The sequence below is a fragment of the Quercus robur genome, chromosome 1 (assembly GCF_932294415.1).
Source record: "Quercus robur chromosome 1, dhQueRobu3.1, whole genome shotgun sequence".
In the NCBI taxonomy this organism is placed as follows: domain Eukaryota; kingdom Viridiplantae; phylum Streptophyta; class Magnoliopsida; order Fagales; family Fagaceae; genus Quercus; species Quercus robur.
This window is the reverse complement of record NC_065534.1, coordinates 31016019-31160197: the sequence shown is the minus strand read 5'-3', so window position 1 is coordinate 31160197 and position 144179 is coordinate 31016019. Positions and strand designations below refer to the sequence as shown.

The 144179-nt window shown below is 37.1% G+C and overlaps 7 protein-coding genes, 1 long non-coding RNA gene and 1 pseudogene across 8 annotated transcripts; 7 read left to right on the top strand and 2 right to left on the bottom strand.

Moving 5' to 3' along the window:
• The first annotated feature begins 18428 nt into the window (after positions 1-18428).
• Positions 18429-34667, top strand: LOC126699810 (lipid phosphate phosphatase gamma-like; annotated as a pseudogene).
• Positions 34668-38378: 3711 nt separating this feature from the next.
• On the top strand, positions 38379-39310 carry LOC126699729 (uncharacterized). The gene is made up of 2 exons (XM_050397724.1): positions 38379-39027; positions 39129-39310. The coding sequence occupies exons 1-2, from the start codon at positions 38379-38381 to the stop codon at positions 39308-39310; spliced, it is 831 nt and encodes a 276-aa protein (XP_050253681.1).
• A 2878-nt stretch (positions 39311-42188) lies between these two features.
• Positions 42189-45050, top strand: LOC126729738 (scarecrow-like protein 31). Its single transcript, XM_050434924.1, has one exon. It carries the CDS (start codon positions 42586-42588, stop codon positions 44923-44925), a length of 2340 nt encoding a protein of 779 aa, XP_050290881.1. The 5' UTR covers positions 42189-42585; the 3' UTR covers positions 44926-45050.
• Positions 45051-48913: 3863 nt separating this feature from the next.
• Positions 48914-51402, top strand: LOC126699649 (uncharacterized). The gene is made up of 5 exons (XM_050397633.1): positions 48914-49800; positions 49881-50060; positions 50134-50531; positions 50615-50909; positions 51380-51402. The coding sequence occupies exons 1-5, from the start codon at positions 49008-49010 to the stop codon at positions 51400-51402; spliced, it is 1689 nt and encodes a 562-aa protein (XP_050253590.1). The 5' UTR covers positions 48914-49007.
• A 21657-nt stretch (positions 51403-73059) lies between these two features.
• Positions 73060-76010, top strand: LOC126729679 (scarecrow-like protein 34). Its single transcript, XM_050434921.1, has one exon. The coding sequence runs from the start codon at positions 73534-73536 to the stop codon at positions 75865-75867; it is 2334 nt and encodes a 777-aa protein (XP_050290878.1). The 5' UTR covers positions 73060-73533; the 3' UTR covers positions 75868-76010.
• Positions 76011-89302: 13292 nt separating this feature from the next.
• On the top strand, positions 89303-124175 carry LOC126729711 (scarecrow-like protein 34). Its single transcript, XM_050434923.1, has 3 exons — positions 89303-89612; positions 121057-123549; positions 123733-124175. Exon 2 carries the CDS (start codon positions 121162-121164, stop codon positions 123481-123483), a length of 2322 nt encoding a protein of 773 aa, XP_050290880.1. The 5' UTR covers positions 89303-89612; positions 121057-121161; the 3' UTR covers positions 123484-123549; positions 123733-124175.
• LOC126729663 (scarecrow-like protein 34) lies at positions 89610-92220 on the top strand. Its single transcript, XM_050434920.1, has one exon. The coding sequence runs from the start codon at positions 89718-89720 to the stop codon at positions 92055-92057; it is 2340 nt and encodes a 779-aa protein (XP_050290877.1). The 5' UTR covers positions 89610-89717; the 3' UTR covers positions 92058-92220.
• On the bottom strand, positions 110007-112339 carry LOC126729727 (uncharacterized). Its single transcript, XR_007657039.1, has 3 exons — positions 111908-112339; positions 111129-111213; positions 110007-110347 (listed from the first exon to the last, which is right to left on the bottom strand). It is a non-coding gene; the product is annotated as an uncharacterized LOC126729727 (long non-coding RNA).
• On the bottom strand, positions 116726-120174 carry LOC126729695 (scarecrow-like protein 33). The gene is made up of 2 exons (XM_050434922.1): positions 117343-120174; positions 116726-117175 (listed from the first exon to the last, which is right to left on the bottom strand). The coding sequence occupies exon 1, from the start codon at positions 119737-119739 to the stop codon at positions 117409-117411; it is 2331 nt and encodes a 776-aa protein (XP_050290879.1). The 5' UTR covers positions 119740-120174; the 3' UTR covers positions 116726-117175; positions 117343-117408.
• Positions 124176-144179: the final 20004 nt, after the last annotated feature.

The following is a 144179-nucleotide window of genomic DNA, read 5'->3' as shown; positions in this document are numbered from 1 at the left end:
AGCTTGGAGGATTTGCGAGCTGTTTGTGAAGAAATTATAGAACCAAGCAATTGAAAATTTCATATAAACTAATACTGATTTCTATTTGTTCAAAGGACAGTTGCTTTCGAAATTCCAGGAAAGTTTTGAGCTTGAAATGACATTTCTTTGTATTTGTTTTGCACTGTTTGATTGCCAAGAAAGTGAGAGAAAATAGAAAGAAAAGATATTTTTTTTATTTGGATTTTTAATATAATTGCTGATGTGGATGTGCTTATGTGGAATTTTTCAATCCAAAGAATGAAGACTAGAGAGAGTGGAAAAGGGAATCTAAGAAAGTGTTGGGGTTTTCACTTTAATGGCATTTTAGTAATTTTGATAATTGGATGAGTTGGGGTTTACTCATAATAATTGTGTTGGGTTGGATTTGGGTTAGAAGCAATTAATTAAATGGGTTTTAATGGGTAAATGAGTTTTATATACTAAACCCAATTATGCCCACTCCAAACCCACCCATTTGACACCCTTAAGATTTATGCATTTTGCAGCAAAAAGTGCATTGTTTTTCTTCAAATTCAGCCTAAAGACCCATAAAAAAAAGTCCCCCCCAAAAAAAATAGAGAAAAGAAGAAGAGGATATACCTTCAAATTAGTAGAGATTTAGAATCTAAAACTTGATCGCTTACCGTTGCTGGGGAAGATATTGTCTCAGATGGGAGTGGAGACAAAGGTGAAGGATATGCGGCTAGGGTTTTTAGTTTTGGGGTTTCATGCGTATGAGTGTTTTTAATTTTTTTTTTAAATATTGTGCTGGGTTCCCACGTATGAGTGTTTTTAAATTATTATTTTTAAATATTGTGCTGACATGAAAAATTGTGGGAGTTTCAGAAGTTTTGGTTATATATAATAATAATAAAAAAAAAAAAAAAATAAATAAAAAGGAGATTTATTTTTTTAGGGGTAACTTAGTAATTCTGATATTGAGGTTAGCAATATTTATACCCTAATTGTACTCTTAAAGATTTCTAAGAGGAGTTGTCATCCATCCCCCCTCCTCTAGTCTCTTCTCCTATTTAAGAAGCCAACCCGTATGCATCCAATTAAGCAAAATTTCACCACTAAAAGCACAACACTTTTATCCCAAGATTCTTATTGAAGGCAACGTAACTAGATGCTTGTTGGCCACTATAGACATGACTGACTTGTCATTAATGGTCCATTTGGATTGAGGGAGAGGGAGGGAGAGTAGAATAGATTTAGCACAAAATTAGCTTATTTTTAGTCAATTCTATTATACTCCCCTCCACTCCCCCTCTATTCAAACAGGCCATAAGATTCCTCATTGATAGATAAAAGATGAAGCCAATACCAATTATTTGAAGATTTCCAAGGATTTAGTCTATTCACGTGTAAAGCATCTTTGCTTTGTTGTCTTTGTGGTGTTGGATGGCATTGAGATTTGAGGTCCAAGGATCTAAGTGACAAACTTGTTTGGAGAAAATTCTTATTTAGTTTGCTAAAAGGTTTACACTGGATTGGTCTTGGGAAACTGCAAGGATTTTGAATAGGCTTTGGATTGACGTAAGTAACCTTAATCTAATTGGTTTTATTTTGCGTATTTTAACTACTGAAAATTGTTTATAGTTGTTAAATTTTATTTTAATTGTTTTAGCTACATTGATTTAAAGTAAAGAATAAAGAATTATCACAAATATATTTGATTATTGAATATATAATTATATATATGTATTTGAATAAAATATATTTTTGTTTGAACTATGATTTGGTATATATATGATTTTAGACAATTTGACTATGTTTTGACTCTGATACCCAAACCAATGGGGGTTATTCATTGGTACTCTGATACCCAGCCAATGGAGGTTATTCATTGGTACTCTGATACCCAGTCACAGAGATATAGCGTGACCATAGTCATATGATTGTTAAGAATATGAATTACGTTTGAATATTTGAACTATTTTGAGTCACTAAAACTGCTTATAGCTTTTGATATATGAAAAACTGACTATTTTCTAAATCATTTATGTTATATTTGTAAGATTAAAGTATGTGATCTATGTGCAACTTATTATTTTAAGACTATGAAACTTCTTCAGTTAATTTGAAAACACATAGTATATTATCACTTTTGAAAACACATATTACATCTTATACTTTACAGATCTATTGTTTGATAGAGCTTATTAGGACTTTGGTTACTTATTGAGTTGTCAAGTCACCCCCATTTTTTTCCCTCCAGTTTCAGATTGTGAAGAATAGCAAGTTTTGAGAGTTTTGCTGTTATGTTGTGAGCATGAAAGAAGCTTAGTGATTTTCGGATTAGATGGTCTTGAAATGGTCTTATATCTTTTGGTCAATTGGCATTATGTACACGAGGTTTGAATTTTGATCCTTTTGAATTATTGGAGATTTATTCATAAAGAAATTGTTGAGGTATTATTTATTTATTTAATATAATTTTTGAGGATAAATTTTAGTTACTAAGAAGGCCTTGTATACTTGTAGGGTGCTTTCTTTATAAGCGTGCGGCTGTTGTCACGTGCCTATCTTTATAATTGGGTTCGAGGCATGACAGTTACTGTTCTTAGCATTGATCCTCAAATAAACGTATATGAAGTTTGAATATACTATGTTTCAGATGATGTCTAGTGAGCTAAACTTAGGTGACAACACATTAATGATATTGTCTGCTCGCTTTGGTCTAGTGCTTCCATGAGATTAAGCGTCAGAATTTTAACTATACAAGCTTCAATTTATTATAGATCTAGGCCTGCGTTCCTCCACCAAAAGAAAAAAAAAAATCTAGGCCTGTAATTACTAGTCTATTCCACAACTACTATACTACATAACATAGCTAACTTTGCTGGAGTGGACTGTGGAGGTTGCTAAGCAAATGGGAATTCTAGAAATAAATTGGTGACTTGAAATATACGAGGAGATCGAATTGTTTTGAAAAAGAAAAAAAAAACTTTTCTTTTATATCATCACTGATGAGAAAGATGAGTTATATATATATATATATATATATATATATAGACATTCAAAAATCGAAATAGTATAGTATCACTGAAAATATATGACTATTATTTACGCCAAAACTTTTTTTTCATTGAATAAAGGTTTTGGTGTGAATTTATCGACTCAGTTGAGGTAACAGTTATGTAATACTGTGTATTACTAGAACTTTAATAAGGCTATTATCATGGGCACCATGCCACACCCGCGGTGGTATTATTAAAGCCAAAACTGTGAGCCATCGGTAGTGTTGAATGTATTACAACTAGTGGGGGAGCATTCATCAACTATTTGAAAATTTTTAACCAACAAATCATGACTTGCTTTGAAATTGAGGACAAAGCTAAAAGCAGAAATGGTGTTTTGCTTTCCCTTAAAAAAAGAAAAAAGAAAAAAGAAAAAAAAAGAAGAAAATGAAATGGTGTTTTGTTTGGTGGTGGATTTTTATTTGCAAAAAAGTATATGTTGCGTTAGTTTAGTTTATGATTAGCTTTCCCATGTCATATCATATGTGTTCACTTTTGATTTTGGGTCTGATCTCATTCAGCGAATTGTTGCAAGAATATGTTGGTGCACGAGGTCCAATCAGGACCCGGAAACTCTAATTTACCCCAGCTAGCAATAGCATGACTCATTATTAAATTACAAGATTCTAGAAAAATGATTGATTACCAATTATTCATTTCAAATAACGAATCAGAAAGAAAGAAAGAAACAACATCATTTGAAATATCAATTTGTTTTTATTCAAATAATATTCTTGTGAAGTTATTATATACGTTTCCAAGTTTTAAAGCCGTGTTCGTTTAATATATATATATATATATATATATATATATATATATATAAAGCCGTGATTGTGCTTGCATCCTTTATTGCACATGGCTTTTTGACCTTTTTGTTTAATACAAGAGAAGGGAAAAGTTAAAGAATACCTAAGGAATGCGTACAAAACTCAATGACGAGACTCCAATGAGAAGAGAAAGTTAAGGAATGCTTAAAGATATTTGTTAGTAAATTATTTTAAGAAAATATTTATAAAAAAAGAAAAAAAATTAATATTTTGACCACTTTTTTAAGTTTCCATAAAAGTAGTATACAATTTTTTTTTTAAATAATTTATTAATAATTATTCTAAATTTACCCCATTAAGCTAACATGGCTTATAAAAAAAATGTTTTTGTTCCTCTACAAATACTTGTTATAGTCAAAGATTTGGAATTAATTTCTATTTATATTGAAGGGGGAAGTTTATGAGAGGGTAGACGGCAACATATTACAATTTTGTTGGAAGATGGCAAGTCCTTAGCTAATCACTTGTTTTTTCTTTCTTTCTTTCTCTGAATTGTTCTTAGCTAAACACTTAGAGAATTGTAAGTTAACGTGCACAAATAGAGATGTTTATAAAAGAGAGAAATTATAATAACTATTTATCAATAATAAAAAAGGTTATAATAAAAAAACTTGATTTTAGCTACTATATTTAAACACTCGTTAATAGGACACTATTTATTTATGAGTTGAAAAAATATAGTTATATTAATTAAATAAGAAATGAAAAAGAAGAGCTTTAAAGAACAATACACAAACAAATAAGCTAAATAAATTAACAAATATTTTTTTTTTGAGAAAAAAAAAAAACCAAATCACATGCACACTTATATTTTGCTTATTTCAAGAGAAAATAATATTACCATCGCGCATACTTGGTACGATGGTCATTTTATAAGTATAAGTACTTGTAGGGTGTGAGATATTAGGGTTAGAGTTTAAGTCTTTAGGAGGGAATTTTACATACATATACACTTAAATTAGGCTAGTGTACATGGGTAAAGATTTGATAATCTTGTAAAGATTTGATGATCTTCCCAAAAGATTTGATGGAATTAAAAAAAAAAAAAAAATCCCCAACTAGTTTAATAAGTTATTTATTTATTTAAAAGAGATGATTAGTTCATGTTATCTTTCTCTTCCCCATATGAATGTTTTCAATTCCGAATTCACCCCTTTACTCTACTATTAGTTTTTTATTTTATTTTATTTATTTTATTACGAAATTCTCCGTAACTAGTGCGGGTCGTAATTCTTTCTTTATTCAAAGTGGTTTAAGTATGATTTTGATCTTAATGAATAAAAGAACCTTTATCTTTACAGGATTTAGCTTTTAGGTTCGGATTCGAATCTATCAAAAATAAATCCAATAGAAAAAAAATTTAGTTTAAAAGATGAAAGAGAGTAAAAAGAGGCTTGGGTCACAACTCACAAGCCAATTAAGGTCACCAGGGTGTTGGCATGGCATCAAATGTTTTGACTTTGAGCATGTCAATGTAGACAGCAAAATCGTAGGACAAGTGAGGGACACTAGTTCCTCAACTCTTGTAGCCCAATTTGGCTTAGCTTTTGCTTCGCTTTTACCTCTCCCCCCAATTCTCCTCCATCAGTAATTAGATCACTTTATAACTAAATTATCAATTTCTTCTTGTCGTGTAACATCTAGAGTTATGGCCAATGATTAGGGTATTGGTATAGTGTAGGTGATTACGAGCTCAAACTCTCATATGTGATGTCGGGACGTTGGTTCAACTTAAGGATGATTATATTCTCTCACTTAAAATCGATGGCATTTTGTGTCTTTGATAAGATTGAGGTTAGGTTATGGTTCAATCTACTTGAGGGAGTGCTTGTGAATCCCCTACTTGAGACCCCTCCTTTATAGTTTAGCTCTTTGCTCGAGTGCTCAATAGTTGATATTGATAGATTTTCATTGAGGAATATAAGGAGATGTCGAGATTGTGACTTCATTTAGTTGTCCTTATTTATGACGATGTGTCAAGTTGTACTTATATGTTTTTATCTAACAATATTATTTGTAGTAATTACTAACAATTTAGAAATTGGGTCTTTAAAGCAGGAAAATATTTACAAAAAAGGCTTTTGTGAAAAAAATACTTTACAAAAGATGTCCACAAGTATTTACGTAAAGCCGAAGGTGATAGAATTATTTACCGGTAGATTTCTTGAACAAAACTATTATTTGTTTGGGCTATTTACTCAAAAGAACCCAAGTTTTGTGAATGAAAAATATCTCATAGATGGTATGGGCCGCCATATTTACTCCTCTAGCGACCCATATTGGAAGGAAAGGATAGGAGATAGAGCTGCCAGTTGTATTAATTTAAATCTGCTATGATGTTTCTAATTCTCCAATGAGTCTTGCAAGAATTTGCTTCTTAAAACCTGAAATTGAATGCAATTAAGGGAGTCTCTCTCGATTATAATAGCTTCACAGTTGACCTGTGATTTAAATATTGAACCACAACATTATTTCTAGAAGAAATTAATTACAGAATAGTGTCAACCACGAAATTGTTTCTAGAAGAAATTAGTGTTGAATTGTTAATAAAAAAACAACCGGAAATAAATTATCCAATAGTCTACCTGCCCCCCCTCTAAGTTAATTAATGATCACTATTTCCAGTTTCACACTTATGGATCATTGTCAACCACGAAATTGTTTCTAGAAAAAATTAGTGTTGAATTGTTAATAAAAAAAACAACCGGAAATAAATTATCCAATAGTCTACCTGCCCGCTGCCCCACCTCTAAGTTAATTAATGATCACTATTTCCAGTTTCACACTTATGGATCATTATTATAATTATTATTTTATGAACCACTAATTGGTGATTACATCACGCAAACCTGTATCAAGTATTTATTTATTTTGTTTACTCTTTAATCAAGTATTTATTTATTTAAGTTGTTTACTCTTTAATCAAGTCGCATATGATATTTGATTCTCAAAAAAAAAAAAAAGTCGCATATGATATAAATAATGATCCAAATAAGTGCAACACAAACGTCAAGATGTATGGTCATGTTGTATTGTCTAAACTTTGTTCCTTAATTTGGTACTTTTAGATGCCCACATACAGCTCATTTCAATTATTTTAGTATTTGTGAATCTGTGATCCATTTTCTCCTCACCCAAAACCAATTGTTCAGGGTGCATGCCATCGTTACCACGTGGTGTGCAATTAAAAAACAAATTAATGCGTATTTTTATGATTTTTTTTTTATATGCTGACTAAATTAATTATTTTCTTGGAATCCACTACACTTTAGTCTCTAATCATCTTGATATTTGAAAATCTTGGTCAAAATATATATAAAATTGTAACTTGATCCATGGTGAAGATAATGATCTAATGAAAAATTATTGAGTATTGTAACATTATTAAAGAGAAAAATTAAATAAATGAATCAAATTTATAGTTACCTGTATTTATAGTAAAATTAACATAATATGTCAACATTGATTTGTAATTTTTTTTAATTAATATTATTGGTGCAAAAATCGCGCTTGATCAACAATTAATTATATATGTGATTTTATATTACGCTAAATAATTTCTCGAATAGTGTTCACATTAATATTATGGTGATACCATAATTTATGTTAATATTCTCGAATAGTGTTCAACATAAATTTACGAACACCATAATATTAATGTGACAGTGATACCATAATATATGTTATTTTTAGTTATAAATAAAAATTAATAATTTATTTGATTTTTGATTATGCTAAATAATTTCTCAATCAACATAGGTTTATGAAAAACATAATATTGATATGATTGTGATACCATAATATATAAAAATAAAGATTAAATGCATAATTGTAAATACGATTTTCAATATTTATTTTGAAGTGAAAACATACATTAACAGCTTACTTTTAAAGAGGTCTATTTTGGGTTAGACGTGACTCTTTTTTTTAAAGATATTATGAGATTTTACTTATAACGTTATTTAGTGATGATTGCTTTTTGGTATAAGACATAGACATTAAGTTGTTTCTTTTTTATTAATTTGATTTAGTCTTAGGTTTCTCGTTTGGTGAAAAGAGTTTATTAGTTGGGAAGGGGGGTTAAGATTTGAACTACAAAAAATGTCATTATCATTGGATTATCACTTTAACCCACAAGGATAGCTCTTATAAAGGTTTTTTAATTTTAATTTTTTAGAGAATCTTTTAGAGGTTCCGCAAATAGATGCCATGCTCGCCACGTCGTGTAAATAGTTGTGTCACCAAAATTACTTATAGAATAATATAAGAATGTAATTTTTGCGAACTGCAGTCTGAATTCAACTGCTTTAGCCTCCACCTCCACTGCCCCTAGTGGGGCCTGAATTTTCTTGCTACACGCACCCACGACCCTGCCTTCAGAATCTCTGATAAGGACCCCCACACCCACAAAAAAATAGCTTGTGTGTCACATCAAGTAGGAGAGGTGTTTACATTGGCAACCCATGTTTAGAAGTTTGATTCAATGAAAGAGAATTAGGTTTACAATTTCTAGCTTCATAAAACAAAAGGCAACGATATCCATACATGTTGACCAATTACATAGTCAAGGAAAACCAAAAGAAAAGTAAGAAAAAAAGAGAAGGCATAATAGTCCAATCCAAGGCAGTTTTGTGATATGGACTAAGCCTTAAATTATATTAATTTTTGGGTAGGTGCTAGGTTGAATCAGCTGATTCAGGAGAAGGAACAAAGAAATCAAAAGGAGAGCAATATACAAAAGTGTAGAATGTGAGCAAACTAAAGCAAATACATTAAAATATGGCCAAATTAAGAGAGCTAATTAAGACTAATCAAAATACTTGGTCCTCAAGGTATATAAGCAACAGAGAGAAAGAGAGGCTTGGTTCCCAAGCAACAGAGACAAGGTCATCAATGGCGTCACATAGGTTGACCATGTTGAGGCAAATTCATATAATAAGGGTTCATAAAATAGAATGATAAAAGTTTAGGTTCTTCTGAGGGAAAAGTCGTCCTTAAAATTTCTGCCACATTTGACTTGAAAACTGTCTCCTGTATAATGCTAAATAAGACCCCCCGAGGATGATGTTGGTGGGCCCAGCAGATAGATGGACCCCCTCCTGTCAAAGCTATGTCTAGATTCACTCCTGTTCTGTTAGCCGACGGAAGTCACGGGACATATTGTGTGGTGGTTATTTGTTTTTGTTTCTTTTCTCTATTTTGGGGTCGTACAAAGTGACAAAAGTGTATGCTTCAAATGGATGACACTAGAATGCATTCAGCCAAAAAGATGATACCATAGAATGCCAACAATATCTGGCACTTTAAAAACTTATCCCGCGTTCTTCTCCAACATGATTGATATATTTTAATTTAAAGGGTAAATTAGGAGAATCTAGCCTTTTGCCCCTATTTGGCAAAAAATTTGGCAACATGTCTCTGTTTGCAAACTATATAGGTGTGTGTTCCTATTTTGAAACTCAATTATCTTAAAATCGAGTTATGTCTGATCAAACTTAAAAAAAAAAAAAAAAAAAAAAGCATAGAACTCGAATTTAGGGAGATCGAGTTCAAAAACACCACTATAGGGCTAAAAAACGCCACTATAGGGCTCCCTCAACCTGCCATGGGACAATCACACTTAGAAAATTTTTTTGCAAGAAAACGCCGCTATAGGGCTTTAAAACGTCACTATAGGGCTATAAAACGTCACTATAGGGCTAAAAAAACGCCACTATAGGGCTCCCTCAACCTGCCATTGGACAATCACACTTAGGGAAAAAAAAATTGTAGGAAAACGCCGCTATAGAGCTTAAAAACGCCACTATAGGGCTCCCCGAACTTGGTATGGGGTAATCAACTTATTAAAAAAAATTTTGCATAAACGCCGCTACAGGGCTTAAAAACGCCATTATAGGGCTCCATGAACCTGGTATGGGGTAATCACACTTATTAAAAAAAAATTTGCAGAAAAACGCTGCTATAGGGCTTAAAAACGCCACTATAGGGCTCCTTGAACCTTGTATGGGGCGATCACACTAAAATTTTTTTTGCATGGAACTCGATTTCCTAGAACTCGAGTTCAATGCATTTTTTTTTTTTTTTTTTTTTTTTTTTTTTTTTTTTTTTTTAAGTTTGATCAGGCATAACTCGATTTTCTACAAAATCGAGTATTTAATTGAAACTCGATTTTAAGGTAATTGAGTATCGAAATAGGGGCACGCCCCTATATAGTTTGAAAATAAGGGCATATTGCCAAATTTTTTAAAAATTAAGGGTAAAATGCCAGAATGTCCGAGTAAATTATAGTAACCAACTCTCAGGTTTGGGGTAATATTAAGTATATTTAAAAGTTTTCAAAAAGATCAATTTGGTCCTTAAACACTAACTCTGTTTGTCCACCATCTATTAAAACATTTTTTTTTTTAATTTTACTTTTCTTCACTTTTTCCCTTCAGTTTTCACGCCATAAGCTCTCTCTCTCTCTCTCTCTCTCTCTTTCTCTGTAACATTTTCCCCCTAAATGAGACTATGTATGGTTTTGGAAAATGAATACAAGTTTAGTGAGACTTGTTTTTGAATGTTTCTTAAATACATGGACATATATATCCTTGGAATACTGGTTTGAGCTTGAGAGTGAGTGAGAGAGGTGTTTATGTTCTGGTTCTTTTGGGAAAACAAGAGAGAAAATGAAGAAACGGGGAATATAAATGAACTAGAAAATTGTTTGGGTGAGAGTGAAGAAATGGCATTACATGATGTTAGTGTTTTAGGACCAAATTGGTCATTTTTAAAAACATATGGATGTGCTTGGTATTACCCAAACCTCAGGGTTGGTCACTATAATTTACCCTATTTTAAATTATACCTTTTGGGAGAAAAGTAAAAAATATATATATATACATGGTGTAAGGACTGGTTTTAGGCTCTTAAGCCCAAATGATGAATGGGTTAAGGCCCAAAGAGCCCCACACAATGAATTTGTAAAAAGTGGGCTTAACAACTAGCCTCAATGAATTAGGCAGCGTGCACAATGGATCAGGGATATTAAGACAACAAAGAAAGACATGTTTTTAGCAAGGAAATCCTTCCTTGGAAAAGTCCGAGGAGAATGATTCTTGAATTTAGTTCTTTTAGACTTGGATACAATTTTAGCTCTTGTTGCTACAATGTGTTCTCTACAAAATTTTCCGATCCCCTCTCCCTGGAGAGTCTCTTATATTATATAGCTCATTTTAGATGATCTTGGGCCTCCATACCATCTAGGCCACTACTTGAGTACTTATCCCATCAAACACCTTCCCAAGCCCTTTGTAAGTTGGGGCAACTAAGGCAGCATTGTTTAGGAGTCTTCTCCACATAAATGCAGCTAGGAGGTTTGGTGGGATGCATTAAATGTGGTGGTAGCCACCATCCCTTTGGTCATGTCAAGGTTAACCCCCTCACCGAAGTTCTTTCTTTACAGTATGACCTCCTCTGGTAACGTGCCACTAATGTGGCCTTACTGTCCGAGTGTGTGGCCTCCTCGGCACAATAATGGACTCCTTGGTCATGGATGCAACACGTGGCATAAGTACCTTATTTAACTTCTTGTGCCCCACAATAGTCCCTCAAAACTCCGGTTTTTTCCTCTTATCCGAAGAGAAAAATGGGATTTTGACCTTGGAGTATTAATTTCGCATGTTTTTTTTTTTATTTTTTTTATTTCCACACGTGAAAGTGTCACTTTGCGTGTCTCATAACTATTCTGGTGCTTCGGAGTCCGCAACGTCTCAATAAATGCTCTAGGTGGTGCTTTGTTCCTCACATCCTACGGTGAGATGGAGATCCTACGGCTGGCGTTTCTCCTCAAATTTTGGGCAGGATAACTCCCACCCAATTTTGCCCCTTATATAAGGTGCCTAGGGGGTTCATTTTCTCCTACTTTACAAATCTTCGAACTCCCAAGACTTCCCAAACTCTCAAGACTTCCAAAATCTTCAGACCTTCGAGAAGCCCTTGAAGTAACCCTTGTCCTTATTTTTGTAAGTTTTCATGTTCCTAGGCTCTTTTATTCTTGGCCGGTCTCCTCGGCTTTCTACTCTTTGCTCCTTTTTCAAAAACATTTCATTTACTTCCCTTTAGTTTGCTTAGATGGGTAGATTTGCTTACCTTGTAGATTCTCCTGTTGGTATGAAGGGATTTAGGGCTAGGTGATTTAGGGCTAGGTACCACATTCCTCAGGGAGTTTTTCTGTGGTACTGTGCTCTGGGTCAGTGGCTTACCCACAGAGAAGAAAGGGAGGTTGTCATTCCCATGATTGTCTTCATAGAAGGGGGAATGATGCTTTCCATGGGTAGAGTAACTAGGGACTATCTGATTGCCCATTGGCTATGCCTCCATCAATGCACGCCTAACTTGTTTAGGGTCTTGGGTAGTGTGGACACTCTCATTGAGCAAATGGGGCTAAACCTTACTTGGCACGACGTTGTTTAGATGTACGAGTGCCACTTGCTTACAGACTCAGGGTATTACCTTAAGTCTAGATCCTCTGTTGTCAAACTCGTCTTGTTCCTCCCTAAATCGAACAAGGGCATGAAGGATGACTTTTTGATAGTCTCGGGTGAATGGCACGACGGTCTTCACTACCCAGTCCAGGAGGGAGAGCCAGGTGGGGTACCCTAGGTTTAGGTCTTTTTTTTTATATATATATTTTTTTTAACATAGGCATTAGCTTTGTAGTTTTGCTACTTTCTCCTTTCCTTTAGCACTCTGTTTATTTCTGATGGATGGCTTCATTATTCTAACCGTGGTTTTGCTTCTCGAATGTTTGTGCAGATAAAAGACACGTAGCCTAACCTTAACCTCGTCAACGTCTCGGACCTTAACAAGGTGCTGAGATTCGAAGTCTTTGTGAATGAAGACAGGAAATTGAGAGCTGTCCACCTGATCCTCAACTTTGAGCCCTTGTCGGACAAGTTTTAGGACGTGGGCCACTTGATAAGAGCAGGTGATCCTCGGCTAGCTTGGATAGATGTCTTGGTGCCTAGTTTTCTAGCCTGAGAAGATATCGTGCTAGTTGAGTTGCCCCTTCGTTGCTCTCCCCGCAAAGGTGCAGTCTTAAGAGAAGAGATAGCTTCATTGTAGCTATCACTCGAGGCAGATATAGACCAATTTCGTCTCAAGGAAGAAGAAGAGGAGCAAGAAGAGCTTGTAATTTAGGTCTCAGACTCAAAGGGTAAGCTTGATAGGTCCTCCGTCATTCGTTCCCCCAAGTTCATAGTTGCCCGCGTGGACAACAATTTAGAGGAGGAAGAAGAAATGGCCCTAAATAGTAAGAAAGGCCTAAAGGAGCTTCTTGTGGATAGGGCTAAAGGGCCAGCGCAGAAGGACACCTTAAGGTCCCAATCTCTTCCTGCTCTTCCCCCCTCCTCCTCCTGTAGTTGACTTGCTCCCCATGCCCAACTTAAAGAAGAAAAAGAAGGAGAAAGGGGTAGCTGAGGAGGGGGAGTTGGTCCGCCAAAAGGAGCCGAAGCAGTAAAAGACTGCCAAGGGCCAAGGGTGGGCCTCCTCGATTGAGAGTAGGGAGGACCAGCATGTGGCTGAGGTGCGCCACCAAAACCCTGTATGGGACCTTCTGCTAGAGATAGACGGGGCGACCATTCTTTGGAACTCCACCATCAGGGAGTTCTAAAAAGGGCACTCCCACAAGTCGAGGCCTTGGAGCAGCCCTTCCTCTTACTGAAGGATATGGCTGCTTTGAAGAACATGAGGCAGCCAGACCTCTTTCTGTCCCTAAAGAGAGATCTAGCCCTGGTAAGTTCCTCGGCATGCCTTACTGACATAATGTTAGGTTGTCTTCCACCCTTTTTTTTAATTTTTTTTAATAACGTGCTCATCTCTCGTTTCTGTACAGGCCATCTAGGGGGTGTTCACGACTGAGGAATGGGTGAAGGACGCCCAAAACTAGGCTAGGGTCGAGGCCAACCTTTACACCGAGACTGATAAGGCCCTGGAAGTTGCTGAGCAAAAGAATAAGGAGCTCACAGCGAAGTTGACAGCTGATGAGATGGAGCGAAAGAGCGCTAAGGCTAGCCTAAAGAATGCCTAGGACCAAGTTGAGGAGCAGCGCAAAAGGCTTCACTATGTTGAAATAGAGCTAGCCATGGCCAAAAAACAGATCTTGGAGCTAAAGGCAAATTCAGAGAAGGCCAAGGAGGCTTCTCAGACAGCCAAGGAAGCTGCAGAGGTTTTGAAGCAGGCATCCTATAATCGTGGGGTGATGAAAACTGAGGTTCGTTCAGCGGAGGAGCTGGTAGAGGTCTGTAGGGACTACTGCTAGGAGGTGTGGGCAGAGGCACTCAACCTGGTAGGTGTCCTTACTACTTCCGAGTGGAGGAAGGCTGAGAACATTTATTACCCCATAGACATCCGAGAAGTTTCAACTATACTCCTTCCTCCCGTTGCCTATGCACCAACCTCTTCTAAGCAGCCCTCCATCACACATGCCTCTCTTCCTCTTGTTGAGGTCTCCAAAGGGCCTGGCAAGGCTAGTGACCAAGATTAGGGGACTGAGGTAGCTAAGGGAAAGAGGGCTGGCCAGGGTGGTTCTTAGCCAGAGGATAAAGGCAAGGGCAAGGAGGTTAAGCCCTTGCCAGAGGTCAAGGGTCCAGAAGCTACCTTCAAGCTCAAGGATGTCGCTTCTAAGGCCAAGGATGCTGTTCCCATGGCAAAGGAGGCTAATCCTCAATCCAAGGAAGCTAATCCCAAGGCTACCAATCCTCTTGTCTCCCAGCCAAGTTGCAAAGATGACCCTCTTCTAGCCAAGGCATAGCTTTAGGATCTTTTCCTTTTACTTATTGTTATATTTTCTTTTTCTTTTTCTTTTTCTTTGTATGTAATTTTCCTTTGTATGTAATTTTCTTTTGTTATGGTAGTTCGCCCTTGTTCATAATGTACTTCTCTTTTGTTCAATGAAAAGATGTCAACTTTTTCTTTATGAGTCTTTATTTTTCTTGTAATATTTATCTCTGGTTGGCTTTAATCATTGTTTTGCCCTTTGCTGAGACTTTTAGATTGATGGTGCTTCCAAGGATGAACACCCACACTTTAACAAAAGCGAGTTGCAATAATATGTTGTTAGCTGAAATAAATTAAACCTATGTAAATGGTGAGAAAAAATGACTATGTGCTGGTACTGAAAACTGTGTAATCAATAGAGAGGTCTAAGTCTTTAGAGATAAACAAAACACTTAGTAGGAAAAAGGATAAATAATTGTTAATTTATTAAAGACATGTGGTCGGAGGAGCCAGGCATAACTAAGGTTCTGTTTAACATTTAAGCAAATAACCAATAATATTAATTAACCCAAGGTATGTGGTTTTGGGAGGTAGGCATAGCCAAGATTCTGTTTAATATTCAAACAAGTAATAGAGGGTGTTAATTTATCCAAGACATGTGGTCTGAGGAGCCAAACATAACCAAGGTTTTGTTTAACACTTAAGCAAATAACCAAGAATATTAATTTACCCAAGGTATGTGGTCCAAGGATCTAGGCATAACCAAGGTTTTGTTTAATATTCAAACAAGTAATAGAGGGTGTTAATTTACCTATGGCATGGGGTCTGAGAAGCCAGGCATAACCAAGGTTCTGTTTAACACTTAAGCAAATAGCCAATAATATTAATTTACCTAAGGTATGTGGTTCGAAGAGCCAGGCATAGCCAAGGTTCTGTTTAATATTCAAACAAGTAATTAGGAATATTAATTTACCCAAGGTTTGTGGTTCGAGGAGCCAGACATGACCAAGGTTCTGTTTAATATTTATGCTAGTAACTAACGCAACACACAATGTCATAAATGAAAACATGGCAGAGCTGCCCTTCATTAATAATAGTACCTTCACCAGTTATTTACATTTCAAGATCGCGATACAACTTTTTCGTCTAGATCTTCTAGGAAGTATGCTCCTATGCCTGCTACTGAAGTGATACGGTATGACCCTTCCTAATTGGGCTCTAACTTCCCCAATGCTGGGTTTTTTGCTATACCCATAACCTTTCTTAATACCAAGTCCCTAGGGGCCAATGGTCTTAACTTTACATTTGAATCATACCCTTATTTAAACCTCTGTTGATAGTATGCTAATTGAACCATGACATTTTCTCTCCGTTCCTCGATTAGATTTAGGCTCTTTTCTAGTATGTGGTCATTGTTATCTGGAGCGAACAAGCTAGTCCTCAGCATTGGGAATCCGGTCTCTAGAGGAATCACAGCCTCGGCTTTGTAAGTCATTGAAAAGGATGTCTTCCTCGTCGACCTACGAGGGGTAGTTCGATATGTCCAGAGAACATATGGAAGCTCGTCCACCCATTTGCCATTTGCATCATCCAATCTCATCTTGAGTCCATTGACGATAATCTTATTGATAGCCTCAGCTTGCCTATTCCTCTGGGGGTAAGCTGGAGTGGAATACTTATTCGTGATACCCAATTCACAACAGTACCTTCTAAAAGCCTTGCTATCAAACTGAAGTTCGTTGTCCGAAATGAGGGTATGAGGGATCCTAAACTGAGTGATAATGTTCTTCCACACAAACCTTTTGGCATCCATATCCCTAATGTTTACCAGTGGCTCAGCTTCAACCCATTTGGTAAAGTAATCAGTGCTGTCCAAAAGCCATCTCTTGTTTCTTGCTGCTTTAGGGAAGGGCCCCACAATGTCTAAACCCACTGAGTAAAAAACCATGGGCTAGACAGAGGATTTTGACATTGGTCACACTTTTTTATGTACTCTTGTGCTTCTTTTTGCATATTGGACCATCAATATCCCTAAGTAAGGGCCCGGTAAGACAAGGATTTGCATCCTGTATGGCTCCTACAAATCCCTTCATGCAACTCTTCTACGAGTTGCTCCATTACTTCAAGATGGATGCACAGTAAATATGGCCTCGAAAAAGAGTGCTTGTACAGCTTTTGGTCCTCGGACAGCCAAAATTGAGGAGCCTTTCTTTGCACTTTGTCAGCCTTCCTCTTCTCCTCGGGCAAGATGTCATCCCTAAGGAATAGGACAATAGGATCCATCCAACTAGGTCCCTCCCTAAGTTGATGAACCTAGACCCTCTCCCTCTTCATCATGGTAGGGTTGCATAGATCTTCGACCAAGATGACCCGAAGTAGACTCTGGGCTGAGGAGGTTGCAAGAGTGGCAAGGAAATCAACATGCGTATTTCTACTTCTAGGGATTTGGTGTAAGGAAAATAAGTCAAATCTTGATTGCAAATGCTTAGCCAGGTTCAGGTACTCTTGCATTCTCATATCCCCGGCTTCTAGTTCTCCCTTTACCTGGCCTATAACTAACCTTATCTGAAAACATCTCCACTACTTTTCCTCCCATTTTCTGTACTATAGCCATTTCCACCAGCAAAGTCTCATATTTGGCCTCATTGTTCATGGCGAGAAGCCTAACCTTAAGGATTTTCAATGATGATCCTTTCAGGAGATACTATCACTAGCCCCACTCCTGATCCCCTTTGGTTTGCTATGCCGTTAACATACAACTTCCAAGATAGAGGCTCCTACACGGAAACCATCTCAACTGATTTTCCATCCATGCTTGGCCTTTCACCATTTTCTTCAAATGAAAGCTCAGCAAACTTAGCTACTAAATCGGCGAGGACCTGGCCCTTTATAGACGTGTGAGACATGTATTTAATATCAAAGGCTCCTAGGATCATTACCCATTTTACAACCGTCCCTGTGTAATCAGCTTTCCAAAGCAGTGATCGAAGAGGGAGTTAGGTTAGCACCACAACAGTATGAGCTTGGAAGTAATGTAGGAGCTTCTGTGTAGCATACACTACTGCCAAGATGGCCCTTTCTAGTGGTAAGTAGCGAACCTCTGCCTCATGTGATGATTTACTCACATAATAAACTGGTCTCTATACCCTATTATCATCCCGCACCAGTACCAGCCTTACTGCATGTGAGGCTATAGTAATGTAAGCGAACAAAACCTTATCCTCCTTAAGTTTAGACATAATAGGTAGCCGAGAAATATATTCCTTCAGTTGCTGGAAGGCTGAGGAACACTTCTCCGTCCATTCGAATCCCTTCCATTTATGCAAAAACTGGAAGAAAGGCCTACACCTATTTGCCGACTGAGAAATGAATTGATTCAAAGCAGCAGTCATTCCTGTCAACTTCTAGACCTCTTTGGGATTCCGAGGAGGCCACAGGTCGTTGATTGCTCTAATCTGATCTGGGTCAACTTCAATTTCATGGTGGGTAACCATATAACCTAAAAACTTGCCCGAGCCTACCCTAAAAGAACACTTCGTGGCGTTGAGGCATAGTTTGTGTCTCTTTAGTATCTCGAAAATATCTCCGAGATCATTTATGTGCTCAGACTCCACCTTACTCTTTACCACCATATCGTCTATGTGGACCTCAATATTTTTGCCTAGTTGTGGTTCAAACATCCTGGTCATCATTCTCTGATAAGTAAACCCTACATTCTTCAGTCCAAAGGGCATCACTTTGTAATGATAATTCTCTATGGGAGTAACAAAAGAAGTCTTCTTTTGTTCACCCGGAGCCAATGGTATCTAGTGATATCCTTGGAAAGCATCCAAGAAGCTCATCCGGGGATGGCCTACGATTGCATCCACCTGCTGATCTATCTGAGGTAGAGGGAAAGGATCCTTTGGGCAAGCCTTATTTAAATCCTTGAAGTCTACACACACCCGCTATTTCCCACTTTTCTTCTTTACCTCCACCGTGTTGGCTAACTATTCAGGGTAAAACACCTCTTTGATGGCCCCAACCCGCTTAAGTTTGAGCACTTTTTCTTAGACAACATCAAAATGTTCTTTGGATGAGCGCCAAGGTGGTTAGGAATACAAATGGATTGACATTTAAATGGTGACAAATGAAGTCTGGATCCACCCTAGGGGTCTCGTAAGTGCTCCATGCAAATACATCAATATTTTTTCTGAGAAAATCTACCAGTTCTTCCTTCTCTCGAGGAGACAGCTGAACTCTAACCTGGAAGAATTTTTCCTTGTTGTTGCCAATAACAACTTTTTCCAGTTGCTCGCACTTAGTCCCTTCTACCATGGCCTTTGTAGATAACACTGGCACCTTTGATTGCCATAAGTCCTACTTGGCGGAAACCAAGGATTCACCTTCAGCCTGATGTCTAATTACGGCCACCAAGCACTGCCTAGCCATAGATTGGCTTCTAACTAGCTCCTCGATCCGTTCCCCCAATGGGTACTTCACTTTCAAGTGAAGGGTGGAAGACACGGCTCCTATGGCATGAAGTCAAGGTCTTGCCACAGTAGAAATATAGGGGGAATAAGCATCTACTATGATGAAGTTCACTTCCACTACTTCTGACCCTGCCTGAACAGGCAGCCTAATCTGGCCCCTAGAAAAGACAATCTTCCCATCAAATCCTATCAGAAGGGAGTCATTGCAGGTTAGGTCCTCGGGCCTCAACTTTAGTCCCCTAAATAAATCAGGATACATGATCTCTACATCGTTGCCTTGGTCTACCAGTACCCTCTTCACATCATACCCTCCTATCCTAAGAATAACTACTAGGGCATTATCGTGCGGCCGCAAGGTCCCAACTTTGTTCTCATCGAAAAAGCTCAGAATTGGTTAGACCCCCCACCTTACTTCTCTTTGAATCAGGGGGTGAGTTTTCAATAAATGGTTGAGCTATAGACAGCACCGTGGATGGCCGAGAACCAGTCCTTCCTGGAGCAGCAAGAATGACATTAATTGTACCTAAAGGTGGTCTTGTAGAAATGTCTCTATGAGTTCCCGACCCTGCTTGACCATCATGCCCGCTGGGTTGATACATGAATTGCTTCAACTTTCCAATTTTGACCAACTGCTCTAAGTGACTCCACAACGTCTTGCAATCTTCAATAGTGTGCCTTCGCTTTTGGTGGTATTGGCAGTGAAGGCTTTGGTTGCACTTTATGGGGTCTCCTCCCATCTTGTTTGGCCATTGAAAGTATGGCTCATTCTTAATTTTCTCTCGGATTTGGTGTATTGGCTCTCGGAACATGATGTTGACTACCTGAGTAGTAGTAGATCCAGAGTGCCTTGTAAAATCTCTTCGAGGTCAGTTGTTATTGTACCTATTCGACTTAAAATCCCTCCTATCCTAAGGGACCACTTTGGCTTTCCCCTTTCCCTATTGCTGGTCCTCCTCAACCCGCTTATACTCATCAATACGATCTATAAGCTAACACACACAATTTCCTGGTCAGAGACTTTCTCAGATCATGCTCGGCAGGCAAGCTGACCTTGAAAGCCCTGATAGCCATGTCATGAAAGTCCCCCTCTATCTTGTTGAACATCTACCAATATCTGTCGGAATACGTCTTCAGGGTTTCCCCCTCCCGTATTGTCATAGATAGTAGGGAATGCAAGGGTCGAGGAACCCTACTACAAGTTACAAAACGAGCTCCCAAGGCCCTAGTAAGCTCCTTGAAGGAGTTAATAGAACCTTCTTTCAAACCGTCAAACCATTTCATTGCTGCAGGCCCCAAACTGGATGGAAACGCTTTAGACATCAAGGCTTCATTCTTGGTGTGGATGGCCATTTTCTAGTTGAAGTGGCTAACATGTTCCACAGAGTCTGTTCTACCATTATACATGGTGAATGTTGGCTGAGTGAACCGTCGAGGAAGCTTTTCCCCTTCAATTCTACTCATAAACGGTGATTTAAAGATCTGGTTAAGAGCCCTGCTCATAGCATCATTGCTCGTACCTTTGCGAGATGGACGCTTACTCCTCCGCTTGTAATGACGATCCTCATCATACGAATAAGACTCACTAGGGGGAGTCCTAGACCTAGACCTATAGCTACCATCTCTATTATCATCAGAGAAGGGGTTAGAGTCTGAGGGAGTCCTTCTCTGCGGCTCGCGGCGTAGTTTCCTATGAAGACGATCAATCTCCAACTGCATGCTTCTGGTATTTTCCTCATAAGAGATGTAATTCCCACCTCAAGACTGGCTCCTACTAGTATTCGTGATGTGCACATTAACTTCGCGGTCCTACCTTCGCTTAAGGTTGAGGAACTGGTCCTGACGTTGGGAACCAATGGACTCCTCCCAGTCTTGCCCTAATCCTACCGTGGTTAGACGTTGGCCTCACTGAAGGTTAAGCCTTCCCACAGACGGCACCAATTGTAAAGACTGATTTTTGGCTCCTAAGCCCAAATGATGAATGGGTTAAGGCCCAAAGAGCCCCATACAATGAATTTGTAGAGAGTGGGCTTAAAAGCCAGGCCTTAATGAATCAGGCAGCACACACAATGGAACAGGGATATTAAGATAGCAAAGAAAGACAAGTTTTTAGCAAGGAAATCCTTCCTCGGCAATGATTCTTGAATTTAGTTCTTTTGGACTTGGATACAATTTCAGCTTTTGTTGCTACAATGTGTTCTCTACAGATTTTTCCAATCCCCTCTCCCTAGAGGGTCTCCTACATTGTATAACTCCTTTTAGATGATCTTGGCCCTCCATTTGTTGATCATCCAGGCCACCACTTAAGTGCTTGTCCTATCAGACACCTTCCCAAGCTCCTTGTGAGTTGGGGTAGCCAAGGCATTACTATTTAGGGGTCTTCTCCACATAAATGTAGCCAGAAGGTTTGGTGGGATGCATTAAATGTGGTGGTAGCCAGTATCTCTTTAGTCATGTCAGGGCTAACCCTTTCTCTGAAACTCTTTCTCTACAGTATGACCTCTTTGTTGGATAAATACATATGAATGTACCCAGCAGAAAACTAATGGATCTACTTCTTTCGCAATTGATAACATGCACTATGTAAGTTTTAGAATTTAAGAATAAGATAGTGTACTTTGGTGCGGTGAAATTCAAAACCAAAGATCAGAAGTTCTTGAGAATACTTTTAATCTTCACTCCAATTCCACTTGATGCCCAAGAAATGTGGTCTCTCAATCAGTTATATGTGTATGTTCTAGAGAGAATGAATGAATGTCTAACACTCACATACATACCATTTCATGTTCATGCTGTTGTACCAAAATTCTATATGTTTCTCTCCTAATAACTAATTATTTAATTAGGCATGCTTTTTGAGCCTTTCCAATTGGACTTTAGTATGTGGTTTGGAGTGGGACCAAAAGGGAACAAATAAGACACTAGCTCCAATGGGCCTTAAGCTTTTTTGTCAACTCTTGACAAGTCCAAAGTTACCATTAATTATATTTAATACCGTTATATAAATATAATTGCACTCTAGGCCTTATTAATAAATTATATCCCAAGACTTTATTATACATGCAACTCCTTCATAAAATATTTGTAGTAATACAAAGTCATGAATGAAGATTGCCACTTTGTATATTACTACATCTTAATTCTTGAGTATCCAGTTTAAGTCTTTTAAGTTATTCATCATATATTTATGAAATCCAATTTCATAAATATATACTTTAGTAATTCCTTACTAAAGTGGTTAGGCCTAACTCTCTGAATAATTGAACTCATTAAACTTATCTCAAGGGAATATTTTATATCTACGTTAAGAGACTATGAATCCCATCTTGATATGTTCCATCAACACTAAATGTGGCTGCTCAACATACTAAGGTTTTGACCGTTACTTTAGATCTTACTCCTAATATATCAAAGCAACCTACACTTCATGATCAGGTCTATTATTCTCTCAGGATTAGGAGTTCATGTAAATAGAAGTCGTGAGATTTATTATTCAATTGACAGTCATTTGGAGAATAATAAATCTCACAGCAATTTAGTTCAATATATTTTAACTCTTAAAACATATCAACACATCAACTAGAAGTCTCCACTTTCATGATCAAGACAAATCATCTTAGTTGATATGTTATAGTCTTCGCAGATGAAATGCCTAATTTCATCACCGACTACGAACTAAAATTCTAAGTTTACAAAGAACTTGTGACTTATATTTTCCGTGACTAAATCACATAAATCACATACTATGCATCTCATGGACTATATGATGAAGTCCGAATATTTATGTTATCATTATTTCAGATAATAATAAAGCAACTTTATTAATCACAACATTAAGTCATACATAGCATCATATAATAGAATTTAAGGGCATTAATCCTAATACTCCTTTGAGAACGTGCCACTAACGTGGTCTTACTATCTGAGTGTGTGAATTCCTCGACACGATAATGGACTCCTCAGCTATGGATATGACACGTGGTACAAATACATTATTTAAATTCTTGTGCCCCACACATGGTATAGTGTCAACAAGTTTGAGAATACTTAAAGAGCATTCACATTATCTTATTTTAAACTATATTTAATTAAAATATCAATATCAATATCAATATCAATTTTAATTTTAATTTTTTAATTTTGTTTCTTTATATACTACAAACACCATTCACCTTCTTCCTATCTCCTCGAAATACACAAAGAAATAAAGAAAAATTAAATGTAATATGAATAGTAGCAATGTAAATTTACATGGTTATTGTAGTAATAATGTATTTTTACATAACTTCACATGGATTGATGAGAGTGAATTTTAGGTTTGATTGACTAAAATGTAAGAGCATTTACATATGTTTTCTACAAAAAATTTCATTTTACCATCTCAAAAGCTATTTTATCATTTATACCATATCATTTTGTAATACACCCAGCGTCCCAACTTTCATTTTACCATTTAGCACATCAAAATAATATATATTATACAATAAAAGATATAATATTATCTATCACTCCTTTCTCATTTCTGTCTCTCTGTCACTTTCTCAACCACACCTCCACATAGCAACCACTGTGACCCCAAACCCACCGCAATCCCAGCAATTGCCAACCCTCAAACCAACCACAAACCCAGCCACAAACCATTAAAAAAAGGCGAAAAACACCTTTTAGTCCCTACATTTTCAGGAAATTCCCATTTTAGTCCCAACATTTTATTTTTACCGCTTTTAGTCCCTATCCTGAAAAACACTTCTCATTTTGGTCCCTACCGTTACATCAGAAACGAAGAAAGTTGACGTGGTAAATGGCAGGAATAAATAATACTAAATTAATATCCACATGGCCGAAATTAATAATAAAAAATGTTTTTTGGCATTAAAAAATGCCACGTCAGCATCTAAATTAAAAAAAAATTAATGTTTTAATTTTAACTAAATAAAAAAAAATTAAAAATAGAATTAAAAACTAAAAATCATATGAATTTAGATCTAAGTGTGTCTTGAACAAGAACACAAACTCAGATCCAAGAACACAAACCCAGAAATTAAAAAAGAAAAAAAAAAAGAGCTTGTGCTTCATCTCCCACTTCATCTTCTACCGCAACACCAAGGCATGTTCTTCACTCTCGGCCTCATAATCTCCCGATTTGTCAACGAGCTTATCAAAACCTCCGTACAATAGGCTTGACCCAAAACCTGTGCTCTTCTCGAGATGTGCGACTCGCATGGCTAGCCTTTGAGTCACTCTCAGTACATGTTCTCCTTCTCCATTTACTTCTCGCTCATGACCTGTAAAGGGAATGGGCTGTTTCACATGACGAGCAAGTGGACCGTGCATTTCTGGCTTTGGTCTATGGCATTTCTCACCATGTATTTCGTGGGTGTATTTGGGTTACCACACAATTGCTCAGGTCTTTGCTGGGGTTATTTTGGGAGCTTTTCTTGGGGCGGTGTGGTTTTGGTTTGTGAATTCTGTGCTCATTGTTTACTTTCCGGCTATTGAGGAAAGCGCGTTTGGGAAGATGTTCTATGTCAAGGACACATCTCAATTTTTTTCCCTTTGGTTTGTGATTTTTTATTTATTTAAATTTCTGGGTTTGTGTTCTTGTTGTTCTTGTTCAAGACACACTTAGATCTCAATTCATATGATTTTTAGTTTTTAATTTTTTAATTTATTTAAAATTAATAAATTAAATTTTTTTTAATTTAGATGCTAACGTGGCATTTTTTAATGCCAAAAAACATTTCTTTTTTTTTTTTTATTAATTTAGGCCACATGGATATTAATTTAGTATTATTTATTCCTACCATTTGCCACATTAGCTTTCTCTGTTTCTAATGTAACATTAGGGACCAAAATAGGAAGCGTTTTTCAGAATAGGGACTAAAAACGGTAAAAATAAAATGTAGGGACTAAAATGGGAATTGCCTGAAAATGTAGGGACTAAAAAGTGTTTTTCGCCTTAAAAAAACTATAAAAAAAAAACCTAGTCACCACCACACAGCAACAATCATGACACCAAACCCACACCACATAGCAACCACCATGACCAAAAATCCACCACAAACCCAGCAAATATCCAAGCACAAACCAACCAAAAAACCAACCACAAACCTAGCTACAAGCCCATTAAAAAATAACCAAACAAACCTGGCACCACCATGCCCACTGCCCTTTGCCCACCACTGCCACTGCCACCACCACGGCACCACGAACCCACATTAGCCACCACCACCATCAATCACCCATTCCCACCACCACGAAAACCCTCTACCACCACAAACAACAAATACAGAGAAACCCACCCCACCCACGACCAAATCCATCACCATACCTATGCCAATCTCGCCATTGTAAACCATGTCGCAAACCCACGAACACACCGCCGCAAGCCACCATACCACACTGATCTTGCCACAAAAATTACCCAGAAAAAGGGCGTTGAAAGAGTGAGAGAGATAAGAGCCGAAAAAATACCAGAAAAGTGGCGCCAAAAAAATACCTAGAAAATACCCACCATATCAAGCTCACGCATTCGTCGGAGCATGCTTCGGCCAACAACGGCGTCGGAAGAATGAGGGAGGCGAGAGCGAGTCAGAGAGTGAGAAAGGTGGAGACGAGAAGACAGATAAAGAAAGAGAGAGTTGAGAAAGAAAAAGGAGACCGTCTCAGCCAAAGAAAGAGAAGACAAAGGAGAGAGAGAGAATAAAATGGATTAAAAAACAAAATATTGCCATCATACATTTAGGATGACACTGTAGCACAATTGCAAATTATTTTGCAATTGCAAGACTGGGTAAGGGTTTTGGGGCTCTGATACTAAATATTACTAACATATGGCATTTGCAAGACCCAATGTAAATGCTCTAATACATTTTTTATTATACAAGTACTGATGCGAGTGCTCTTTTACACAAAATCCAAACACATGATTGAAGAACTCCATCAAAACTTCTTTCCACGTCCTCCAAATTTCATATGTCTAGAGATTCATATGCCCCAAACACGTAGCATAGAAACTACAATATGAGTCTGAGAAAACTACCTATCTCTTTCCTATGTGAATAAAACACCCTATGATTATCTATTTAATAATGTACACTAGTAATATTAAGTTTTTAAGGTCAAGTTTGTAAGGATAAGCTCTAGTTACCTTTAGTTTTCCCTATCGACGCTTTAGGGCTCTATGTAGGAAAAATAAAGAAATCTATAAAAAATAGACACAAAAGGAATTCATAATAATCATCCCAAGGCACATTGTTAACACATTAGAGGTTTAATTGGCATTTTTGTGGGGCTCAAGACATAAGCCACTCATTTGCCAAAACAATTTTATTTATTTATTTATTTTTTATTTTTTTTTTGTGCTTTCAATAACATCCTGGGTCATCTATTTTAAACAATTGGCCTACCCACTAAACACAAAACAAAAAAAAAAAAAAAAAAGGAAATATTAGCGAAGGATATCAAATTCAAGTTTAAAAAAACAGAAGAAAAGAAGAAGAAGAAAATTAATGATATTGCACAAGAGAAATGATATTTCGGTATTTTTATAAAAGAAAACTTATATAAAATGTTTTAGCACCAATTTCAAGGGATGGGTCATATAAAAGTCAACTATCATTGAGGTGAAGTGAAATGAAAGGATGATGAAATTGCATTATTCTACTTAGCTAAAATAAAATAAAAATAAATAATTAACATCATTTTGGAATAAAAGATCATGGATTAGCATCATCCTAGAATATATCGAATTAGAGAATTCTTATCAAGAATGATAAAAATGCTAAAACCACCAACACACAAAAATACTCATCATATCAAAGCTTTCAAATGCCAAAAATTTTGACACTCAGCTACTATGTTAAACTAATTTTTTTTATTTTATTCCAACTCTCTTTTTCCCTCTCTTTTTTATTTTTCTCTTCTTTCTTCTCTCTCCTCTCTCACTTCCCTTTTTTCTCTTTCCCGTGGCTTTTGTTTCTTCTTGTTTCACAGCTCAAGGCTGAACCTCCATGGACAATCTCCACAAGCACGCCGCCACTCACCACCACCTTCACTGTGAGAATCTCAAGGCCAAACTCTCTCTTCTCTTAAGCTCTTTCTATTTTCCTTCTTTTTTTTTTTTTTTTGGCTCCCTGTTTGATCAGTGGGTTTGGGAATTGAAATTCCCTGCAATTTCCTTCTCTATATAAACTATCATATTATCTGCCAAAAGCTTATTCTATATTACGAAGTCTTGTTTTTAACAACTTCATAGCTGAGAAAGCTCGTTCTGTAATTGTTGTAGAAATTGGAAGGGTCAACACAAGACGAATAAGTCTTGTATGGATACTTTATGTCTCTAGGTTGATATGGACCCGCTATGAGATAAGTTTCATCTTGTTCGTTGACAGGGAATTCATATATTTGTTTATGTGCTCTTGGATCACGGTCTATCCCTTTAGATTCAATTCTTGAACATTTGGAGGGACGCTCATTAGGCATTGAAGTATCAACATTTGTTTCTACAGAAGTCCTAAGTTCTGAATGACTAATATCTTTTTACTTAAAGAATGCATCAATTTTTTGTCATTTGCTCATTATTTGACACCTAATTTCAATCCCAAAAAAAAAAAAAAAAAAAAATTTAATTCAACAAATGATAAACTAATGTATAATGTAATGATTGAAAACCAAATACCTAAACTCTATGACAGACAAACTCAAGGCCCTCACCCCAATTTCCTTCCATAGATTATTTTTTTTTTTTTAATAATTTACTTACACAATGCAAGCCCCACCCGGCCCCTACTCAAGGGACAAGACAAACAACACAAAAGCCAAAAGGGAAAAGGCTGGTCTGAGTCTCAGTGTCAATGGATCAAATAATAAAGAATACAATAACATATTTCATATTTGATATTTCTATTCAAGTATCAGTATTTAGTTCAGTACTTCAGTTGTAGATAAAAAGAGAGAGAAGTCAAGTAAAGAATGAATGAGATGCCTTGAGGAATTAAGGTGAGAGCTTGAGCCGTTGAGGCAATGAAGGCTGGTTTAATAGGTTGGTGGAGGCAGCAGCATCATGATGAGTTGGTGGAGGCAGCGGTATCACGGTGAGTCGGTGGGGTTTCTAAGGCATTCAGGAAGAGGCGTGAGCTTGACACTATTGGAGTTGGAGGTGTGAACTAAGAAGGTAAAAAATTAAGGCTAAGGCGTGAAGATTTTTTCATTTGTTCTCTCTTTTAGATTGTTCAGACGATGAGTTTTTTTTTTTTTTTTTTTTTTTGGCGGTGAGGATTGAATGCCTTTTGTTTTTGTTTAATTAGGTATTTTAGATTTTGGATTCGGGCTGGGCTGGAAGTGTTATGGTTTAGAAAAGAATAATTTTGTTTGCTTAGGGAATTGGGGCTGGCTAGTGGTGCTGGATGTGGGCCAAGTTTTTTGCTTAGTTTGAAGTTGTATTGGACTAAAAGTCTAGAACTCTAGAAAAACGGTTGAGAATAATATGGGGGGGGGGGGGGGGGGGGGGGGGGCATGTAATTTTTTACATACTTTAGTGGAAATTTGAAAAAATTTGGGGGGGCCATGGTCCCCCCAAGGAGCCAAGTGGCGTTGCCCCTGGTGGTGGTGGCTTGGGTTTTTTGATGTTGGCGGTGGTTGGAAGTGGCTGTAAGTGGTGGCTTGGGTGTTTTTGTTTGGTAGAAGAGATACATAGAGAAAGAGAGAGGAAGAGATGCAAAGACTAAAAAAGAATTAAAAAAGAATAAAGAAATTGTATTTTAATAAAGTGGTAAAAAATATAAAACCTTTGATGTTAGGTATATTATAAAGCTGGATGTTAAAATAGATAAGATAGTGTTTCAAGATGTTAAATGCTATATTTTTTAACATTCTTGATGTGAATGCTCTTACCGACGGGTATATTATTAAGAAAAAGGTATTTGTTTTAAATAAGTAAGAAGGACAAAGAATTAAGTTAATACTTCAAAAAAATGGATTAAGTTAATAGGAATAAGTCATAACTAAGTAATCGTCAATTTTTTTTCTAAGAAAAAGAAAAAAAGAAAAGAAAAGAAAAGAAAAAGAAAAGTAATCCTCAATGGTGATGGTCCAGAATGACACATTTATAATAATACAAAAAAAGGGAAAATTACATTTTTTCTACCTGTGGTTTGCCTGAAAAACACTTTGTCTACTTGTGGTTTAAAAATTAACACTTTACTCATCTGAGGTAAACTCTGTTTGTTTCCAATTACCCATCTCTGTTAAAAACATGAGGAAATTTGTATTTTTACTATCTTTTTATGTCTTTCTCCTCTCAAAACATAAAAAAACTAAAATAATTAATAGAAAAGAAAATCTAAAAGTTAGGTTTTGCAAAAATTAAAACCTAATTTTTAGATCTTTTTTCTCTGACCTTCGAAGGAATTCATTGTCCCATGTTTGAAGTCTAAGAGTCTTCATGTTTTGGAGAATACATGCTTCAAGGATCTTGCGTCAATATCTTCAATCATGTATGAGATAAGGAAATACTCGAGGACCTTCCTAGTCATTGAATTGTGGTCATGCTTTGATAACCAAGATTTGAATTTTGTGGATTCAAAGTATTTGAACTCGAAATACATGGGTTAATATTTATCCTCTGCTTCAAATATACTATCAATGGAAAGCCTTACAATCTGATAGTTTGCGATATTGTCTTTGAAGGCCTTAATAGCATATTGATTTGAATTGGGAACTCCCTTCTCTCTAGACACACGTGCCCAGAATCGAAGCAAATGCAAACTTTGTCCTCCGTCTTTTTGGCCTTGAATTCTGATCACTTCAAAATGGAGACTCTTAGGCTTCCAACTTCAAGTATGGGAGAATAAATTCCTTCAAAGGTTAGAGAAAAAATATCTAAAAGTTAGATTTTAATTTTTATAAAACCTAGCTTTTAGATCTTTTTCTTTCTTGATTTTTTAGTTTTTATTTTATTTATTTATTTTTTTAATGTTTTGAGAGGAGAAAGACATAAAATGATATTAAAAATACAAATTTACCCATTTTTTAAAATTAGATGTGTAACGAGAGACAAACCAAAATTACCTCAACCAAATAAAGTAGGCGTAAATGCACTTTTAGTCCCTATATTTTGACATTTTTCCATTTTAGTCCCTACATTTTATTTTTTCCACTTTTAGTCCCTAAAACCAATTTACGCTTTCCGTTTTAGTCCTTGAAGCACTATTCCGTCACCAAACTAACGGGGAAACTGGACGTGGCTGACGTGAGTATTAAAATATTATTAAAAAAATTATTTGACATTTTTTAAATGCCAAAATTAAAAAAAAAATTTTAATTACTCAATTTTCTTTTCATTATTTGTGTTCTTCCCTTGTTCTTCCCTATAGTCAATCTCCAGCAAAATACAAACCCTAAACCCAGATCCTAACCAAACCCCAAACCCATATCCCAGTAAAGCAAACCTTAGCCTTCAAACCCATAAATTTTCTTGGCAAACAAACACAAAAAAAAAACCCACTGGAAAAAAAAAAATATCTCATATCTCTCTCTCGGTGTGTGCACAAAGAAGGGAGATGCAGGGCCGAGTGCGAGTGGTGGTGGTGGTGGTGAGAAACCTCGCCGTGAGCGTAGTCACTGAGGGCGGCGTCGGTGTTCTTGAGATACGTGGCGTAAGAAGAGTGCGCGGCGGCGAAGGCGTTGCGCGCAGAAACTGCCTCTTTCATGTAGAGCTTTCGATCTTTGCATCGAGACACGACTTCTACATTCTTGATCTTGGACTGACTACCTTCTGGTTTTTTTTTTTCTCTCTTTCTTCTCTGAATTTCAGACACGCAGAGAGCAGAGAGAGAGCAAAAACCCAAATTCGATTGGGTTTAGAAATGGGGATTGGGATGAAAACTTGGAAGAATCGAAGACGTAAAAGATAGATTAGTAGAAGTAAACACATATACACACACCGAGAGAGAGAGAGAAAGAATCATAGATCAGAAAAGAAAGAAAGAAAGGAAACAGGTACACGCATACACAGTGCACACACCGAGAGAGAGATATGAGATATTCTTTCTTTCTTTCTTTCTTTTTTTTTTTCTTTTTTTAATGCCGTGGGTTTCTATTCTTTTGCTTGGGTATGATCTTCATGTTCTTTGATTCGGTGGTGGTGATTTGGGGTTTTTTTTTCCAGCGGGTTTTTTTTGTGTTTGTTTGCCAAGAAAATTTATGGGTTTGAAGGCTAAGGTTTGCTTTACTGGGATATGGGTTTGGGGTTTGGTTAGGATCTGGGTTTAGGGTTTGTATTTTGCTGGAGATTGATTATAGGGAAGAACAAGGGAAGAACACAAATAATGAAAAGAAAATTGAGTAATTAAATTTTTTTTTTTAAATTTTGGCATTTAAAAAATGTCAAATAATTTTTTTAATAATATTTTAATACTCACGTCAGCCACGTCCAGTTTCCCCGTTAGTTTGGTAACGGAATAGTGCTTCAAGGACTAAAACGGAAAGCGTAAATTGGTTTTAGGGACTAAAAGTGGAAAAAATAAAATGTAGGGACTAAAATGGAAAAACGTCAAAATATAAGGACTAAAAGTGCATTTACGCCAATAAAGTATCAATTTTTAAATAACAGATAGACAAAATATTTTTTAAATAAACAATATTAGGTAAAGTGTAATTTCTGATAATAAAAAATTCTGTCAATAAATACTTACAAACTTACCTCATTTTAGCTCTTCAATAACGTGGGACTAGTTTTGACTAAACAAAGGTATCTACAATTAAATAATAATAAAAAAAAGTAAGAAAGAGGACAGGCAGACCAAATAACATTATTTTTAAATGGTAACAACCAACAATCACAACGTTCACAAAAAATAAAAAAAGTGCCTTGGGAATTGGGATGATTATCAATTAAATTTATGATAATTTTAGTTGTTGAGGTCCATGAGGATAAAAATCATGGCAAAAATTAACGAATGGGTTAAAAACATCGGTTTAAGACATATTTTTTAAAACTTTTTATAAAAAAGGTAATTAATTTTTTGATAATTTTTTATATTTTTCATAAAAATTATATTAAAACATTGTTAAAGTAACCACCACGCACTTTTGGTGCAATGATCATTCTATAAGTATAAGTGTTTATGAAGTGTGGGGGGCAAAAGTCGAGATTCAAGTTTTTAAGAGAGAACTTCACACACATATACATTTAAATTAGATTAGAGTAGAATTTCTATCTTGTATATATATATATATATATAAACTTTTCTAAAATAGTTCATTAACAATACCTTAAGGGCACATTTTAACTAGGCCGAAAATTTTTAGGATAAAACTTAAATATATTTCATTACACAAGGTAATTTAAATTCCTCCATTAAATTCAAACAATTTACATGTTTTAGTCATGCAAACAAAGAATGATATGAGGTGCATTTGCATATTTATTAAAGAGGAATTTGATGAGCCTCACTACACTAGAAAATAAAGAAAGTAAAAAAATAAATGTTTCTTTAATTGATAGATATGTAACTCCCTAAAAAAAGCTGATCGATTATTTTTATTTTTAAAAAAGTAAAAAATTTGACCTTAACCAATGAATTGAAATACTCATTAACCTGACCATGCTAGTATAAAGAATGTCACAAGGGTACATGTTAATGTGTATTTAATGCTCTATTAATGTTTCTAAAAAAAAAAAAACTCTATTAACTAATATATTTTTTATACATTTTCAAAAGATAAAATCAAATTATGCACAAATGTCGAAAGAAGCACACATAATCACAATAAATTTTTGCATACAAGTTAATGAATTATTAACAAGTATATTTTCTTTTTTGATAAATATGCATTATAATGTATAATTGTGCATTTATTATTCCTTGAGGTATGTGGAAAAGACCAATGCCACAAAGACACCACTAGATGAGTTGAGCCAGAAGATATCTCCCAATGCCTTAAGTGTATGGGGAACGTAGGAGCCTCGGTTCGAGCTTAGGGGGAGGGATAAGATGTTTGGGTTTGTATGGTTAGGCATTTTGGGAGCTTAAAAGAGCATTTGTAAAACCTAAAATTTCATTTCGTAATAGCAACTCTTCATAGCATTTTTACAAACGCTCATTTTAAACCAAAAACATTGTTTTGCAACAACTTATTCAAACACACCATTTATGTCACACTTCTAAGTTCTAACCATTTTTTTTTAATTTTTTTTTAAATGCCATCTATATCTATATGAGTTTAAATTCAGTTCGGAATTGGCGTAAAACACTGCTTTTACGCCAGCCAATGAAAATATGCCACGTCGTTATTTGACTTATTCTTGTGTTTCATCTCTCTTCTCTCACGGATCCACTCATCTTCTTCTTCTTCTTCTTCTTTAGATTTTCTCTCGCCATTCCCTCTGTTAACTCTTTCTTCTCGCCTTTTTTTTTTTTTTTCATTTCCATGCCATCAAATCCATTGCTTTCCTTCTCTTGTGTACTCATCTTCCCTGCACTAATCCATGCATCAACACAATGGCAGTGGGCATTAAATCTGGAAGTTTCAGACAAAAACAAGTTGATGGAAAAGAAAAGTAACACCAAAAATTATTTTGGTTGAAGTTTGCATTTTGGCCGGTATTCACCGAAACACACTAAAATAGCTAAAACATATCATAATGGGCCGAAATTTGTTCTAGAATTTGTTCTAATGATTTTTTTTTTTTTTTTTTTTTTGTTTATTGCTATGAATGTGTCAGAGGAGCTACTCTACATTCTAATTCTTTGCTTCTTTGTTTGTTTGGGTTCACAGTCTTAGAAATTAGAATAAAGTATGCCTATTTGGTAGTTTTAGAGTACCAATGTGAGTGACTATGATACTACCTTCTTTTTTTGGATTTTATTTATTTATGGGATAATTACAAATAACCCACCTGTGGTTTGGGCAAAAATCACTTTGCTTACCCGTGGTTTGAAAAGTGTCACTTAACCCACCTGAGGTACATTTCGTTTGTTTTCTGTAACATACCTTAGTTAAAATCAGGGGTAAATAGGTATTTTTGCTCAAATGTTATGTCTCTCTCCTCCTAAAATAGGAAATAGCACAAAAATGCAAGAGAAATAAGATCAAAAAGTGGTATTTTTCTCTCTTTCCATTCACACGAATTTTGAACATGAAGAACATGCCCAAAAAAATAAAACCCAAATCAACCTACATAAGATCACTGACTTAATGACTCAAATTGTGTGAATGGAGTCATGGATATATACCCATAGACAAACCAACCCAACTCCCCTACCCAAACATGTTCCTCCACTTGCTGCCAACCCTCACTCTCTCTTCAATTCCTCACTCTCAACAACCCAAGTCGTGGGTTTCACCGTGTTCAATGTGGGTTTTGGGTTTAATGGTTTATGGGTTTGATGGTGGTGGATTTTGGCCGTGGTAGTGGGTTTGTGGCAGTGGATTTTGGTTGGTTTTTTGGTGGATTGTGGGTCAATAGTGGTGTGGCTGGATTTTGTCTGGATTTCGTGGTAGCTGGGTTGTTGGATTTCGCCGCCATGCCTCCCTTCTTTGGGTGGATCGTGGTCGTGGTTTAATGGGTTTTGTTTTTCATTTTGTTTTTGATGGGTGGATCGTGGTCGTGGTCTGGGTTGCTAGATTTTGTTTTTGATTTTTTCCTTGTTAATGGGTTTGGTAGTGGATCATGGTTAGGTTCATGGTGGTCGATCAGTGGTTGATGGTAGCTGAGTTTGTGATGGTGGGACATCCCGAACTTGATGGCTTTGACTTTGCTAAAATCCCAAGAGAGTGTGGCATGGAGACGTGAATATCAGTCATGTTTGCTAAGTCCAAGGCTGACTTTAAAGCTTTCATGGTGGGCAAAAGGTGATCGATCACGATGTCATTTTCTATGGTGAGGATTTTGTGACCGACGGTGATGGTGACAGAGATGTTGGTGTTGGCGAAGGCTTTAAGGATGTCAAGGTTGGCATCCAAGATCTTGATGTGGTAGATGATCGTTTGGGTTTCCAGGAAGTGGGCGACTTGGGAAAGTGGTAGGAGGTTGTTGGCTGCTGTTCCATAGTTGACAATGATGGATAATGTGGCAGCGGAGGAGTGGTGGAGTGAGAACAAGGACAGGAAGATGAGAATTGGGAGAAGTTTGGGTTGTGATTTTGAAAGTTTTGCCATTGCTATTAATTTTCACAAAACCCTCCCTTTTTGATCTTGTTTCTCTTGCATTTTTGTGCTATTTTTTGTTTTGGGAGGAGAGAGACATAAAATTTGAGTAAAAATACCTATTTACCCTTAATTTTAACTGAGGTGGGTCACAAAAAACAAACCAAACATACCACAGGTGGATTAAATGACACTTTTCAAACCACGGGTAGGCAAAGTGATTTTCGCCCAAACTATAGGTGGGTTATGTGTAATTATCCCATTTATTTATTTATTAATTAATAATATTATTGATTATGTTTTGTGTTGTGATGGTGTATTTTTAGCTCTTCATGTTAAGTTTAAAACTGATCTTGAATGAATTCAAGTGGCTCTGAATTTATAAATGAGATATTTCATGATTAATTTTTGTGGGTTTTGTTTGGTGTTGAATCTGGGTTTTTTGAGAGTTTAAAGATTAAAAGCTTTTACTTTTTGAGGTTGATATGCTTGTTTTCTGGCTCTCTTTTTGACTTTTAGATTTAATGCCCATTGCCACTATGTTGATGCATGGATTAGTGTGGGGAAAAGCAATGGATTTGATGCTATGAAAAAAAAAAAAAAAAAAAAAAACGCAAGAAGAGAGAGTTATAGGGGGAACGGAGAGAGAGAAAAATCCAAAGAAGAAGATAAGAATTGTGAATCAAGCCAAATAACAACTTGGCATGTTTTCATTGGCTGGTGTAAAAGCAGTGTTTTACGCTAGCTTCGGATCGAATTTAAACTCTATCTATATATATCCAAAAGCTGAAACGTAGCATTTATTATTGCTACGGTCCTGTTAAGCCACATCAGTGGCCACGTCATTGGTCCCACTAAGTGTGAGTTTGGATGTTACTGAAAATTGAAAGTTAGTGCAACTTCATTTTTTTTAGTGGGTCCCGTGCACTATTCATGAGACTTGTAAACATGAAATTCAACAAATATAACTTTAAAACTGGGTCTCATAGCACTATTCACACATTTAAAAATTATTTTGTTACAATATTTTCAAATTTCAGTTTTCAGCAATAATTTGTATCCAAATAGACCCTGACTTTCTTTTTTTCTTTTTCTTCTCCTTTTGTAAATTAACAATTTTCCAATCACATAAAAAAAAAACTCCATCTCTTAATTAACGTTTCCTAACTTTTCAACATTTCATTTATTATTCCATCAAACTCAATCTGATAATAATTCAAACTTCCTTCAACTCTATGACTCTCCCTCTCCTTAATCAAGTAGTTATGAAAGCAGTTCAATTGCCACTTTATTAGAATTCCAAGGAAAAAAAAAAAACTACTAATTTTTTGTCTATATATATTTGCAATTGCTCTACCTCCCCCCTGCAATTTTGGAAAGTCCCTTTAAAGTGAATCTCTCTCTCTCTCTCTCTCTCTCTCTCTCTCTCTCTCTCTCATATTCTTCAGGTTTTTTGAATTAATTTTGTTTGTGATGTGCCATCAAAGATCTTAGGTGCCAACAATATTGGTTCCGATAAACCAACCAAAAAAATCTCAAATCCATGGTGAATAGGGGCGGAGCCACTTGGCTCCTTGGGGGAGGGGGCCATGGTCCCCCCCAAAATTTTTCAAATTTCCACTAAAGTATGTAAAACAATTACATGCCCCCCCCCCCCACCCACCCAAAAGTTAAGATCCAGCCCCTCCATATTATTCTCAACCATTTTTCTAGAGTTCTAGACTTTTAGTTTAATACAACTTCAAACTAAGCAAAAAACTTGGCCACCATCCAGCCCCAATTCCCCAATCAAACAAAATTATTCTTTTCTAAACCATAACACTTCTAGCCCAGCCTGAATCCAAAATTTGAAACAACTAATTAAACACAAACAAAAGGCATTCAATCCTCACTGTTAAAAAAAAATAATAATAATAAAAAAAAAAGGAAAAGAAATCCTCACCGTCTAAACAATCTAAAAGAGAGAACAAATGAACAATCTTCACGCCTCATGCCTCTGCCTTAGGTTTTTACCTTCTTAGTTCACGCCTCCAACTCCAATAGTGTTATGCTCACCGGCTTACGCCTCTGCCTAAATGCCTTAGAAACCCCGCTAGCTCACCGTGACGCTGCTGCCTCTACTAGCCTGCTAAACTAGCCTTCATTGCCTCAATGGCTCAACCTCAACTCAAGCCCTCACCTCAATTCCTCAAGGTATCTCTTTCATTCTTTACGTGACTTCTCTATCTTTTTCTCTACAATTGAAGTACTGAACTAAATACTGATACTTGAATAGAAATATCAAATATGAAATATGTGTATGTGATTTTCCTTTGCTAGCAAAGTAATTTATACTTATTACTTTGTCTTTTAACTTTTTGTGTTTGTTGTTATTGTATTCTTTATTATTTGATCCATTGACTCTAAGACTCTAACCAACCTTTTCCCTTTTGGCTTTTGTGTTGTTTGTCTTGTCCCTTGAGTGGGGGCCGGGTGGGGCTTGCATTGTGTAAGTAAATTAAAAAAAAATAATAATAATAATAAAATAATCTATGGAAGGAAATTGGGGTGAGGGCCGTGAGTCTATCACAGAGTCTAGGTATTTGGTTTTCAGTCGTTACATTATACGTTTATCATTTGTTGAATTGATTTTTTTTTTTTTTTTTTTGGGATTGAAATTAGGTGTCAAATAATGAGCAAATGACAAAAAATTGATGCATTCTTTAAGAAAAAAGATATTAGTCATTTAGAACTTAGGACTTCTGTAGAAACAAATGTTGATACTTCAATGCCTAATGAGCGTCCCTCCAAATGTTCAAGAATTGAATCTAAAGGGATAGACCACGATCTAGGAGCACGTAAACAAATATATGAATTCCCTGTTAACGAACAAGATGAAACTTATCTCATAGCGGGTCCATATCAACCTAGAGACATAAAGTATCCATACAAAGGACCGAAAAATCATTGTCGTAGTTTTCAATCTTTGTGGTTTGAATCATATTCAAATTGGTTGGAATACTCACCTTCAACAGATTCAATTTATTGTCTACCTTACTACCTTTTTTTGTAAGAAACCAACAAGACATCCTGGATCAGACGCATTCACTGAAAAATGTTTTAATAATTGGAAAAAGGTGAAGGATGGAATGAATTGTTCTTTAATTGGTCATGAGGCGAAAGATTCGAATACACCACATAAAATTGCTGAGAAATGTTGTGAGGATCTAATGAATTATTCAGGACATATTGACAAACTAGTTGAGAAACAAACATCAAAAGAAATGGAGAATAATCGATTGTGGCTCAAAACCTCAATAGAGTGTGCTTCATGGCTAGCATTCCAAGCTTGTGCTTTTAGAGGTCATGATGAAAGTCTTGATTCAAAAAATCGAGGTAGCTTTATTGAATTGATAAAACACACATCAACTTTCAATGAAAATGTAGCTAGAGTTGTCTTGGAAAATGCTCTACGAAATGCCAAATATACGTCACCCACAATTCTAGAGGAGATTTTGCATATTCTAGCTAGTAAAGTGCGAAATGCTATTCATGAAGAAATTGGGGATGCAAAATTTTGCATTCTAGTTGACGAAGTTCGAGATGAGTCGAAGAGAGAACAAATGGCCATCATTTTGAGGTTTGTTGATAAAGAAGGTTTCATTAAAGAGCGTTTCTTTCATGTTGTGCATGTTAGAGACACTACTGCATTGACTTTAAAGAATGAGATATGTGTTGTCCTTTCTCATTACAACCTCCACATTGAAAATATTCGAGGTCAAGGATATGATGTGGCTGGTAACATGCGTGGTGAATGGAATGGATTACAACCTCTTTTTTTTTTTAAGATTGCTCATATGCTTATTATGTACATTGCATGGCTCATAGGTTGCAATTAGCTCTAGTTACAGCATCTAGAGAAGTAAAAGATGTTCATCAGTTCTTTGATCATTTGGTTAATATTATCAATATTGTTGTTGGTTCTAGTAAGCGTAATGATGAATTGCAACATGCTCAAGCAGAACAAGTTGAGAATATGATTGCTTCTAATGAAATTGGGACTAGAAGAGGTGCAAACTAGATTGGTACTTTGCAACGAGCTAGAGATACTTGGTGGGGATCTCATTTTCAATCTATTTGAAGTTTGATTAAAATGTTTGATGCTATTTGCAAAGTTATCAACACTATCTCTGAGGAAGGGGCTAACTATAAACAATGCAGTGATGCCGAAGGAGCTTATTAGGTATTAACATCATTTGAATTTATTTTAATCTTGCATTTGATGAAAGAGATAGTGGGAGTTACTAATATTCTTTGTCAAGCTTTGCAACAACATTCTCAAGACCTTTTAAATGCCATGCATTTAGTTTCAACTACAAAGTCACTTATTCAAAAGTTTGAGAGATGATGGATGGGAGCCTTTACTTACTAGTGTAATATCATTTTGTGAGCAACATGAAATTAATATTCTTGATATAAATGCTCGTTACACTAAAGCTTGAGGTAAATATCGTCGTCAAGATAAAGATTTAACAATGGAACATCATTTTAGAATTGACATATTTACAGTTGCAATAGACTTTCAATTGCAAGAATTGAAAAGTAGATTTTGTGAGCTAACAACGGAACTTGTCATTCCTAGTTCAACTTTAAATCCCAAGGATGCTTCTAGATTATTCAAAATTGTTGATATATACAATTTAGTTAAGAAATATTATGCTCAAGATTTCACAGAACAAGAACAAGAACAAGAACTTTTGGAGTCTCAATTGCAACATTATGAGCTTGATGTGATAAAACATCCAAATTTTCAGAATATGAGTACAATTTCTGAGATATGTAGGAGATTAAAAATTTTAGGAAAGTCTAAAGTCTATTTTTTGATTGATAGGCTTATTCGTCTTGTGTTGACCCTTCTAGTTTCTACAACAACTACAGAACGAGCTTTCTCAGCTATGAAGTTATTAAAAAAAAGACTTTGCAATAGAATGGAGGATGAACTTTTGGAAAATAATATGATAGTTTATATAGAGAAGGAAATTGCAAGGAATTTCATTGTAGAGATGATAATGGATGAATTTTATTCCATGAAAAATCGTTGTCAGACATGATTTGATGTGAATGTTCTTTTTTGTATGTCTACATTGAACTATGTAGTTTTTCATGTTTATTAATGTTCAAGTATATGATGATATATGAATGTTGATAATTTTGTATCCAATAGACTTATGAGTTATATTTAGTATATCTCTATTGCAACTCAGCCCCCTTAAGTAATTATTCCTGGTTACGCCCCTGATGGTGAAGAATACATTAAAAGAATCGCAATGCGGTCTTACTATTATAGTTTATGTGGTTGTTAATCATCGATGAGTTTTTTTTTCCACTAATGGGATACCTCTTATGTACATTTGTGTGATGCATTCACCATTATGGATAAATAATTCTCTTTATATATGCATTGCATAAATCAGTTCTATTGTACATACATATTAGTTGTGACATGAATGTAGATGCATAACTTAGTACAAGATATGTTACTTTTTTTCTTTTTCTTTTTTTTTTGTATTGTAACAAATTTAGATATTATTATGGGATGCCTTTCTTGTAAGACTTTTGCATAATTGTAGAATTTGATGTCAGTGGAAAGAAAATCAAATCAGAGGACATGTATAAAACTATATAAGGTAGCAATAGACAACCAAAAAAAGATTAGGGTGAAAGATTATCCAAATTCGGACAAAGCCACAAATTCACAAAGACCAATTGGATGTGAGAAATTCCACGAAGGTGTATGCTTGGCTCTATGAAGAAATTGAATTCAGATAAAATATGAAGAAGGTCAATTGAATTGAATTGAGTTTTCTATCACAAGTCCTCTCTCTCCTTCTTATTGTTTTGTTTTAATTTTTGTTTCAGCTAATACTTAGTTAAAAAGTTTAGTTGTATTCTAGATATTCAAGAGGAGAAAATTCTAAAAATAAAATCAAGTTGTTGAAAAAAATAGCATAATCCAAAATCTAGAACTAAAAACCCAAATTAGGAAAACATAATGCACCATAACGTAATTTAGAGGAATATAAATCACCTAAAAATGGATAAATATCAATCAAATACACCCAAAAATAATAGAATGATATATTTGTATTTGTTGAGATATTGAGATGAAAAATAATTTTAGAAATTGTTTAATTTTTGAGAAGTGCTACGTCTACAACTTTTTCACTAAAATTACTTCTAATTATTGGTTTTTACCAACAAGTCATAATTGGTAAGTTGTTATTGATTCTAATTTAAACCTATCATTAAAATTATTTTTTTCCCAATCAATAGTAACCAATAACAACATGCTATGTATGATTTGTTGTAAAAATATAGTGAAATTATTGTCAACATAACATTTCTCTTAATTTTTTGGTAAATCAAATTATTTTTAACAAATTTAAGAGAACAAATTATACTTATATCAAAATTACAAAATAATTATTTATTTTCACGCATTAAGTTGGCCTACTTCCAGTGATTTATAACCTACAAAGACAAAAACCAAAGTATAGTTTGGCGTCCAATCTTGTATCCCATTCCCGTGTCAAGAGTCAAGACCATACAATTGAAAGGGGAAATTATTGTGTACTCTCAGATATTATAAATGTGTATTTCCTTATCTCACACGAATAGTTGATCTTATTAATTAAATTTATAGTGAAACTTATCATTTATATAAGAGGAAGAAATATACATTTATGATAATAGAATGTACCTAATAATTACCATACTGCAATTACTCATTTGTTACTTTGAATGGTAACTGGAACGATGTCAAATACTAGATTCGCACAATGATTCAAAGCCTCTGTGTTTGACTCGCTGTTCACTGGTCACACCTCACTGCGTTCCACGAAAGTTCGTTAATTTCACCGTAGTATAAACTATAAAGTAATACAAAAGCCTCCGCATCACTATCTTTACTCTTTCTCTATATATTTAGGAGAACCCAAATGTGGAGGGTTCGAATTTCCTCAGACAAGGCTGAGCTGAGTAGAGAGCCCCTTCGATTTTGAGTTACGTACACGCTGCCTTCTTCCGTGTCTCATTGTAGCATCTTTCTCTTCCGCTTCTGAGTACTCTACTACTCTTCTCTGCACCACTTTTTCACGTAAATCATGATTATCCAAGGTTCTTCAACTATAACTCTTTTTTCTTTTTCTTTTTTTGTTTTTGTGTACATCAATGTTTGCCTTTTTTTTTTAGATCGTAGTCTTTGATCTCAATCATACTAGATTCTAGTTTCCCAAATCAGTTTGAGACATATAATCAGCTATAGTTACGTTTTCTTGACTTTGTTTGACCCAATAAATGATCATGGATTCAAGCTTTAATTTCCTAGACGGTTTCACTGCCATGTCACCAAATTCTAAGGATAATTTCTCAAATCTTATAAATGATTACACATTCAATCAACTCTCTGCTCCTACTACAGACCTTAACTTCCTCGGAAGTCCAAATCTTTCTTCTGATTCTGATCTGGGTCCTACTGGTTTTGAGCCCTCAATCACCACAACCGTTGGTCCAGAGGGTCAACCATATGATGCACCACATGTTGTTTTTCCGCCTATGTTGCAGGCAGATTCCACGTCGTCCCCGTACGACAGTGATTTCTCTGAAACAGTTCTCAAGTACATAAATCAGATTCTTATGGAAGAGAACATTGAAAACAAGCCCTGCATGTTTTATGACCCTTTGGGTCTAGAAGACACCGAGAAATCTTTCTATGATGCTCTTGGTCAAAATTACCCCCCTTTACCAAATCAAAATAGCGTTGAGAGTCCTGTGTTTTCTTCAAGTAGTTATGATTACGGTACAACTAGTACTAGTAGTTCTAGCACTGTCAATGATTCTCAGGGGCTAAGTGGTCATGGAGAGCATAACTACCAGCCTTCTTCTTCACCGCCTCCTATTCTGGGTGATTACAATGCTGTCCAGTCTAATTTCAAGCCCACTGATCATAAATCACAGTTTTTTGGGAATTTGCCAAATGGTAGTGTGAATTATTTGGGTGATGGGATGGAGTTCATAGCTCAGAATATTTTTACAGATAGTGAATCGATATTGCAATTTAGGAGGGGGTTAGAGGAAGCCAGTAAGTTCCTTCCTAAGAGTAATAATCTGGTTATTGATTTGGAGAGCAACGTGGTTTCTTCTTCTAAGAGGAAGGGAGAGGATCTAAAGGTGGAATCTTTGGTGGTGAAGAGTGAGAAAGAGAGTTATTCGCCGGATGGCTCAAGAGGGAGGAAGAATCATGCAAGGGAAGAGATAGAATTAGAAGAAGGTAGGAGCAATAAGCAGACTGCTGTTTATGTAGAGGACTCTGAGGGGACTGAGTTATCAGAAATGTTTGATAAGGTTTTGCTTTGTACCGATGCGCCAGCTGCAATGTACGGTGATAATTGTGAACATTTACAGAATGATGCAAGCAAGGCCTCCTTGGAGACACAAGGTGGTAATGGTGGGAAAGGTAGTCGTAATAAGAAGCAGGTAAGGAAGAAGGAGACAGTTGATTTGAGGAATCTTTTGATTCTTTGTGCACAAGCTGTCTCAGCAGGTGATGGTAGAACTGCAAATGAGTTATTGAAGCAGGTTAGGGACCACTCAACCCCTTTTGGTGATGGGTCTCAGAGATTGGCTCATTTCTTTGCTAATGGTCTTGAGGCACGCTTGGCTGGAACTAAGGTAGGAACTCAAATTTTTTACACTTCATTGTTTTCCAAGAAGATGTCAGCTGCTGAATTGTTGAAAGCTTACCGAGTTCATCTTTCAGCCTGCCCTTTCAGGAGGATCACACTTTTCTTTGGTATGAAATGTATTTTGCGTGCAGCAGAGAAAGCAACTACTCTTCATGTTGTAGATTTTGGTATCCATTATGGTTTCCAGTGGCCAATTCTGATCCAGTTTCTCTCCAAAAGACCTGAAGGACCTCCCAAACTACGCATTACAGGGGTTGATCTTCCTCAACCTGGATTCCGTCCAACAGAGAGCATTGAGGAGACTGGTCGTCGCTTGGAAAAGTACTGCAAGCGGTTTAATGTTCCTTTTGAATACAATGCTATAGCATCACAGAACTGGGAAACTATTCGAATTGAGGAGCTTAAGATTGAAAGGAATGAGGTGCTTGCTGTGACTTGTGCATTCCGGACAAAGAACCTACTTGATGAAACAACTGAAGGGATTAGTCCAAGGGATGCATTTTTAAACTTGATAAGGCGGATGAAACCTGATATTTTTGTTAATTCTATTGTTAATGGGTCCTTCAATGCCCCCTTCTTTCACACGAGGTTCCGAGAAGCACTCTTCCATTACTCTGCATTGTATGACATGTTTGATGTTACTATATCCCGTAATAATCCAGAGAGGTTGATGCTTGAGAGAGAGTTCTATGGGAGGGAGATTATGAATGTTATAGCATGTGAAGGGTTAGAGAGAGTTGAGAGGCCTGAAACATACAAGCAGTGTCAAGTCAGGATTTCGAGGGCTGGGTTCAAGTCACTCCCGTTGGACCAAGAGCAAATGAATATGTTCAGGGCTAGGATGAAGGCATGGTATCACAAGGATTTTATTCTTAATGAAGACAACCACTGGCTTCTTCAGGGATGGAAGGGCCGGATTGTCTATGCTTCCTCTTCTTGGGTGCCGGTTTAGGAATCATGTACCATATATTTTTGTAAAAACGCTTTATTTTGGGGTTGTAGAATCTAGAAAGTGACAATGTGTGTACTTCAGATAGATGATATTAGAATGCCATCAATCACTGTCAATTAACCTGATATATTTATTTTATTCATTTCTAAAATTTTATGTTTTGGGAGAAAACATGCATACATGGTATAGCATCAAAAGGTTTGACAATATACAAACCATACCTTGGTGTTTCACACAAAATTAAAGTTATTTTGGACAAGTAACGGAAGAACTCAGATAAAAACTTCTTTCCACGTCCTCTAAACTTGATATATTTGGAGATTTGTGTGCCCTAACACATAGCAGAGAGACTGCGATATGAGTAAAGCTGAGAAGATTTTGTGTTGAGGTTCAAAGTTTGGAGTATTACTAAACACAAGACATTCTTAAAATTTAAACTGATGGGCTTTAATTGTGATGAATCAAGTTTGTTAGGTAGAATCATATTCTGGATCTTTTATCCTTTTTGCTAAGAGTATTTCACTAAATCTTAGTACTTTTCATCACCATTAATCTAATAATCTCATGGAATGATAGGATTTTATGCATCTATAACTTATGGATGTAGTTTAATAATATTTCACCTCCTATAGGAAACAGAGTTTATGGGCATATTTTTTGTTGGCATTGCTACATCAATTTGTATTAACTAGTTACTAACCCGTGCAATGCATGAGATAGTTAATTAAAATTTAAAAGTATTTATTTTGCTTAAAGGTTTATGACTTGACTTAAAAAAATATATAACTTAAAAATAAATAATTTTTTCTCAATATATAATGGTTTAGAAAAATTCTTTTTCTTTCATATCATTTGTTCCACATAACACATCCCAGCATGAGCTATTCTATGGTGATGACTTTACACAATACTCAACTGCAATTAAATCTACTATTCACCAACAATCTAATTTATATTATCTTGATAGTAGATCTACAAATTGCATTCTCACATCCTCTATCATTTAGAAGGTAACTGAAATTTATTTAAAAAAGAAAAAAGAAAAAAGAAGGTAACTGAAATAATGATTGTATGTAATGTATAAATTTTATTCTTTTACAATATAAAATTATTAAATAATTAAAATAAAATCTAATGTTCTGGAATTTTTTTGAAATAAATTTTTTAATTTCTTAAAACTTAGTTAATAGAATTTTTATTTTACCTAAAAGTGAACTATCACAATTAATGAGAATTTAACCATTTTTTGCAAGGAGAAGATAACTATAGGCCCAATTTTTATTTTACAGCATGGATGTTACAGTTAGATCCATACCATTTTCTAAAAAAAAAAAAAAAGATCCATACCATGTATAATATGCTAATCCATTATGATAATTCCAAATAATATCCTCATACCTATCTATATGAGTTTTCTTTTTAATGTTGCCATAAAGGATGGAGTTTAATAGAAGTCATTTAAGATCCAACATATCCAATAATTTTTTTAAAAAAAAATGTAATTTCAAAAGTCTTTTAATTGTAAATTTTTTTAATCATAAAATAGACTCTATCTAAACTCTAAAGGAAAACATTCGAAATGATCACATCATTGATACCATATCATGATGGTTGCAAATAGCAATATTATTATTCATGATTAATAGATGAATAATGAAATTGTGGATTAACAATTTAACAATTCAAATACCAAGTTTAAACTACAACAACATATATACAAAAGACTCTAAATATTGGAACATACTTCTTCTGCCATTTTCATTATTCAATCAAAACCAAAGTTTCAAAGACAATTACCCAATACATACATACACATGAACGTAACGAATTCCAAAAATAAAAACAACAATTTCCAAAAGCCTCTGCCTAATACAGCCATTTTGTTTTTTAGATGGTGCCTTCTTTAGTTCTTTTTCCTTTTATGTTTCATCAAACTTTTATAATTGACCAAAGTATCTCTAATATGTGTTAACATTAAACTTGATAAGAAAAATTTACATACCTTTTGTTTTGAAGGTGTTCCAATAACCAAAATTAATGCAAGAGACTGTACAGCAGAGTGGTGTTGAAAGAATAATCCCAAAAAAAACCATTTAAAATATAATATAGGAATGAAAAGCTGAGTTGAAATTGTAACAAATAATCCCTAAAAAAAACTATTTATAATATAATACATGGTTATGGATTCCTAATCAAATTTGGTTATATAATTTTTTTAAAGGATTAGTATGTTGGTAGAGTCCATTTGATATATTTAAATCCTATTGAAATTAAAAGTGATATATATTTGTTGAGTCTCATTGATATAATTATAAAGTTTAAATCCTATTGAAATTATAATTTTTAATCAACGTTAATATAAAAAAAAAATGAAAAAAAGAAGAGAAAGAAAACATGATTGATAGATATAAGGAAATATGATTTTATTTTTTAAAAAAATTGTTATCAACGTAGAAATTATCAAATTAATGGAGATATATTCCGTTTTTTGGGATAGATTTATATTAATGGAGTTATTTTATAGTTTGTTAGGATTATCTAAAAATTCTCAGATTAGATGATAATTTAGGTCTCTTTTTAAGTATAGTGGTTGTATGGTACCAAACAACTAAATTTAATTTTTTTTAAAAGAAATTTAATAATTTTTTTTTTCAATTTGGTGCTATAAAATTGAAAGAATTAAATCAAATTAAAAAATATAAATAAAAAATACTGATGTGGAAAATTGTAGATAGGTCAACAAAAAGTCAAAGGATTCGGTTATATATATATTGATTATGATCTCATTCCAATTTGAATAAAACAACCTGAGTATGTATTTAATAATGTACAACAATAAGATTAATTTTTTAAGGTCAATTTTGTAAGGATAAGCGTTAGTTACCTTTAGTTTTCCCTATCCATGATTTAGGGCTTTATGAAGGAAAAATAAAGAAATCTAAAAAAAAAAAAACAAGAGAAAAAGAAAAATAATTCATGATAATTAGGGCTTTATACAAGAGAAATAAAGAAATCTAAAAAAATAAAAAAGAAACGAAAAATAATTCATGATAATTGATGACGTCGATTACCGTCACCAATGGGTCACACCGTACTCGCGACTCGAATTGAACCTGCACGACGAAACAAACTAAAGAATCCTTCAGAGAGCACCGGTGTGGTGCCGGCCAAAGACTCTCCGACGGTCAAGTTAGACTTCCTCTGTTTTACTTAGTGCGTTAGAGAGGGTTCATAAAAGCATACCTCGATTTCTGTGGGTATTACGCCTTTTATAGTGATAAGGGGTTGACTTTCCCTTTTTGGTTCCCACATCTTTTCAATGTGGGACTCTATTCCCAATTCTTCCAAACGTGGTGAGCAAGGATTCTCATTACCGGATCATGGGCCCTTGCTGCGTCAGTAGTGATGGGCCTTCACAGCTGGGACCATACCTACGCAGGCCCAAGAGGCCCAATCCGTCAGGCCCATTAAGGTAAGCCCATCATGCCCAATATTTTATCATCTTCAGTTGCCCCCTTCACCCCGATGATCCGTCACCTTTAAGGTCAAAGGATCAGTGGGGTGACGGTCCTTACATATGGATATGACGGATTCATGCAAAATAGAACGACGGTCCTAGCTGGATCAACCCGTCAAAGGGAGAATCATCCAGTTGACGGATACATGGCAGGTACAAATCTGTTGGTACGTACTGACAGGTTGTCAGCATTTATTAAGCATGCCACGTGTCACTCTCTGAATGGTCGTTGTATAGGATCGAAGCGTCGCTTCGTCTTCCGTGCACTTCCTATATATATAAGGCGCCTCACTCTTTCATTTTTCAATTTTCACTCAGAAAACACTTGTCAGAGCGAAGCCGTCAACCCTGTCAGAGCAAAGCCGTCAACCTTATCTGTGCAATCCGTCGAGGACGAATACTCGCTGATTACACCAACCGTCACCTGTCTTCTGCTAAGTTCGGTAAGTGCTTCTAATTTACTATAGTCAAGTTACATTCTCTTCCATGCATTGTTGTTAGGCTTTCCATACCCGTCAACACTTTCAAACCCGTCGGTCTTAGGTTTTATTGTCAATTGTAGGAAATGTCTAGTGCGTCAAGTAACCAGTCGGTGGTTCGTGATGGGACGGAATACGAGGATGTATACCCGTCCGGTCATAAAGACCAAGAGAGCCCCGGCGAAAGTAGGAGTCCGTCTGCCTCCTCTTCATCCTCAACAAATGAGGATGTGGAGATAGTCGAAGTAGAGGGTTCCGATGATGACGGGGATCAACAACTGGAGTCCGTTGTAGGCGCTGATGGACTAAGGCAGTTCATCATGTTGCCAGAGTGGACTGTTCATAGGTTTACATCCGTCATCAGGGAGAGACATTTCAGCACCTTCAGGACCAACTTCCAAATCCCAGACTATGTCTCCATCCGTCTACCATATGTGTCGGAGAAGTGTTATTACGAAGGGGTAGACGGTGTAGGAGTGTACGAACAGGCATTGAAGGCTGGACTTCGATTCCCGCTTTCTACCCTTCATAGGGAACTCTTGCAGTATCTGGGGTTGTCCGTCACCCAGATATCCCCTAACGCCTGGAGGGTCTTCATAGCCATGGAGATTCTCTACGGTGCAATGTCAAACGGGGAAAGGAAATTGACGGTCCGTGAATTTCTTCACTGTTACCGTCCAGACGAGATTTCTGGATCAAGGGGGATGTACAGTTTTGCCAGTCGGAGCCCCTTGTTGAAGGTGATCTTTGAGACCCCAGACTCAAATAGAGACTGGAAGAGTCGGTACTTCTTCCTGGAGGGTGATAGATGGATGAACCATCCAGGGGAGACGGAGTTCATGCCCGTCGACACAACTTGGGCAGTTATAAATCAGACACGTATGCATCCGTCTAAATTTTGTGTTGCTTTTCATATCCGTCCAGTTATATGTGTATATCTTGATCATCTTTCTTTGCAGGTAGACGGCGCCCACAAGTCAGCCTCGAGGAGTTTAGCTTCCTTGAAAAGGTTTGCAAGAAGACTACGCCGGAGGAAAGGACTTGGGCGAAGTTGGTGAACCCGAGGACCATACATTGGTACTGCGACGGTCCTGAGCCCACCCAAGAAGCGATAAGATACGACGAGCGAGTTCACAAACGTAAGCCCGTCAACTTTACTTTGTCATTTACTTTGCTTTATTTTGTTTTAATTTCATCCGTCATTATTTGCAGAGATGGATGACGCAAAGAGGAGAGCTTTGATCAAGTCCCAAGCCGTCAAGAAGAGGGAATCCGGCGAGGAGGTTCCTAAGGCATCAGCTTCAGTCCCTAAAAGGAAACTGACGACAAAATCCGACCGTCCCTTTAAGCAACCAAAGGTCTCTCTTGAACCTGTGGTTGGCTTAATGGCTGAGGGTAACAAGGCCGTCACCCCAGCGAAGCAGGGGAAGGGCAAAGGATTGATGGCGGTCCCAGACGGTAAGCAAGAGAGACCTCCTTCCCTTCTTCGTGATGACTCCAAGTATGCATTGGAGAAACTGTCGTCCATCATCACGGCCGAAGACTATGAAGACCTGGGAAACCATTCGACGGAGGCCATGGGGGAGACGGGCCTCTTCGCCGTCGCTCAGGTTGGTTATGTTTGTCAAATAAGTTTTTGTTTTTCATTCTTCCTGTTACTTACATTATGTGACGGTCTCTCTTCTACTTGCAGTCCTTGGTCATGATGAAGGGACTACTTGACCGGTGTCTCAACCGTGAGAGTAGCTTGGACCGGGTGCGCGCGAAGGCGCAGCAGACGGAGGAAGAGCTCGGACAACTTCAGAGATGGAGGTCCAAGGTGGAGAAGAAGCTGGAGCTTTCTGAGCAGGCGAGGAAGGAGCTTGAGGAGAAGACGGCCACTTCGCTGACGGTCATAGAGAACAAAGAAGCTGAGATAAAACGACTCAAAGAAGAGATCCGTCAGGCTAAAGTGGCAGCCGTCGAGGAGTACCGATGCTCGGAGTCCTGTTTGGGCGAGCTGTCGGACTCCTTCCTCCAAGGATTCGATGATTCCCTCCGTCAAGTCAAGAAGGCTTATCCAGAGCTGGACTTGACAATGGTCAAACTTGAGGACCAAGCCCAGACTTCTGCCCTCCCCGTCGCCTCCGAAAATACGGAGGACCTTTTTGGAGACGGTGCTGCTCAGGGAGACGGAGAGTCCGCCCCGTCGAAGGATGTCCCAGATGCTGAAGAAAAGAAAGATTGATGCATATGTACTTTATTTTGTGAACAATCCGTCTTTCTTTTTTATTCATTTTTTAAGACAAACCGTCCCTTTTTTTTTTTGTATTGAACATTTGCCTTTGGGGCTTTTGGCTTAAAAGTTCACATGCTTTTTATAATTGTTTGGTGCTCTGTTTAAAACTCCGTCTACCTTCTTGAGGGATTATTTTTGTGAGAATATTTGTTAATCTGTGATTATCCGTCCACATTGCAGACTTGTTATCTTGTGTTGATTGAGCATTTACATCGGTGAGGATTTTCCTTCTCCGTCTGTTTTGAGGGGTTTATTATGCGGACCGTCCACTTTGTGGCGTTGTTCATCACTTTTAAATATATCGCGTATTTAATGGACTTGTAGAAAATTTTAACGTAGCCAGTATACGTCCACTTTGCGAAAACGTCCATCTATTGTATCCGTCCACCTTGGGACTTTATTTCATGTAGGACAGTCCGTCCATCTCAAGGACTTTATTTCATGTATTTCAACATCTTAGTGATCCGTCCACTTTGTGGACTAATTGCATCACCTTTGTGATCCGTCCACTTTGTGGACCTATGTCACATCACCTAAGTAGTCCGTCCACTTGGTGGACTTATGTTTCATCACCTTAGTGATCCGTCCACTTTGTGGACTCATATTTCATCACCTTAGTGATCCGTCCACTTTGTGGACTCATATTTCATCACCTTAGTGATCCGTCCACTTTGTGGACTTTTGTTTCATCACCTTAGTGATCCGTCCACTTTGTGGACTTTTGTTTCATCACCTTAGTGATCTGTCCACTTTGTGGACTTATGTTTCACTACCTTAGTGATCCGTCCACTTTGTGGACTTTTGTTTCATCACCTTAGTGATCCGTCCACTTTGTGGACTTTTGTTTCATCACCTTAGTGATCTGTCCACTTTGTGGACTTTTGTTTCACTACCTTAGTGATCCGTCCACTTTGTGGACTCATATTTCATCACCTTAGTGATCCGTCCACTTTGTGGACTTTTGATTCATCACCTTAGTGATCTGTCCACTTTGTGGACTTATATTTCATCACCTTAGTGATCCGTCCACTTTGTGGACTTTTGTTTCATCACCTTAGTGATCTGTCCACTTTGTGGACTTATATTTCATCACCTTAGTGATCCGTCCACTTTGTGGACTCAGGGTGATCGTCCCTGTAGGACAATCCGTCCACCTTGTGGACGTAGTGGGATCGTCCCTGTAGGATAATCCGTCCATCTTGCGGACGTAGTGGGATCGTCCCTGTAGGATAATCCGTCCATCTTGCGGACTTCTATCGTTTCCGTTAACTTTTGTGGGCAATTGCAATGACATACATTCAAGTAGAAGATCAAAAATTGCATCTGATTGTAGAATGCGTAAAGGAAAAGTGCCTGCCCCCTTGGGCTTAAAAAAGGCACGACAATATTGTAGCAAAAATAGTTAAACAGTGCCAATAAAAGTTAATAATTCCCAAAAAGTCTTAAAAGAGAAACTGGTTGTCGTGTCGCTATCACTGGTAGTATTTCCTCAAGTGCTCGGCATTCCACGGATGTGGTAGCTTTTCTCCGTCTATTGTCTCCAGGTGGTATGTCCCTTTCCTTTTCCACGACGTAACTCTGTAGGGTCCTTCCCAGTTGGGGCCGAGTTTTCCTTGTGTAGGGTCTCTAGTTGTACCCATGACCCTCCTGAGTACGAGGTCTCCAACTTGGAAGCTTCTTTGTCGGACCCGGGAGTTGAAATGTTTGGACATGCGATCCTGGTATCTAGCGATCCTCTGTTCTGCTTCCGACCTGACCTCGTCTATAAGGTCCAGCTGTAGCCTCATGGATTCGTCATTCCTTCCCTCGTCGTGGTTGTGAACCCTGTAGCTCGTGAGCCCAACTTCCGCTGGGATGACTGCCTCGCTCCCGTAGGTCAGTCGAAACGGTGTCTCTCCTGTCGGAGTCCTCGCCGTTGTCCTATATGCCCACAGTATGCTTGGCAGTTCTTCTGGCCATATGCCCTTTGCCCCCTCGAGCCGAGTTTTGATAATCTTTAGCAAGGATCGGTTTGTGACCTCAACCTGACCGTTAGCCTGAGGATGGGCGGGGGATGAGTAGTGGTTTTTTATTCCTAGTTGTGAGCAGAAATCACGGAAGGGGCCGTTATCGAACTGCCTCCCGTTATCTGAGACAAGGACTCTAGGAATACCAAACCTACATACTATGTTCCGCCAGACAAAACTTCTAATGTTCTTTTCTGTAATGGTGGCCAAGGCTTCCGCTTCTACCCATTTCGTGAAGTAGTCAATGCCCACTACCAAGAACTTTAGCTGCCTTATCGCCGTTGGGAAAGGTCCCATGATGTCCAGTCCCCACTGAGCGAACGGCCATGGAGCCGTTATGGGGGTCAGCTCTTCAGCTGGCTGTCCGATAAAATTGCTGAACCTCTGGCATTTGTCGCATCTTTTAACATAGGACTCAGCATCCTTTTGCATGGTCGGCCAGTAATAACCAGCTCGTAACAGTTTGTGCACCAACGACCGCGATCCAGAATGGTTCCCGCATATTCCTTCGTGTACTTCCCTCATCACGTAGTCTGCCTCTTCAACCCCGAGACATCTTTGGTAAGGACGGGAGAAACCTCTCTTGTAAAGAATGTCTTTTATCAAGACGAACCTTGCCGCTCGGACTTTTAGCTTTCTCGCTGCCTCCTTCTCCTCAGGCAATATCCCGTCCTTTAAGTATGAAGCTATCGGCGTAGTCCAGTTTCTTTCGGAGCGTATCTCCTGCATGTTGTCGGGGTCTATTAGCGGAAAGATTTGAACAAAGGGAAGTACATTACCCAGTGTTATCATGTGTTCTGCTGAAGCGGCTTTGGCTAGCCGATCAGCGAGCTCGTTGTCTCCCCTGGGGATCTGGACGAACGTTGCTTTTAGCCCGTCGACTCTAGCCCTCACTTGATCGAGATATCTCTTCAACCTTTCCCCTTTGCGACTTGAGAGTCGCAATGCACGACCACACTTTCAGCTCCGGCGGCTTTGGCTAGGTCGAGTCCTGCTGCTACCGCTTCGTATTCTGCTTCATTGTTGGTAATGGGGAAGTCGAGACGGACCATACATTCAATCTTGTATCCTTCAGGTGACAGCAATACTATGCCGGCTCCTCCAACTCGCTTATTGGATGATCCGTCGGTGTAGATGTTCCACTGGGGGGGTTCTTCTGCCCCCTTGTCCGCGTCATGCGTAAACTCAGCTATGAAGTCGGCTACAGCTTGTCCTTTGATGGCCACACGTGGACGATACTTGATGTCAAACTCACTCAATTCTATTGCCCACAGCGTCAGTCGACCTGCGGCCTCAGGATTACTTAGTGCCCTTCGCAAGGGCTTGTCGGTCACTACGTTCACGGTATGGGCTTGAAAGTAGGGCTTGAGCTTGCGAGCCGCCGTGACCAACGCAAAAGCGAGTTTCTCAATAGGTTGGTATCTTTCCTCGGCACCGCGGAGCGCCCGGCTGGCGTAGTACACGGGCTTCTGTGCCCTGTCCTCCTCTCTGATTAAGGCCGCGCTGACGGCCACAGTGGAGACGGCCAAATAGAGGAAGAGCTCTTCACCTGGTTGCGAGGGGCTCAGTAGAGGTGGTGAAGATAGATAGGTTTTTAACTCCTCGAATGCTCGTTGACACTCGTCCGTCCACTCGAATGACTTTTTCAATGTTCGGAAGAAAGGTAAACATTTGTCCGTCGCTCTCGACATGAATCTATTCAATGCCGCTACCTTGCCGTTAAGGCTCTGTACTTCCTTCACGTTTCTCGGGGGGGCCATCTCCATTATGGCTCGGATTTTGTCCGGGTTAGCTTCAATCCCCCTTTGAGATACCATGAATCCTAGGAATTTTCCTGCCGTTACACCAAACGCGCACTTTCCTGGATTGAGCTTCATGTTGTAGGATCGGAGTGTGCCGAATGTTTCCTTGAGATCTTCCAAATGGTCTTCCTCCTTCCGGCTCTTCACCAGCATGTCGTCGACATAAACTTGGACGTTCCTCCCGATTTGCTGTGCGAACATCTTGTTCATTAGTCTCTGGTATGTTGCCCCTGCATTCTTCAGACCGAATGGCATTACTTTGTAACAGAAGAGACCTTGACTGGTTACAAACGAAGTCTTCTCCTGGTCGTCCTCGTGCATGCGGATCTGGTTATAACCCGAGAAAGCATCCATGAAGCTTAGCAATTGGTGTTGAGCCGTCGAGTCCACTAGGATGTCGACCCTTGGGAGGGGATAGCTATCTTTGGGGCATGCTTTGTTAAGATCGGTGAAGTCCACGCACATCCGCCATTTGCCACTCGTTTTCTTCACCATTACCACATTCGCCAGCCAATCGGGGTAGTAGACTTCCCTGATAAAGCTTGCATCTTGGAGTTTGCGGACCTCTTCCGCTATTGCTTGGTCTCGCTCCGGGGCGAATACTCTCTTCTTTTGTCGGACGGGTGGGAACGAGGGCAACACATTCAACTTATGTACCATGACCGAGGGATCGATTCCTGGCATATCGTCATGGCTCCAAGCGAACACATCCTTATTGCTCCTCAAGAAAGCTACGAGCTCTTGACGGATTGCGGGTTTGACAAGCGTTCCGATCCTGGTAGTTCGATCTGAATTGGAACTGTCGAGAACTATCTCCTCTAGCTTCTCAGTAGGTTCTGCCGTCGTTCGGTGTTCTTCTATGTTCAAGGCCTGGATCTGGTCTTCCACCTCCATCATAGCTACGTAGCATTCTCGTGCGGCAATTTGGCTTCCGCGTAGCTCTCCTACCCCATACTCCGTTGGGAACTTGATCATCAGGTGGTATGTTGATGTTGCCGCCTTCCACGAGTTGAGAGTGGGCCGTCCAATAATAGCATTGTAGGCTGACGAGCAATCGACCACCAAGAATGTTACGTCCTTGGTGATTTGTTGGGGGTAGTCTCCTACCGTCACCGGTAACGTGACGGCGCCCAAAGGGAATATCCTACTCCCCCCGAAGCCAACGAGCGGGGCGTTTGTCGGTATTAGCAGCTCTCTATCAATCCTCATTTGTTGGAATGCCGGATAATACATGATGTCGGCCGAACTACCGTTGTCGACCAACACCCGGTGGATGTTGTAGTCGCCTGCCCGCAAGGTGACGACGAGTGCATCGTCGTGTGGATGGTGTAGGCGTCTTGCATCCTCCTCCGAGAACCCGATAATGGGGCCTTCCCTTCTAGCCATCTTTGGTACCGTGCCTGCCAGCTGGACATTCTGTACCATCCGAAGGTACGTTTTGCGAGCCTTTTTGGACGATCCGGCCGCAGCTGTTCCTCCAATTATCATCCTTATGTCCCCTATTGGGGGCCTTGGCCGCTCGTTTTCTCGACGGGGGTGTTGTTCTTGTTGGGGTTGATCCATTCTTTCCTTGCTGACGAACTTCTTCAGCTTTCCTTGTCGGATAAGGTTTTCGATTTGTTGCTTCAAGTCGTAACAATCGGCAGTGTCGTGACCATGGTCACGGTGGAAGCGGCAATATTTGTCTCTTGACCTTTTGTTGGGATCACTCTTCAGCTTTCCCGGAAACGTCAGGGATCCTTCGTCCTTAATCTGCATTAGGACTTGGTCTATCGGAGCGGTCAACGGGGTGAAACTTGTGAACCTTCCACCCATGGGTTTTGGACGTCTCTCGTCCCTTCGATCTCCCATCCGTCCTTTTTTTCGCCCCTGGTCCTGTCGGGGATCCTCTTGTCTGTCTCTTTTCTTCGGTCTGTCTTCTCTTGCTAGTAGAGCGTCTTCAGCGTTCATATACTTGGTGGCCCTGTAAAGCACCTCCGACATTGTCTTTGGGTCGTTTTTGTATAGGGAGAACAAAAACTTACCCCCCTTCAGCCCGTTTGTGAACGCGGCCACCAATATTTTGTCGTCGGCTTCGTCGATCGTGAGCGCTTCTTTATTGAAGCGTGATATGTAGGCCCGTAACGTCTCCTCCTCTCTCTGCTTGATGTTCATCAGACAAGCCGTGGATTTCTTGTACCGATGTCCTCCAATGAAGTGTGTAGTGAACTGAGCGCTCAGCTCTCTGAAGGTGCCGATGGAGTTTGGTGTCAGGCGGCTGAACCAAATCCTTGCCGCGCCCTTCAGGGTTGTAGGGAATGCCCTACACATAATTGCGTCCGCCACTCCCTGGAGGTGCATCAGGGTCTTGAAGGTCTCTAGGTGATCGAGGGGGTCCTTGACTCCGTCATAACTGTCCATGCTCGGCATGCGGAACTTACTCGGCAGGGGGAAGGAGTTGACGGACGCCGTAAATGGCGAGTCAGTCCGGTTGACAAGGTCGTCAAGATCGCTGGACACTCACCCCTTGAGAGCGTTCATCAGGACTTCCATCTGTTCCTTCATCGCCTGCATCTCTGCGATGATGGGTTGTGGAGCTGTGTCCGTCACTGAGGGGATGCTAGCGTCCCGTCGCACTTGTTTGCTCGGTGCGTTGCTCTCCTGCGGTCCGTCATTATTTCTCCTCTCCGCACTGTTCCCTTCTTGATCTCCCTGGCTATTCACGGCTGCACTCTTTTGATTCAGCTGTTCCGTCAGGTCGTGGTTTTGTTTGGTGAGGCGCTCCACAGCTGCGGCGAGCGTCTTGACCTGTCTCTCAAGGGCAGTCGTAGGAGCTTCTTCTTGGACGTCATTTGTGGTTGCCATCGAGCGCGTGAGTACCATGTAACTCCTTTATCTAGGAAATGTTACCGTACCCGGTCGTCGATTCCCACAGACGGCGCCAACTGATGACGTCGATTACCGTCACCAATGGGTCACACCGTACTCGCGACTCGAATTGAACCTGCACGACGAAACAAACTAAAGAATCCTTCAGAGAGCACCGGTGTGGTGCCGGCCAAAGACTCTCCGACGGTCAAGTTAGACTTCCTCTGTTTTACTTAGTGCGTTAGAGAGGGTTCATAAAAGCATACCTCGATTTCTGTGGGTATTACGCCTTTTATAGTGATAAGGGGTTGACTTTCCCTTTTTGGTTCCCACATCTTTTCAATGTGGGACTCTATTCCCAATTCTTCCAAACGTGGTGAGCAAGGATTCTCATTACCGGATCATGGGCCCTTGCTGCGTCAGTAGTGATGGGCCTTCACAGCTGGGACCATACCTACGCAGGCCCAAGAGGCCCAATCCGTCAGGCCCATTAAGGTAAGCCCATCATGCCCAATATTTTATCATCTTCAATAATCATTCCAAGGCACATTGTTCCCACACTAGAGATCGAATTGGCATTTTCGAGGGCCTCTACATAAGCCACTTTTTCATCGACCAGTTGCATTACTATACAATGCAGAGTAATGGAAGAGTGCTTCTCGGAACCTCGTATGTCTATAACAAATTGTGTGCTTTCATTAACATCTTGGGTCATCCATTTTAAGGGAATGTTTGAATAGAACTTATTTTGCTGAAACTGAAAACTGAAAACACTGTAGCAAAATAATTTTTAAATGTGTAAATAGTACCGTGTGACCCATTTTTAATGAAAAAATTGATAAAAAGTGGAGTTTGTGAGACCCGTGAATAGTGCGTTTATGCACTGTTCACAAAAGACCAGTCAACAGTTGCGGCTGAGAGAAAAAAAAAGAAGAGAAAACACAGACGCAGCACGTTTAAGTGCTATCCAAACATACACTAAATAATGGATAGTATTTGTTATAGACATATGCGCTTATTTTATTTTAACTTAAAAGTGTGAGTTGAAAATATGAATTTACTTCCAAAAAAAAAGTGTGTATAATAGGGTGTGTGTACCAACTTTTATCCTTAAACAATTAGCCCACCAACTAAACATTGAAAAAAAAAAAAAATAAAAGGAAACATTAACATAGTATACCAAATTCAAGTTAAAAAAAGAAAAAGAAATTTAAGCATTTTTATAAAAAAGGTTCAAGACCAATTTCAAGAAACGGGTCAAGTAATAGTCAACTACCATTGAGGTGAAGTGAGACAGAATGAAGAATTGAATTAGCATCGTTCTACTGAGCACACAAAAAAAAAAAATAAAAAATAAAAAATTAACATTATTCGAGATATAAAGACGTTCATTCTATAAAAATAATATTAAAAAATACATAATAGATTTTTTATTATAAAAAAAAATAAAATACATAATAGGCAAATTTACTTAAACGGCAATAAGTAATAAGTTACAATAATATCGTTTAATATTATAAAAGAATTCAAAACTTTTCCTCCAAATTTTTTATTTTTTTTGAGAAACAAACACACACACACACAAGAAAAAGGGAAATAAGTTCTAATACAAAAATACATCATAATTCTACTCAAAAGTCACAATAACTTTTACGTAAGTATAGGACAAGTTATACTACACATAAGCTAGTTGAAAAGAATAATCATTTACATATGTAAATGACAACATGAATAGTCAAATCTTATTTTTCATTTTATTTTTTATTTAATGGAAGTGTAACACGAACAATCACTAAGTAAAAGTAATTTTTTTATCCTGTGTCCAATTGGGATGGAGTGTGGATAGAGTAGAGTTGGCTAGAAATTGCTGCAATTTTCGGCCAACTTTACTCTACTCACTTCTACTTCCACTCTTTCCCTCTCCATTCAAACTGGTCACAAATACAAAAGGATGAGAGCCCTAAGTCCTAACTTATAACTATCATATTTTGGTATGATTATAGTTATTTCTTTATCTTTTGAGAAACCAATGAAACCAATGCTTTGAGTAGACATGGATTAGGTGCCACAAGTGTTCTTGGAGTTGAGTCATTGTCTAATCTCAATCTTATCCAAAACAATAATAATTTTAGTTGTGGAGAATATATATTTTAAGATAAAACTTAAATATTATTTCTTAGATAATGTACTTTAAATTCCTCGATTAAATTTAAACAATCTACATGTTTTAGTCATGCTAATTATCTTTTATAAGTTTGGTGCCCTATGACATTTGATAGGGAAGTATTTAATGTAACCTGCTGTAGTAACTTTTCAAGTCATTCGTGTAAATTTACCACATATTTCCTCTCTCAACCTTAAAGAGTAAGAGTATTACTAGTGAGCCATGCTATTGACAAACTATTTTACAATATTTTTATAAATTATTGATATGAGAAATTCTTACTGTTTTTTGTCCAAACCCACCACTAACATCACATTTATACTTGCCAATAACTAATCACCACATTACTAATTTGTCAAAAACAATTGTAGAATAATTTGTGGACATGACATTTTCCACTATTAGTACTAGTTTGTAACTTCATGCATATACATGAATACACTTAAAGATATACAAAAAGATTTGTGCGCACCAAAGACGGGTTTGCTGGGCCAAACCGCTACTTGGGCTCACAACTTATTTGTATGGTGGGTCTGGGTATCCTACTTTGGGTTGTTCTAGGTTTAGAGACTCAATTAGATCACTTTTCTCTCTTTCTCTACATTTTCTTCCTCTCAAACCCTCTTTTTCTCTCTCTTTTCTCCTCACAAAATTGCATCCCCTTTCCATTCATTAGTTTTTCCTATTTATAGCCCATTGTTAATGGGGGGATCATCATTATCTTTTTAACTAGTGCAAAGAGAGGTCCAATGTTGATAAATTTAAGTGGATGTTTAGGTATGAGTGGCTTTGGAAATGGTTCCCACTACAGCAAGTGTGTTCGGCAGCAAAGTTTCCTAGGGTTCTGTCAAGCACTCAAATGGCGATATGACCGAGCATGTGTATATCGTCCGGGTATGATTTTCCGATTAGTATGTGAGAGAGGCACCCGCAGTCTGCTTTTCAAGTATTCGGACAACACCCAACTTAGACTCGTAGTTATTGTGGGCTTGGGACGGGATCCTTAGTGGTGCAGAGGTTGGACCCTCGGCCCATATTATTAATCCATGGCCCAAGGCCCAAATGGACTTGGATGTTAGGTTTCGTACAATAGCCCCCCCTTGATTTGTTCATGGCTCCCGGGGACGAATCAAGGAGCCAAAGAGGCAGCAGTTTGCCCGAGAAATCCAACTGGTGTGTTTTGGGCGGTTACAGTGGTTCATTAATGCATTTCTCAAAAGGCTGTTGCTTCAAACCTTCTGGTTCTGCCGTCATTATTATCTGTCAGTTCACAAACCAAGGCGCGTGTGTTGGTTGCTCTAGGTATATCTAAGGCCACTCCTTTTTACTTCATCATTACTAATTAATACCATTCATTGCTCATTAACCGATGCTCATTTCCCTTGGTTCCTATAAATAGTTCATCATAATCCATTTTCTCACTTTTCATTCTTTGTTCCTCTGAAATTTCTATTTGTCAAGCATTCACCTACGTACCTGTCCACAAACCCAGAATCCTCCTCTCCCTTAGAGCCAAAAGTAAGCCTTCTTCCCCCTTCCTTTGCTTTTATTTCCTTTCCCAAAGTTCTTCTGATTCTTAGGCTTTAGGATGGGTTTTGCTTATCTTTTGAATGTCGGAGCGCCCTTAGCTGCTTTTAGGAAAAACTTTAGTGTCCCTGATGATGTGGAGATGGCGTATTGCCGTGAAAGCGAGATCGCTTTCCACAGAGGGGAAGGCACGGCCTTTTTCCCGTTGATGTCTATTCTAGAGGGCGAGGTTAGGTTTCCTATAGACCTACTTTTACTTAATACCCTTAGATACTATGGATTGTGTCCCGACCAACTTCCCCCTAACTTTTACCTAGTAATGAGTTGTGCGAGTAGGTTAAACCAAACATTTGGTTTGCAACTAGACCATCATGACATAAATCACATGTACAGCCTATGTGGAAAGAAGAAATCCAATTACTATTTAAAGACTAGAGACACGAGGGTATGACTAATTTCATGTTTGCCGGACTCTAATAGGAACTATGCTGGGGAATATATCCGGGTGCGCGACAATTGGTTTGCCGATGGTATCCTTCCCCTTTTATCTCGACACGAAGTTGGTTCGTTCTAATCTTTAATTTATTATATCCCTTCCGTTTGTAACTATTTTATTTATCCTAACTCTGACTCGTCATCTTTTGTTGCAAACGGTTCGGTGTTTACCTAGGACATCAGAACGGTTCACGTTCGGGACCTGAACTTTGTGCTCAGGTCCGAAATTTTTGTGCACCGGGACGGGCAACTCCGTGCATCTCACCTCATCCTTGGTGTAGATCCGGTGTACTCCACTTGGCAACCCTTCATCTAAACCCTTATTGTTGACAGTCCTCTCCTTTCCTACATAGATGTTCGGCATACGAACTTTCTTCCTCCCAATTTTACCGTAGGTGAAGCCCGAGACCTTAGCCCGCGATACACCTGTTCGGATGAACTCACTCCAATAAGGGACGAATTGGCCGAAGCAGCCTCCTGATATCTCCGGGAACGTGCTTACGAGGCCGTTCAGCGTGAAGTTGTTCCTGCAGAACCCGAGGCTCCTGTTCAGGTAGTCGAACAAGAAGCCGTAGAATCCAGTGACTCTTCCAGGATGCATTCTATTCCTGAAGACATGGTGACTCGTAAGACCTTGACCGTTAGCTGTTTTATTCCTGGGGCAAGTCAGGCTGTTCAACAGCAACCACCCCAAGGGCGTGTCCCGACTCCTCCCGCTCATCCTTTACCTCCTCCTCCTTCCGGGCGGACTCGTAAGAGACAACGGGTCGCTAACCTATCCTCCACTAGCCTGAGAGAGGTTCAGGTTCAAACTCCCCACCAACCGTCTCGGGGTGTCACTATTTGGGAGCCCCCGGCCCAGGTTGGGACAAACGTGGTCTTATCCTCTAGACCGGCGCAGTTATGGCAACCCACATTTGAGTTAGATGGCACGCCCCTCCCGGCTAGTGCCAGTGTTCAGGCATGGGAGAAAGGAGAAGGGGGCCGTGTTGCCCAAAGCTTGGTGCACAGTCTCCTTTTACCCGAGGTCGTGAGCGCTTTTGCTGATGGGATCGATGAGTCTATGGGGAGAAGACTCCAATGGCACACTATCGCGGTAACTTCTCTTCCTTTGTACACTTGCTTTTTACACATATTCTTATAATTGCCATATATGTTGCTCCTTTAAGTTACCGTGCGTGAGTAATGTCATCTCTAACAAGCCGCTCAACTAGCCCATATCCTGAACAAGAGGGTGAAGGACCTTACTGAGGAGGTTGACCGGGAGAAAGTCGGCTGAGAAGAGGCTGTAAAAACGGCTAAGGAGAAAACGAAAACTGCTGAGCCAGCCAAGAAGAGGGCCGCTACCGCGAAGAAATCCTGGGCGTCGGCTGAGAAAAGGTGAGCGAAGATGGTGACACAGCAAAATGAAACGGAAGTGAAGCTGGCCAAAGCAGCAAGTTTAAACGCTACCTTGTCCGAGGAAGTTGTTGATTTACAGGCGGTCCTGGAAGCTTGTGAGAGTAAGTGGTATGATAAGGGTTTTGTCGATGTAGAGAAGGGCATGGAGCCGGTAGTAATGCAAGCTTGGCAGCTGTCTTTTTAGGAAGGCTGGATGGCTGCCCTACAGGCCTTAGGGGTGCCCGAGGACTCCCCTCTTAGGGACCCTGGTCGGATCCCCTTTCCAGACCCTACTCCAGCCGCACAGAACCTTACAGGACCAAATGATGAGGAGGAGATGGATAGTTTAAGGGAGCTGATGGAGCAGATTAACGCTCATGTGGAAATGATCGGGACAGAAGCCATCAGCAACCCCCCTACTAACGGGCTGTGGCGACTAAACAGTTAATTTCTGGTTTCTTTACTAAACAATTACTTAATTTCTGGGTTTAAACTTAATGTCACCGGGTTTTGGTGGTGAAATAATTGATTTTTCATGCTTGATTTTGACTAAGGTTTATTTGTCGGCCAGTTACCTTAATCATTTTTATGACTATGCATCTATATTTTAACCTCTTTGTAAATACTTCAGAGTTTTTGTGCATGCATGTTTCACTAATGAATAGGGCATGTTTCCGCCCTGGAATATAATATTTTCTTTTGTAATACTTCTGTCCTTAGAACGTTTTGAATAAGGTTCCCACCTGCTCGGTGATAAGGATCGAACCGAGAAGTAGGCTTCTGTCCTTAGAAATTTTTGAATAAGGTTTCCACCTGCTCGGTGATAGGGATCGAATAGAGAAGCAGGCTTTTGTCCTTAGAAATTTTTGAATAAGTTTTCCACCTGCTCGGTGATAGGGATCCACCTTCTCCTGCTCGGTGATAAGGTTTCCACCTTCTCCGTGATAGGGATCGAACCGAGAAGCGGGCTTTTGTCCTTAGAAATTTTTAAATAAGGTTTCCACCTTCTCGGTAATAGGGATCAAACCGAGAAGTAGGCTTCTGTCCTTAGAAATTTTTAAATAAGGTTTCCACCTGCTCCGTGATAGGGATCGAACTGAGAAGCAGCCTTCTGTCCTTATAAATTTTTGAATAAGGTTTCCACCTGCTCAGTGATAGGGATCGAACCGAGAAGCAGGCTTCTGTCCTTAGAAATTTTTGAATAAGGTTTCCACCTGCTCAATGATAGGGATTGAATCGAGAAGCAGGCTTCTATCCTTAGAAATTTACTAACTACTTGAATCTCTTCAACTTCCTCCATGTTTATCAATCGGACGTACTAAAAAAAATAGAATTGGTTGGGCCTACACAAACTAGTTACATAGTTATCATATTAGTTAGTACAAAGTACATTTTTCCGTGCATGGACGGTCATTGATAAAACTTCTTCAGATTATAAGCATTCCAAGGTCAAGGCAACGGTATCTCGTTCATGTCTTCTAGATAATACGCTCCTACACTTGCAATGGCTGTACTTCTGTACGGTCCTTCCCAAGTTTGAGCTAGCTTCTCGGCGTTTGTATCTCGCATGCTTCCTACTACTTTCCTCAGTACCAGGTCTCTGGCATTGAATTCCCTCACCCTTACATCTTGGTTATAACATCGGGCAAGCTTTTGTTGATACTCAGCTAGTCGTATAGTTGTTGTGTCCCGGTATTCTTCAAGTAAATCGAGACGTTTCATCAGTTGACCGTCATTCTGGGACGTGTTGAATTCTGAAACTCGCGCGCTACACAAATTGACCTCGGCTGGTATCACGGCCTCCGCCCCGTATGTGAGAGAGAATGGGGTCTCCCCCGTAGACCACCGAGGAGTTGTTCGGTATGTCCACAAAACATTGGGTAGTTCCTCGGCCTAGTTACCCTTTGCACCTTCCAGTCTTCGCTTCAAGTCGTTCACGATTACCTTGTTCACGGCCTCAGCTTGGCCATTACCTTGGGGATACATTGGAGAGGAATATCTGTTCTTGATACCGAGGTTGCTACAAAATTTGCGGAAAGCTCGGCTATCGAACTGTAGTCCATTATCCGATATAAGGGAGTCCGGAACCCCAAACCTAGTGATTATATTCTTCCATACGTATTTCTTCACATCTACGTCCTGGATATTAGCCAGAGCCTCCGCCTCTGCCTATTTGGTGAAGTAATCGATGGCTACCAAAACGAATCTTAGATTGCCCGTTACTCGGGGAAATGGTCCGAGTATATCCAGCCCCCATTGTGCGAAGGGCTAAGTACTACTAATCAAGTTCAAATGGCCGGCAGGCTGGTGTATTAGAGGGGCATGCTTCTGACATTGCTTACACTTTTAAACGTATTCCGTAGTGTCCTTCTACATTTAGGGCCATCAGAATCCCTGAGTCATTGCCCGGTGCGCCAATAATCGTCCTCCTACATGGCTGCTGCATACCCCTTCATATAGCTCGGCCAAGAGTTGGCCTACTTTCTCTAGGTGTAAGCACAAAAGATACGGTCCCCCAAATGACCTACGATAGAGCTTCCGGTCTTTGGACAACCAATATCGGGCAGCTACCCTGCGAATCTTGTTGGCTTCCTTCTCATCGTCTGGGATTCGATTGTCGGCTAAGAAGTCAATGATGGGATTCATCCAACTCGGTCCAAGTGTTGTGACTGTTGTGACTTCGACCCTTGCAGCCCCCTTATCTCCCGCCACCTTAATGCTAGGCTTGGGGATAAGTTCCACTCTAATTAGTCGAGGAATCTCCTCGGTAATTGACGATGCTAGTGTGGCGAGGGAGTCGACATGTCTATTCTGTGCTCGGGCCACTTGGATCACCTTCACCGTACAAAAGTTACTTATGGTCTACTTTACCAATTCTAAGTACGCTTTCATCCAAGGATCTCAAGCCTCAAAACTTCACTGCACCTGGTTGACTACAAGCCGTGAATCCGAATAAATTTCCACATCTCGGGCTTCTAACCTTGAGACTGTCCCCAATCCAGCAAGCAAAGCTTCATACTCTGCCTCGTTGTTGGAGGCGTTAAACCCCAATCTGAATGAATGCTCCAAGAGAATACCCTCCAGGGTAACTATGACGACCCCGGCTTCGGCCCCTTTGGCACTGGAAGCACCGTCCACATGCACCTACCATGGGCGATGTTCCAACTGACAGAGCATTTCCCCTTTAAGAGAGAATTCCGCCACAAAATCAGCTAATACCTACCATTTTACTGAACTTCTCGGCTTATACCTTACGTCGAATGCCCCGAGCCGTGTCTCCCACTTAGCTATTCGTCCCGTGAAATCAGATCTTTTCAATAATGACTGTAAGGGGTATTCGGTCAACACATACACGGTATAAGTCTGAAAGTATTGAGGCAACTTCCTGGTGGCATGTACTAGGGCCAACACCAATTTCTCTAAAGGCAAATATCTGGTCTCTACGTCGACTAGGGTCTTGCTAATATAATACACGGGTTGTTGTACTCCTCGATCTCTTAAAAGCACAGCACTTATAGCATGGTCGGATACGAAGAGGTACATAAACAGCTCATCTCTGGGCTCTGGTGCAGTCAACATCGGCGCCCGCGTTAAGTATTCCTTGAGATCCTAGAAAGCTTTTTCACATTCATCATCCCACCGAAATCCCTTCCACTTCTTTAAAAGTAGATAAAATGGACGGCAGCGATCTGAGAATTTTGAGATGAACCGATTAAGAGCAGCCAACATCCCAGTCAACACCTGTATTCTTTCAAATTGCTCGGCAACTTGAGACACTTCACGGCCTCTATCTGGTCGGGATAAACTGCTATCCCACGGCTGGTGATCAAGTACCTCAAAAATTTGCCAGCCCTCACTCCAAAGGCACATTTTTCCGCGTTAAGGCGCAATCTACGTTTTCCCAATACCTCAAACACCCCCTGAAGATTCTCTACATGTTGTGCCTCTTCACCACCATGTCGTCAATATACACTTCGATCGAATGCCTAATTTTATCTCGAAACATCCTCGTCATCATCCGCTGGTATGTCGCCTCGGCATTCTTTAGCCCAAAGGTCATCACAGTGTAATGATAATTAGCGTTGGGGGATATGAATGCCGTTTTCTCCTGGACTTCGGCGGCCAGGGCAATCTGATGGTATCCTTGAAAAACGTCCAGGAAACTCATCCTTGGGTGCCCGTAAGTGGCGTCCACCAATTGATCAATTTTTAGCATGGGAAACGAGTCCTTTGGGCATGCTTGGTTCAAGTCCGTGAAATCCACACAAACCCTCCATTTGCTGTTCTTCTTCCTGACGACCACTATGTTTACCAGTCACTCCGGGAAAAAGGTTTCCTTTATTGCTCCCGCCTCCTTCAACTTATCTACATCCTGCCTTACCGCCTCAACATGGTCTTTGACTGATCTTCTCGGCATCTGCTTCTTCGGGGGATACGAGGGGTCTACATTAAGCCTGTGAACGATAAACCCGGGATCAACCCCGTGAACTTCATAGGGGTTCCAAGCGAAGACATCTATGTTTTGAGTCAGAAATAGCAATACTTGGACCCTTTCCTCATTATTCATGTTCGCTCCAACCTGAAAATATTTATTAGTGTCCGGTAATATCTTTACCTTTACTAGCTCCTTAGCGTAGCTAGCCCCCATTCCTTCTCGGGGCCCTTGTGATTGCTATAAAAGGACCTTCCGGAATGCATCTTCCCGTTCAACCTACTCCTATTCAGACCGCCTAGTCCCCTCGTCTCTTACTAGTTGTCCGGTTGTTTCTCCTTGATTGACTTAATTCCCCCGCTTCCAATTAACTACGGCAATAAGACACTGTCTAGCTACTTGCTGGTCTCCTCTTATCACGATGACACCCTACTCGGTTGGAAACTTGATCTTTACATGTAGGGTAGACGAGATAGCCCCCATTGAATGGATCCACAGTCTCCCCAGGATGGCCGTATAAGGGAAAAATGAACTTACTATTGTAAATGTCACTGCCACCTCCTTCCCTCCCATAATCACGGGAATTGAAATTTGCCCTACGGGAAGTGAAATTTGCCCTTCAGGAATCACTATTTTACCCTCGAACCCAACCAAGGGCGAAGTGTGCTTGATCAAGTCCTCTTTCCTCACTCCGAGTCCCCTGAACAGATCAGGGTCCATTACGTCAGCCTCGCTTCCTTGGTCTACCATTACCCTTTTTACTAAGAAACCATTTATCTGGGCCGTGACCACTAATGCGTCATCATGTGGTTGGATTGTTCCCTCCAAATCGTCATCGTCGAATGATATAGGTTCCTATACAAATTTCATCTTCTTACCTGACGACTGTAGGTCCGGGTTACCCTCTACTGGTACTACTGTCAACACTCCTTTCCTTCTACCTGCAATGTGCTTTTCTGGGGCAACATGGATAACTTCAATCACCCCTACAGGGGGTGGGAGAGGGTTTCCCCTTTGCCAAGTATCTTGCATTGCGATTTTGTCCCTCGAGTCCAGTACGAAATCCTTTAAATGCCCGGCCTTAACTAATCGCCCGAGGTGATCCTTCAACACCCGGCACTATTCGATAGTGTGATCTTTGTCTCGGTGATAAGTGTAGTACAGATTCTGATTTCTCCTGGATGGGTCCCCTCCCATCTTGTTCGGCCATTGAAAATACGGTTCGTGTTTGATCCAATCAAGAATCTTGTGTACCAGTTCCTTAAACGTCACATTCACTTCTCCCATATGTGCGGTCGTCTCTTGAATCGTCAGACCCCCCTCCCCCCCAAGATCTGAACGAAAAACCAGTTTGCCAAGGACGATTCATCATTGGTGCTTTACCTTTGCTCTGCAGTCAGTCATCCTCTAATCGTTTATATTCCTCAATGCATCTCATAAGCTGCCGCATGCCTTCGGGAGGCTTCTTAGTCAACGACTCTTGTAGCCTGGAATCCTCGGGCAACCCCATCCTAAAAGTGCTTGCTGCGACCCTTTCGTTATCCCCACCTATCTCATTGTATAGCTCTTAATACCGGCTGGCATAACTATGGAGGGTTTCTACCGCCCTCATTTTCATTGACAGAAGCGCATCTACCGGTTGAGGTACTCGGCTACAGGTCACAAACCGAACGCCGAACTTCTAAATTAGCTCGGAAAAACTACGTATGGATCCTTTCCGTAACCCGTTAAACCACCTTAAAGCAGTTGGCCCCAGACTTGAAGGAAATACCTTGCACATCAGCGCATTGTTATGAGTATGCAAAGACATCTTTTGAATATAATGACTGACGTTCTCTACCGGATCAGTTTTCCCGTCGTAGCAATTGAACGGTGGGCGGGTAAACTTGTCTGGCATATTTCGTTCGAAAACGGGGACCGAGCTACTTTTCGTAAAGCATGACTCATAGCATCCATGGCAGCATTTCGAGGCCGCCTTTCCTCTGGGGAGACTGAGTTCCTAACTTGATTTTCCCAAGAACGTGAGCGGTCTCGGCGTTGCCCCGACTCCCGGGAGGGAGACCGGTTCCTATATCGTCAAGATCCCCGCGAATGTGAACGGTCTTGGTACTGATGGGATTCTCGGGAATGTGAATGACTTTGCCGTAGTCGAGATCCGGACTGATTAGATCCCTCCCCATATCTATTTCCCCCGATGCCGACCTTCTGTTGTTGGTCATCTCTGTCTCTTCTCTGATGCCTACCCCTTACCTCCAACTCCAAGCCCCTGACTAGTCTGCGCAGCCGTTTAAGCTCTTCATCTTGTTCCTCCCTCTGCCTACGTCCTGTAGCACCAGAGACTGTTCGTTGGGTTTGGTATGATCCTTCTCCCGTGCCGGACATTTCTTCTCGTTGGTCGTGCTCCCTATCTTCTCGTTTCTTCTATCTGTGCTCTCGCCAGCTAGACCCCTGAGAAGACCCTACGGATCCACTTTCCGCATGACCCCCCGAATGCCTTTCAGACATTTTTCCCGAGCTCGAGTCCCTCTAGAACCACAGCGTCGTAGGAGAACCACACGGTGGGCGCCAATTGTGCGCACCAAAGTTGGGTTTGCTAGGCCAAACCACTACTTAGGCTCACAACTTATTTGTCTGGTGGGTCTGGGTATCCTACTTTGGGTTGTTCTAGGTTTAAAGACTCAATGAGATCACTTTTCTCTCTTTCTTTATGTTTTCTTCCTCTCAGACCCTCTCTTTCTCTCTCTTTTCTCCTCACAAAATTGCATCCCCTTTCCATTCATTAGTTTTTCCTATTTATAGCTCATTGTTAATGGGGGGATCATCATTATCTTTTTAACTAGTGTAAAGAAAGGTTCAATGTTGATAAATTTAAGTGTATGTTTAGGTATGAGTGGCTTTGGAAATGGTTCCCACTGTAGCAAGTGTGTTCGACAGCGGAGTTTCCTAAGGTTCTACCAAGCACTCAAATGGCGATATGACCGAGCTTGTGAATATCGTCCGAGGATGATTTTCCGAGCAATATGTGAGCGGGGCACCTGTAGTCTGCTTTTCAAGTATTCAGACAACACCCAGTTTAGACTCGTAGTTATTGTGGGCTTGGGATGGGATCCTTAGTAGTGCAGAGGTTGGACCCCTGGCCCATATTATTAATCCATGGCCCAAGGCCCAAATGGACTTGGATGTTAGGTGCCGTACAAGATTCATAGTATAATTCCTATATATATATATATATATATTGTAGGGACGCAGGCCCAAATATATATTGGGCCATGGGCCTTGTTCGAGGAGGCACAGTAATTTGAGAATAGATCAACAGTAAGGAAGGAGTAAGATTTTGAACTTCACAAGCAAATTATGACTGCAAAGGTTGGGAGAGGTAGGCGGAGGAGGAGTATCTCCTCAGCTAAACGAAGAATGGGTCAGAAGGTGAGTTCTATTATCCAGAGTGGCGTTCCAGGAAGTTGATAAGGATATGCACTGTGAACGTAAAGAACAAAATAGGAGTTAAGAAATATCTAAGAAAAAAGTTGTTACCACCATATTGAATGCTCTGCGGCTAATTTTCTAGCAGCATTGATGTGGAAAAGACCCCTGAATAGTGCTGCCTTTGTCATCCCAACTCACAGAGGGCTTGTGAGAGTGTTCGATGGGACAAACACTTAAGTAATGGCTTGGATGAACAACAAGTGGGGGGCCAAGATCATTCAAACAGAGATACATAATGTAAGAGATCCCTAGTGAAAAAGGGATCAAGAAGATAGAAAGAGAAACACTGTAGCAATCAAAAACTGAACTTGTAATCCAATTTGAGAATTAATATATAAGAATTGATCTCCTCGAACTGTGCCAAAAACAATTTTCTTTAGAATAAACTAGTAAATCTTCATTTTTTCTTGTTATTTGAATCCACTTTACCTGTTGTTCAATTCATTAAAGTTTAGTTTTCCAATCCACTCTTTACAAATTCATTGTATTGAGCTTTTTGGGCTTGGGTTCATTTATCCTTTGGGTTAAGGACTCAAATTTGTTCCTTACATATATAATTTAAATACTATTGATAATCATTTTTATATTTTGTAAACTCTTTAAAAAGTCTTGAAAGAATATTATTATGTATAAAATATAATCAGTCCATGTTTATTTTTTGTATTTTTTTATTACTTCTTAATTTTTGTGATTGTGAAGGTTTTTTTTTTTTTTTTTTTTATTTATTTATGATTCATTTATTTTAAATTCTTTAGTTTTTGTACTTAATAACTCATTTGGATGAATATTTATGATGTGGTCCCATATTTGATTCTAAAATTAGGAAATAAAACTCTTTTTAAAAATAAATAATTTAGGACACATGAAAAATAAATTCTAATTTAAAATTTTAACCGGACTTTTTTTAAGTTATATATATATATATATATATATATAAACGTAGATGTGATATATATATATATATAAACGTAGATGTGAATTTGCGCATCTGTCAAAGAAGAATTTAATGGGGCTTACCATATCAAAAAGCAACAAAAGTAAATAACTAATACTTCTTTGATTGACAAATATGTAACTCTCCAAAAAGATCTAATCGATTACAATTAAAAATAAAAATATAAAAACTCAACCTTGACTAATGCCATGAGGTATCAGTTAATTGGACCTTGCTAGTGTAATGAATGAGTGTACAAGTCAATCAATTAATCTGTTACTGTGCATATAATGCTCCATTAAGTAATTTTTAAATACGTTTTTCATAAAATAAAATAAAATTATGGACAAATGTCCTATAATGTTCATACAACCACAATAAATTTATGTATATAAGTAAATAAATTATTTTTTAAGTATATTCTATTTTTTTAAAAATATGAACAATAATTTATAATTGAACATTTATTTTTTATTGACATATGTGGACAAGACTCATACTACAAAGATACCCGGTTAACAAAGATACTGCCAAATGAGTTGAGTCAGAGGGTACTTCTCCATGCCTTAAGTGCCTTGATTTAAGACTTAATAAGGGCAAAAACCAAGTGTAGTTTGGCGTTCAGAGATTCCAACAGAGAATCACTCATTCACTCTATCACATTCCCGTGTCAAGACAAAAGTGAAGACAATACGAGGAGAAAGTACCGATTTGTTACTTTGAATTGTAATTGTAATGAGGAAAATTATGATGTCAAAAACTAGATTCGCAAGGTAATTTTAGTTGAGTCATGACTCATGACTCGATAGCTCACAGACCAATCCGAGAATCGATTTGAAAGACTTTGCTTTCACCAGTGACATATGGACAAGTACACATAACCCAAATGCCTCTCAATTTAACTAGGAGAACCCAAAATCTAGCGTGTTTGAATTTTTTCTGTCACAGAAAAAGCTGAGCTGAGCTGAGAGCCCCTTTGATTCTGAGTTACGTACGCTACTTTCTTCCGTGTCTCACTTTCTCATCTTTCTCTTACGCTTCTGAGTCTGAATCTAATGTTCTTCTACTTTCAGACTTTTTTTCTTTTTTGCTTTTTTGTATACACCTCTATATGTTTATTAAAATCCTAAATTTTGATCTCAATATCGCTATATTAGGTAGTCTTTAATGTTTAGAAGTCTCAGATTTTAGTTTCCCAAATCAGTTTTAGACATAAAATCAGCTATATACGCTTTCTTTGCTTTGTTTGACCCTATTAATTATGGATTCAAGCTTTGATTTCGTAAACGGTTTTTCTACTAAGTCGCCAAATTCTGAGGATCAGTTCTCAAATCTTATAAACGAGTACACATTCAATCAACTCTCTCCTCCTCCTCCTACAGACCTTAAATTCCTCGAAAGTACAAATCTTTCACCTGATCTTGATCTGGATCCCACTGGTTTTGAGTCCTCCATCACCACCACCATTGGTCCAGAGGGCCAACCATATGATCCACCACATGTTGTTATTCCGCCTTTGTCGCAGGAAGATTCCACGTTGTCCCCGGACGACAGTGATTTCTCTGAAACAGTTCTCAAGTACATAAATCAGATTCTCATGGAAGAGAACATTGAAAACAAGCCCTGCATGTTTTATGACCCTTTGGGTCTAAAAAACACTGAGAAATCTTTCTATGATGCTCTTGGTCAAAAATACGACCCTCCTTCACCAAATCAAAATAGCGTTGAGAGTCCTGTGTTTTCTTCAAGCAGTGGTGATTATGGTACTACTAGTACTAGTAATTCTGGCACTGTCAATGATTCTCAGGGGCTAAGTGATCATGGAGAGCATAACTACCAACCTTCTTCTCCACCGCCTCCTAATCTGGGTGAGTATGATGCTGTCCAGTCTAAATTCAAGCCCACTGATCATAAATCACAGTTTTTGGGGAATTCGTCAAATGGTAGTGTGAATTATTTGGGTGATGGGATGGAGGTTATGGCTCAGAATATTTTTTCTGATAGTGAGTCGATATTGCAATATAGGAGGGGGTTAGAGGAAGCTAGTAAGTTCCTTCCTAAGAGTAATAATTTGGTTATTGATTTGGAGAGCAACACAGTTTCTTCTTCTGAGTGGAAGGGAGAGGATCTAAAGGTGGAATCTTTGGTGGTGAAGGGTGAGAAAGAGAGTGATTCGCCGGATGGGTCAAGAGGGAGGAAGAATCGTGAGAGGGAAGAGATAGAATTAGAAGAAGGTAGGAGCAATAAGCAGACGGCTGTTTATGTAGAGGAGGATGAGTTGTCAGATATGTTTGATAAGGTTTTGCTTTGTACTGATGCGCCGGCTTCAATGTGCGGTGATGATTGGGAACCTTTGCAGAATGGTGCAAGCAAGGCCTCCTTGAAGACACGAGGAGGTAGTGGTGGGAAAGGTAGTCGTAATAAGAAACAGGGCAAGAAGAAGGAGACAGTTGATTTGAGGAGTCTTTTGATTCTATGTGCACAAGCTGTCTCAGCAGGTGATGTTAGAACTGCTAATGAGTTATTGAAGCAGGTTAGGCAACACTCAACCCCTTTTGGGGATGGGTCTCAGAGAATGGCTCATTTCTTTGCTAATGGTCTTGAGGCACGCTTAGTTGGCACTAAGGTAGGTACTCAAATTTTTTACACATCAATGGTTTCCAGGAGGGTGTCAACTACTAAATTGTTGAAAGCTTACCGAGTTTATCTTTCGGCCTGCCCTTTTAAGAGGATCTCACTTTTCTTTGCTATTAAAAGTATTTTGCAAGCAGCAGAGAAAACAACTACTATTCATATTGTAGATTTTGGTATCGAATATGGTTTCAAGTGGCCACTTCTTATTCAGTTTCTCTCAAAATGTAGACGTGAAGGAGCTCCCAAGCTACGCATTACAGGGATTGATCTTCCCCAACCTGGATTCCGCCCGACAGAGAGCATTGAGGAGACTGGTCGTAGATTGGAAAAGTACTGCAACCAGTTTAACGTTCCTTTTGAATACAATGCTATAGCATCACAAAACTGGGAAACTATTCGAATTGAGGAGCTTAAGATAGAAAGGAATGAGGTGCTTGCTGTGAATTGTGCATTTCGGATGAAGAACCTACTTGATGAAACAATTGAAGGGACTAGTCCAAGGAATGCATTTTTAAACTTAATCAGGAGAATGAAACCTGATATATTTGTTAATTCTATTGTTAATGGGTCCTTCAATAGCTCCTTTTTCCTCACGAGGTTTCGAGAAGCACTCTTCCATTACTCTGCATTGTATGACATGTTTGATGTTACTATACCCCGTGACAATCCAGAGAGGTTGATGTTTGAGAGAGAGTTCTATGGGAGGGAGGCTATGAATGTTATAGCACATGAAGGGTTGGAGAGAGTTGAGAGACCTGAAACATACAGGCAGTGTCAAGTCAGGATTTCGAGGGCTGGGTTCAAGCTACTCCCGTTGAACCAAGAGCAAATAAGTCGCTTCAGGGCTAAGATGAAGGCATGGTACCACAAGGATTTTATTCTTGATGAAGACAACCACTGGATTCTTCAGGGATGGAAGGGACGGATTGTCTATGCTTCCTCTTCTTGGGTGCCGGTTTAGGAATCATGTAAAAAATCTTTCTTTCTTTCTTTTGGGGTTTTTGAAACTAGAAAGTGACAAAGGGTGTACTTCAAATAGATGATAGATGATATTACAATGCCAGCAATCTGTGTCAGTTAACTTGAGAGATTTATTTATTTTTATTTATCATTTTTTATATTTTATGTTTTGGAAGAAAACATGTATGCATTATAGCATTAAAATGTTTTTTTTTTCTTTTTTTTTTTTGAAAATCTATAGCATCAAAATGTTTGACAATAGAAACCATATACCTTGGTGTTTCGCACAAAATTAAAGCTTACTTGCCAATATTCCGCGCAATGCCCAATGTGCATTTTGATAAATTTTGTATAAATTTTTTTATAGCATATTGATTTTATGAATACTATTATTTTTATTTTACGAAGTTTTCTAGAAAAATGAAATTCATTTGGAAAAAAATTCTTCTAATCCGTGCAACTAACAAATGTCACCATATCATAGTTCACATTGTCATCTAAAAATTTATTGATTTTTAGGTGTTTTTCTTGTATGATTTATGTTTTCTATATAGATTTTGTAGTGTTAGTTTATACATTTCTTATGTCAACATAGTCTCTTTCTCCACTATATCAACACCTACAATTTTTATGTTAGTGAAAATAACATGAAAATAGCTTTTCTTTAGTTTCAAAATTGACATGAGGGATAAAATTAAGCCACGTTAACATTTTAATGGAAGAAAATTATGATTTTCTAAGATCAAAATTATAATAGGGTGAAATATGAAAGATTGATATCTTAAACAATTAGCTATAAAAACTGCTAAAATTTCATGATACAACAAAAGAAGTGATGCAATAATATCATAATTTAGTTTCCATATTTTAATTGAACTAAAATTAGGCAAAACACCAAAATACTACAAATTCCTAGCAAGTATATGCATCATACAAAAAACAAGAAATCTAATTAGCATATAATATTAAAAAACCAGCCTACACATTACAACGCTACATCATTAAAAACTAAAAGAGAATACATTAGGTTTGGTTGTGGCGTAAAACACTAGTTTTACGCCAGCCAATAGAATCTTGCCATGTCATCTTTTTGTACTTATCATTTAAATCCCTAATCAAACAATGAACGAATTAAGAAAAAAAAAAGAAAAAAAAAAAAAAAAAAAAGCTTATGCCCCACAACCCTTAGACTTCTAATTCCATGTTTTACTTGCCCAAACCTCCACGACACCACACACCGAAGCTCACTGCCACAGAGGTTGCCAAAGCTGTGCATGGAGCTTGTAAACATATCGAAGCCCTCAAATAATTTTTTTTAAATTTTTTTAGGATTTGAACCTCCCACTTAAGAATCCAATCAAAAACCATGAAAATACCAAAAAACAACAAAATCCATAACAAATCAACAAAACCTATACCAATATGAATAGATTAAAACTCATCAAAGATACCAAAATACCAAAAAAAAAAAAAAAACCCATAACAAATCAAGTTATTAATGTCCCAAAAAAAAAAAAAATCCAAACCCATCAACGATTCGAAATCCAAGACTTATTGGGAAAAAGGGCAAATCATGAAAACAAACCTTGACCATGCTCACGGCAGCTCCAGCAACGAATCCGACAACTTGTGTGGCGATGTGTGGTGGGGTGAAGGTCTGGCCAAGAGGAAGCAGAGGATATTTTTTTAATTTGGTCTGATACTAATACGCATTTGTCATTTGGGATTAAAGAGTGTTGTTATTGTATGCGGTAAGGTCTATTTAAACTCTTACTGAAATAATGACATGGCACACTTTTATTGGTTCACGTAAAACCAGTGTTTTACGCTACAGCCTGACCTAATGTATTCTCAAACTAAAAATGTATACATAAAAGCTAAATGAAATATTTAAGGCAAATATAATATTTTAGAAATGAACACACCTTTCGAAAAGGGGACCAAATATACGAGTAATTTATTGGGTAGAATCATATTCCGGATCTTTTACCCTTATGCTAACTGCTAAGCGCATTCCACTGGATCTTTGTACTTAATTTTCGTCACCATTAATCTCATAGAAATGGAATCATAGGATTTTATGCATCTATAACTTATGGATGTAGTTTAATAACATTTCCTTTTTATACAAAACAGAGTTTGTGGGCAATTTGTGATTAATCATGATCTTGTTCCAATTTGAATAAAACACCTACGATTATGTATTTAATAATGTACATCGGTAAAAGATAAAGTTTTTAGGGTCAAGTTTGTATGGATAAGCTTTTAATTACCTTTAGTTTTCCCTATACATGATTTATTGAGCTTAATGTAGGAAAGATAAAGAAATGTACATAAAAACACACCAAGAATTCATGATAATCATCTCATCCTAAGGCACAATGTTCAAGTACTAGAGGCCAAATTGGCATTTTCGTGGGGTTCAACTTAAGCCACTTTTTCATCAAACAGTTGCCAACAACCTTTTTGTGTGCTTTCGGTAACATCTTGGGTCATCCATTTTAAACAACTAGCCTCGAACATGCACGTTGCGTGTAATAATTATTTTTATGATATTTTTTTAATTTTTTTTTACAATTTAAACTAATTTAATAATGAGTAATATATTTCGTAATCTATAGGAACAATCATAAATGTAATATAGGAACAATTATAAATCATAAATATAAATTTTGTAGTACCAAAATGTAAATAATACAATTTTTCTCAGAAATTCAAAAGGCAAGTCAACGAAAATATTCAGTTTTAACAAAAGTTATTTATAACATTTTGTAAATCATTAAAAAGAATATAAAATTTGAAAATTATTCTTTCTGCCTATAATCCAAAACACAGAAAAACGTAACTAAAAAATTAATAAAACTTAACAATGATTAATTGGACCAATTAGGAAATCTAAAAAATTAATTGTTGTTGATAATCTATTAAAGTTATTTTCTTTGCAAAATATGTAGTTTTGTCCACCAAAAATTTTGTAGTACCAAAATGTAAATAATACAATTTTTCTCAGAAATTCAAAAGGCAAGTCAACGAAAATATTCAGTTTTAACAAAAGTTATTTATAACATTTTGTAAATCATTAAAAAGAATATAAAATTTGAAAATTATTCTTTCTGCCTATAATCCAAAACACAGAAAAACGTAACTAAAAAATTAATAAAACTTAACAATGATTAATTGGACCAATTAGGAAATCTAAAAAATTAATTGTTGTTGATAATCTATTAAAGTTATTTTCTTTGCAAAATATGTAGTTTTGTCCACCAAAAACATATTATTTAATAAACGATTATTAGCAAAATCTAAGAATTAAATTTCTATATATGCATTGTTATAAAATAATAATAATAATTAGAAAAAAATTGCAAAAGCTAAAATTTGTCACCCATTGGATTATTTTTGTTTGGTTAACATTTGCTTTTTTCTAAATAAATGACATTATAGAGTACTTCTAATACAACTATTAAGAATACTTTATCCACTACAAAGGATTAAAAAATAAATAAAAATTAGTAAAGTCTCATAGTTTAACCTCTAAATTGAGCATTATAAAAAATCATGCTATATAATAGAATAAATACCAAATTATCCAAATCATACTATGTAATATAATAATATTATATTTTTATGTGCTACATTTAATTTTCTATAACGCAAGAGGATAACATTTAACAATCAAAGAGACCAAAAAAAAAAAAAAATCACATTAACCCAAAGTAGAGTTTTAAAGAATATAAAAAATTATCAACCTAAAGTAGAGATGCAAGAAAAATAAGAAAATCCACGAAAAAATTGAGAGAGAGAGAGAGAGAGAAAACCTTTTTTTGTGAGGGAAAACTATGCATAGAATGGAAGAGGTAGTTACAAATTTATAGTAAGAGGGTGTGAATAAGAAGAGACAAAAATAAAGAAAGATGAAGGGAAAGAGGAAGAATGGTATTAATGTAGAAGGTAATGGGGAGATGAAAAAATAAGGGAGGGAGAAAGGTTGGAGAAGTAGTGGGAAGATGAAAAGGTAAGGGAAGGAGAAATGTTAGAGAAGTGTAGATATTTAAAAAATAAATGTTAAAAACAATTATAGGAAAATTGGAAATAAAAAAGATAATGACGTGGAATTAATGTGGCTTAATTGGAGCATAGCAACAATAAATGTTACGCTTCAGCTTTTAGATATATATAGATATAAATTGGCCCACGCACTAAGCACCGAACAAAAAAGAAATTTAACCAAAAAAAGGAATAACATACTAACATAGGATATCAAATTCAAGTTATAAAAGAGAAGAGAAAAATAGGTATTTTTATAAAAAATTTCTTCACCAATTTCAAGAGATTGGTCATGTAATAGTGAATTATCATTGAGGTAAGTGTGATGATTTGAATTAGCACCCTTCTATGTTAGAAATTCGGTGGTTCTTAATGGGGATGGATAGGAATTATAGGGAGATTGATCAAAATTGTAGGGAAATTGACGTAATTCAAGATAGTCACCTTCCATAGAGAAAGAGAGAGATTAAGAGAGATAAAGATGCATTAATGCACTAAGAAATTAGTTTATTCTTCAATGATAGAAATGTGATTACAAGTAGGTATTTATAGAACCATAAAACTATTATGTTGGCCCATATGGCCTTATTCTAATGATTCGATTATTCCCCATGTGAATTAATAATTCTAACATGTGTTAAATGTGATTAAAGTGCTTGGAATTGTAACTAACTAACCAACTAACTAACTAACTAAATGCAATATTACAACAATTATTATCAATATAGGGGTTCCTAACATTTCCCTCGCCTCCAAAACACCTTGTCCACAAGGTGTTGCTTGAAATGACACCTTCATGAGGGGAAATCGGCCACTAATCCAATATGCCAAAGCATCTTGACCACTGAACACATCAAATACTTCCAAGCATTTGATCATATTGTCAACAAAACTTCTTTCTACCAGATTTTTCTATCATTTGCCCAAGCATCACAAGAAGCAATTGCATTAATCATAGTGAATCTTGTTGCACTCCAAATTGGTCCCGAAACAATTTGATCAAGGGAATGTTCCTTCATTGATTTGTGTTGGACAACCTCATTTCCATTACACTCCAGATCATAGTTGAACGGAATTATATACAAAGGTTGATAGACATGAAAGGCTAATGAACTTGATAGGTTTGGCTTTGGAACTTGGTGGGCTTGATAAGAAATAAAGAAATCGATGATCTCATATTACTTCCAAGAATTGATGATGGAACCCACACTTCGTGTTTTGGCATCACATTATTTGATGATCTCATGTCAATTTTATTTGCTGAGAAGTGAGCATCTGATTCAATGGATACTTTGGAAGAGATAAAGAATTGCCCGTTGCATACATTTGACACAGCTTCAAGCTTTGTTTGTCCTACATCAAGAGATGGCGAAGCTTTATTGTTCAAAAGACCCACCTCATGCTTTTGACCTAACGAGTGACCAATTTCAATTTCGCTTGCACCTCCAATATCAGAGGCAGTTTTTGTTGATTCAACAAACTTGAAACTTGTCGTTTGTACTTTCAAGAAGCTGCAACTCCTCTTCTGTCATGTTCTCAAGATCCTCTTGCAATCTTGAGAGCTCTTCTTTCATGACTTATTTTAGATTCAACCAAGACCTTAACCATCTCTGAAACATCCTTGACATCCTCTGAGGCTTTGTTCAACATTTATTGTATTTCTTTCAAAAGTTTTCTTTGGTCACAATTGCTCAACTCAAGATCAAAGACTCTGATACCACTTGTTAGGAATTCAGTGGTTCCTAATGGGGATGGATTGGAATTTAAAGGGGGGTTGATGGGAATTGTAAGGAAATTGACTTAATTTAAGGTAGTCACCTTCCATAGAGAAAGAGAGAGATTAAGAGAGATAGAGATGCATTAATGCACTAAGAAATTGGTTTATTCTTCAATGATGAAAATGTGATTACAAATAGATATTTATAAAATCATAAAACTATTCTATTGGCCCATATGGCCTCATCCTAATGGTCCTATTATTCCTTATGTGCATTAATAATTCCAACATGTGTTAAATGTGATTAACATTCTTGGAATTGTAACTAATTAACTAACTAACTGTAACATTACAATAATTATTATCTATATAGGGTTTCTAACATTCTACTTAGCAAAAAAGAGTAAATAAAAAAAAAAAAAAAAAAAAAATTAGCATCATTTGAGATATATTGATGTTCAAATTTCAGAAATAATATTAAAAAATACATATGATAGAAATAGATAATTTGTTAGGAATCCATATTTGGGTATAGAAAGCATTTAGTTAGTTGGTTAGTTAGTTACAATTCCAAATATGTTAATCACATTTAACACATATTGGAATTATTAATGCACATAAGGAATAATATGACCATTAGGATAAGGCCATATGGGCCAATAGAATAGTTTTATGATTCTATAAATACCTACTTGTAATCGCATTTTTATCATTGAAAAATAAACCAACTCATTGCTTAGTGCATTAGTGTATCTCTCTCTCTCTCTCTCTCTCTTTCTCTCTCTCTCTCTCACAATATTTCTTTATAGAGGGTGACTATCTTAAATTAAGTCAATTCCCTATAATTCCCATAAATTCCCCTATAATTCCTATTCGTCCCCATTAGGAACCACCAGGTTTCTAACAAGTGGTATCAGAGCCGTCAATCTTAAGACAAGCAATTATGATTGGAGAAAACTTTTGAAAGAAATACAGCAAATGCTGAACAAAGTTTCAGAGGATGTCAATGATATTTTAGAAAAGGTCAAGACCTTGGTTGAATCTAAAAAGGTTATGAAAGAAAAACTTTCAAGATTGTAAGAGGATCTTGAGAACATGACGTAAGAGGAGTTACAATCTTTTGATTCGATGGAAATCGAAGAAAAAGTCAAGTTCCAAGAATCTACTGCTGCTGTTGTTGCAAGTGGATGATGATATCCATGTACACGTTCCCCTTAAAGTTCAATCCAAAGAACCAACAAAGAAGTTGATGATGATACAAGAATCTACAATGCATGGAATTGTTGTTGTTCGTGTGGATACAAGTGATCCAATGTTGTTTGATTGTGGCTAAACTCGTACTCTAGCAGATGGAGTTGCTCATGTAATCAAGAATGAAGGCATGAAATTAATAGCCACTAACATTGGTGGCAAAGCAAATGAATTTGAATTAGATGATCCTTTTCTTGGTGGCTATGGTGGGATAAATGATGGATTCCATAATCAAGCTGATCATAATTTTTATAAGGACATGGGTGTGAGTTGGGATCTTAAAGGTTGTGAAGATATAGAAATTGCTCTCAAGAAACTCTCTCTATCCTTAATATCAGCTTCATGGGAATGTGATCAATTGGATCTATTTACTGCATTATTTGCAATTTGTGGACTATCATCTCCTTACCCACATGAGTTGCATGGTTGGTCATTTGTTTGGAAGTTTATGGTCAGAGACTTGATATTTGATAGAAAGAAAGGCCACGACATAAAGCTTTCTTGGTGCTCCTTTGCTGATTTAGTTAATGATGGGATCTACTTACTCTAGTTATGGATTGTGACAAGGTGCTTGGAAGTAGTTGGTGTATTCAATTTTCAAGATGCTTTGGAGTATTGGGTTAGTGGCTGGTTTCCCTTTATGGAGATGTCAACTACAACAACACCTTGTGGGCAAGGTGTTTTGAAGGAGAGGGAAATGTTAGGAACCCACATTTGGGTATAGAATGCATTTAGTTAGTTAGTTGGTTAGTTAGTTACAATTCCAAGTATGTTAATCACATTTAACATATGTTGAAATTATTAATTTACATGGGGAATAATAGGACTATTAGGATAAGGTCATGTGGGCCAATAGAACAGTTTCATGATTCTATAAATACCTATTTGTAATTACATTTCCATCATAGAAGAATTAACCAACTCATTGCTTAGTGTATTAGTGTGTGTGTGTGTGTGTGTGTGTGTGTGTGTGTGTGTGTGTGTGTCTCTCTCTCTCTCTCTCTCTCTCTCTCTCTCTCTCTCTCTATATATATATATATATATATATATATTTCTCTATGGAGGGTTACTACTTCTAACTAAGTAAATTTCCATACGATTTCCATCAATTCTCCTATAATTTCTATCCATCTCCATTAAGAGCCACTAGGTTCCTAACAAGTGATATTAGAGCGGCAATAAGTAACAAGTAATATTATTTTTAAATAAATATCACAATGTTAAATATTATAAACAAAATTCAAAACTTTTTCTTCAAGTTAGTTGAAAAGAATAATTATTTACATATGTGAATGGTAACACAACTAGTCAAATTTTATTTTTTATTTTTTTTTGAAAAGGAAGCTTAATATGAATAGTTACTAAGTAAAAGTAGTTTTTTTCCCTAAGCAAAATGGATAGGAGCAATCAGTCCTAACTCGTAACTATCGTCCTTTGGTATGATTATAGTTGTTTTTTCATCCTTTGAGAAACCAATAAAGCCAATGCTTGAGAGTGTAGACATGGATAAGGAGCCCCAAGTTTTCTTGGAGTTGAGTCATTGTCTAATCTCATACTCATCCAAACATTGATAACTTCAATTATAGAAAAATAAATATTTTAAGATAAAACTTAGATATAATATTTTAAAATATTTATGTATTTATAATATTAATTAAATGCTTATAATATTAATGATGTCTTTGATTCGACTACCAGTAGACCTTGATTGGACCAAAAAACATATTGGCCCATGCATGGGAGATTCTGGCATTTTACCCTTAATTTTTTAAAAAATTGGCAATATGCCCCTGTTTGCAAACTATATAGGGGCGTGCCCCTGTTTCAATACTCGATTACCCTAAAATCGAGTTCAATTAAATACTCGATTCATAGAAAATCGAGTTATGCCCGATCAGACTTAAAAAAAAAAAAAAAAAAAAAAAAAAAAAAAAAAAAAAAAAAAAAAAAAAATTGCATGGAACTCGACTGTCAGGAGATCAAGTTCCATGCAAAAAAATTTTTATAAAGTGTGATCGTCCCATATTCAGGGAGCCCTATAGTGGCGTTTTTAAACCCTATAGTGATGTTTTAAAGCCCTATAGCGGCGTTTTCATGCAAATTCTTTTATAAGTGTGATTGCTCCCATATTCAGGGAACCTTATAGTGGTGTTTTTAAACCCTATAGTGACATTTTAAAGTACTATAGCGGTGTTTTCCTGCAAAAAAAAATTTATAAGTGTGATCGCCCTGTGGTTCAGGGAGCCCTATAGTGACGTTTTAAAACCCTATAGCAACGTTTTGGAACTCGACTTCCCTAAAATTGAGTTCCATGCATTTTTTTTTTTTTTTTTTTAGTTTTATTGGGCATAACTCGATTTTCTACGAATCGAGTATTTCATTGAAACTCGATTTTAATGTAATCGAGTATCGAAACAGGGGCATATCCCTATATAGTTTCGAAATAGGGGTATATTATTAAATTTTAAAAAAATTAAGGGCAAAAGGCTAGAATTCCCCCCATGCATGTTATCTTTTACAGGCATGGTGTCCTATGATATTTGATAAGAAAGTTTTTAATACAACTTGTTGTAGTAACTTAACCAAATCAAGCATTATGTCAAACAACAAGTGTGCGGAAAATTAACATAAGCTATAATATGGAATTGGAAAAACTATCTAAGCCAAATTAAAATCACAACCCACAGCAGATAATAAAAGGCAAAGATAAAAGGGAAGGAAGATGCAAACACAAAGACAACACGCGATGTGTTATCGAAGAGGAAACCGAAGCCCTCGACGTAAAACCTCTCCGCCGCCCTCCAAGTGGTAAACAATCCACTAGAAAATATAGTTGGGATACATGGACAGCAATAGAGCCTCCAAGCCTAATCTACCCAGTGCACCTAAGCCCTCCAAGCCTAATCTACCCAGTGCACCTAAGCCCTCCAAGCTTCTTGCTCCAACGAGATTGCGCCGAACCTTTTTCTTTTCTAGTTTCTTGGATTCCGCTACTAGGCCGTAGCATCAACCAATGTAGATTGGTTCCTTCCTAACTGCTTCCCAGAAATCCAAACAGCCCTCTCACAGTGATGAATATGGTGAGAACAAGGTTTGGTAAAATGCCTCTCAAGGATTTGACAATGGAGAGGAAGAGAGTTGAAGAATTTGAAGAGACTCTAATGTATAGATTGTGGGTGAATCAATCTTGTTTTTCTTTAGGGTTTCTCTCTTGAAATTCTCTCTGGAAGCTCTCTTACATTTGTGGGTAAAATGGGTATTTATACTAGAGTGAGAGAGGAATGTGAAACGTCAGGATTTACAAAACAGGGGTGGCTCGCGGCTTGACCTTGCGACTTGACTAAGTCGCGAGATCCAGTCGCGAGATAATCGTATGGCCAGTTGTCCTATTTTGTCCTATAGTGCTCCAGCTAGCATGACTGGTCACCTTCCCGCATGCTTGGCACGTGTGCTGCGTTTGGCGGCTTGCAACTGCGAGTCACCCGCGAGGCCAAGCCGCGAGTCTCTATTTTCTTACACACTCTTGAGCAAACTTCACTCTATCTCACTCACTACCCTTACAATAAACCCACCTAAATACAGGGTTACTAAATACTGAAATACAAGCAAATTTGGTACGGAATAAAGCCAATTAGATGGTTGAATAAATTCAACCTTACACAAAAAAATAAAAAGAATAAAAAAGATCGATTACAATAAAAAAGAGAGTAAAAAACTCAACCTGGACCAATACCTTAAGATACGTTATCAGTAAGTGTAATGACTATCCCAAGGGTATAAGTTAATCTGTTAATGTGTATTTAATACTTTATTAAATAATATTTTTATATATATATTTTTTACATAAAATCAAATTATGAACAAATGTCCAAAAAAGCACACACAACCACAATAAATTTGTGCATACAATTACAAGCTAATGAATTATTATTAAGATTTTTTTTTTAAGGAAAACATGCATTATAATATATATTGAACATTTATTATTCATTATCGTATGTGGACAAGAGTCACAAGACCCATGCTACAAAGATAAACAAGGACGGACCTAGCTTAGGGCTGGGGGGCCATGACCCCCTAGATTATATTTTTGAAAAATTATAAATAGTATATATATCTCCACAAAAGTTTTGAATTTTGCCCCTAAATTATATATTCTTGCCCCCCTTCAAAAAGTTTACATATTGACCCATAAAACCCAAAAATATTATTTGGCATCCATTTTGTCCAAGTGCCCAAAAACAATATAAAAATAAAAATGAATCTCACCTCTTAGATATTTCACCAATAGATGTTAATGTCTCATCGTTTATTTTTTATTTTTTGCTACACATCAATGTTTCACCGTTTAACTAACCATTATTTTTTTAGTGGTTGTATTTATTTAGTAGTTGACATTGGTTTAAACCCATGGTTATTGATATAATATAGCATTATAAAGGATTGGGTATAGAAAAATGTGAACAGAATAAATAAATTGATCTAAAATTTTTAATGTGGAAAGAATAAAGCCAAATATTTTGAATTCAAATTCTCTAAATTTTCTAGGATACTCTACCAAATCGATTTCTATAAATCCTAACCATTTTTTAATGATTTAATGATCTAGATTTTGTCATATTAGCATTCCACTAATAATAATTTTAATTGTTTTGTTTACAACATTATTATATTATTTTAGGAGTATTATTAGTGGAATGCTAACATGACAGAATCTAGACCCTTAAATCATAAAAGAGTGTTTAGGATTTAAAGAAATTTTTTGGTAGAGTACCTAAGGAAATCTATAAGATCTAAATCCAATATTTATGTATTTATAATATTAATTAAATGCTTATAATATTTATGATGTTTTTGATTTGAACATCGGTAGATCTTGATCAGACCAAAAAGCATAGAACACCTCTCTTTTTTAGTTCTTTATCCAATTTGATTTTTAAAACCATGATAAATCTTTTTAATAAATACAATTTGTAAATTCAACTACAGTATTTATTTTTATTTTTTGAAAAGAAAAAATACAAATGCCTACTTAATGTGGGTATCCCTAATTTTTAAAAATACTTAAACATAGAATGTTGGCCCCTTGAATTTGAATCCTAATTCCATTCCTGGAAATAGGGGTTAACAAAAACACTATCAGCTTTTTTATATAGAGGAATGTGGAATTCGGTTTGATATTTATAGGAGTAATTTTTTTAAGTTTTCACCTGTTAAAAAACAAGGACAATAAAAGGAAAAAAAAAAAAAATCCTTAAGACACATTAACCAGTTATTTAAAGAAAATTTTCATGAAAAATTGAAAAAATTGACAAAAAATTTGTCAGTTTTTTTAATTTTTTTTAAAAATGTTTTAGGGTCGTGCTAACGAGTGCTTTTAGAATAATGATTAACAATATTTTAAGAAAGTTTTGACACCATTTTAATGAAAAAAAAAAAGGTCAAAACATTTTTTTCATATAAACTTTCTTTAAATAAATTAATAACTAATCCATTTTAGCATTCCTCTATGTTTTATTACCATAACTAAAAAAATAATAATTATAATAAAAAGAGGACAAAAACCAAAGTATAGTGTGGCATCTACCAACAGAGAATCTCTCAATCCCATTCATATATCAAAGAGTCAAAGACACAATACGAGTACAAGTACTGTGATTTGTCACTTTGAAAGGTTTCTGAAAATGGAATGGTGTCAAAAACTTGATTCGCACAATGATTCGTAAGGTAATTTTAGTTTGAGTTATGAGTTGACGAGTTCAACCCAATGATTCGTAAGGACAAAACCCATTCATGTGTTTAGCTCACCGACCAATCCAAGAATCGATCTGAAAGACTTTTTGTTTACGGGTTTGTACAAGTACACATAACCCATGCCTCTTTGCTTGGAAAAATTCTCTCACATTCAAAATCATAATTTTATCCACAACTTATTATATTAGCAATGGTTAGGTTATGTCTGGATTGGGCTGAAAACCCATCTCTGCGTCCGCTTTTTTTTTTTTTTTTTTTTTTGTTTTTCACGCGTTTGTGGGTTTGTGGCTACTGTTTATGTACTGTTTAATAAACAGTAACCATAAAGTTGGACTTTTCTCACTTTTTTCAGTCAATCAGTATATATTGTATATTGTTTACGGACCTACAGATTTCACTTTTCTTTAAACTTTTTAATTAAAAATGGGTTCCACGATACTATTCACACATTTAAAAATTATTTTACTACAGTGTTTTTTAGTTCTTAGTTTTAATTTTCAGTTTTTAGTTGTATCCAAAACGTAGGGGCGATGATGTTTGGGGTGGACACACTTCTGTTTGACTCGCTAGTCACTGTTCACTACTCACTTCGTTCCACGAAAGTTCCTCACCGTAATAAAATAATTCTTTAATATTTCCCACAAACTAATAGCAGCCTCTCTTTACTAGTCTTAAAAAATATCTCTCCTAATATTAACTGGGAGAAGTATCCAAATCTAGAGGCTTCAATTTTCCTCTGTCACAGAAAAACCTGAGAGCTATTTGGATTTTGAGTTACTTACGCTACCTTCGTCCCTGTCTCACTCACTTTCTCATCTTCCTCTTCCGCTTGAGTTTGAATCTTCTCTGCTCCACTTGCTCACGTAAATCATGGGTATCTAAGGTTCTTCTTCTTCAAGTCTTTTTCTTTTTTTCTTTTTCTGTACGCCTATATATGTTATTTTTTTGGAGATCCTAATCTTTGATCTGAATATTAGGTAGTCATTAATGCTTAGTAAGTATCAGATTTTAGTTTCCCAAATCAGTTTGAGACATAAAATCAGCTAGTTACTCTTTCTTGGCTTTGTTTGACCCTGTAAATTATGGATTCAAACTTTGATTTCGTAAACGGTTTTTCTGCTATGTCGCCAAATTCTGAGGATCAGTTCTCAAGTCTTATAGACGAGTACACATTCAACCAACTCTCTCCTCTTCCTACTACAGACCTTAACTTCCATGAAGGTCCAAATCTTTTGTCTGATGTTGATCTGGGTCCCACTGGTTTTGAGCCCTCGATCACCACCACCGGTGGTCCAGAGGGTCAACCATATGATCCACCACATGTTGTTATGCCGCCTATGTTACAGGCAGACTCGACGACGTCCCCGGACGACAATGATTTCTCTGAAACGGTTTTCAAGTACATGAATCAGATTCTTATGGAAGAGAACATTGAAAACAAGCCCTGCATGTTTTATGACCCTTTGGGTCTAAAAGACACTGAGAAATCTTTCTATGATGCTCTTGGTCAAAAAAACCCTCCTTTACCAAATCAAAATAGCGGTGAGAGTCCTGGGCTTTCATCAAGCAGTGGTGATTATGGTACTAATAGTACAAGTAGTTCTAGTACTGTCAATGATGCTCTATGTCTAAGTGATCTTGGTGAGCAAAACTACCAGCCTTCTTTATCACCGCCTCCTATTCTGGGTGAGTATAATGCTGTTCAGTCTAATTTCAATCCCACTGATCAATCACAGTTTTTTGGGAATTTGTCAGATGATAGTGTCAATCATTTTGGTGATGGGTTGGAGGTTATGGCTCAGAATATTTTTACTAATAGTGAATCAATATTGCAATTTAGGAGGGGGTTAGAGGAAGCTAGTAAGTTCCTTCCTAAGAGTAATAATTTGGTTATTGATTTGGATAGCAACACGGTTTCTTCGACTGAGTTGAAGGGAGAGGATCTAAAGGTAGAATCTCTGGTGGTGAAGGGTGAGAAAGAGAGTGATTCATCGGATGGGTCGAGAGGAAGGAAGAATCGTGAGAGGGAAGAGATAGAATTAGAAGAAGGTAGGAGCAATAAGCAGACTGCAGTTTATGTAGATGAGTCTGAGGAGACTGAGTTATCAGAAATGCTTGATAAGGTTTTGCTTTGTATTGATGCGCCTGCTTCACTGTATGGTGATAATTGTGAGCCTTTGCAGAATGATGCTAGCAAGGCCTCGCCGCAGACAAAGGGGCAGGCACAAGGAGGTAATGGTGGGAAAGGTAGTCGTAATAAGAAGCAAGGGAAGAAGAAGGAGACAGTTGATTTGAGGAGTCTTTTGATTCTATGTGCACAAGCTGTCTCCACAGGTGACGGTAGAACGGCTAATGAGTTATTGAAGCAGGTTAGGCAACACTCAACCCCTTTTGGTGATGGATCTCAGAGATTGGCTCATTTCTTTGCTAATGGTCTTGAGGCACGCTTGGCTGGCACTAGTGTAGGAACTCAAATGTTTTACACTTCCAATAGGGTATCGTCAACTCTTGAAAAGTTGAAAGCTTACCAAGTTCATCTTTCAGCCTGCCCTTTCAAGAGGATCTCATATTCCTTTTCTAATAAAATGATTTTTCATGCAGCAGAGAAAGAAACTACTCTTCATATTGTAGATTTTGGTATCCAATATGGTTTCCAGTGGCCACTTCTGATCCAATTTCTCTCAAAAAGACCTGAAGGAGCTCCCAAGCTACGCATTACAGGGATTGATCTTCCCCAACCTGGATTCCGTCCAGCAGAGTGCATTGAGGAGACTGGTCGTCGCTTGGAAAAGTACTGCAACCGGTTTAATGTTCCTTTTGAATACAATGCTATAGCATCACAGAACTGGGAAACTATTCGAATTGAGGAGCTTAAGATTGAGAGGAATGAGGTGCTTGCTGTGAATTGTGCATTCCGGATGAAGAACCTACTTGATGAAACAGTTGAAGGGACCAGTCCAAGGGATGCAGTTTTAAACTTAATCAGGAGGATGAAACCTGATATTTTTATTAATTCTATTATTAATGGGTTTTATAATGCCCCCTTCTTTCTCACGAGGTTCCGAGAAGCACTTTTCCACTTCTCTGCATTATATGATGTATTTGATGTTACTATACCCCGTGACAATCCACAGAGGTTGAAGTTTGAGAGAGAGTTCGTTGGGAGGGAGGCTATGAATGTTATTGCATGCGAAGGCTTAGAGAGGGTTGAGAGGCCTGAAACATACAAGCAGAGTCAAGTCCGAATTTCAAGGGCTGGGTTCAAGCTGCTCCCTTTGAACCAAGAGATCATGAGTTTATTCAGGGCTAAGATGAAGGCATGGTACCACAAGGATTTTATTCTTGATGAAGACAACCACTGGATGCTCCAGGGATGGAAAGGCCGGATTGTCTATGCTTCCTCTTGTTGGGTTCCGGTTTAGGAATCCTGTACAATATATTTTTTGTAAAACTCTCTTTCTTTCTTTTGGGGTCGTAGAAATTATGAAGTGACAAAGTGTGTACTTCAGATGGATGACACTAGGATGCCAGAATATCTGAAACATACAACCATTGTCAATTAACCTGATAGATTTGTTTTGTTTATTTTTTTTTTTTCAATTTAATGTTTTGGTAGAAAACATGTATACATGGTATACCATCAAAAGGTTTGAGCATAAAATTTGCGAAATGTTATGATCACCCAGCATTAATTTAGAACCCCCATAACACAAATTTGGGCTTAAATAATTTTTAATCTAAAACTATCAAATTGTCTCTTATTCAAGCGTATGTGATTAACCAAATTTCTTATTGCAAGCATAAACAAATATAAACTAAAACATATAAATGACCGTACGAAAATGTAGAAAATAAAGCAAACCAAAGCAAAGATAAAGTTGCGTTTAAGAAGAAGAAAACTCAAGCACTCGACGGAAAAACCTCCCCACTGACCACACCATTGGAAAATTTCAACTAGATGAATAGTTGTAGTACTCTCCAAGCTCATATTACTCCATGTACTTAGCCTTCCAAACTCCAACTAGCGACTGACTTCTCAGAGTCCTTTCTTCAACTAGCTTGCCTTGCCAGGGATACCACCATTGAGCCGCTAACTTAAAGCCACCAATAGGATTTGTAATGGCTCTTATAGTTTCCTAACACACATACTCACAACACCTAAGAAATTGTGTAGGAGGTGAAGGTAATAAAATTTCTCTCGAGGATGTTAGAATGAAGAGAGGTTGGGAGCTTTTCAAACACTTGGGTAAAGGCTCTTCTCTTTTTCTACAAGATAGATGGAATGAAATAAGGTCTCTCATAATTTTTATATTCAGATCCCACTCTCTAGCCACTTTCAGCATGCACAGGTTGTGAATGTTGGACTATTGGAAAAGGCTAAAAAAGCATATTAGGAAAAAATTGAACAATTTGTTTGCATGCCGGTTGTGACATGGCAAATCGCGAAATGCCTTGTCAGAGAACCACTTGGATCTTCTACCAAATGTCTTTCGCAAGTTGTGCAGGTCGCATGGAGGTCATGTATATGTAGCAGAGGCAACTCTGACCATTGTTTGATCAAGTACTTTATACCCAAATATAATTTTGTCACTGACTTAAGCCAATATTAACATGAAAAATATGTACTCAACAAAAACCTTACCTTGTTTTTTCGCATAAACCAAGCTAACTTGGACACGTAAGGGAAGAACTCTATAGTATATCTCAATAGAAGGGATTTGTTTTATCAAGCAACAAATTAACAGGATAAGATGCACGATTGTCTACTTTTTGACTTCTAAGTAATTATAAGTTAATAAGTAAATTTCGAAGATGATGGAGTAGTAAGCTTGACACCAGACAACTCCAAAGAATCATGAGAAAAATTCTTAGCAGCTCTCTTGAGATAACTGATATATTAGGCAGCTGTTGTAATAGGCTCACATGCAAGTAGATTAGAAATTGACATTCTTACAGTCAAACTATTAAGCAATTTATACAAACAGTGATTTCTGGTTATGACTGGAATGAATTCTATGCTCCTGTATGAGAGAATTACGTCACAACAGGAAAAATTAGGCGAAACTCAACTTTGCTCCAGCAGTCTTTGTTCATGCTCATATATGGCCCTATCTTTATCAAACAATCTTCTGAACCACTTGTTGGCAAGAAGTATAAGACATCCAAGGGAATGTAATGAAATCAGTGGAATTTAAATGCTTTAGAAAATCTCTTTTAACAGCTTTTTTTTTTTTTTTTTGGGAAAAGTATCTTCTGCTAAATGGTGACAATTAAAGATGAGAAGACTTTGTCTTGAGGTTCAAAGTTGGAAGTACCACTATACACAAGATTCTTAAAATTTAAAACCGATGGACTTTATTAATCAAGTTTATTAGCTAGAATTATATTCCGGTGATATTTTATTCTTTTTACTAAACGTATTCCACTTGATCCTTTTTTTTTTTTGGATGAACGAATTCCTCGAGATCTTAGTATTTTGCATCACCATTAATTTAATGGAATGGTTGGATTTTATATGGTTTATTGTGTAGTGTAGTAGTTACAGTATTTCGCTTCTTATACAAAAAAGAATTTATGGGCATATTTTATTGTTAGCACTTGGCATTGCTACATCAATTTGTGATTAATCATGATCTTGTTCAATTTGAATAAAATATCCTACGATTATGTATTTAATAATGTAAGTAAGATAAAGTTTTTAGGGTCAAGTTTTTATGGATAGTCTTTAGTTACCTTTACTTTTCCCTATTCCGGATATATGGATTTATGCATGAAAGATAGAGAAATCTATTAAAAATAATAATAATAATAATAATAATAATGATAATCATCTGGAGGCATGTTGTTCACGCATTATTAGAGCATTAGCAATTGGTTTTTAAAAAATATTTCACTTTACTATCTTTAAAAGTACTTTATCTATTATACTGTGGTGCCCTAGCCCAAAATGCCTGATGGACTTTGAGCTCAGGCTCCCAATTTACTTGTTTAAGGTGAGCAAAGAGTTTCCTACAATGGAAAAACCTCCTGAGGCCAACCTAACGGCCCAAGTGAAGGAATCTAGGGCCTAGTTCGTATTCTACTTCTCTATGAAGGCTTCCTGAGGAGACTTAGGCTTAGAACTGAGATTCTCCTTTTTAGTTGTTTCTCCCTCTTTTTCTCTCAGTATCTCTCTCACCCCCCCCCCCCCCTCCCCTCCCCAATTTTTTCAACCACTTTTTTCACACCTTCAGCCCTTATTTATAGACTTCCCTTGGTAGGGTTGTCATGATGATGGGGTTACTTTTCATGTTGGTGGGCCCTTTTGGGATATATTCCTGACCAAATGGGATCCACCTCTTGTGTTAGGACATATGTGATTTACTTGTTAGGAACATATGTCACTATTTTATGTAATTGGTTAATCCTTTGACAAAACGCACTTTACTTTTAATTGGGTAGATCTAGGTGTTTTTAATACTTCAAGAAACAAGGTTTCAAGATTAAGTGTTGAAGTCATCAAGTCTGTCCAAGAAACAAGCTGAATAGTGCAAATTCATTAAAGCTCGACAGTTGGCTTGACAACTGTATCTATCGAACTTAAGAAAGCTGTTTTAGCCCGTGTGCTCAACACCTGCTCAACAGCTGCTCGACACCTCATATCTTTCGAGGTTTAAGAAAGAAACAGAAATTCTAATCTGTTTTCGTGGAATCCGTGAATGTGTCTTTGGGACTTCTTTTCTATTAACCCTAGACATATAAAAAGATTATTTTAAGGGTCGTCAAAGAGTTCACAAGTTGCATAAACTTTGAGAAAAGTCTGTTCAAGCAAATTGTGACCAGAGACAAAATTTTGCTCTAATTCATCATTCTTGAAGAAGTTGCTGTGTATGTGCACCGTAAGATTTTGTGACCAAGCATCTACTTGATTTTCATCGTATGGATGAACTGAAGAATTTTGCAGCCAACAACCTTCTCTAGTTGGTGATAGAAGTCACGTACTGGGATCCGCGTAATTGGTTAGTCACGTACTTAGGAGTCGTGCATCGAAAAGAGAAATTGTCACTACAGAACAAGTCCAATTGGGTATTGGGGTAAGGGTTCAACTATAGGTTGGTATAAGGTACTGAGATTTCTTTATTTGTAATCGTTTATTGTGATAATAGTGAATTTCGGGAGTGGTGACCTGAAAATCACCTAGTGGAGTTTTTGCCGTTAGGTTTTCCCTATTCGTAAACAAAGTATCGTGTCAAATTTATTTTCCGCTGCATACTTAGTTTATTGGTGATTTGTTTGTGCTACCACGCATTTGTATGTTAATTAACTTAATTAATTCACTTAGCTAAATTAATTGGTTAATTTATCATAAGGGGTCAATTTGTTTTTGGCCTATCAAGTGATATCAGAGCAGGCACACCCTGATTAGGGTTTAATCGTTGCTGTGTTGATCCATTGACCCCTGTTTGTCATGGATAGAGGACAGTTGTTAATTATACCTCCTTTATTTGATGGCATTAACTATACATACTGGAAAGTACGCATGAGAGCTTTCTTGCAGTCTTTAGATGAGAAAGTGTGGCAGGCTGTTGAGATAGGCTAGACTAAGCCAAATGAAGCGCCGGCAGATTGGGATGATGTCAAGATTAAGGCGACAAACTTCAACAGCAAGTCATTGAATGTTTTATTCAATGCGGTCGCCAATGAGGAGTTTAAGAAGATATCTTCAATTGAAACTGCCAAGGAGGCTTGGACCATTATCCAGACAACCTATGAAGGAACTAAGGCTGTTAAGGATTCGAAGCTACAGAGGCTCACTACGAGCTTCAAAGATATTAAGATGGAAGAGGATGAGTTGTTCGATGAGTTCTATACCAAGCTCAAAGACATAGTGAACTCAACGTTCAATCTTGGGGAAACTATTCCTGAACCCAAGATTATGAGAAATGTGCTCAAATCTCTTCCTAAGAGATTCCATGCCAAGATCACAACGATAGAAGAATCAAACGATATTGACAAGATTCCTTTGACTGAGCTAGTTGGTAATCTGCAGACCTACGAGTTAGGGTTGATTAGGATTGGTAAGTCGGGCAAGAGCAAGAGTATGGCATTGAAGGCTAAGAGCAATGAGACAGATGAGTCTTTAGATGATGAAGATTCTAAGATGAAATCCTACATCATTAGGCAGTTCAAGAAGTTTATGAAGAATGCTAATGGAAAGGGCTTCGACAAGGACCATAGGCAATCTAGGTTTTCTTAGTTCAAGAGCCAAGACAAAGGGAAGAAGGATGCAAGGGATGGCGGTCAGTACACTGTTCCCGTAGGACTTAAGGGCTTTGGGTGTCAAGGCTTTGGTCACATGAAACAGAAGCGTCGTACATATCTCAAGAGCATTGGGACGAGCAAGGCACTTGCTGCTACTTTGAGCGATACCGAGCTTGAGAATGATTCCGACAATGAGAATGATGAAATCTTGAATGCCTTCACTGCCACTGTCAATCCTACTGATGGGATTGCTGAAGATGTGGTTTAAGAAGAGGAATTGGTGGAGTCTAAGTTTGAGAAGATGGATGATCAAGATGATATCCATACAGCCTATGAGAAATTATAAAAGCTTTCTGAGAAACATGAGAAACTTTATAGGCTGACCACCAAGAAGCTCAGTGATGTGGAACTTGATTGTGAAGAGCTTTCCACAATGTTTGATGAGGCTAATCAGATTATTGAAGCACTGAGGTTCAAGAATAATTTCTTGGCTAAGAAGACTAAGAAGCTTGAAGCGGAGATGTTTCAAGTCAGAGCTCAATTGAAGAGGACTTCAAGTGCAAAGTTTGATGAGATGCTTAATCTTCAGAAATCTGCTTCTGATCGAACAGGTTTAGGGTATGGTTTCTCTTCCTCTAATATTGCTTCAACTAGTACTACTGTTTTTGTTCCTCTTAGCAATAATGTTGAAATTGAGAACAATGATGTTAAAACTGATTTAGTCAGTGAGAACTTAGACAAAGGTAAATTTATCTTAGGAGCACCCCTTAAACAAGATAAAAAGGAAGCTAAGAACCCTAGAGCTAAGAAGGCTAACTCTCAAAAGTCTAAACAAAAGAAGCAGTATCTTTGTAATCATTGTGGAGTTGCCGGTTATACTTGACCAAATTGCTATAAGTGGCTAGCCACTCAACAGAGCAACGGCATGATAGCATCTAGGAACCAGAATCAGTTTCAATCCTCTCTTGCTCCTTTTGGAGATCTTCTCAAAACTCTCATGTTCCTTTCAAACTTGAACGGTTTCAATTTTTCCCCCTCACCGCCGATTCAAGGGTTTAATCAAAGGAAAGGTTCTTCCAAGGTGTGGAAGAAAAAGGAATCCAAGTGATTTTATCACTTATCTCTTTCTCTCTTCTTGTTTTTATTTTTCCATAACTTGTGTGTTTTGCTTTTGTTTTGAGTCAGCCTAGTTTTTATGTTTTGCTTTGTTAAACATGTTCTTGTTTGGTTATTTTTTTGTTTTGTTTTGTTTTTCATATAAAAATTAAATAAAAAAAATTGAAAAATCATAAAAATACAAAAACAGTGTGTGTTTGTGTACATTGGTACTTGTGTACCTTGGATGGTCATTGAAACAAAGTTTTCTAAACTTTGTATTTTTTGTAGTTTAGATGAGCATCTCTATACACAACTAAATAAGTGAGCTTTGTGGCTCTTATTTGTGATGAGTAAGATTAAGTTATTTCCTGTACTTAACACTTGTATCACTCTTTTTGATGAAAAGGACTAAAAGATCCTAAAAGAAAGGTATAAATAATCATCTCTCCACTATTGCCCGCTAATCATGATATAATATCTGCATGCTTGGGCATAGCAAAATTGTGATGTTTAGCTTAACATAATTGGGTATTTTTTCTCTATCTCTAATATGCCCATGCATGATTTGCTTAAAAAGAAAAATATGCAAAGAAAAATTAAAAAGCAAAAAGATCAAAATGTTTTAAATATGATTGCAAGCGTGTATTCAAGGAGATGTGGGAGTTATAGGATGTACCTCAAAAGTGATAGTCCCCATCAAACAGTTATGATTGTGTGTGAGTTAAAATAATTTTCTCATATCTTAAATCGTCATAACATGTATACACTTATGCAATCTTGCAATGTTTTTCACACACAACACGCAATATTCTTTGCTACTCTTGATACATGTGTAGGTACAATGTGATTTGATCATCACAAGGTTTTACATGTGTTAATGTATGCTCACTAAACTGTCTTGACTTATTTTTGAAATATAAAATTAGTTAGACCTGTTTAGTGTGTGCCTGTGTTTTTGGGATCCATGTGCTTAAAATTGCTATTGAGAGATGATTTTGAGAGGTTAATATGGTGTCTGGATTATTGGTTGAGTTGTATGCCTGATTGCATTCATGTCTCTGTTTTTCTCTTCTTGAAAAACTGTTTTTAAAAGCTAGCTTGACACCTTCTCGACACCTGGCTATCTGTCGAGCTTCCAAGCTTTTTCTTATCACAATCTCGACACCTCCTCGACACCTGGTTGGTCGATTGAGAAAGTTCATGTCCCCTCGATAGCTTCTCGACACCTGGTGGATCGATCCAGCCTCAACTCTTGTGTTTGATGTTTTGTACCTCGACACTTGTATCTATCAACGGCCAAATCCTCGACACTTGTTTCGACACCTTGATCGACACCTCTCAACACCTTCTTCTGTCGAGATTTATTGAGGTTCTATATATTCTCCTCGTGCGATCTGAACCTCATTTCTCTTGATCTCTCTCTTGATAGCTCTGTCTCTTCACCTCCTAAACCTTTCTCTCTCACTCCAAACCTCTCCCCTATGATTGTTCAAGCTTTTTCAAGTTTTCCTTCACTTGGTAAGCTTCTAATCTCCTTCATTTACATGCATTTCATGTTTTGAAACCTAGGTTTTGGGGATTTTGAAAGTTTTGGTGCTTTTCAAAATTGATGAGTGTTTGTTGAAATTTTGGGATGGATTTTTGCTTAAATAAGTTTAAAATCTCATGCATTGCATCACATTAACATAATAATAGTATTATCATGCATTTTAGATGTGTAAAAATTAATTGTGTGCTAGTAGGCTTGGATTGGGTTGAGCCTATGATGCAATTTACTTTGCATGTCACATGTTCATGCATTTCCCATGCATACGTACTCCATTTCAATATACTTGCTATTTTTGAATTGTTTTGGAGCTCTTCTAATTGTCTCTTTTTCCCTCCCTCTCTTTCTGTTTACGTTAGTCATATCTATGGCACCTAAGCGTAAATCCACTCTGCCTCGGAACCCTCTTCGTTCCGGAGCCTCTTCATCTTCTAATTCTGCTCCTATCTCTCTTCGGTTCCGTGATGATGATGCCCATAAGGCATTCTCGGAGAACTTTTCTAGACGAGGCATTCATTTGGAACGCCAAGTCATTCTGGCGGACTTTGCCGACATCGACCTTCCCGATGTTATTCACAGTTGGGGATGGGAGTCACTGTGTGATGTCCCAGTCACTTGTCTTCTCATGCTTATCCAGGAGTTTTACTCTAACATGCACAGGATTGATCGTTCAGTACCTCTTTTCTTTACTTGCATTTGAGGTATGCGCATTCCTGTCACACCGCAGCTTATTGCGAATTTGCTTTGGGTTCCTAGAGTAGAGTTCCCTGACTACCCTGGTTGTGAGCTCAAATTTGCTTTTTGTGAGCGTCCTTCCGAGTGGGGTGAGCGTGAGTTCATTTACTGTTCGGGCTTTGTAAAAGGCCCTCGGTTTTTGAACATGGTGATGACCTTTGTACTCCATCTTCTCTCGCATTATAACTCCATTATAGAGCCTCTTGCTCGATTTTTGTTATCTTTCCTTGAGCATCTTACTATTGATTTTCCTTTTCATTTTATTCGTTCCATTATAGATGTTCATTTGGATTCGGCGTCCCATGATAAGCTCATCTTTCCTTCTGCTATCACAAGGATATTATGCCATTTTTCCGTCCCTTTTCCTATGTCTGACCACTTCACTCATATTTGTGCTATAGACTATGCTATCGTTAAATGTAGTGAGACGCAGTTTAGGTCGTGTCAGACGGATTCAGCAGCTCCTCCCTCCCGTTCGGCTCCATCTCGATCTGCTTGATCCACATCCGCTACTTCCTCTTCCACGAGTGATGTGTCACTAGGAGACATCATGGCGCAGCTTCAGCGCATGGATGCTTGCCTAAATACACTCTCTACAAAGTTGTATCAGGTGAATGTCCGTGTTGGCCGTATTGCTAAACGGTAGGCGACTAATGGCGGTTTTGCTCTTGAGGCTTCTCCGCCACCTCCTCCAGTTGCTTCTGATTCTAATTCTGATTCTGAGGATGAGGATGAGGATGATGGTGATGATGATGATGCTTCTGAAGATGATGATGATGGAGATGCTAGCTCTATCGATAAGATGTCTACTTGACACTCTTACCCTTTGTCACTCGTGACAAAAAGGGGAAGTAGTTTTGGTATATGAGAATAGTCATACTTAGGGGATGAGTTAGTATAAGACATTTTTGTTAGGGGGAGTATTGATATTTTGAGGGATGTAGTGAGGATTTTATGTATCTTTTCTTTTCTTTCTTTTATAGATACATTGTTCTTGTACCTTAGGTCTTATGACCATTCATTGACATATATTGTATTTATTCTTCTCTATATGTGGATGTACGCTTTTTTTCTTTCACTTACCCCTTACATGTGTTGTTTCTTTTCTCTCTTTATGCACATGCTTCTTATTACTTGTATGCAATTTATTATTTTTGTTTCACACAAAGATGTCTTGATGAGTTTTGTTTAAAGTGTTTCAGAAATATAGGTTGTCAAGATCTATTTGCCATAAACTCTCTTCTTGCAAAGTTTTTCAAGAGTTTGTGTTAGGATAGATTTTATTGTATTCAACAAGTGAATATGAGTTGAGTGATTTATAACTTCTCTCATATGTTCATTTGTTTGTTGTGGTTTTGTCACGGATTGCCAAAGGGGGAGATTGTTAGGACATATGTGATTCACTTGTTAGGAACATATGTCACTATTTTATGTAATTGGATAATCTTTTGACAAAACGCACTGTACTTGTAATTGGATAGATCTAAGTGTTTTTAATACTTCAAGAAACAAGATTTCAAGATCAAGTGTTGAAGTCATCAAGTCTGTCCAAGAAACAAGCTGAATAGTGCAAATTCATTAAAGCTCGATAGCTGGATTGACAGTTGCATCTATCGAGCTTAAGAAAGCTGTTTCAGTCCGTGTGCTTGACAACTGCTCGACACCTCCTATTTTTCAAGGTTTAAGAAGGAAACAGAAATTCTGATCTGTTTTCTTGGAATTCGTGAATGTGTCTTTGGGACTTCTTTTCTCCTAATTCTAGACATATAAAATGATTATTTTAAGGGTTGTCAAAGAGTTCACAAGTTGCACAAGCTTTAAGAAATGTTTGTTTAAGCAAATTGTGACCGGAGACAAAATTTTGCTCTAATTCATCATTCTTGAAGAAGTTGCTGTGTATGTGCACCGTAGGGTTTTGTGACTAAGCATCTTTTTGATCTTCATCGTGTGGATGAATTGAAGAACTTTGCAGCCAACAACCTTCTCTAGTTGGTGATTGAAGCTGCGTACTGGGATCCGTGCAATTGGTTAGTCAAGTACTTAGGAGTCGCGCATCAAAAGGAGAAATTGTCACTATAGAACAAGTCCAATTGAGTATTGGGGTAAGGGTTCAACTGTAGGTTGGTATAAGATACTGAGATTTCTTTACTTGTAACCACTTATTGTGATAATAGTGAAATTTTGGGAATGGTGACCTGAAAATCACCCGGTGGAGTTTTTGTCGTTACGTTTTCCCTATTCGTAAACAAATTACCGTGTCAAATTTATTTTCCACTACATACTTAGTTTATTGGTAATTTGTTTGTGCTACCACACGTTTGCATATTAATTAACTTAGCTAAATTAATTGGTTAATTTATCACAAAGGATCAATTCGTTTTTGGCCTATCATCTCATGATAGATGTGACTTTCTTGAAACTTGCTCCCGTTGCCAAATGGTGCTCGGCAAGCGTTCTACCCAATAAAATATATAACCCAAAATTGTCTCTCTCCTCTCTCTCTCATTTTTGTCTCTTTTCCTCCTCTTCTCTCTCTCACTCTTTCTCTTTCCATTATGAGCAAACCCAAAGCCCAACACAAACACAATTCAAAACCACCTCCCCACCACTTGCCAATCATCAACAACACAATTTGCCATCACCATCATCAACAACACCACTGCTGCACCACCAGCCACTAACATCATCAACAACACAACCCCTACCCAAACCCACCACCTCACCACTGCTGCACCACCCAAATCAACCCAACAAATCACAACAAAGCCATATCAAAATCACCCAAAAAAACCAAGCAAAATCACAAATCTATACCAAAATCACCCAAATCAAACCAGCAAATTATCCACATAACCCATTGCCACCACCACCAATCCAAACATAACCCAACCCACTGCCACTGAGCCAAACACCTCCCACACCGGGACCAAAACCCAGCACCACATGCAAAATCACAACCCCTACCGCACAAGACCAAAACCCATCCAAGAATCAAACCCATAGGAAAAAAAAAAAAAATACAACCAGCGAAACCCACTGTAATATCCACCACCGATCTCCGACCTCCACCACAATCTCCACCACAAACCCACCTCAAAAAACGGGTTTGAGAAATCTTTTTTTGGGTTTGAAGAAATAGAGAGAGACGTTTTGGCCATGGAAGGGAGAAGAGGGTGAGAGGTAGAGTTGAGATCGGTGGTGGTTGTTTTGGGTTTGAGAGATAAATAGATGGGTTGGAGGTGAAGAGAGACTACTGTGGTGTTGGTGATGGTGAGTGGTAGAGCATGTAAGCTTTGACCATAGAAGAGAGAAGAGAGAAGAGAGTAAGAGGGAGAGCTGAGAGACGTGAGATTCAGAGAGTGAGAAGGACGGAGGGAGAAAGAAGAAGGGAGGAGAGAAAGAGAAGGGTAGAGGGTAAATGTGAGTCAGGGAGAGTAGAGAAGTGGGAATAAAAGTGATTAAAGAATTATACAATTTTGCTATAGTACCATCATAAATTTAGGATGGTACTGTAGCTAAGTTGTAAATTTTTTTACAATCGCAAATCCGGGTAATGCATCTTTTTAGAGGTTTGATGCTAAAATTTAGCATATTCGGAGTTTCACAACTCCGGATACTGATGCTTTTAGAGGCCGAATTGGCATTTTCGTAGGCCTCACCATAAGCCCTTTTTTTGTCGCCCATTTGCCAACAACTTCTTTGTGTGCTTTCAGAAACATTTTGGGTCATCTATTTTAAAAAATTGGCCTAGCTACTAAACACCGAACAAATAATAAATTTTTAAAAAAGGAAACATTAACATAAGATATCAAATTCAAGTTAAAAAAGAAAGAAAGAAAGAAATTTCGATATGTTTATAAAATGTTTTGGCATCAATTTCAAGAAATGGGTCAAGTGAGAAAAAATTAGGGCAATCCATAGGTTGGTTTGGGTCAAGTTTGTGCTCAACCTGAACCCAATCCACCCACATTGAATGGTAGAAGGAGAGACCTATCGTTGACCACTACTAACCATAGATCGAGTCAATTTTGGTTTGGGTGGATGATGGTTGTAAAATTGACAAAGAAGTGGAGTAAGACGAGTTGAGATCTTGATTGATTTGAGAATGGAGAGAGAGGGAGGATGATGGTTAATGAGGAATGGTAGTTTCCGATGAGCTTGGGTTGGTCGGTTTGGTTTCAGTCAAGTTTCAAATCCCACCCGCTACTCGACCAACTCACATTGGTTGCTGAAGTAGGAAACCTACCGTAGGTAGCCTATTTGCTCAGTTTGAGTCAATTTTGTTTCGAGTGGTGCTCAATCAGACAATTTCATTGGGTTACCAGTTAGCCTAGACAATCCTAGAAAGGATGATGAATTGAATTAGCATAATTCCACTTAGCCAAAAAAAAAACATCATTCGAGATATACAGATGTTTGTATTACAAAAATAATATTAATAAAAAACATATTATAGAAATAGGTAATTTTAATTAAGCTGCAATAAGTAACAAATAACATTATTTTTAAACGGTAACAATCACAACTTTAAATATTATAAAAATTCAAAAATTTTCCTTCAAATTAGTTGAAAAAAAAATCATTTACATATGTTAATAGTAACATGAATAGTCAAATTTTTAAATATTTTTATAAACAAGCGAATAGTCACCAACTAAGTAAAAGTATTTTTTTTATTCTTAAATAAAAAGAGGTTTTGTTAATTGGTGTACTTAAGGAATTTGTTAGTAGATCATTTTAGAAAATTTTTAATATCACTATCATGGGAAATATAAAAACTATAAAAAAAATCAGTTTTTTTTTTTCCCATAAAGAATTTTTAAAAATATTTCCTAAATCAATGCTCTTAAGCACTTGTTAACTTTTCCCATAAAAAGAATATGAGCCATCGTCTTAACTTGTAACTATCACACTTTATCCTTTGAAAAATTAATACTTGAGAGTGTAAAGTGTAAACGTAAACAAGGAGCTGCAAGCATTTTTGGAGCTTTTTTTTTTTTTTTTTTTGGTGAAAGCATTTTTAGAGTTGAGTCATTGTCTAATCTTAGCCTCCATTTGGATACCACTTAAAAATGAAAATTATTTCACTATTCAGCTTATTTTTACTACTATTCGTGGGCCCTACTGCACTTTTTGGTACTATTTATGAGTCTTATTGTACTATTTCAGCTAACTTTTACCTTTATCTACAATACTTTCAGTAATAAATTTTCAGTTTCAGCAAAATAAACGATATCTAAACAAACCCTTAGAATCATCCATAACATTAATAATTTCAGTGGTAGAAGATAAAAACTTTATGATAAAACTTAGATATATATATCTTTTTATATATACTTTAAATTCCATTAAATTTAAATAATCTACATTTTTTAGCCATGCATGTTATTATTATTATCATTTTTACAGATTTGTATCCTTTGACATCCTAGAAGGAAACATTTAAATGCAACCTGCTACAGTAACTTATCAATTTTTTCATGACACACACATACACTTGCCATAGTTTTTCTCTCAATCATAAAGAGTAGGAGTATTGCTAACATACTAGAATGTGATAAGATATTTAAGTCATATTTCTAAACAGTTTATCAAAAAAAAAAAAAAATCTAATCAGTTTAAATTAAAATAAAAAATGCCATGATTTATAACTTATGAGGACAAAAACCGAAGTATAGTTTGGCGTTCACATCACATTCCCATATCAAGACAAGAGTGAAGACAATATGAGGAGAAAGTACTGATTTGTTACTTTGAATAGTAGTTGTAATGCTCAGTGGCAGGTCCAGGAATTTTATCCAGGGTGTTCTTCAACAAGTATAAATTACACAATCTAATAAAAAGACAAATTTATATATTGACAACAACAATAACAACAACAACAACAAAAACAATAAAAAAAAAACATGCAAATACATAAAGTTTTATAACATAAAACTTGTGGAGTTCAATTGCGGTTATTGTTAGTGTTGCTGAAAAGGGATGAACGGCGATGGCTAGGAAGAGTAAGTGACTTTCTTATTTCCTTTTAGACTTTAGGTTTGATTTAGTTTTACTTTAAATTGTTTAATGACTTGTGAATCTACGAGGCACTGAGGTAGTGAAGAATTTTTTATTTTTTTTTATTTTTATATTTGTTGAATTAAAAACGTAATCATGTTAGTGTTGGAGTAGTGATAGTTTTAGTCTGATATGAGATTGATCTTGTATTGGACTTTTCTATTGGCATTTGGTTTGGGCCTTATTAGTGGTTTTATTATATATATATATATATATATATATATATTCCAGATTTTCTTTCAAGTGGCTTTTTTTTTTTTTTTTGTGGGTTTTTTTCCATAGTTTTATAAACCAGTACGGTGGAAGAGCTGAAAAAGGACTGGTTACTAGTTTTTTATTCGGACCGAGATCCAATCGATAGTCGAACCGGTAACATCATAAATAATATAATTGATAAAATTTTAAATTATATAAATAAAAATATAATAAGTTTATTACTAATAATATGATAGCAAAATGTAAAAGCATAATATTTAGTGACACTTTTCGTGTAAAGCATGTGGTTCTTTTTGCTTAAAAACCTAAAATATTGTTAAGTTGCTCAAATTATGAATCAAAATTTAATTTTATTGACATAAAAAAATTTAAAGTATTCCCAAATTTTCTTTTAAGATATATAAATATAAAATTTTAAATTATTATGTATAATTTTTTTTTTTTCAAATTAGGGTGATCTTGGATCAGCTGACCATAAGGTGCCGCCCCCGGTAATGTTGTCAAAAACGAGAAAGTATATGATGTTTCAGGAACTCCACATCAGCATTTAGTTGGTGTTTCTAAGCCCAATAAGAAAATGACACCTGTTTAAAAATAACATATCAGCATACCATACCTTATACACTTGAAAAGATAAATATGCCCCTGAAAATTTTCAAACCCCGCTAAACACCTTTTTCCCCTTCAGCAAAATCAAAAGTCTCTCTCCATGCTTGCTGCTCTCTCTCTCTCATCGCACCTCCATTTGCTCTCTCGTTCTTTCTTTCTCTTAACTCCAAAGCTCTACAGCCACTACTTAGCATCGCCGTCGGAGCTACGTTGCCAAACGTCACCAATTCCAACGAGATTGACCTTTGTCTCTTCGAAAAACCCCAAAATCGTATCTCCTTCTCGTTGCTTCCAACCCCGACGACAGAGGCTTTTTCCCCACTTCCAACACCTAAAGTTGCAAGAAGGTTTTCTTGTCTCTCCTTTTCTATTTATTTTCTGTATTTTTCACATCTTATTTGTATGTTTTTTTTTTCTTCTCGAAATCACAAGGGTCAATCTTTTTATGATGATTGATTTGGCTGCATAATCTCATTATAACCAAGACTCAATTGCCCTTGTAAGATATGTTGTTGTGTGAGATTTGAGTGTTTTTGTTTAGGAAAGAGATGGGTCTGATGGGGTTTGGTGTTATGGTGTAAGATATGGGTGTTTTGTTTAGTGAAGAGACAGGTCTGATGTGGTTTGGTATTTTGGTTTAGTTTGTATCCCTATTTTATTATCAATGTCTATAAACTTACTTGGGATTGAGCTGCCTAGATTAATATTGATAGTTCCTTGCAGGTAATGTGTATATCTTGTTAGCAGTGTACTTTGTTACTTGCACATAGTCTATATTGCCTTATCTATAAATAAAGAGGAATTTGGTATATTTCATTAGATACCTTTGGATTATATCAACATCAGTCATGTTTATCATTGGCTTTATATACCCTGTTTCTTTTAGTTTGCATTATGGCACTAGTTTCTGTTATGGAACCTTGCTGATTTTATTTAGTATGTTGCTTATTTCAGTTACTAAATCATATTGTGTGAGCTGCCTCTCGAACACCCTGTCTCTAACATTAGACCTCTGCGAGATTCACTCAGCCTTCTCTTCAAGTCTGTTGCACTTCTTTGGTTTACATTTATACATATATAATTGTATCTGTTGTCCTCATGTCAAATACATAGTTTCTGTTGATCAGTGTATGGATTGAAATTTATATAATGAACACAAGAAGGGACATGAAAAAGGTTTGAAATTTTTTTATTTGCTACCATGACTGTGTGCCTTTGGCGTGATTATTCTTAAAGAGGGAAGTCCGCCTTTGTTGGGCCAAATGGTAAGACTCATTACACACAAAGGTGTTGGTCTATTGTACTCTTTGTGGTTATCTATCAGACCTGAGCTCCTTTTGTATAGACCCTAGTTTTTTTTTTTTTTTTTTTTTGGGGTAAGTTGTAGACCTTTGTAGTTGTTTTGGTGTTGTAAGTTTTATAGATGCTATAGTTGTATTGATGTTTTACTGCTGCTAGGTGTGTTTTGAACTATTTTGAACGGCTTGATTTCTTGTTTTTGTCCAGCTGCTGCACTTTATTGCTTTTATCAATTTACAGGAACTCATGCATGATTACTTGATTTAGCATTTTGATTCTTACTTTGTGCACATGCCTTGGTGATGATACGATTGAAGCTATAGAGTCTGTCAATAATTTTTATGTTTTCATGTAACTTTGTACCACAATCATTAGAATGGGTTCATTGAATGTTAGGAAATAATCAAATTATATGTGCTCTTGCTAATTATACATTTTGATAGGATCCTTTTTGTATATGCTATGTCCTCTTTTTAAGGGGTGGTCTCTAGTTGCTTGTGAGCAGCATTGGAATGCATTAACAAATGAAGAGTAGCTTTCTTTTGTGGTTATTCTTAAAACTTTTTTTTTTTTTTTTTTTTTTAAATATATGAAGTCTTGAACCTTAATTTGGTTATTTTGTTTGAAATAAAAAATCTAAAATTTTCAAAGCAAAAATTTGTCAACTAGAAACTAGATTCAATATTGTCTATTGTTTGTGGGTGTCTTTTCCATTAAATTTTACTTTAATTTGCTTTAGTATTAGAGTAAAGCGACCAACTAACCAACCTTGAATTGGTTTTGCAGATTGTCTAAGATTGCTTGTTTATAATGGCTGTCACAGAAAATAAATTTCAGTAGCATATAGCAGTACTGGAGCAACCACACATAAGCAATAGCCTAAGGACTATACTTGAAGATGTGCTGGACTTAGCAAATGAGATTGACCAAGTTTCATTTGGGTTAGGAGAGATGTAAATCAAGTAGCTCATGAGCTTGCTAAGTGGGGCTTTGTTAACAATTGGAATGGTTTTGTAAATTGTGGCCTTACTTGATCGTATGATATATGTGATCATGAAGGATGCTCTAGGTTGTACAATTTCAATTTTGTTATTTTTAATAAAGACCGGTTTATTGTAAAAAAAAAAATTTATATATATAATGGGTGATTTGGTCACATGTCCAAGATATCTTTCTACAACTTTAAGAAAGAAAAAAGGGAACACACAGACATTGATTAAAAAAAATAAAAGTAGAAATGAATAGTTGTAATTCATTTTTTCCTTGGCTTGATGATAATGGGGCAATCATCAGTTGTGAACTCAACTATTGTAAGACTTGAGTAAAAAATGAGCAGCTTGTAGCATTGTACAATTCTTTTAGCACCTGCCATTCACTATATCATCAAAATAACAAAAAAAAAAAAAAAAAAAAAAAAATTTCTAGCATGAAAATATTGTCATTCACTATATCATCCCCTTAACTAGAACTCTTCATGAGTGCCATCATTCATCCCAATATAGCACTGAACAATATAGCACCTGCAACAATCTAGCATTGCAATTCCACCACCAATTTGAAACTAATATAAAAGAATAAAATGTACTATTGCATTAAAAACTTTCAGCATTTGCATATAATTAGTCTACTCAAACATACACAAAATCTATCATGTTTGAGTAACTTCATTAGTTACAAAAGTTTTCCAAAATGACAACAATAATTAGTGTTTGGCTATGCAATCACTTGTCCAAATTTTCAGCTATGCTATCTAAAAAATTGGCGGGTCAAAAATACTATCTAAGATGTTCTCCTGCACTGTGCAATAATGTTGAAAATGCTGTCCAAAAATGTTGTCCATTAGCTGTGCAGTATAATGTCCAAAATACTATCCAAAAGAGCTTTTCGTCCAGAATTTTTTGCAAGGCCCTGCAAAAAAGAGAGAACAATATTAGGGGGAAAAAAATGAGAACCCAACATTATTTGCACTACCAAGTTCTTTTGATAAGAAGTAAGACTTTATTGCTTTTATACTTGAGCTAACCATTATGCTAATTATATTCCCATGAGCAGGTAGCACCTTCCTTCCCAATCTCAAGTTACATCTTTCTTCCGGAGTTGCAAATTCATGATTGTGTGTCATTAAAGTGTGAAACACTCCAAATATCATTTTTTTACATCAAACCGGATCCTAGCACAACAACCCATTCTTACATCTAAATTATGATACTTTATAACCTTGTTTGAACAAACAAATTCTCGTTGCCTATTAACACTATTATACTCTCATTTAACCGCTTTTCGAATGCTAAATCCCCTTTTTAAAGCATACAATTTAAAAGAGTTAAATGCTTCTTCTTCAGACCTCACTTGCATTCCAATTTTAAATTCATCACATTCACCCAAAGTTACATTTTCAAAATTTTCCGTTTTATCATTGTCCCCAATTGCAACAAAAGCATTTTTTGAAAAGTCCATGACTAGTCGAACCTAATTATGAAAAAAAATAAATTGAATGAACAACATAACATTAACCACCATAAAGTCATTAAAAAAAAAAAAATTTGCTGCCAGCCATCCACTGTTCCTCAGCCATAAACAAACACACACTCAAGTGAGCTTTACACCAATTATCAAAACATCATAATTTTTCATAATAACTCAACCAAAGACTCAAACTAAAAAAAGGACAAAAAGATAGATTGAATACCTTAGAGGAGACTCTTAGGAAGAAGCTATTTATCAAAATCAATTCCTTCAGCAAAAACAACGGAACAAAAGCATCACATCCATCCCTGCACCATGAAAAAATATTATTACAAAGAATGAAACAAATTGTGAAAATTCCAACTATGAAAAAGCAAATAATGCAAGTCACTGCACCAGTTGGGTGAGCTTATTACTCAAGTCAGATTAGGTATCTTTCCTGGAAAGTAGTGACTGAATTAATTGGTCTAACAGTATGCATGCAGGACGCACACCAAAATCTTGTTGATAACAATTTCTAATATAAGAATTATGAATTCTTGTAGGACAGATTTGTATTGTTAGTGAAATGTGAGTGTATGTGTGGATAGATAGATAGTGAAATGTACATATAAAATTGGTATGGATAGACACTGATCACAAATGGTTTTTATTAATCCAATAACTACTTAAACTTAGCTAATCTGGAATTGCTAGTCTCCCAGACTTTGGCTATTCCGATTCCTATGCATCATCTAATCACCATTCTTTGAGTTTTTTATTTTTTATTTTTTATTTCGTAAGTGCTTCAACTCCAAATACTACTAGTAATTGCGCTATAATATATAAATGCATCATCTAATCAATATTCTCACTGAAGCATTTTCTCAAACAGTAGAAGTTTCCTTTCTAGATATGAATGTATATGTCAATTTATAAAACATAAATAAAAAACAAAACAAAACAAGACACGTGTAAACATAAAATTTCAGAAAATAAATTCAAAAAGAGAGAGAATAAAACCTTCCTACAACGTCTGGTGTTAGAAGTGGTGAGAAAACTTCCGGTGTTAGTGGTTGGAAACACCGAGAAAGAGACAGTTTTAGGCGTTTTCCGACGAGACAAAGGTTGGTCTCGTCGGAACTGGTGATGATCGGCAGTGTATCTCTATCTCCAGCGGCGATGCTAGGTAGTGGCTGTCAAGGTTTGGAGTTGAGAGAGAAAAGATGGAACCATGGAGGTGCTGGTGTGCTGTGGTGGTGTAGAGAGAAACGGAGGGAGAAAGAGATGAAAATTTTGATTTTGCAAAAAGGGGAAAAGCAAGAAAGGGCGAGTGTTTGAAAAATTTTCCGGCGGTGGAGCTTTGGATTTGGAGAGAAAGAATGGGCGAGAGCAGATGGTGGTTCGGTGAGAGAGAGCAGAGAAGGAGAAAGAGAGTTTTGATTTTGCTAGGGAAAAATGGTGTTTAGGGGTTTGAAAATTTTCAGGGCATATTTGTCTTTTCAGGAGTATAAGATAAGGTGTGCTGACATGTTATTTTTAGACAGATGTCAATTTCTTATTGGGCTTAGAAACACCAACTACTTGCTGATGTGGAGTTCCTGAAACATCATATACTTTCTCGTCAAAAACAGATTCGCACAAAGATTCGGAAGGTGGTTTTAGTTGAGTCATGAGCTGACAAGTCAAAAGACTCAAAACATTAGAAATTTTGTTTCGTGTGTGTAGCTCACAAACCAATCCGAGAATCGATTTGAAAAGACTTTTTTTTTTTTCTCCACGTGACATATGGACAAGTACACATACATCGAGATTTTGAAGAAAAATTTTTCGAATTTATTCAATATTTTTTTATTGAGTTTGAATTTTAAAAATTTAACCAATTGTTTGTTCTTTTTTGTGCTTAATTATTATGTCAAATCTTTTTCCCCAAGCATCTCTGTGTTTGACTTAGGGTCCATTTGGATACAGCTGAAAACTGAAAACTGAAACTGAAAATTGAAAAACACTGTAGCAAAATAATTTTTAAATGTGTGAATAGTATCGTGGGACCCATTTTTAATGAAAAAGTTGCTGAAAAGTGAAATTTGTGGGTCCATGAACAGTACACGATGTGCTGTGATTGGTCCAAAAAAATTTGAAAAGTCATAGTTTGCGGCTACTGTTCATTGAACAGTACATGAACAGTAGCCGCAACACCCAAAACGCTCCAAAACGCGTGAAAAAAAAAAAAAAAAAAAAAAAAACAGACAAAACGCAAACGCAGGAAACTTTCAGCCGAATCCAAACGCACTCATAGTCAAAAACTGATTTTCTCCCACTGCAAAACCTATAGATTTTTCCTTATCAACCAGAATTTGTTGGAGAAAGTGGTGTCTTTGAATAGCCAATAATATCAACTGGATACATATTTTTACTAAAATTCATCCTTTGTCTATACATGGTATGAGTGACGTGGCTTGAAGGGGATAAAGATATGTGACTAGAAAGAAAGTTAATTAGGAGGCTATCAATGATACTAGTCAAGATGACCATTGACTCTTGATCAAAAGGAAAGTTGAAAACTAGGTGCAGAAAGAAAGAAGCACATGCTGATGACATGCTTATTATAAAAAAAATGGCTGATTTAGGTGTTGTCCATGATATTGAACAAAGGTAATGTTTGTTATATAGACACTATTACGCACTTTTTTTTTTTTTTTTTTGGAACTGAAATAATAAGTTGAAGATACAATTTAAGCAGGGACTAGGGAGTCCGTAAGTCTTTTATATCACCCTAGGCAAGCCTTTAGCCTTGGTTAATGCTTCAGTACGTCTCATTACATATTCATAAGTTTGCCCTTAAATGCTAGCAATATTTTTGGGAAAAGTATGAGGTCCTGATTTGTTATTAGTTTACATATGTGTATGGTTGGGATAAGCCCTAAGTTAGGTTATAAAAGTGTTAGCCACATCTATGCTATATCCTAAATGAACTAATTTAATAACAATTAATGCTCATTGTAATTGTTGATACAACCTTGGTTAACCTAGTATGCCCGATATAACACACACCAACAAAACACACGCTTAATCAATATCCCGTAAATCTGAGGCATCATAGGATGGTTCGAGTTGAAGCGGAGGATGGAGGAGAGGGTGTCAATTGGGCTGGCCCTACCACTAGGCCAATTAGGCGGTCTCCTAAGGCCCCCAAGTGGAACGAGGTCACCCAAATTTTAACCAATAATAATATTTTTATACCTATAAGAATATTGATTAGGTCAAAATATTAGCCAATAGGTTGAAAAAAAAAATGGATACAACCAAAAAAAAAAAAAAAACATTTACATATGTTAATAGTAACATGAATAATCAAAAATTTTAAATATTAAAACGAATAGTCACTAACCGAGTAAAAGTTATTTTTTATTCTTAAATAAAAAGAGATTTTGTTAATGGGTGCCCTTAGGGAATTTATTAATAAATCCTTTTAGAAAATTTTTAATATCACTATCATGGAAAATATAAAAATCTATTAAAAAAGTTTTTTTTTTTTTTTTCATAAAGAATTTTTAAAAATATTTCCTAAATCAATGCTCTTAGGATATCCATCAACTTTTCCCACAAAAAGAATATGACCCATCCGTCTTAACTCGTAACTATCATACTTTATCCTTTGAAAAGCCAATACTTGAGAGAGTAAACATGAACAAGGAGCTGCAAGTATTTTTGGAGTTGAGTCATTGTCTAATCTTAGAATCATCCACAACATTAATAATTTCAGTTGTAGAAGATAAAAACTATACGATAAAACTTAGATATATATCTTTTTATATATACTTTTAATTCCATTAAATTTAAATAATCTACATTTTTTTGCCATGCATGTTATTATTATTATTATTATTATTTTGATAGATTTGTGTCCTTTGACATCCTAGATGGAAACATTTAAATTTTCCCTGCTGCAGTAACTTATCATTGTTTTCATGACACACACATACACTTGCCATATTTTTTCTCTCAACCATAAAGAGTAGGATTATTACTAATTTACAAGAATGTGATAAGATATTTAAGTCATATTTCTAAACAGTTTATCCAAAAAAAAAAAAAAATTCTAACCAGTTAATTTTTTTTATTTTATAAAATGCCATGATTTATAACTTATAAGGACAAAAACCAAAGTATAGTTTGGCATTCCATCGGAATAAGTCTTATCACATCACATTTCTGTATCAAGATAAGGAGATGGTATTAGGTGTTTGGAATGTATACATCCTCATACTCACCATATCTACCCTTATATGAGTAGGAGGATATGGATCTGTTTGGATAGAACTTATTTTGCTGAAATTGAAAACTGAAAACTGAAAATACTGTAATAAAATAATTTTTAAATATGTAAATAGTATCGTGGGACCCATTTTTAATAAAAAAAATTGTTGAAAAGTGAAGTTTGTGGGCCCGTAAACAGTAAATGAGACCCACTGGTGTGCATTCCACGACTTATTTTGTTGTGAACAGTATATGAGTTGATGAAAAGTATACAGTGAACCGGTTGAAAAGTTTGAAAAGTCAAAAACAACGGCAGGGAAAAAAAAAAAAAAAAAGAAGAAGAGAGACACAAAAACGTAAACGCAGAATAAGTTGAATCCAAACTCTGCCTATAGTTCCCACCCCCCATTGAGTCCGAATACTATGAACTTTATGATGAGATACCATCAAACTCTCCCAACCATCCCTTAGACCCCTTTAATCATCCACCAATCAGCACTTAGTCTAATGAAGGAATCCGACAACCTCATTCAAGATGATTCAAAGCACCAGTATGGAAAATCAAATACATTTTCAAGATACCGCTTGAATTTAAACCCAATCAGACCAACCACTCTTATGAGAGATTTCTTTATTCTCCAGAGGAAGACATCATGAAACAGATATACAGAACACGCTTCTTAATAACCATAAGCCATGGCTTCGGGGTAGTACCAAATAAGGTTGTAAAGTTGGCTGTATTTTAATGCATAGTCATATTGAGTTGGGATTCCTAAATCCATACAATTGATGTGCAAACCAATTACCAAATTAAATTTCGACTTTCACAAATCATAATTTAACTTTCAGGCTTATTCAAAAAAAAAAAAATTAACTTTCAGGGCTGCCCTTTTTTTTTTAATTTTTTTTTTTTTTATTTATATATATTCATCGTACTGTTAATCATCATGTTGATTGCCAGTCTAACAACCATGAAATATAGTTGGTGACATGTTGTAGCACAAAGGGGACAGACACTTCAACTTACATTTGAAGCATACCATGACTGAGGCTGAATCAGAATGGGGAACTGTAGGGAAAACATGCTTGTTAGTATGCTTCTAAAAACTTGAAAGGGGCTCGGTGGTGGCATTGGCAGTTTTACAATGGTGGTAAGGGGGAAATGTCAATGTCATGATTGGTGGCAACAGAGGTGAGTCGCCAGAAGAACACTAGTGATGGCCAAGGAGGCAGACTGTGGTAATTTTGTGGAATGGACTAATGGATTGTGGTGAGCAAGTATGAGGCATTACTTTAAAACTCCTTCAATAAAGAAACCCTCTTTACCAGTTCACCTTATTTTATAAGTCAAAATAGATTTCACCAAAATCAGACAGACAAACCCAGCAACAGCATATATCCGATAACAACATACAAGCATTAGCCAAGCTTACATTTTTTAGATCACCAAGAATGACATTTAATATATCTGAAATTGCATTAACAATATTCAGTTGATTAAATCATAGTAAAGATACCATCCATACAGAAAGGAAACAAGAGAACAGTATTGCAAAGATATTAATCAAGGAACCAGAAAAGAGAACCACAATATCATGAAATTCTGAAATTCAACTCTGTAATACATATAACAAAATAAACAACTTCCAGCTCATCTAAAAAAGTACAAAGAAGGAGAAGGGCAACCTCCCTTCCCCTAAATTACATGCACCAATGTGGAAGTTCAACTAAGAAAAAACGGATTTTAATACAAAAGCCGCAAGAAGCAAGCCAGTAGCCAGTTTAGTGTAATTACACCATCTCCTTCCCAACAGGATTTGCAGTGTATTCTAACATTTTATTCTATCCTTAGCCAAAATACCAACTGTATATACATGATACTTATACTAGCATCAATATGTCTTCAAACATCATCCATATCAAAGAGACAGGGTTGGACAATGCATCAAATATCAGATGAAAAGTAGATGAGTGTAAACATGACAACTCTCGAAGTTTTTTCTCCAAAAAGGCCACTATACCACAAGCAATCTGTAAAAATGAAACCCACAATTTCCGCTTGGGTTAACCAAATTATAGAAACACCTACAAAAGGTTGAAGAATGTAAACACACAGATATGATCACAGATCCCTGAATGTACAAAACAAAGAGAGATAAAAAATTAAAAATGAACAACAAAAGGCATTCGCATGGTACCTAAAGTATCCTCGTCCACCTAGCCCTCAATTATGAGTTTTTACAAAAATATATCAAACAGGATTCCTAAGCCGGCACCCAACAAGAGGAAGCATAGAAAATCCGGCCCTTCCATCCCTGAAGCATCCAGTGGCTGTCTTCATCAAGAATAAAATCCTTGTGGTACCATTCCTTAATCTTAGCCCTGATTACACTCATGAGCTCTTGGTTCAATGGGAGCTTCTTGAACCCAGCTCTCGAAATTCGAACTTGACTTTGCTTGTATGTTTCAGGCCTCTCAACCCTCTCTAACCCTTCACATGCTATAACATTTATTGCAGCCCTCCCCAAGAACTCTCTCTCAATAATCAACCTTTCTGGATTGTCACGGGGTATGGTAACATCAAATACATCATACAATCCAGAGAAGTGGAAAAGTGCTTCTCGGAACCTCGTGAGAAAGAAGGGGGCATTGAAGGACCCATTAACAATAGAATTAACAAAAATATCAGGTTTCATCCTCCTGATTAAGTTTAAAACTGCATTCCTTGGACTAGTCCCTTCAACTGTTTCATCAAGTAGGTTCATCATCTGGAATGCACAATTCACAGCAAGCACCTCATTCCTCTCAATCTTAAGCTCCTCAATTCGAATAGTTTCCCAGTTCTGTGATGCTATAGCATTGTATTCAAAAGGAACATTAAATCGGTTGCAGTACCTTTCCAAGCGACGACCAGTTTCCTCAATGCACTCTGCTGGACGGAATCCAGGTTGTGGAAGATCAATCCCTGTAATGCGTAGCTTGGGAGCTCCTTCAGGACTTTTTGAGAGAAACTGGATCAGAAGTGGCCACTGGAAACCATATTGGATACCAAAATCTACAATATGAAGAGTAGTTGCTTTCTCTGCTGCATGCAAAATCATTTTATTAGAAAAGCCATATGAGAACCTCTTGAAAGGGCAGGCTGAAAGATAAACTTGGTAAGCTTTCAACTTTTCAAGAGCTGACACCCTCTTGTAAACCATTTGACTTCCTATACTAGTGCCAGCCAAGCGCGCCTCAAGACCATTAGCAAAGAAATGAGCCACTCTCTGAGACCCATCACCAAAAGGGGTTGAGTGTTGCCTAACCTGCTTCAACAACTCAATAGCAGTTCTACCATCACCTGTGGAGACAGCTTGTGCACATAGAATCAAAAGACTCCTCAAATCAACTGTCTCCTTCTTCTTCCCTTGCTTCTTGTTACGACTACCTTTCCCACCATTACCTCCTTGTGCCTGCCCATTTGTCTGCAACGAGGCCTTGCTTGCATCACTCTGCAAAGGTTCACAATTATCACCACACATTGAAGCAGGCGCATCAGTACAAAGCAAAACCTTATCAAGCATTTCTGATAACTCAGCCTCCTCAGACTCCTCTACATAAACAGCAGTCTGCTTATTGCTCCTACCTTCTTCTATTTCTATCTCTTCCCTCTCATGATTCTTCCTTCCTCTCGACCCATCCGACGAATCACTCTCTTTCTCACCCTTCACCACCAAAGATTCCACCTTTAGATCCTCTCCCTTCCACTCAGTCCAAGAAACCGTGTTTCTCTCCAAATCAATAACCAAATTATTACTCTTAGGAAGGAACTTACTAGCTTCATCTAACCCCCTCCTAAATTGCAATATCGATTCACTATCAGTAAAAATATTCTGAGCCATAACCTCCAACCCATCACCAAAATGATTGACACTATCATCTGACAAATTCCCAAAAAACTGTGATTGATCAGTGGGATTGAAATTAGACTGGACAGCATCATGCTCACCCAGAACAGGAAGCGGTGATAAAGAAGGCTGATAGTTATGCTCTCCAAGATCGCTTTGCCATAGAGAATCATTGACAGTGCTAGAACTACCAGTACTATTAGTGCCATAATCACCACTACTTGATGAAAACACAGGACTCTCAACGCTATTTTGATTTGGAAAAGGAGGGTTTTCTTGACCAAGAGCATCATAGAAAGATTTCTCAGTGTCTTTTAGACCCAAAGGGTCATGAAACATGCAGGGCTTGTTTTCAATGTTCTCTTCCATAAGAATCTGATTTATGTACTTGAGAATCGTTTCAGAGAAATCACTGTCGTCCGGGTACGAAGTGAAGTCTGCCTGCAACATAGGCGGAATAACAACATGTGGTGGATCATACGGTTGACCCTCTAGACCAACGGTGGTGGTGATCGAGGGCTTAAAACCAGTGGGACCCAGATCAAGATCAGATGAAAGATTTGGACTTTCGAGGAAGTTAAGGTCTGTAGTAGGAGGAGTAGATAGTTGATTGAATGTGTACTCGTTTATAAGATTTGAGAACTGATCCTCGGAATTTGGCGACATGGTAGAAAAACCGTCCACGAAATCAAAGCTTGAATCCATAATTTATATGGTCAAACAAAGCCAAGAAAGCGTAACTAGCTGATTTTATGTCTAAAACTGATTTGGGAAACTAAAATCTGACACTTTCTAAACATTAAAGACTACCTAATATAGTGAAATTCATATCAAAGACTAGGATCTAAAAAAAAACATATACAGGTGTACACAAAGAGCTACAAAGAAAAACCTTAGATATCCATGATTTAAGTGAACAAATGGAGCAGAGAAGAGTACTCAGAAGCGGAAGAGAAAGATGAGAAGGTGAAACACGGACGGAAGAAACTAGCGCACGTACGTAACACAGAATCAAAGGAACTCTCAGCTATTTCTGTAACAGAGGAAAATGGAACCTCTAGAATCAAAGGAACTCTCAGCTTTTATTGAGTTAACATATAGGGAAAGATAGTGATGAGGATTGAGAAGGAAGCTGTTACTTTATTAAGATGACGAACTTTCGCGGAACGCATAGTACAGGTGTTAAGTGTGAACACTAATATATATCGGAAATTCCTTATTTTCTCTCCAAGACAAGAGTGAGAAAGTACTTGAAGGTAATTTTAGTTGAGTCATGAGTTGACAAGTCAAAGGACTCAAAACGTTTGAAATTTTGTTTCATGTGTGTAGCTCACAAACCAACCCGAGTATCGATATGGACAATCATTCGGATTTATTCAATATTTTATATTGTGAGTAAATTTTAAAAATTTAATGGTTAAATTTTTTGTTCTTTATCTTCTTAGTTATTATGTCAAATTTTGTTTAAAAATTATAAAAATTATAATTTTATATAGTTATATATTTAGGTTAAATTAGAGTATAATTTATAAAAAAAAATTGTAAAATTTATATAATATAAAATAGAAAGATGTATAGAGAGTTGACAGGTTTTTCTCTGAGAAATCTTTTTCCCCAGGCATCTCTGCGTTTGACTCGCCGTTCTCTGTTAACATCTGTGCAGCGCGTTCGACGATAGTTCGTCACCGTAATAAAGTGACAGCAGCCTTCTCAATCCTCATCACTATCTTTCTCTTTATATTAACTTGGAGAAGTACCCAAATCTAGAGTTTCCATTTTCCTCTGTTACAGAAAAAGCTGAGAGCTACTTTTGATTCTGAGTTACGTACGCTACTTTCTTCCGTGTTTCACCTTCTCATCTTTCTCTTCCGCTTCTGAGTGCTCTTCTCTGCTCCATTTGTTCACTTTAATCATGGATATTTAGTTCTTCTACTTTTACTCTTTTTCTTTTTTGCTCTTTGTGTACACCTACATATGTGTTTTTTTAGATCCTAGTCTTGGATATGAATTTCGCTATATTAGGTAATCTTTAATGTTTAGTAAGTCTCAGATTTTAGTTTCCCAAATCAGTTTCAGACATAAAATCAGCTAGTTACGCTTTCTTGGCTTTGTTTGACCATATAAATTATGGATTCAAGCTTCGATTTCGTGAACGGTTTTTCTACCATGTCGCCAAATTCCGAGGATCAGTTCTCAAATCTTATAAACGAGCACACATTCAATCAACTATCTCCTCCTCCTACGACAGACCTTAACTTCCTCGAAAGTCCAAATCTTTCATCTGATCTTGATCTGGGTCCCACTGGTTTTGAGCCCTCGATCACCACCACCGTTGGTCTAGAGGGTCAACCATATGATCCACCACATGTTGCTATTCCGCCTATGTTGCAGGCAGGCTTCACTTCGTCCCCGGACGACAGTGATTTCTCTGAAACGGTTCTCAAGTACATAAATCAGATTCTTATGGAAGAGAACATTGAAAAAAAGCCCTGCATGTTTTATGACCCTTTGGGTCTAAAAGACACTGAGAAATCTTTCTATGATGCTCTTGGTCAAGAAAACCCTACTTTACCAAATCAAAATAGCGTTGAGAGTCCTGTGTTTTCATCAAGTAGTGGTGATAATGGCACTAATAATACTAGTAGTTCTAGCACTGTCAATGATTCTCTATGGCAAAGCGATCTTGGAGAGCATAACTATCAGCCTTCTTTATCACCGCCTCCTGTTCTGGGTGAGCATAATGCTGTCCAGTCTAATTTCAATCCCACTGATCAATCACAGTTTTTTGGGAATTTGCCAAATGGTAGTGTCAATCATTTTGGTGATGGGTTGGATATTATGGCTCAGAATTTTTTTACCAATAGTGAATCAATATTGCAATTTAGGAGGGGGTTAGAGGAAGCTAGTAAATTCCTTCCTAAGAGTAATAATTTGGTTATTGATTTGGAGAGCAACACGGTTTCTTCGTCTGAGTGGAAAGGAGAGGATCTAAAGGTGGAATCTTTGGTGGTGAAGGGTGAGAAAGAGAGTGATTCGCCGGATGGGTCAAGAGGGAGGAAGAATCGTGAGAGGGAAGAGATAGAATTAGAAGAAGGTAGGAGCAATAAGCAGACTGCGGTTTATGTAGAGGAGGATGAGTTATCAGATATGTTTGATAAGGTTTTGCTTTGTACCGATGCGCCGGCTTCAATGTGCGGTGAGAATTGTGAACCTTTGCAGAATGATGCAAGCAAGGCCTCGTTGCACACAATTGGGCAGGCACAAGGAGCTAATGGTGGGAAAGGTAGTCGTAATAAGAAGCAGAGCAAGAAGAAGGAGACAGTTGATTTGCGGAATCTTTTGATTCTTTGTGCACAAGCTGTCTCAGCTGGTGATGGTAGAACTGCTAATGAGTTATTGAAACAGGTTAGGCAACACTCAACCCCTTTTGGTGATGGATCTCAGAGAGTGGCTCATTTCTTTGCTAATGGTCTTGAGGCACGCTTGGCTGGCACTAGTATAGGAAGTCAAATGGTTTACAAGAGGGTGTCAGCTCTTGAAAAGCTGAAAGCATACCAAGTTTATCTTTCAGCCTGCCCTTTCAAGAGGATCTCATATGGCTTTTCTAATAAAATGATTTTGCATGCAGCAGAGAAAGCAACTACTCTTCATATTGTAGATTTTGGTATCCAATATGGTTTCCAGTGGCCACTTCTGATCCAGATTCTCTCAAAAAGACCTGAAGGAGCTCCCAAGCTACGCATTACAGGGATTGATCTTCCCCAACCTGGATTCCGTCCAGCAGAGTGCATTGAGGAGACTGGTCGTCGCTTGGAAAAGTACTGCAACCGGTTTAATGTTCCTTTTGAATACAATGCTATAGCGTCACAGAACTGGGAAACTATTCGAATTGAGGAGCTTAAGATTGAGAGGAATGAGGTGCTTGCTGTGAATTGTGCTTTACGGATGAAGAACCTACTTGATGAAACAGTTGAAGGGACCAGTCCAAGGGATGCAGTTTTAAACTTAATCAGGAGGATGAAACCTGATATTTTTATTAATTCTATTGTTAATGGGTCCTATAATGCCCCCTTCTTTCTCACAAGGTTCCGAGAAGCACTTTTCCACTTCTCTGGATTGTATGATGTATTTGATGTTACTATACCCCGTGACAATCCACAGAGGTTGAAGTTTGAGAGGGAGTTCTTTGGGAGGGAGGCTATGAATGTTATAGCATGTGAAGGGTTAGAGAGGGTTGAGAGGCCTGAAACATACAAGCAGAGTCAAGTCCGAATTTCTAGAGCTCGGTTCAAGCAGCTCCCATTGAACCAAGAGCTCATGAGTGTAATCAGGGCTAAGATTAAGGCATGGTACCACAAGGATTTTATTCTTGATGAAGACAGCCACTGGATGCTTCAGGGATGGAAGGGCCGGATTTTCTATGCTTCCTCTTGTTGGGTGCCGGCTTAGGAATCCTGTTTGATATATTTTTGTAAAAACTTATAATTGAGGGCTAGGTGGACGAGGATAACTTAGGTACCGTGTGAATGACTTTTGTTGTTCATTTTTAATGTTTTATCTCTCTTTGTTTTGTACATTCAGGGAACTGTGATGATATCTATGTTTGTTTATATTCTTCAACCTTTTGTAGGTGTTTCTATAATCTGGTTAACACAACAAGCGGAAATGAATCTAACTTTGTGGGTTTTATTTTTACAGATTGCTTGTGGTATAGTGGCCTTTTTGAGAAAAAGCTTCGAGAGTTGTCATGTTTACACTCATCTGCTTTTCATCTGAAATTTGATGCATTATCCAACCCAGTCTCTTTGATATGGATGATGTTTGAAGACATATTGATGCTAGTATAAGTATCATGTATATGCAGTTTGTGTTTGAGCTAAGGCTAGAATAAAAAGTTAGAATACACTGCTAATCCTGTTGGGAAGGAGATGGTGTAATTACACTAAACTGGCTATTGCTTGCTTCTTGCGACTTTTGTATTAAAATCTGTTTTTCTTAGTTGAACTTCCACATTGGTGCATGTAATTTAGGGGAGGGAGGTTGCCCTTCTCCTTCTTTGTACTTTTTAGATGAGCTGGAAGTTTTTTTTTTTTTTTTTTTTTTTTGTTATATGTATTGAAGAAAGTGGAATTTCAGAATTTCATGATATTGCGATTCTCTTTTCTGGTTCCTTGATCAATATCTTTGCAATACTGTTCACTTGTTTCCTTTTTGTATGGATGGTATCTTTACTTTGATTTAATCAACTGAATAATGTTAATGCAATTTCAGATATATTAAATGTCATTCTTGGTGATCTAAAAAATTTAAGCTTGGCTAATGCTTGTATGTTGTTATCTGATGTATGCTGTTGCTGGGTTTGTCTGTCTGATTTTGGTGAAATCTATTGACTTACAAAATAAGGTGCATTGGTAAAGAGGGTTTCTTTATTGAAGGAGTTTTAAAGTAAAGCCTCATACTTGCTCACCACAATCCATTAGTTCATTCCAAAAATTACCACACACTCTGCCTCCTTGCCTCCTTGGCCATCACTAGTGTTCTTCTGGCGACTCACCTCTGTTGCCACCAATCATTACATTAACATGTACCCCTTACCACCATTGTAAAACTGCCAATGCCACCACCGAGTCCCTTTCAAGTTTTTAGAAGCATACTAACAAACATGTTTTCCCTACAGTTCCCCATTTTGATTCTGCCTTTCAGTCATGGAATGCTTCAAATGTGAGTTGAAGTGTCTGTCCCCTTTGTGCTACAACATGTCACCCACTATATTTTTCATGGTTGTTAGACAGTGGCAATCAACATGATGATTAACAGTACGATGAATATTGTAAAAAAAATTGGCAGCCCTGAAAGTTAAATTATGATTTGTGAAAGTCGAAATTTTGGTAATTGGTTTGCACATCAATTGTATGGAGTTAGGAATCCCAACTCAATATGATTATGCATTAAAATACAGCCAACTTTACTGTTGGAAAAATAGAAAATAGTATGGAGTAAATAAGAAATTGACTCCTAATGTGTCCACTTGAACATGATATTTAAGTGGTGAGAATCTTTAATAGAGCAGCCCATAAGGCAGCTAGATTGTCTCTTGTGTCCCTAGAATGTTTTTGTTTCAATAATCACAGTCAGCCTGCGCCTTAGTGTCTGTTTGTAAAGCTGACTGCTGTCTAGTTTAATTCAATAAAGATTGAAGATTATCAAAAAAAAAAAAAAAAAAAAAAAGTCCCACATTGGAAATTAATTTTGAAACAGTGTGCCTGTTCAATAATGTATAGATGCATAGTCTCTCGTTCATGAAAAACAATTCTTTAGAGAAACTCTTCTAGAGGAAATTTTTTTTGTGCATTCATTTGAGTCAAAGAGAGAGAATGAGACATAATGTAGTTCGTAGAGCACGGACCTTGTGTGAAGGGCGAAATCTGCTTTAAGGAGATTGTGTCAAACACAATACTTGATCTGAATCATTTATTTTTCACGTATTTGGTCTGTGAGTTTTTAATTATTTGCAAATTTCTTTTTATACAATATTTATTTATTGCTTTTGTCTATTACATGTTTTTGTGTTATTGCTTATTCTTAGATCTGTATATTGTTCATTTTGCTTTTATCACAAAAGTAAATTATTGAAATATATCTAACATTTACTACCTTTTTTAGGACTATAATTTCTAAAACTATGACAATCTTCTATCAGCAATTGTAGCTATAGCTCTAATCCCCCTTCATCTCGTTTTTTTTTTTTTTTTTTTACTTTCTTTTTGTAGGAAGCCATGGCTTATGGTTAATAAGAAGTGTGTTCTATATATCTGTTTCATGATGTCTTCCTCTGGAGAATAAAGAAATCTCTCATCAGAGTGGTTGGTCTGGTTGGGTTTAAATTCAAGCAGTATCTTGAAAATGTATTTGATGTTCCATACTGGTGCTTTGAATCATCTTGATTGTGGTTGTCGGATTGCTTCATTAGACTAAGTGCTGATTGGTGGATGATTAAAGGGGTCAAAGGGATGGTTGGGAGAGTTTGGTGGTATCTCATCATAAAGTTCATATTATTCGGACTCAATGGGGTTGGGAACTATAGTCAAAAACTGATTTTCTCCCACTGCAAAACCTATAGATTTTTCCTTATCAACTAGAATTCTAGTGGAGAAAGTGGCGTCTTTGAATAGTAAATTATATCAACTGGATAAATATTTTTACTTAAATTCATACTTTGTCTAAACAAAGGAAGGAAAACACAACATGTTAAGCTATAATCAAATCCTCATGCCTACTTTCTTTGTCATTTTAAGAGGTTTGTTCGAAGTTTATAAGAGGTTGGTTCAAAATCGTTGATATATAATATATGCACTAGAAAAGATTTATTTTTTTATTTATTTTTAGGGAAATGTATCAGAAAAGATAAACATAGCTTTGATATTATTATTATTTTTTGCTAAAAGCTTTGATATGATGTTAAAAATTATGAGATATAGTTATAGTATAATGATAAAGTATACACAAAAATATGAAAAAATATTGACGTTGTTCAGCCTTAAAGACCTACACTTACAGCAAAAAGCTACATATTTACTCTTAAGCTTTGTATGGTACTATGAAACCATACACTGCAAATCTTGTTGGATGCACATGATGATTGAGGCTTGAATGATGAAGACGATGAATATCATACTTGTGGCAACTGATGATTATAGGCATGCTCTGAAAAACTATGTCTGAAGATGATAGAGACTAGTGGCTAGCAAGATATATAATAAAGGCTACATATTAGAGGCATGGCATAAGTGACATGGCTTGAAGGGGATAAAGATCTATGAAACATGGGTGCGTGTCCGGAATCAAGTATGGGTACGGGTGCGGGTGCAAGAATTGGTAATTTTTGAAAAAGTAGGATGCGGGTGCGGTGATTAAAAAAATTTCTATATAATTTTACTATTAAAATATTCTTAAAAATATATTTTAGGATGTTTCAAGTCAAAGCATCTCTCAAAATCACATAACTGTGAAGTCACTGGACCACAAAGAACACTGTCTAAGCACACGAAAAGAACCTAAAAAACCTAACCAAAAAGAAAAAAGAAAAAGGGAGACGATCTTTCCTCAAAAGCCAATAGCAATGTCACTCACTCTCTCTCTCTCTCTCTCTCTCTCTCTCTCTCTCTCTCTCTCTCTCTCTCTCTCTCTCTCTCTCTCTCTCTCTCTCTCTCTCTCTTGCACGTTAAAAGCAAAATAGGTTTCACGTTGTGACAGCCAAAGCCCATGAACAATCAACAAAGCCAACCTATTAGTAGTAAATTATCTCAACAGTACAACAGTTAATAATACATAAATAGTACAATTGAGAAGTTATAAAAAATTACAGTACTCTTTCAACACAATCACACTATTGTTTCCCTTTGCCTTCACGTGATTTTGATTTTTGCAGAGTCTGACAGTGGCAATGCTTCATTTTCAACCCTTTAAACTTTTCTTCATCTCCTTCTTACTTATCTTCACCTTAGTAATTTCTTTTTCTTATTCACAACCAAACGATTTCGGCCTTTTTCGACCATTTCGACTGTTGGCTGATATGATCTGATTCGGCCGATACGACCAAATTCTGGCCTGGTTTGGTGCAAATTGGCATGAATTGGAGCCGAGTTGGCTCGAATCCCCAAAAAAAAAAAAAAAAAAAAACTCAGACACGCTATCGACGCGCGGGCAACGGTGTTGGTAGCCGAACCCAGTGTTGGGCCACGTTGGACTTCGGTGCGGCACCTTCCTAGCGACATCGGTGCTTCCTAGATAAAGATATGTGACTAGAAAGAAAGTTATTTAGGAGGCTTTCAATGATACTAGTCAAGATGATCGTTGACACTTAATCAGAAGGAGAGTTGAAAACTAGGTGCAAAAAGAAAGAAACACATGCTCATTATCAAAAAAATGTCTAATTTAGATGTTGCCCATGATATTGAACAAAGGTAATGTTTTTTACATACACCCTATTACACACTTTTTTTTTTTTTTTTGGGAAATTGAAATAATAAGTTGAAGATACAATTTAAGCACACATTTGCTGTAGTAGGGACTAGGGATTCCTTAGTCTTTTATATCATCCTAGGTGAGCCTTTAGCCTTGGTTAATGCTTCAGTACGTCTCATTACATATTCATAAATTTGCCCTTAAATGGTAGCAATATTTTTGGGAAAAGTATGAGGTCCTGATTTGTTATTAGTTTACATATGTGAATGGTTGGGATAAGCCCTAGGCCTTCCTGGGTGAAATGACCATTTACATAGGTTATAAAAGTGTTAGTCACATTTATGCTATACCTTAAATGGACTAATTTAGTCACAATTAATGCTCATTGTAATTGTTGATACAACCTTGGTTAACCTAATATGCCCGATGATAGGCCAAAAATGTAATGACCCATTGTGATGAATTAATTGATTAATTAGCCAAGTTTATTAATTAATCAAATTAACATGCAAAGTGCATGGTAGCACAAACAAATCACTAATAACTAAAGTATGCAGCGGAAAATAAATTGACATGGTGATTTGTTTACGAATGGGGAAAACCTACACGGCAAAAATCTCACCGGGTGATTTTAAGGTCACCACTCTCGAAAATCCACTATTATCACAACAAGCAGTTACAAGTAAAAGAATCCTAGTACCTTATACCAACCTATGGTTGAACCCTTATCTCAATACCTAATTGGACTTGTTCTGTAATGACAATCTCTCCTTTTAATGCACGGCTTCTAATACGTGACTAACCAATTGCACGGATTCCAGTACACGACTTTAATCACCAACTAGAGAAGGTTGTTGGCTGCAAAATTCTTCAGTTCATCACATGATGAAGATTGAGAAACTCCTTGGTTACAAAACCTTACGGTGCACAAACATAGCAGCTTCTTCACAAGAAAGATGAACTAGGGCGAATTCTGTCTCCGGTCACAATTTGCATGAACACTTTGCCCAACACTTGTGCAACTTGTGCCACATTTGACGGCCTTTAAAATAATCCTTATATATGTCTAGGGTTATGAGAAAAGAAAGCCCAAACATATATTCACGGATTGGATGAAAAACAGTCTTGAAAAATTGAACTTCATAAATCTCGACAGATACCCTATCTGTTGAGCTGCTTTGAGCCATGGGTTGGAATAGCTCTTCAAGGCTCAATAGATGCTAGTTGTTGAGCTTTAATGAACAACACTTTTTACACTTGACTCTTGGACAAACTTGCATAACTTTAATACTTAAACTTGAAATCTTGTTTCTTGAAGTATTAAACACATCCTAGATCCACCCAAATACAAGTAAAGTGCTTTGCAAAGGATTAGCCAATTGACATATGTTCCTAACATGTGAAACACATATGTCCTAACACTTGATATAACACAAACCTACAAAACACATGCTTAATCAATATCCAATCAATTTGAGACATCATAGGATGGTTTGAGTTGAAGTGAAGGATGGAGGATAGGGTGTCAATTGGGCTGGCCCTACCACTAGGCCAATTAGGTGGTCGCCTAAGGCCCCCAAGTGGAATGAGGCCACCCAAATTTTAACCAATAATAATATTTTTATACCTATAAGAGTATTGATTAGGTCAAAATATTAGCCAATAGATTGAAAAAAAAAAAAAATCAATGAATACAACAAAATGTTACATAATTTTACAATATTTCTAAATTAACATGCCAAATCACACATGGGCTTACCACAATCTTTAATTTATTTATTTTTCTATGCTAATTTAGAAATGTTGTGAAATTGTTGTGTCCCTAGCATTAATCAAAAGAAATCGTTTATAATATATGTTCACAACATTTTCACAAAAAATCTTAAGTGACAGTTAGGGGTGCTCAAAAACTTATTTGCATTGTTGAAATTGCCCAAAACCATAGAGACCACACTGAAGAAAAATCTACCGACAAAGTTAAATATGGCAAGTGGAGGCCAGTGCTTTCTTCGACACTAGTACGATTTGTTGGTCAGAGGCAAAAAAGACAAAAGCGAACCGCCCCTTATATATATAAGACTCTTCATGTTGCACTACACCTTTGGAACTCCTCTATGCTCTACCTCTTTAGACTTTAGAGACTCTTCATGTTCTCTACACCTCTTTTTCCTAATCCAAATGCCTCTTCATTGAAGCCCACACCAACCAAACCCCAACCCTCATCATTGTCACACCAACCAAACTTGAACCTTGGTGCTAAATCTTTCTGCCACTGTCCAAACAGGTGCCAAATCTCTCTCCCTCTCATTGCAATCGAAGTAGATTTGATGTGGGTTTTGGTGTATAGATTGAGGTTTGGGTGTTTAAATCTTGGGTTTTTTTGGTTTTTTTGTTTTGTTTTTGTTTAGATCTTAGGTTTTGGTATTTAGATCTTAGATTTTTGGTTTGAGATCTATGGGTTTAGAACTCAGATTTTTAGATTTCTATCTCTTGTGGTTGAATCTGGTGCAAACCAACTTCCGAACTGATGACCACCGCATTGGCAGAGGTTGGAAAATTGACCTCTAGTGGTGATGAGTAATGGCAACAAAGGGGTAATCGACCCCTAAGGTCTGGTGGAAAATTTACCCAAGAACTGTGCCGATTGCACTGTGCATAGCACTAGTGACAATCTGTTATTGATAGGTAAAAACGTGATGTCAAATCTGTAAGGGACCATCGTTCACTCATTTTCCCTAAGGTCTGGTGGAAAATTTACCCAAGAATTGCGCCGATTGCACTGTGCACAGTACTAGTGACAATCTGTTATTGATAGGTAAAAACATGATGTCAAATCTGTAAGGGACCATCTTTCACTCTTTTACCCTAAGGTCAGGTGGCCAATTTGCCCAAGAACTAAGCCGATTGCACTGTGTATAGCACCAGTGACAATTTGTTATTGATAGGTAAAAACGTTATGTCAAATCTGTAGGGGACCATTGTTCACTCATTTAAAAAAAAAAAAGAAGTATTTGTAGCCTTATACACACATGCACGCGTGCACACACACACACACCCTAGTTGTTAATAAAAAAGAAAAAAAGAAGTATTGTGAAAAATTAAACAAGTCTCAAAAGGCTTCTCTAGATAATTTTTTATTAGTAATGAACATAATATAATAAAAAAGGGTGAAAATGTAAAAAAAATAATAAAATAATTTTCAAAAAAATTTAGATGAACAACTCTCACCTATGAGCAAGAAATTCATTAAAAAAAAATCAAATTTCTTTGCATCTAAACAAATTAGAATAAATTTAAAGTAAAAAAAATTATTTAATTAAATTTAAATATATAAAAGGTCTTAATTTAAACATCGCCTTAGGCTCCAAAATTCCTTGAACTGCCTCTAGGTATCGAGGATGAGGCAAGTGGGGGATGTGGGGATCTTGAGTGTCTCGGGGAGGATAGTTGAGTGGATCTAGGGTGTTGTGGAGGCAAATGAGAAGAAGAAATTCGTTCTCTATTGAGGAGAGAAGTTTTTTTTTTTTTTTTTGGGTAAAGGGAAAGATGAGAAGAATTCTTTTTTCTTTGAGGTCTTGAATTGCAATTCTACATTCAAAAGTGAAATAGTCAAACTTTTTATTTTGGTTGATAATTTAATAGTTGGGGATAAGGGAATTTGAATCCTAGTTGTCTCCATTGGAAACACTAGGGGCTAGAAGGTGCCAACCAATTGAGCACAAAACTCTTGGCCAAAAGCATAGTAAACTTGTAGCAATTGTTACATTCTACTTGCAACATTTCATATCTCCTTTCATTACTTCTTAGAGTGTTTCTTCTACCGTGATCATGACCTCTTTGAATTCTTGGACCTTGATCTCCAGCAAATCACTTGTCACTTATAGAAAGTTTTGCTGTAACATTTTCTCTATTGCTCCACTTGTACTTCTAATTAGCCTTTCTTCACGGGCTTGAAATGACACGAGTTCATCAATGGTCATTGGTCTTGAAGTTCTTAGACAATTCAATGGCCATGACAACATGTTCAAATTTGTCTCTAAAGGGTTAAGGATCTTTTCAATGATATGAAGATCTTCATCATATCTCCATTTAATTTGTAATCACCGAAACTCATTGTGAAATAGTCCGAAATTGACTTGGACTCCTTCATGTGAAGTGCTTTGGACTCTTAGCTTATTGTTTGTAGGCGAATCTTCTTGACTTTATCAATGTCTTTGTGAGAGGTTTCAAGAATTTCCAATGCTTGTTTTGAGGTGGTTGCATTTGTCAATATTTTGAACATAACATCGTCCAGTGATTGATAACGTACGAGTGTAAGGGCTTGCTAAACCTTCTTACTAGCCTTCACCAATACATCCTTTTGAGTTGGATTTTTAAAGTGGCTTCATCTTCTGGCTCCACTTATACTATCTCCCTTCTCCCCAACCCCAAGCATCTTGTGATCCAAACAAAGCTTTCATTCGAATTGTCGTAATTTAGGTGAGAAAATTGTAATGAAAGCATTCCATTTATTGCCATATCTTCCACAATTCTATGGCTCTAATACCTTTGTTGGAATTTGAAGGCACAAATGCTTAGTAGGAAAATAAGAAAAAACTCAATATCATTAGAACGCTCAAATATTTTGGAAGCAGTTAAGGACTAGCATTTTTTTTTTTTGGCTTACTATATTTGAGTAGATTAGTGTTATGGAATGACATGCTGATGATGGAAAAAGTCCATAAGATAAGGGGAACTAGTAGAACTTGTTTGTGGCTCACAGAGAGATAGATGTTGGGTTCTAAATAATATTATCAACAAAACTATTAATTCAAAATAGCAATCACATACAAGAACATGAATATTAATGTGGAAAACCCTTTCTCTTTGAAGGGAAAAATCACATGACAAATTTCGAATAATTTCACTATTATCAAATCAATTACAATATCTCGTGTATGTCTTATGGCTAAAGAAAAATTTTTCTTATTTTTTTTTAACTCTCACATACACTAATTATCTCTCTCAAAGGCAGAAACACTTTGCTCTCTTGTCTCTATTTAAACCACAAGACAAATTTCGAATAATTTCATCATTATCAAATTAATTATAATATCTTTTGTGTTTGTTTCACGGCTAAAGAAAAATCTCTCTTGTTTTTCTTGGCCCTCACACACACTAATTATTTCTCTTAAAGGCGGTAACACTTTACTCTCTACTCTCTACTCTCTATTTTATTCTTCACGCACAGCTCTCTCTTGGCCATCTTCTTTTTCGCTAAGCGGTTGCCTGCTCTCTTCTCTTCTCTTGTGTGGCAAACCTTGTTGCTGCTCTTACCCCAATCTTATGCGGCACACTAGTTGTTGCTTTTATAAACAAGTTTGCCGCCCCACATGAATCCTAGGAATCCTAACACTAGTTTAAGTAGAATTCTTGTCATGCATGTGGTTACTTGCTGGCCAACTTTGGACAAAACCATTAAGAAACTCTAGTCTAATGTGGGCTGGATCAATATGCATTGATGCACCCAATAACATATGTAGGGAATTTAACCAAAATCCTAACCTGTGAGAAACAAAACAAATAGAGAAAACACACGTCAAAGAAAAACAATCACACGCACAAGACAATATTTACATGGTTCGGCAATTTGCCTACGTCCACAGAGTTGCAGGGATTTCACTATTATTAGGGAAAATACAATAGTGCACAAGAACACTCTCAAGAAACCCAAATCCCAATTACACCGTAGCACTCTCTCACAGAAAAAATAAGAATAGAAGCTGGCTGCCTCTCTTTTCTCTATTTTCTCTCATGCGGCTGCTCATTAGGTTAATTGGAATTTCTCTCTAATCTCACAGCACACGGCTACAGTTGAAATATAATATATATATATATATATATATATATTAAGGTCGGCTGAATAAGGTTTCCTATTACAAATAGGATTCGGTCAAAGCAAAGTGAATTTAGACTTGACTTGGGCTTGTGGCAATTCAAGCCACACACGGACCCAATTCAACAACATATACTCACATGTCAGAGGGAGATTGTAGAGAATACAAGTGTGAGTGAAATCTCATATTAAATAATAAAAACAAGAGGGAGTGGTTAATATAACATAGTCGGTTCCAACTTAAAGGCTTAGATCTTTTAGGTTAAATAATGTATTTAGTTGTTATATTAACTACTCAATTGGAGGCTCTTACAGTTTTATCTTCCTAGGACAAAATTTAGGTACAATATTTAAGTACTATTCTTTAGGTTCACCTCTTAAAATTCAGCCATGTGGTTGTAATTAATTAACAATACACTTCCATTCCATAAGAGAAAGTCATATGGCTGAATTTTAAGAGAAAAGCATAAAAAACAGTACCTAAATATTATACCTAAATTTTACCCCATCTTCCCAAAATATTAGGCAAGTATTTATGGGCTAGAATAACTACATCTAGAATGTTCATAATTAATTGATACATGCATCACTCCAAGCATTCATACAAATTTCATTTATGAATGATACTAAATACATTTATAAAAGATGTGTTTGAAAATTATGTCAGTTTTGTGTGTTTGTCTTTATAATTGTATCAAAGAAAGTGCAACTTTAGAAATTCATCATCCGTGCCGTTCTTGGTCTCGGGGCTTATCTGATCATCTCATTGTATTAATTTTAGCACGTTTCCTCTTTCACTTGATGGTATTTATAATTAATTAAATTTCTATTACTGATGCAGTGATGTGATGCCATTGAATTCTGTACTTTGAACTTTTGAGCCAGGGTGAAGAAAAATGCAATTGGATGAAAAACTGAAATGGTGTTGCTCTAGGAATGTAAGACAGGACTCAAAAGTGTTATAATCTTATAGTATATGTCCTATGTATCTGACCTGATTGAAATTTGACACAGCTGACTCAAGGATCGGTCATCTCTCTGGATTATACTAAACCAGCCACCCACAGTGTTTCATTCAATAAATTTGGCTAAGATATTTTCTGGTATATACCACAAACAATTTTTTTTTTTTTTTTTGGTAAGCTACCACAAACAAACTTACAATTTTGTTACAATTCTCTTATGTGATAGATAAGTGACTGACCTTTTGTCACTTTCAACTATACTCATCATATTTTCTCCATTAATCACAGTTAGTCACAATGAGAATTGTGGCAATTTTTTGTTTTGTATTTATTTATTTTTTTGGTACTAGATTTTTTGTTTGGCTAATTTGTCTGTGTCCAAAAAAATTCTTTTTATTTTATTTTATTTTTTATATATTCAGTTTTGGGTCTTCCTGTCTAGTGCGCTTGGAGGCTCTAGAGGATCCCGAGAAAATTTTGTTGTATAAGCTGTTTGATAGGCAAAAGCAAAATTAAAGTTGAAGTATCTAGTTTCAAAATGAGTCACAAAGCCAGGTCCAAGAAACACTGCTAGTTCAGTTGTTTCATGAAAGGGGAGGTCAAGTATGGACAGCTGGTTTCTCGGTAATATGCTCGATCATGGTCAGAGATTGGCCAAAATTCCTTGGACCGTGTGATGTTCATATTGTAAGTGACAACTGCCAACAACAACCTTTTTGATCACCAGCCGGCCGGGGTGACTAACATATTGGTGTAGAAAAAACTAGTGTGGACAAATTGATAATGAAGATCCTGACTTGTGTGTTTGGTATTTCAATTGTTTCTTTTATGGGATATGATTCTCCATGAAGTTTTTATTCAATGTGATATGTGCTAGTGCTACTAACGAATTTGAAAAAATTGATATTATTTGAAATCGTGTTGCTGCCTGTCCAAAAATGACAAAAAAGTTAAAAATTAAAAAAAAAAAATAGAGAAAGCAATTTGGGATATCATGTGGTTTGGTAGAATTTATCATTGGATTTGATCTGGATACTATTTTATTTGACCCTATCATGGTCTAGGGTGAAAAGCTAACATAAAAATAATAGAAGAGATTATAGTGCTCAATGTGATATGAATTACTAAGGGATGTGATATATATATTGGTCAAAAGGAAAATGCATTTAAAATTAACTAGCCATGGAAGGCATAGTACTGGCAGAAGAAGTATAGACCATTAGCATCTGAATTAACAAAAGATACAATATCAGGGGAAGGGGTAGCTAACAAAACTACAAATTCCTCTTGTTGCGAGCATCCCCTCTTGGCTAGCCCATCAGTACAACTATTTCCTTCCCGAAAGGTGTGATTCACCCTGACTTGTTGGAATCTATTGAGAAGCTACCTGCAGTGATTCAAAATGGAGAATTAATCCCTGTTAGTCACGGAGCTAGAAAGAACGAGATCAACCACAACTTTTGCGTCAAGCTCAACTTCCAGACGAGCTAGTCCCAACTGCAAAGCAAGTAGAAGCCCATCTCGCAAGGCCCAAAATTCTACCATGATACTTGTGGTGAAGCCTATGCTGCAAATAAATCCTCTGATCCAGGTTCCTCTGTGATCCTGAATTAACCTTGCACCCCTTGCTTTTCCTGGGTTTCCAAATGATGCTCTATCCATATTGAGTTTAAACTATCCCTTAGAAGGTTTATTCCATCTGACTTGAATATTGACCATTTGATTGGTTCTAAAGGATTTACCAACATAGTAAACGTATTCAATGGTTTGTTTCAAACACGAATCATGAAGATTTGTGTTTAGAGTATTATTTTCGAACACCACTCTGTTCCTGTGCTTCCATAGAGACCAGATTGCGAAAGTGAACAATGTTCTCCACGGATAGCCATTTGCCTTAATTAGAGGGTTATACATGCAGTTGGCTTCCAGCCAACTGAGGATATCTAAACCAGAGGATATCAGTGAAACAGGGACTCCAAGCTTCCTCCAAAAAGTCGCAGTGAAAGGGCAATCTCTCAACATATGGATTATTGATTCATCTTCATTTTTACCGAAAGGTTACAATACCTCACAATCCAAGCCTCTTGACACAATCACTTCCCTAACTGGCACATTGTTATGGTGACATAGCCAAAGAAAGTGACATATCCTTGGTAGTGTGTCTATCTTCCAAATCCATTTCCCCTTAAACACAGGATTTTCCTCTTCCTCAGGTCTCACTAAATTATAAGCCATTGTAGCAGTGAACTCTATTAAGTATACACTTGTTATTAGAAAAATCATATAAAAAATGCAAGTAGTGTAAAATTTCCTATATCTATATGTATATGTAAAGTTGTGATTTACAACTATGTTTTATGTTGGCTTTATTCCATGACAAAAAGTGTTATATTTGCTTTAATTTTGTTCCTTATATTTTGTGCGATTTTGTTGTACTAGGTTTAGTATTAAGTTGATGAATTAAGCATGAAATGAAGAATCAGTGCAGTTTTGCGACTAGCTTGTAAGAAGTTTGAGAGAAAGGTTTCTGCGAAAAAGGGCACGTGAGAAGCACATGCTGGAAGCTGAAAAGTGAAGTGCTAGACTTCATTTTGCGAGTGCTTCGCGAGACAGGCCATCTCGCGAGGTACCCGCGAAACTCTTTGCTTGGAGGATTTTAAGTGTAACTTTCTTACCTTTCACCCATACTATATATACTCTCATTACTCACAAAAGTAAATGAGACTATTCAAAGAAAAAAACCTTAGATAGGTTTCTATAACACAACACATCCATCTTTTATAGAGAGAGAGAGAGCTACTTATCCTTCGTGAGAAATCATTGTAGCCTCTTCTCCCCTCTCCCATTGTCATACCTTGAGAGGAAATTTGTACCAAAACACAACTCACACTTGTTCAGAGTGTAGAGAGTATTTTGAAGATTGGGAAGTTTTGGGGATTTACCAAAAGAAGACGGTGAAGCTTGACAGATACAATCGGGCATATTGCGGGATCTGGAAAGCTAGTGAAGATAAGACTCCAAGAAGTCTGTTGGTAGCTGGAGTTTAGAGGACTTAAGTATTTTGGGTAGACTAGTCTTGGAAGGTCTTTTGTTATTCATGTACTCCAATTTATTCACTAGTGGAATGATTTTGACTTGGAGGGTCGCGGAGAGATTTTTAGTCGAGTTTTTTTCGGTTTTCTCTTCGATAACACGTCTTGGTGTTATCTTGTGTTTGCATTTCTCTTCCCTTATTCTTGTGCTTTACTTTTATTGTTTATTGTTCATGTGTATGCACTAGAGTAGATCCGGTGATTGCACTTAATTTACTCTTGTTTCGCACTTAGTCTAAGTTAGAGTAAAAACAATCTAGCTGTAATTTTTAATTGAGGATCTGAACAAGCTCTTGTGTTTTAGCATAAATTCGAGTCCTTTCAATATATATTTATTAGTATTGCTAGGGACATACTTATTAGTATAGTATGATACATACCTTATTGAGTGAAAAAGTATTGTAGCATAGATACTTATTGATCATGCAAATGCGTATTATATGAAACATATCATATTTATAAAATTGTGTCTCATACGATATATAAACATGCGAGTTCAAATTGGGTTTTGTTTTTGTTTTTGGTTGGTTTTCTTGCTTGTTAAAATTTGTGCTTTGATTTGAGTCCAACAAGTTTTAGACTTATTTTAACAAAAAAGTATTGGGCTATTTGATTGAGCCTAATAAAATAATATATCAATGAGATTTTCTTTTTCCCTTCTCACTTTCTGTAACAAACTTTGGATTACACATTTGACACTTTACAGTCATATTTGCAAATTTATTTTCTATACAATGAATAAAGTATTAAATGATAATATAATAATTTTTTATTTTTGTTATCATTCTTATAACTCTAAGAAGTTAGAATGCCAAGAAGAAATTAAAAAAAAAAAGTTATTAAATTAAATGAACAAGAAGAAATAGTAAAAGTTAATAATGACAAAGCAAATGTCAATGAAGAAATAAATTTTGCAAGATGATGAATGTGATAATAGCATTGACTTAGATGGAGTACATTAGGTAAGATGATAAGTATAATGAGAAAGAAATTATAATTTGGCTCATATATCTTGTTTTGTCACTTTTGAGTTTAATCAATTTGGATGTGGATGTTACAAACATGTTAATTTGATTTATTTTGTTAGCTTTGTAAAATATTAAAACACAAGTGATATTAAGTTAGAAATTTTTTTAGGTGAATATTAAATTAGTAATTAGTTGAATATATTCTAAATTTATAATGAATAAACCTTTTATATATGTATATTTATAATTTTTCTATAAAATATATCAAGTGTTGGTATATCTTACGATATACAATATAATACAGAAAAAAATAATAAAAAGTCTATTTGCAATACAATTCATATTTTGAAAACTATGGCTAGGGATATAATAATTTTTACAATCTTTTTTATATTTGTTAAAATGGTACATTGTGAGTATAATATTATTTTTACATGAGTTCACTGTAGTGCATGAAACTCCTACTTTTACGTGGAAGGCATTTTCCATCGCATCAAAGCCTACCACTGCAAAAAGGTTGAAGAACCTAATATAGAATGATAATTGATTTTCTTTTATATAAAAGAACAAGATATAAATGAGTTTTGTGTAGGGCTGTCCAGATTGATCCGGTAATCCGATCCACCCGAAGAACCGACCGGACCCGACCCGACTGCTTCGGCGGGTCGGTGGCGAGTCTTCACCACCAGAAATCGATTCCGGTGGGTCGGTTTTGGTTTTCCTCCTCAAAAACCCAAAAAACCCGAACCAACTGAAAGATTTCTAGATTTCGGCAAAAATTTCTAGATCCCGGCCAAAATTTCCAGAATCCGGCGATAATTTTCCAGATTCCAGCGAATAAACCCAGATTCCGGCGATATTTCCCTTAGATCTAGTGAGATTTTGACTGGATCTGGAGAAATCTCATCAAATCCGGTGAGATTTTTGCTGGATCTAAGGGAAATCTCACTGGAATATGGAAAACTATCGCCAGAATCTGCGTTTATTTGCCGGATCTGTGTTTTTTCACCGTTTTCTCGCTGTCTTCTCAAATCTATGACTCTGACCAACCCGCCCGCCACCTGTTGATGGTCTGAACTGTCCGACCCGATTACTCCAGCGGGTCGGCAGCGGGTGCATTTTTTTCTCACTCGATTCCGACGGGTCGGTTCTGGGTTGGGCACAAACCCAACCTGGACCGACCCGTGGGCAGCCCTAGTTTTGTGTACTTTCCCATATCTCCTAGAAGGTCGGTCTCCAAAATATTTAGTCAATAGAAATTCAATTATTCAATTTATCCAAATAAGATTGATTATGCCACAAAAAAATTAAGTGGATTAGCTATTATCAATTAGAAAATATATGTTAATAAAATGAAAATACAAAAAATTAAATAGTAATTTTGTTTTTGAAAAAAAAATGTATTGAATCAATCCTCATTTAAATATTAATTAAATTTAAATAAATAAAATTTAATTAATATTTAAGTATTAAAAATTTCACTTTAATTAATTTATTGATTTAGGTTTCAAAATGTATTGAATCAAACCTCATGTTACCTAATAAATTGTGAAAAAGTTGGGAAAATTTTTATCCCTGGACATATTTTATATTTATCGACTTAAGATACAACAGAGATCATGACTATGATAACTTTCTGTTAGACACACAGGTGAAAAAGGATGAAAATACGGAAAACCATCTAGATATTCGGGTGAAAAAGGATTCACATCTCTCAGTGTAGCATATCAAATCTTGTTCCACGAGGAACAAAGTGAAATGTCAATATAATCTGCTCATCATTTCATGTATTTGGAATGTGGGGTTGATTCTCACATGGAAAATGGTTTTTGAGATATACTAAGTATTGACCTAACGTTCATGTCCTGACTTTTTCCATACTGCAAATATCAGAGACGAACGAGTACTTTACTGTTGTGTACAGCTGAAAACGACGCGCTGTAGCAGTTTATTGACTTAAGATACAAGAGAGATCATGACTATGATAACTTTCTGTTAGACAAACGGGTGAAAAAGGATGAAAATACAGAAAACCATCTAGATACTCGGGTGAAAAAGGATTCACATCTCTCACAGTGTAGCATATCAAATCTTGTTCCACGAGGAAGAAAGTGAAATGTCAATATAATCTGCTCATCATTTCATGTATTTGGAACGTGGGGTTGATTCTCACATGGAAAATGGTTTTTGAGAAATACTAAGTATTAACCTAACGTTCATGTTCTGACTTTTTCCATACTGCAAATATCAGAGACGAACGAGTACTTTACTGTTGTGTACAGCTGAAAACGACGCGCTGTATTAGTTAATTTTGGTGGGCGAATTGATTGTTATTAAAGAAGTGCTTGGCTCCTACTATAGCCTTAGTAAATTGTCAACCTGCTAGGTTTCTCTGAGGTACAGGCTTTCACTCTGTTACTCAGTCTATATTTAGCAAATTCATTAGTTTTATTGTTATTCAAGTTGATGTATTCTTGCTACCATCGTGACTAGATGTGTTATGGTCACTTCACAGATATAAGTGCTTATAAAGTGTAGAATGTAAGGGTTGGGGTTTAAGTCTCAGGAGGGAGCTTAATTATTTTATGCATGTTATTACACAATATCCATTTTCTTTTGGTTGTTGGTGGTTTTGTTATGCTATTTATTTTTTAAGCCATGCATTTATCATATTTATGGTTTTCAAAAAGTTCTAGCTATAATTTAAAGAAGTTACCATGTGTTGATGCCCACTTTGGCAAGAAAGGTCTAATAACAAGAAGAAGCTCAACAATATGAGAGGGAATAAGGAAGAAGAGAGTTAGCAAAGAGAGAAGAAAACCATTAAGCCCGAATGATAGGAAAAATGGTTCACGGGCCTATAAAATAGTAAAAAGGCCCCAAAGAAAGAAAATGGGCCCAAGAGAGCCCAAAGAAGGAAGTAGTAAGCCCATGAGAACTATAAAAAATAGAAAGCATGCAAAAATGGATCAGAGGAGCCCAAAAAGAAAGGAATTAGCAAATGAGATTGGTACAAAGGCCAATGAATCCCAAAAGTAAAGAATATCATAATTGGGCCGGGAAAGCCCAAAAGACGTAGCAAAAGTCCATGGGAATGTAAAAACGGAATGGGCTAAGGATGCCCAAAGGAATAAAGCGGGCTGAGGATGACCAAAGGAATAAAGCGGGCCAAGGATGCCCAAAGGAATGAAATGGGCCAAGGAAGCCCGAGATGGTGTGAGGATTAACCTGGCAGAAACATTGAGCAACGTGAATTGAATAAGAGAAAAGTACATGGTAGGCCCAAAGGAGGCCCAACAAGCACAAGTCAAGTGATAACATGGCAGGAGCAACGGAATGGCATGGCAGGAACACTGGTCGACCCACAAACTAGAAGTAAAGAAAGATAGGGGTTGAACTGAAGGAAGAAGGGCCCATACCCAAGCAAGACCTTGCCCAAAGAATGAAATGAGGTAAAAAGAATGAAGACCCAGTGATTCATCCACGCCATAAGAGGTTAAGAATGAGTAGCAGAACATGTAGCACAAACTAGACAAGCCCCCAGGCCATGGCGAACGCATGAATAGCAAGCAAGCCATGGACTCACATGAAAGTGGAGCACGCACAAGGCTTAGGCACCATCTACTTGTACCCAGCCAATATAGGGGCAATGAGCCATGGGTCAGAGGTAAGAAAGGGTATGATCTGGTGGTGAAGAGAAGGGGGAAGTCTATTATGGGATTCTCGCTCAAGCTCTTTTGGGGAAAATATTCTACTGGGATGACATACCACCCAAAAGAGGGAAAGATGAGTTGGAATCACTAGGTGCATGTTATAGGAGTTAGTAAGAGAGAATACCCAACCCATATCCGGATGGGAATGCCATGGAGAGCAAGAAAATAAAACAAAACTCTTTTTTCTGGGAATGGAACATGGCATGGCCAGCACAGGGTAGTGGTGATGGCTGGGCAGCTGACAAACCAGTGGATGGTTTGGGAAGAACACCCACACCAGGCCAAAAGTAGTTGAGGGGTAAAACAGTAAAACTTATCACGATAGGCAGTATAAAAAGGCCTTAGCTATGCACAGTAAAAACAACAACAAAAAAGAGGGAGAGGCTATCAGAAAGAGTAAGGAAAAACAAGTGAGAAGAATAGCAAGAATGAAAAGAAACGAAAAAATAAGGAAGAAAAGAGGGAACATAGGGATAAGAAAGAAAGTGGAGAGCATAGAAAAACAAAGAGGCTAAAAAGTGAAGTGAGGAAACAAGAGTGTGATAGGGGCATGCACCACTAGGCTACTTCCTTCTCTCCCTTTCAATAGCCTACTCTCTAGCAAGATTAAGAGGATTTGAGGATAAGCCATTTAGGCCCATTCTTTCAAAGTGGGTAATTTCCATGGCAAAATTTCCTTGTGAGATTGCACACATTGAAGAGTGGTTCCCTTCTTGGACTTAAATCTCCTAAGGAACCAAGTGTGACAGACTAACCATTCCTTTCTTTAAGTTGATCAAGCATTAACATTACTTCTTTTTCTGTATTTATTGTCATTAACCTATTTCTGCCATACTCATATTACTATGTTTTCTTTACTAGGAAAGTGGTTTAATCATTGTCAGCAAATATATTCTTGTTGTCTTATTATATTATGCCCTTTTGCTATAGCATTTTTGTGACAGTGTCTACTGCCATGAGCACGTGACCAAGATCTCAACAAAAGGGTCCTAGCTTGCGCACAAGTTGGATTGAGGTGAGTTTCAACCAAGCCAGTTCTGACTTTCCTACCACAAAACTATTGGGCCATAATGTAGCAGGAAGCAATCCAGCCAAGAAGTACAAATAGGCCCACCACATTTAAATTGGCTACTCCACTGGGGAGTTGGGAAAAAGGTAGGGAAGGTAGATAAAGCCCTTGCAAGTTATGCCCCCAAGATCAAAGATGACGTGGAACAAGAGTGTAGTGCCCTCACAGGTCGAGTCAAGGCCAGCAACACCCCACCAGCACCAGCCCAACTAGGCGGAAGGTGTCAATAGAGCGGGGGTTGAACCTCAGCAACAACAAAGGGTTCCCATTGATAATGCCAACTTTTTTTATAAAGGTGCTGTAGCTTGTGTAGCATTCCCAGCAGTAGCTAATGGAAGAAATTCGCCAAATAAAGGTGGACAAGACAAAAGAAAAAGGAAGCCAACATGACCCAGAGCATGCAGCAGACAAGGAAGAGACCCCAGTGGGGGGAGGTCCGCATAATATAGAGCAGCATTTCATTAACATGGTCGAAGTTACAATGCTTCTTGAACAAGAA

Coding starts and splice junctions, on each gene's coding strand:
- LOC126699729 (XM_050397724.1), top strand. CDS start 38,379: ATGAATTGTTCTTTAATTGGTCATGAGGCGAAAGATTCGAATACACCA. Junction 39,028..39,128: donor TCAAGGATATGATGTGGCTG/GTAACATGCGTG, acceptor GGTTGCAATTAG/CTCTAGTTACAGCATCTAGA.
- LOC126729738 (XM_050434924.1), top strand. CDS start 42,586: ATGATCATGGATTCAAGCTTTAATTTCCTAGACGGTTTCACTGCCATG.
- LOC126699649 (XM_050397633.1), top strand. CDS start 49,008: ATGTCTAGTGCGTCAAGTAACCAGTCGGTGGTTCGTGATGGGACGGAA. Junction 50,061..50,133: donor CGACGAGCGAGTTCACAAAC/GTAAGCCCGTCA, acceptor CATTATTTGCAG/AGATGGATGACGCAAAGAGG. Junction 50,910..51,379: donor GTACCGATGCTCGGAGTCCT/GTTTGGGCGAGC, acceptor TCCACATTGCAG/ACTTGTTATCTTGTGTTGAT.
- LOC126729679 (XM_050434921.1), top strand. CDS start 73,534: ATGGATTCAAGCTTTGATTTCGTAAACGGTTTTTCTACTAAGTCGCCA.
- LOC126729663 (XM_050434920.1), top strand. CDS start 89,718: ATGGATTCAAACTTTGATTTCGTAAACGGTTTTTCTGCTATGTCGCCA.
- LOC126729695 (XM_050434922.1), bottom strand. CDS start 119,739: ATGGATTCAAGCTTTGATTTCGTGGACGGTTTTTCTACCATGTCGCCA.
- LOC126729711 (XM_050434923.1), top strand. CDS start 121,162: ATGGATTCAAGCTTCGATTTCGTGAACGGTTTTTCTACCATGTCGCCA.